Raw genomic sequence first — 134,067 nt, 5'->3', positions numbered from 1 at the left:
TAGAGGCAGGCGGGAAATCCAAGGACAGAGACAGGGAAGAGAAATGCGGGAGTCTGGAGAGACGCTAGCCTGCTGCCCAAGGAGCAACATGCCAACAGATCAGTAAAGCCACAGAACATGGTAAAACAGATGAATAGAAATGGGTTGATTTAAAATATAAGAGCTAGCAATCAAGAGGCCTGCCATAGGCCATACAGTTTGGAAATAATATTAAGCCTCTGAATGATTATTTTATAAGTGGTTGAGGGACTGTGGGGCTGGGCAGGACTGGAGGAACTCTGGACCAGAGAAACTTTTGACTACACCCAATACTTCACGGCTTTGAGTCTTATTAAAATGCTCTATAATTTATAGTCTATATAATTGTTAATTATTACTTGTTTGTGTTTATTGTTTATGCTGGGCTTTGGCTTCATAAAAGCAAAAGCTCTGGGGACTGGAGAGATGGCTCAGCAGTAGACAGCACTTGCTGTTCTCCATGAGGACAAATCTTTTTCACCTTAAAAATGGAAACGTACTTCTTCCTAGTCCTACATTCATCTTTAGCCTCTGCAATTTCTCTACTGTCTACTACCATCAAGTATCTTGAAAGGTGCTGTAGTTCTAACTGTGGACTTTGGGAAACCGCACATGTTGGGAGCAAAGCCAAGATTGTAAGCCAATATAAGGCAAGTGGTGAGATGTAGGCCTGAGAACTCTGCCAATCACAGTGTTCTGTACATTCAGTTTCCATCATGTTTTCTGGTGCTTTTCCTTTAACACAAGGCAGGTCTTCCTTCATAGCACAGACTTGTACTGAGTCTCTTGAGAAAACATACCTGTCGAAGCTCATGTGAAATCCAATAGTTGGGTTTCAATTATTATGCTGACCCCCCCCCCTTTTTTTTTGCCAGAGCTGAGAACCGAACCCAGGGCCTTGCACTTACTAGGCAAGTGCGCTACCACTGAGTTAAATCCCCAACCCCTATGCTGACCCCTTAACAGCACTTACCACTGTGGCTTTTGTCCTTTGAATGAGCTCTTTCCAAGAGCTTCTCAAACTCCACATTTTCTTAGAACCCTCCCTCTGTGCTAATCTTTTCTCTGTCCCTTCAGTATCCTTAGGATATCTGAGAAATGTCAAGTTCTGCCCTGAATTCTTGTGGCTTATCAGGTTGGGTGTAATCTCTCTCAAGACCAAGCCAAGATTTTGGAAGCCTTCCATAAAATTTTCCAAAGGAAGATCTTCTTCTTCCTGTGAAAATTGAGTCCAGACTTGAATATTGGGGGGACAAGAAGGGGGGAAAGTTCAGCTTAGGTGTAGTTGAAAGGTAGTGGGAGACCTTCTCCTGGGACAGAGTGACAATTGAGGGAAGTGGGGAAAGCAGTAGAGATGTGGAGACTGGGGGAAATGGAGCGCACTGGACTATGGCTGAGAGGTAGACTGAGCGCTCCTTAAACACTCCAGCACTAAGGAACAGGGAACACCACTGAGCTCCAGGGCTCTCAAAGCCAGTTTGGTTTAGTTCAGAGAGCAGTCATGCCTGGACCCACAGAGGAATGGAGATTTAGATGGCAGGCATGTAAACAATGGGGCTGGTGAGAGGGAGAGTGAGGACATAGAATGTACAGCTAAACTGTAGAGAGAGAAAGAGAAAGGCCACCACAGGAGAAATGAAAGATGGCCGAATTCCTATCAAGAGAAGAGCAGCTCTTGAAAGAACACTCTCCATGAGAACAGGTAAAAGAGGCAGCAGCCAACCCTCCTCCTCTCTGGCATTGGTTTGTTCTTTTCTTCTTCTCCTGCTCTTTACTTATCAGCTATGGGAGCCACAATCCTCAGTGTTAGCATGCCACAAGTCCGGCTGTCCTATCTACCAGCTGACTTTGGGAAAACTTTTAACCTCCCTAAGACCATAATAACAGCCCTCGCCTTATAGGCTTGATGTTCACATAAAGCTTAACAAGGCACTCAGTGCTCAGCAAATAGTAGTCATTAACACCAAAATCCGAAGAAATTAGTATTTGGCAAGAATTACCTTCTGATCAGGAAACATTTTAGACAACATTTTTATTACAAATTGTGGAGTCTAGTGGGGATTTTCCACCCTGGGCATGTAGCCAGTGCTGAATTAGCAGAATACTTGAGTTGGTTATAATTTGTTGCCTAAAGTTCCCATCACAGTCCGTAATGCCCTGTTGGGATTTTATTTCAATCTTGGGATACAAAAGTTTGATATTTACAAAATACTGGTGAACTGGGTAACTTTGTCCAGAAAGCATACTTCCTTGCCCAAGGGTGACACTGTACATTCCTCATTTGTCAAAATAATGTCATAGGCCTCCCAGCATCAATTTGGTATGCCTTGAGTTGGAGTTTTGGCTGGTTAAGAATTTTCTTGAGCTAACTGCATTTGTCAATCACTGGAACGAAGCAATTTCTGATTTCACTGCATCAGCATGACACCAAATTCAGTTATATCATGCTTCATAATCCAGAAGGAAGTTACCAAGTTGGCTTGAGATGCACATTCAACTAGTGCCTAGTCTGGTTGTACCACTTATTAATTAGCTTGTGGTTTAAATCAATTCACCTAAACCTCTATAAACTGCAGGTACTCCCCTGAAAAATGGGATGATAATGAGATTGCCTACTTTAGGGATCTGTGGTAACTAGTAATTGAGAGAATATATAAGATGACGTGTATACCCAGTCCCAGGACACAGCCAGAACTCTGAAAATACTGGCTAATTATTAATTTTTAACATTTTTCATTTGTCTCATCCATATTGTTTCATCCATTTAAGTGAAAGAGCATTTGAAAAAAATGCTGGGTGAATTATTTGATTAGGCTTACAAAAAAGAAGAAGAAAGATATAAAGGAAATGTCTTAACCCTCAAGGTAGACTTTCACTCTTTTTTCTTTTTTAAACATAATTTCTTTATTGGTTCTTTGGGGAGTTCATATAATGCACCCTAATTATGCTCACCTCCCAGTCCCCCTGCATCTGCCCCTCACCCATGCAGCATCCCTCTCAAAAGAAAATTTTAAAAACTTCAAACCGAAGCAAAATAAATAAACAAGCAAAAAAAAAAAAAAAAAAAACCCTTCACTCCTCTTTCCCACCTTTCCAACACCTCTTCATTCACCTTAGTGGCACTGGGATTCGAGGTGTGTCACCCAGTATACCTTCTTGTCCAATCAGCTTCACCAGCAAATGTTCAAGGCCTCTGGTTTCTCGTACACCATCATCACTGGATCCTCACTGAAGTTTCAATCCATGGCAGCCCTGAGTTGTGAAGATCCTGAGTTGCAATCACTCAGGTATCATTCCACAGGACCAGACCCTATATGTGCTCCAACAGGTCCTAGATGGACCTTGCTGTAGGGTTCAGTGAAGGGCAGGGCTAGAGAGGGATGAGCCGGCTCAGCATGGCCCTCTGATTTTATTACACATGGTTCCTATGGCCTCCTGTGGTAACAGTGGCCACAGATATCAACACAGGCCCCAGCTGCAGCATGGCCCTTGGACACCAACATGGCCACAGGTGGCAGCCCAGACACAGAGCATCCTTGCCTTTGGTGGCAACATGGGCCATGGATGTCAACACAGACCCTGGCTGTGGTAGGACCATAGACCCAGATATGGCCTTTGGCAGCAGCCTGGGCCAGCTGTCACGGTGGCCCCTGGTGGCAAGCAGGCCACCCAGATCAGCCTACTCCTCATTGCTGCCTTCACACCTTCAGTTTTGCCACTCTCCAGATATGAACCATTGTTTGTCTCTTTCTCTCCCATTTCTCCACCATATATTTGCTCATCATAATGGGACCCACCCACTGAGCTCCTCAAGGCCCCAGGTAGGTCCCTGGTTGTTTCCAGCAGCCTAGGCCTTGAAGACATCTGTACCATTCACCCACCTGAGCTAAAGAAGATCAGGCAGGCTGTGGATGCCTTCCCAGCAGCCCAGGCCTTTGGGGCCTACTTTCAGTAGTTTTTAAATGACTTACATCACTTCAAATATAAATGTGTGAATCATCAAAATAGAACATTTATTTTTAAAACAGTGTATGAATGAAATAGAAAAATGTCACTGTGTATAACATTTCATGGATCAAGTACAGCCATTTCCATAAGCAGGTTCAGCTGTCTTTGTTGTGGTTCTGGTGGCTGCTGTGATGCCTACCATGACTACACCACCAGTTCTAGGAAGAAGGTGCAGTAATCCTGAAGTGGGGTTGGAATGCAGAGTATGCTAACCCTCTCTCCTCTAAGACTTCTGGTGTTCTGTGGACCAGGACTGGAGAAGTCCCCATTGCAGGAGGGGCCCTCCAATCATTCTGTCTGCAGCAAGGGGACAGTCACGTGCCCAGTAAGAACCTGGCAAGGACCCAGCTGGGAAATTGGGGAGGATCATTTCCAAGCAGCCACAGCTGTTGATTAACAGCTCTTGGGCAGGGTCTTCTGCCCCACAATTCATCTCTTCTTAAGAATTAAACTGCTTCCTAGGTGGAGATAGAAACGTGGATGATGGCATGGAAAGTATGGATGACACAGTATCACAATGACAGTTTATGGTGCACGTTTCAAATGCCTAGAAATTTCAAATGATGCCTCGTCACTCATTAATTTGGTTTCTTAAGAATTATGTTCTAAAATCAATAAAAATAAAACATTCCTGTAAAAAATTTTTATCTTAAGTGAGATAGTTATATTTGCATTATTTATTTTTTGTTATATTTATCTTAACAAAAAAAATGGTCACTTTTGATAAGTAAAAACTCCATTTATTAGATGACTAGATTTGAGACACATGCTGTTCTAATAGAAAGGTCCTGGTAACTTTTCACTTTGTCTAAATAACCACACTTCACTAGAGACAAATTTGTAGTTGAGACTTTACAGATCACATTTGAGTGAAACAGTTAAAAATGTTACTCTATGAATCTGTTACTATCTCAGCTAAATAAAATATTTATGTGGGCTGATTTCTGCAGAGCCTAGAGTTTTCATTGACAGCTGTTCCCTGTTACTTCAGGCTCAGTAATGCCCTAAGTGCCTGCTCAACACAGACCAAAGTTTTATTCATCATGCACATTTCATGGCATAGATTTAATTTCGCATTTACACATGCATTGCTGTAAATTGGCAGCAAAAAAAAAATCTACACAAAAATTATCAATGACTTCAGAAAAACAGTCTTCAGAGTGTAAACCAATATTTACGGAATATCTAGACATTGCTGTTCCAGACACAGACAGAAAGAATTTTATTGCTGATGTCACCAAACCTAATCATCCTTATCAAAAGAATGAGGAAAGTCCTTGCCTCAACACACAGGCACAGCTGTGTCTGCATTTAGATCACCAACCAACCTTCCATTGCCCTGTTCTAAGATAGTAGGTTTACCTTTTCAACGCTCATTAAGGAGCCAGAAGTAACCTGATTGGGGAATTTCTCCCAATCCATGCTCCTCTGAATGTTCCCTGGACATTATCCATCCAGAAATGAAATTTCCTTTCCCTCTTTTGAACCTGGTGTGACCTTGGAGACGTTCTGATAGTCCATAAAATGAGACAGAAGTAATGTCACCTAACTTCCATGAGTGAATTGGAAAAGGCTTTAGGGCTTTCTAGGAACAGTCGCCTTTTAGATAGTCTCTCCCCAGTTCTCTCTCAGGACCCAGCCGCCATCTGGAAAGATCCAAGCCCTACAGTGAGGTCATTCTAAAAGCTTTTGGTCAACAGACTCAGCTGAGTTGACCCTATTTGTCCTCCTAGCCCAGGTGCCAAGAGCCAGACAGAATCTGGATATTCTCTGGCCCAGCTGACATAGTCATCTGAATCCATCCAAGTTTTCCAGGCTGACATTCCAGGAACTGTAGGGCAGACAAGCAGTCCCTACGATGTATGCCTGATCTAATCTGTAGGCAGATTAAAACGACTGCATTTTGTACTCCTAAACTATTCACTACTTAGCAAGAGATGCCTAGAACAAAAAGCCCATGAGGGCATGACACAGTTTTCTACCCCCCTCCCCCCTTTTCCCAGTTGGCTTTTGTTAGTTACCGGCATGCTTGTTGTCAAATGAAGGTTCAGTGAAGAAATAGAAGAGGCTCTACTTCAGAGCTGAGAAGTCTTGGCTTTCTGAATAGTTCTGGCAAATAACTCACTTGCTCTAAGCCAGTTTCCTCATCTATCATTGGTGATATCAACACTTACCTGGAGAATTAAAATAAATTCCACAACAATGTCTGACATGATGCTGATGCAGCAGCTTTCAGGAAATAGCTGCTCTTTCCCCATGGGCTTCATGGATATCACTCTATTAGATATTACTCTATTGGCTCCTTCTGTAGACATACAGAGACATGTTGCCAACTTCTAGTCATTCAACTGAATGCCATGAAAATAAAAACATAATGTGTCTCTAGATGGTATCTTGGGCTTTTCACCCACATGAGCTGAGATTTTATCATATATATACTTTTTCTTTACAATACCAATTTAATGCAGAAAATGATTTAGAAGCTGACTGGCATTGGGTGAATGGTACAGATGTCATTAGTTACTATTTTTGTTATTATTATTATTAATTGATAGTTTCTGATTAGTGTTCAGCTTTATTAATTTTTGAAGCTAAATGTACCCATAGTTGACCTTACTCCATCAAGCCATGTTCTGGATTTATTTTAAATTTTTAAAAAGTGTTCATTTTCCCATGGATGCTTCACTTGCATGTAAATCCGTGTATCATATGTGTGCAGTACCCACAGAGTCCCTTGGGGCTGGAGTTGCAGATGGTTGAGAACTGCTATGTAGGTGCAGGGAATTGAACTGCAGTCTTCAGGAGAAGCAACCAGTACTCCTGACCACTGAGCCATCTCTCTGTCTCCTGTACTGGCTTCTTATTCACCCCCATTAAATATAAAGCTGAGCTATCTTGAAGTCTAGCTTGCTGTGCCATTTGCCTCTTGTAGTGTCTAGCACAGAGATCTAGAAACACAAGCCTGACTGTCACATCTATTCTGTTATCTACACTATTAATAGAAGTGTAGCTCTGCACCTAGGACGTAACCATCAGTAGACTGTCTTTCAGATCATCCTTTCCTTTGCTTTTAAGTTAGTCAAGAAAGTGCGTTCTCCATACTCTGTGTTCCAAAGAATGAACATCTGTCCTCTCCAAGGGTGTCACATTTCCCTGTGTTTCACACCTCTAGGATCCCAGGGAGAGGAACTTAGGAGACTTCACCCCTGGTCCCTCCTGTCCAGATGAAGTTTGCTTCCTTAGTGGGTCATGCAGCACAGACAAGCTTCTCCAGAGCATCTGCCCCATGTCACTATAGATCCTTGAAGCCATCAAATGCCCCCATAGCTTTTCATCTGGGGCATCTGGAAAGAGCAGGTTGCCAGACCATAAATCCTTTTTATGGCACTTCATGTGGACAATGAACTATTAATAATAATTCTTTCATGCATTCTAGGTTCAGTGTCTGTCAAGAGAAGTCTGCCAGATGAATCTACCCTGACGTTTTTCTTGTCAAAGTGTTGATGGTGATTAATCAATGTCTTGTCTGGGGATTTAAAAATGAAATTTTTTATCCTACTTCTCAATAGCCTTTCTAAATTGGATTAATATAATCTTTATGTTTTTAGAGTTATTTTCTAAAGTAAAGCAGTGGTACCTTCCCAACCCTACCACAACTCTCAGATTCTAGAGTAATAACAAGTTCACATATACTGACCTCAATGTATTTTTTTCAAATATTTGTCACATACAATTTATTTTTCAATTCATCATCAAGTTCTGTCCTTGTTCCTGCTCAGTCTCCTGATCCACTATTTTGGTTGTCCATTCTGACATCCAGATATCCTAATGAAGCATAAAATGAACTGGTAAATGAATGAGCTGTGATGCTTGTGCAGATTCTCCTATTCTGTTTTCATCAGTTACAGAAACACTACCCTTAACTGTCTTCCCCTCTGGTTTACTTTTTTAGAGACTAGTACTTCTTCCTGGTATCATTTAAGTTATTACTTCATCTGGAATCTTCTTATGTTGGGTTCAGCATGAAGGCCCCCTCCCCTTTCATTTTGTCTGTCCATTTCCACTTTAATCATTTAATCACAATTATCAGTAAAAGCCAACTAGGTGCTAGGCCTTCCCAATGGCCCTTTGAAAAGCCAGTTTCCTGTTTTTTCTTTCTTGAAATTTCTAGAAAGACTTCTGTTCTGGAGACTGAACACTGACTGGTTCACTGCCTCCAAATGCCTTGGAATAACAATGTTTTAAACAAGTATTCATAATAAAATGTGTTATCTATTGGAAATCAGGTTGGAAATTTCAAGTTGTGCCTGAAATATACCAAGCAGATGGAATTAGATCTTTATCAAAAATGAAACTGAAGGAAGGGCACCATCTGAAAACATGCCTTGGAAGAAGGCATGTGAGGGCTGAGATGCTGGCTCATTTTGAGTGTTACTTACTCCTAAGCTAGAAGTGCTGGGAAGGAGGGGAAAACACACAGGACACTTGGGAAGCTGACCAGAGAATTGCATGGGGGGCAATGCCATCGTCACACTCTCTTTTGCTGCCTGCTTGTGCTGAAGCTGGAAGCTGCATTGGATGATCACAGGTTGACAATGGTTTTCCACTTGGCACGTCTAGAATCACCTAGAGATGAGCATCCGGGTACACCAATGAGGAATTATCTGGATTGGCTTAGCTTCTGGTCATGCCTGTGAGGGACTGTCTTGATGGGGTTGATGGGGATGGGCGTAGGCCCTGGACTTCCGTAGTAGGGGGAAGCTCAATAAGTGTGCCATACACCAACCAGACGGATGCAGATGCAGTCTGACCAGCTGCTTCAGAGCTCCTGCCGCCAGAACTTCACACTGAACTCTGAATCAAAACACCCCTTTTCTCCCTGAAGCTGATGATGTTGTTGTTGTTGTTGGATGTTTCCTATTACAGTGATGAGAAAAGCTGCTAAGAAACAGGAAAACCAAGGATGCCAAAGGACTGACACTGCCAGACCCTTTCTGCCCAAGACGAGACAGCTGATCATCCCCGAGAGAAAACACAAAACAGCTGGAGAAAGAGATAAAACCTGGGCCACCTTCACGTCCCTTGTACTGACTCTTGTTTACGGTTGTCAGTGAGTTTGTAAAATGAGCATAGCCAATCTTCACAGATCAGTGAAAAGGCATTTTCAGACAAAAAGATAAAGCAAACAGCCCAGAGTTACCTAAATATTTGAGGGAAAGCAATAAAAACCATGTTAGAGAGGCCTGAGACTCCGTTCACTGGAGGGTTCATCCTTGATCATAAGTTAAGGAGAGGACTTTAAAATAAGTAAAATTAATGTACACAAGATTTAAGAAAGGAAAACAAATCTGGAAATTGCTACAAATCTGATGTGTCATCAACAATGCTAACACACATTTTAATAAGAGATATTAAAGATAACATTTGAATAAGAGGATATTCACAGCCAAAGAATCACTTACTGAGCTGGGTCAACCCCAAGAATGGCTCACAATTCAGCTTATATGGCTAGTGCTGGGAAAGTGAGCATTACCTGAGAGACATAAGTACATACTCAGAAGCCCTTAATCTACCAGACGAAAATTCAGGAAAAAGGAGAGAACAGTGAAAGTAACCACCAAAACAATCAAACACAACTGAAGGAAAATGAAATCCCATTCCTTATGTTTAAAAGGCAAGCAGAAGGATTGCAGAGACAGTGTCAGGGACTGGAGAGATGGCTCAGTGTTTTGGAGCACTTGCTGCTCTTGCTGAGGACCTAGGTTCAATTCCTAGTACTCACATTTTGGTTCAAAACAATCTGTAACTCCAATTCCAAGGGCTCTGACACCCTCTTCTGCCCTCTGCCCTCTGCCCTCTGCCCTCTGCCTCTGACCTTCTCAGGCACCAGGAAGGTACAAAACAAAACAAAAGAACCTCCATACATAGGGAACAAAATACATAAATCTGAAAAAAAAAAAAACACTAGCAAAAAACATCATGAAATCTCAAAGCTACAGAGAAAATCTTGTTTTTGGAAAGAAAATAAACCATATAAAATATGATATTGGCAGGACATGCCAATTGTAAGAAAACAGTAAAAAGGCTTATCAAAGTACTGAGAAAAAAATAAACTGACATCCAGGCCAAAGAAGTGGCTCAGCAGTCATGAACACTTGATGCTGTTGCTGAAGTCCAGGGTTCAAGTCCCAGTACCCACAGGGTGGCTTACCACTGCTTAGAACTCTAGTTTCAAGGGATTGGATACCCTCTTCTGACCTCTGCAGGCTCCTACATGCATATGGTGCACATACATGCACTCACACATACAATATACCCATAAAGGTAAAATAAAAATAGTTGAAAACTTTTGGAACCAAGTGTGGTGGCATGTGCCAGTAACCCCAGCTCTCTGGATACTGACACAGGAGGATAGAAAGTACAAGGACAGCCTGGGATTGCCCTCTCAAAAAAAAATCAGGTTTTTTTCAGGCTGGGGAGATAGCTTAGTGAGTAAATGCTTGTTGTTCAAGCATAAGGACTTGAGTTCCCATTCCCAGCACCTAAGTTTATAAAGAGAGATGGAGGTGAAGGAGTGTGCCTCTTATCCCATCCCTGGAGGTAGACAGAGATAGAAATCCTCAGTCTAGGTTTAATAAAAAACTGTATCTCAAAAAATAATGTGGGACGTCCTAGAGGAAGACACTGGGTAGTTACACACACACACACACACACACACACACACACACACACACACATCCCAAAACAGTTTTTCAGGATAAAATTTTGTATTTTAAAAGCAACTGTACAATTAATAGCACCAGCCAATATCAGATAAGATATATTTATAAGAAAAGCACATTTATATATTTTTTACAGATTAAAAAAAGGAATAGCTCACTGGGAAACGACACAGCAAACAAAATTTTAAGTATACTGCATAAAATATAGTAACACTAATAAAGATAAATAGTAAATAATCAATCATAATCAGAGAATGTGATGCATTGCTCACAACTCCGATTATCAAGTTGACTGCAAATTAACAGAAATTGTCAAGACAAACTAGAGAAGGAGAAAAAGTGTAAACTACATTATTTGGTAAGGAATCGGTGTCTAATGTACAGCACCACACAGCTCACCAATAACAAGGGACAACAAAGGCAGACAAATAGCCAACAATCTCATGAAAGATACCAAGCATTACCACTTACTGGGGAAATCAAATTAAAACTATGACATGACCGCAGCCCATTGGTTAGCAAATCTCTTCCTTTTCTGTGCTGTGATAAAATACTATGACCAATGATAACTTAAGGTCGAGGTTATTCTGGGTTGCAGGTCCATAAGTGTAGATGTCCATAACAGCAGGGAGGGCATGGTAGCAAGGCAGGAAGATGAGATCTCACTGTACCCGGGAAGCAGAGAGAAATGGAGCAGGGCTATCAACCCTCAAAACCCACCCCAGTGACCCTCAAAGCCTGCCCCCCGGTGACATACTTCCTCCAGCAAGCCTGAATCTCTATAACTTTCCTTAACTTCCCTAGACAGTGCCATCAACTAGGAACCAAGTGTTTAGATACTTGAGCCTAAGGGGACATTTTTTTATTCGAGCCCACATCAGATAACCATCACAAAAAATTATTAAATACAGAAAGTAAGTATTGGTGATGTAAGGAAGTTGGAACCCTAGTGCATTGTCACTAGAAAGGCAAATGTAGCAGTCACTGTTGGGGGAAAAACATGGCAGTCTCTGAAGAAAAAAAAAAGTCAAAAATAAAATTACCATATGACTTAGCAAATTTACTCTGGGTATATACTCAAAGGAGTTGAAAACAGTGCCTGGATCAGATACATAAGAGCCAGGTGATCACCAAGTCATTCACAGCAGCCAAGATACAGAAACAGCTGAAGCAGACACACGGCTGAGAGAGGAACAGATGAAATGCGGCATATGCATATAGATTACTCAGCCTTGAAAAGGAAGAAAATCCCCACAGTTGCTACAATACCACGGCATCTTAAGTACATTGTGCGGAGTGGAACAAGTCGGCCATAAGGGAACAAACACTATAGAACTCCATTTATATAAGGTACTAGAATATTCAAACTCATTGAAAGTGAATTGTACTACTTCCTGGGAAGGAGAAACCCCAGCTGTTGTGTAGTAGGTAGAGTTTTATGCAGGGAAGATGAGAACATTTGGGTGGATGATGGCACTGATTGTCCAATTAAGTGAACACTATCGAATTGTACTTTAAACGCTTAAAGTGGTTATGTATATTTTATTAAAATAAGGAGAGTAAGGAAGCAGGGAGGAAGGAAAGGAGGGAGGGGAGGAGAGGGAGGGAGGAAGGAAGGGAGAGAGGGAGAGAGGAAGGGAGGGAGGGAGGGAAGGAAGCTAGGTATTTTGGGAGAATCTAAGAAAAGGAAAAGATCCAGGTCTTGCTTCTATGTCCTGGAATTCTAGGTGGAGATAAGTTATTTATGACTCTTGTCTTGGCACAGATTTCCTTGTAGAATAGAATGGAAAAATTGAGGCAGAAAGAAGTAAAAAATAGAGTCTCCTCTAATACTGAGTGAGAAAAATTCCAAGGCGCCTCAGCATCCCCAACTTTCCTATATAGTTTTTCTAACTGATTGCTCCTTTCCTGTTTCCTTGTTTACATGCTGATTATCTGTCCTTTGTCAACCGCTGTAGTTAAAATGCGAACTGTGTCTCAAAGGTTGATGTGTGTTAAAGAGTTGGTCTTTTGAGCTCATAGCACTGTTAGGGGAGGTGGTGGAGGCTAAGGAAGGTAGGGCCACACAGGAGGAAGTAAGACACTGAAGGTTTGACTGAAAGCTAGTCTCTTCTCTCTCTGCTTCCTGTTAACCACGATGTGTGCATCCTCACCAGGACTTCTGTGCTGGAACTGATTCAAGCTTTGAAACCAGGAGCTAAAATACATCTTTCTCCCCTTAGACTGTTTACAGCAGATATTTTGTCAAAGCAGCAGAAAGTCTAACGTCTCACAATTATAACCTTCCTGAGGATCTCAGGTTATTCACTACCTGTGTTTAGAAGAATATTGGATTTGAACTTGGACCCCATGAATATTTGTTGAATGAATTAACAACACCATGGAACTTTGTGAGTAATATGCAAATGATTCTAAAAGAATTGCTGGAGATACAGCTGCAGCATCAAATGCAATATGTGATGCATATTTTGGTGGCTAATAGGATGATCCAATGTAGTACTCCCAGGCATTTGAAGCATTTTAGTAACCACCATGTATTAAATGGGCTCTGCACCTGGAAAGCTTAGAATGTGTGGGTTCATCTGTGTATCACCAGATGCTTCTGATGAGTAACCAAGACATTTCAAACCACCTTCTATGTTGTTCTTACTGACAATACATGAAGGTTCCACTGGGTGTGGTTTCCACACAATTGCTCCAGCCAATTCACCCACAATTACCTAGGCAAGTGATTCATGAAACCATTTACTTATAAATGTTGATACTGGTAGTTAGAAGTAGAGAATGACTGTTTGCAAGAATTCTGTGGCTATCTAATGTTTAATTATTCAATGTTTCTAAAAGTAAGCTCATAATTGAGGCAATGTATAATGTTAAACACATGTCACCCACACCACTTTTAATTCCTAGCATAGATATGTTTATATAAGCAATGTGCTGAGACTTTCACAGACAAGGGATTTGGTAAAGTCTGTCTATTTGCCTGAGGAAGGAACTGGAGGCAGTATTAAAACTGTAGGAAATGATTCCCAAGGCGATTTAGATGCACACACACACACATACACACACACACACACACACACACACACACACACACACCAGAATGCACACACATACCTGCACATTCCTGCACCAGAACGCACATACACCCACCAGAATACACACAGAGACACACAACATAATTCACACACACATATAAAACCATGTCTAAATAGCAAACAAACAAACAGAAAACAACAAAAAACAATGCCCACAGTTTTTGGAGATGCAAAACCCTGTCAATCTATGTGCAAAACTGAAAACCAGACTATTGTCATGAGTTCAATAACAAATATGCAATGGCAGAGTCAACCCAGAACTCTCTGGTTTGTCATATGTGTATCCATGCAACATAGAGAAGCCTAGATATATGAGGCCTCAGAAAACACTGGAAGCAGTGTTTCTTCATCAACAATTTACTTTAAAACACATTATCTGCTCAAGAGAGTAATGAGATTAACAATTCCTTTTTTTAACTCACAAAATGTTCAATGACCTGAAAGCAGGCTAGCATACTGTATAGGTAAGATGTGACAGAGAACAGGCACTTACTTCTTTTTCGTGGCAGTATAATTTGATGTGATCTTTTTTGAAGGCTATTGAAACTATCTAACAACATTTGGAATTCTTATACTTTGTCCTGGGAGTACCTGAAACAGCTGGAAACACTGACATCTGCACAAAGTGTGAAGGGTGGTGTTAAAAGTGTGAAATGTGTGGTTAGTGTAGAAAAAATAATTTCTCTGCATGTATGCTCACATTTTTGTGCATACCAGTATGTAACCGTGTGTGTGTGTGTGTGTGTGTGTGTGTGTGTGTGTGTGTGTGTGTGTGTGTGTAGGCTAACCTGCCTCATTAGCATAAAGAACCAGGAGCAGTTGGTCAGCTTACCTGCTTGTTCTGTGATCTTCTTCAAGGGAGCTTCTCAGTGATCATATTCACACTCAAGTCCTCCATGACTGGAAGGAACTCACTGGTTCAACAAGCCTGGGGAGCCACAGAAGAAATTCAAGTCATTTGCATGAGCTAAATATGTTCGTTTGGTATCCACTGTTCATCATATGGTGCAGACATGAAACAACCCATAATAGGAAGCAGCGGTGACTGAGGCAACAGAAAGTAATTCTCAGCCTTCAAGAAAATGAATACACACTGCCAAGACACATGCAACCAAAGAGCACCAGTGAACTCACAGGAATTTCAATGTCAAAAACATAGTGGGTTTAGGGGATGGTGAAAGAAAACTAGAGATAAATCAACTTGAAAGAAAAGACACAGACAGTCCAGTCAGTGGTGTTAACACACATTTAACAGGAATTCCTGGATTGTGGAATAGAGAAAATAATAAAGAAAGAAGATTTTCTAGAACTGAAAATAATATCTCTGGACTACATGCTTTTTGTGGATGGCCTCCAAACACAGCTGACTGTAGCTCCTATCCCACAATTTTTGCAGTGAAAATTTGTTATACTTTTCAACAAAACCAAACTTAGATCACATCTTAGAACTTCCCTTGATTAACAGAACATAGGTTCTGAGAGTAGGCATGAGTAGGCATGATGCTGCTGTCTCCTCTTCTCTGGAAATGCCGGGTGCCAGACTGAAAGAGAGCTCAATTAAATGATGATCAATGTGTAGATGAACATGTGTGACAGAACACCATGACAACAAAGACTAGAAGGGAATCTGTGTGGTTCTTCCAGTCCATCTCTGCTGTCAACTCAGCACAACCCAATGAACGGCCCACTCAGGTACTTCATGGTGACATGATTTCCAAGAGCTATTATTTAGATCTTCAGTGTCCCCGAAAGGCTCATGCCATGAAGGCTTGGTCCCCAATTTGACACTTCTTGGGAATGATGGAAATTCATAGGGAGAGGACTTTAGGTCATTGGAGGAATGCTTTAAATGGGATCCTGGGATTGTAGTCTTTGTCCAGTTCACTCCACAATCATGAGGTTTTGCTAGTCACACACTCCCACCCCACCATGATATCCTGCCTCACCAAGCGACAGACACAACTTACTACAGAAATGACCCAGATACTATACAGAACACAAGTGATAAGGGTAAGAGCCTGCAAATTTCCAGAAAGAACAGTCATATACCAAAGAATGAGAATCAAAATGGTGTCTAACTATTAAAAAATGAATTCATAATTATATCTGCCTAAAATACCAATGAGATAAAAGTGCAAAACAGATCAAATTTTAGACATGGGTGTGATCAGAAAATTTATGAAACCCAAGGAACAGTAAGGCTGAGTCAAAATGCAATGAAATGAAATTCAGTTTGACAACAATCTGTAATCATAAAACAATTTTTAAAACATAACATTGGAGTCAGTTTCCAGCAAGAATATCCTGAAAGAGAAAACAAATTTTGGCAAGAGATATATAATTATATATGTAGATTATCTTTTTAAGAAATACAAGACACGCTTTAATAGGAAAGACAGGGAGAGAGGAAATTGAAGCTCTCTTCTCTCCCTCTTTCTCCTATTCATTTGTTTCAGTAATACTTTCTTTAGATAGGCACAAGTTTTGTGCCATAAGAATATATATTGTATTTTCCAGAGGAAATCTTAATTTTTTTACTTTGAAATCTCATATAGAGTTTGACATTTTATGCCAAATGTATACATTGCTTATATAACATATATTGCTAGAAATATTGAAAAATACTGCTTAGAACAATTTTGTTGTGGAAAAATAAATCATTTTTCATTTAATCTATTTATGTGCATAACAATAAGTGATATCATGAGCTGAAGAAATTATTGAGATTTTTTTCTTTGTGGACTTCGGAACTGAAAGCAACAATATATATTTTGTAATAAAATCTATATCTTTGAAAACTCCTAATAATGTAAAAAATTCATTAGATAGATCATGTCAAAAAATTGAAACATTTTGTACTGGTCTATATCTCCTGTGCTTCATTTCTCGAAGCTCAAATTATACCTTTGGGAACTAGGAACTGAGGGATCTATTTTTAAATCCATTTAGTTTTACTTTGTAGTATCATTAATATTGTACATTTATGGTATAGTGGGAACATCTTGACATATGCATATAAGGAGTATGGAGGCTTCAACTTTGTTTAAATGCAAAAGAGTTAAAGCTAAGGTGTCTTTTGTTCTCTGTGCAATTAATATTCGGGAGTGTTATCATGATGTGACTTTCTTGAATCTCAGTTGTTCATTTTTGTTAAGAATGGGCATTAGTATTTAGAGCTTAGATCTTTACTAGAGATGAGAGAGAAAGAGAGAGAGAGAGAGTTGATTGGCATATAATTTAGTTACCTCTCAGCATGGCACACCTAGACATGGAAAGTGTATAAGTCCTGTAGATACAAAGTGACTTTTAATTGAGGAACTGGAAATATGCTACTTGACAGAAGACAGAACAATTTTTTTAAGACAAAGAGAAAGTTTGGAAGGAAACAGTGAATCAGAATAGGGAAAGGGCTTCAACCAGGAGTTAATTAATGTTGTCACATTGGTTTCTGTAGTGCCTGATCTCAGTTCCCAAGAAATGCCTGTAGGCATATCTGCAGGACATTTTCCCAACTGCTTGGTGATATAGGGGGGCCCAGACCTAGGCAGGCGGACCTAAGCTACATGAGAAAGCTGACCACGAGTCTGAAAGCAAGCCAGTAAGCAGTGTTCCCCTTCGAGTTCCTTCCCTTAGTCCCTGCCTTGTCTTCCCACCATGATGCATTGTATCCTGTAAGATGAAATAAATCCTTTCCCCTCCCCATGATGCTTCCGGTCAGTGTTTCATCATGGCAATGGAGAAGCTAAGTAGGACAGTTTGGGACATCAATTGATCCAAAGCATCTGACAGGGTCCTTGAATTAAAATGAAACAAAACACAAATGAGGGGAAAGTCCTTCACAAGATACAGAGATTTTGACTCAATCTTTCTACAAACCTCGTCCAGGTAATAACAGTTCTAATAAATGTCATTCCTGTGCAGCTGGTGGTCAACAGGGCAGACCATCTTCTGTTGTCTTGAAATACAATGACTCCCGTATTGCAAAGTGTGGTTCATAGTGTAAAGTCTGGCATGCAAGCTCAGACTCCAGCTTTGATCCACAGAAAAGCGACACAGGAATGCAGGTAATGAAAGGCAATGCCATCCATCACTCTAGCAAGACCACTTCAGTCATTCCTTGTAGATACGGCTATGATAAAGAATGCTATGTCACAGTCTCAACAACGTTAGCTGTGGTTAGAGAGGGATAGACATTGGACACATAAGAGGAGCTAGAGAGCCCTAGATAAGTGATCCAAAAATGAGAAAGAAGTGAAAGGAAAAATGGAAAGACAATAATGGTGAGAGGAAGAAAGAGGGAAGATAGTTTTAAAAACTTCCTCAACAGGAAGAAGCAAGATGCTCTTGGCTGCAAAAGAGTGTCTGGAGGGGATCATAGATGGAAAGCGGCTCTGCTCATGCCCCATGCCCTTTAAATGCTACCCTGTCTTGCAGGCAGGAGGCTGCCTGCTCTGGTTTCTGGGTTATCCAGGACTCAGGTCCTCTTCCAACTATGTTCCATCCCCCAGGAGTAAAGGACACAAGGCCCTCACAACCCACATCTTCCCTTCCAGATTTCCTTTGGTGCATTTGAGACCATGGTGTTCCCTGCATAATGCTATCCCAAATGCCATGTAGGCCTCAGAGATTTACATAGGCTTCTTCCCAAGTCACCTTCAGAAGATGGGTTTTTACATTGTTGGTGTTTATACTCCTAGTCTGAAGGAATAGCTAAGGAACAGTCACTTTTAGTGTAGGGCTATAGCCAAAATTTGGAAAAGATTAGTATTTTGGTTAAATGTACAACACCCCCCAGAAGCTCATGAATTTGAACCCATGTTCTCTAGCTGGTGGTGCTGTCTTGGGATGCAGTGTTGACATGTCAACTTGTGTTTTCATTATGCAGGTCTTATTTAAAGCAATGTAACTATTGCCACTACTCTTGGTTGCCTCCCAGAACTTAAAGGTAAGACCCTATTGATGAAGACTCTACACACTTCAGACACAGGATTTGGAAGAATCTAGCTGGAACTTACCTAGAAACCTCCTCTCTGACAACTAGCTCCCATAGTATCAGAGAGCACTATGCAAGATGCCACCTAAGAAAAAAAGTCAGCTTGTAAAGCTTGTGAACTATAACAATGACCAGCCGACAAGGTATCTCCAGTGGTGCGATATTGGCAATTTTGTCTTGAGGGTAACCAAAAGCTATTCCATTGTACTTAAGGCTCATTCCATGGGAGAGAATACATGCCTGGTACTTTAAACCTAGCTAACCACTCATGACTAGAGAGCTCATAGACCCTAGAGAAGAAACAGCTACTGCCATTTTCCTAAACCAATATAATCCCTAACTGTATTCTAAATACTCATCCTTGTAGCCACAGATAAATTTAGTTCATCAAAGTAGTTTATTTGTGCATCAGACAGAGACTATTACAGAAATGGACAAAATGAAGAGAAAACTGACTATGAGATGTCTATTGCCAACTGATGTGTCTATAATGCAAACCTACACCCAAGGCTCAGGGAAAAATCACAGAAGAGCAAGGAGAGAGGCTGTAGGAGCCAGAGTACCAGGACATCTGCTGCTAGATTGTGTAGATTGTGCCTTCTCGTTCTCTCTCTCTCTCTCTCTCTCTCTCTCTCTCTCTCTCTGAGACACTGTTTCTCTGTGTAGTTTTGGTGCCTGTCCTGGATCTTGCTCTGAAGACCAAGCTGCCCTTAAACTCACAGAGATCCATGGCTCTGCCTCCTCAGTGCTGAGATTAAAGGCATGCACCACCACTACCTGGCTTAGATTGTGCTTTCTGTGTAGGACAGGGAAGCTGCACCTGTGAAATCTTAAAAATTAGAATAGATAACCTGAGCAAAGATAGCAAAGACAAAAACAAAAACAAAAACAGAGTTACAGATTTTTCTACATCTGCAAAAGCCAAGACTCTAACTTTCTAATATTTTAATTTATTTTTTAAGTTAGCATACAAAGGCTTTCATTATAGCAATTTCATACATTTGTATCATTATATTTTGCTCTGATTTAAAATGTCAGTGTTTGGACTTAGCTGAAATTAACCAAAGATCACCTCAATTAGGATGGTTAGTATCAAAGAAACAGGAACTAAAAAGCATAGAAAAGGATGGAGAAAAATTGGAACTTTTACATCTTGCTGGGGAGATGGCAGATTTTCTCACAGCCAGTGTGGAAAATAATATGGCATATACTTGACAGTTCAAGAATAGAATTGTGTTATGATCTAGTAGTTCCACTTCTGGATGTACACTCAAAGGATTTGAGAGTAGGGTATGGAACAGATATTTGTAACCCCATAGCAGCATTACTTACTACAGCAAAAAGAAGGAAGCCACTTTGGCATCCGTAAATGGATGAAGCAAGATGTGACATATAAAAGCAGCAGAATACAGTATAAGGAATTCATTTTGGCACACACTAAGCAAGGGTGAACTCTACAGATGTTATGCTAAATGAAGAAAGTAAGTCACAAAAAGACAAGTCCCACACAATTTCACATATATCGAGTGCCTAGAACAGTCAATATGACAGAAGCTAGAGCAGCTCTTACCAGGGGCTAGAGTGGGGGAGGGATGAGGTGAGTAGATGCTCAATAGACATGAAATTTCAGTTTTACAAGACAAAAGGAATGCTGGAAACTAGTGCCACAATAGTATGGGCACACCTAACAGCACCTAAGTATTTGCTTACTGTGACTAAATTAATACATTTTATAAGTATTTAATCTATAACTGGAATATTTTTGGTTAATAAAGTCTTTTTTGTAGGATGACTCATCCCTAACAAGGTTGATTATGCATCACTGTTTCTCTAGAGGTGCTCACGGGCCAAGAACCATATGTCACACAAGCCCAAATTGGACAACACGCTTATTTTCCTACCTTTGGAGACACCATTGCCCTTGGTGCATTAAAGGGATCCCATCATCCTTCAGTGACAACATTCTGTTCCCCTATTAACCCGGGAGAGAGGGTATGCTTGCATTTATCCCCAGAACACCACCACACCAATATGGATACCTTCCAGAGATGTGTGTCTGGCAGCAGACCAAGAGACTTTGGACAAAGAAGCTTCAGAGGGGTAATGTATGATTTCCCCTGCTACTGTGGCATGAATGATGGTCATGTCATTGCTGGCATGCAAACCTAGATATTAAGCAATTGCCTCACCCACTACAAGGTCGCTACTGCATCACCAGAAGGACTTCGATTGGTGTGGTAAAAATGACTGGGGTCCCATCCATGTCCTTGAGATTGAAATTTTGACTAATCCTTCTCTTATTCAAATATCTTCTGCAACAGGTTCACCAACAGAAGGTGGCCACAAAGGTGACCCTACAGGTTTTATTGGCTCTCAGACACCTAGATCAGAGTCCTCCTAGAGAGATAATGCATGCGAGGCTCACTGAGATACAGAAGGCTACTGCCTAAAGCCCACCACCCCAGACAGCTCTCCAGGACTGATGCTCTTCCAGGCCTGGTAGTCAATGACAGGTATGAGCTTGTTTGGCAAGCCAACCTAAATCAGGCACAGTCCTTTATGCTGAGCTCTCCTTAGGTGGGGTCAACAAGGTTAGGGCAATGCACCCTAGTTCCCACTGAGCATGTCCTACAAAACAATAAAAAGAGTGGATAAGTGGGATGACTCATCCCTAACAGGCTTGAGGCCCAGCCAAGTAAAAAATACTTTCTAAGAGCCAGCCTGGGTCTGCCTAAGGGTCTTAGCAACAGCAGCTGAAACATGATCTGGAGATGACCTGGACCTATGAGAGCCAGCCATGTCATGTCAGCTGATGCATATTCGTCAGACCTACCCCCAGGGTGGGGTGGAGGATATATAAGGCTTGCTTCTTCCTGAATAAACTGAGCTTGTTGTTTCTACATTCTCCCAGAGTCTGTGTGGTTTGACTCTGTGCCTACTTGGCCCCCACCCACAAAGGGAACAACAGCAAAGGACCCTGCTACATTTTTTGATCTCTATGAAAATCTGGAGTTTGCCCCAGAACTTATTCTCTTACTACTATTTTCTATAGAATAAAATCCTAAGAATTTTCTCCTAAATTTGTAAAAGCACAATTTCTAATGAGACAATATTTATACAGAAAAAAGCTGGAGAATACGATACTTTTCATTCCTTCTTTTCTAATAACAATTCTATGTTCCATCATTGGTACTACATGATAGGAAATGCCTACTTGATCATGTTTCCAGCGAATGTCTATCCAGGTTTGTTTCTTGTAGCCATTATTTTCAACAATATTTCATCTACCAAGTTTGAAATATATGCAAACTGACTGCCACACACCTGTTCCTAGATATAAGCCATTCTTGGTCAAAGAATGACAGTCCACAAGCATGTACGATGTACTTCACCATCCTGTGCAGAGTTGAGCTTTCTCAGTCTCATCGTTGAATAAATGCAAACCCTTTGCAATTGCTCCAGGTTACTGTGCACTTCAAACAAGAAGTCTGTAGTAGTATTCCTACGGGGGTTTATAATTTTAGTCTCACAGATCCAATGCATAACAGATGAACCGCTTTTTAAAATACCCCCCACAGAGTTGGTGTTTGGGGGGAAAACTATAACTTGCAGTTTAAAAATGCAAATACATTTATTTATTAAAAAAAAAAAAAAAACAAATCGTGAAAAGCCAGAATGGACTGATTAGCAGTGAATGTTTTCCCCAATGCTTTTCATTTGTTTGCACTAGAGAGAAAGGCCCTGCTCAACAGAGCTGGTGCGCACAACAGTGATGACCTAAATTATCTTTTGCTCTCCATCTTAGTATTTGGCTGTGTAAGAAAATGTAGAAAAATGAGAAAAAAAATTCTGCTGAACATTCCCCAAAGTGGAGACTATGAGTTCAACAGGAATAACTTCACAGTTCTGTCATGCTATTTTTGTTTTGATTGATTGATTGATGGATGGATGGAGACAGGATCTCATGTCATCCTTGTTTATCTATTTAGACATGGTCTCATGTAGCCTACACTTGGCTTGAACTTCCTGTACTCATGAATTGCCTTGAGCTCCTGATCCTTTTGCTTCAAGCTGGGCCTGCAGGCATCTGTTATTTTTAGTAACAATACTTAGGGTTCCCTTACAATGTCGTGACCTCACCAGTTCATTGTTAGGATAGCATCATGGTTAAGAGTATATAATCCTTGCAGACAGGTTTAGTCTCATAAGTCCTTTGCTTATGTCTCTATTCTAATAATGGGGACACATGAGTCCTGGAAGTTCTCCTTAAAATCATCTTTGATGCTGGGCAGTGGTGGTGCATGCCTTTAATCCCAGCACTTGGGAAGCAGAGGCAGGCGAATCTCTGTGAGTTCAAGGCCAGCCTCTACAGAGCAAGTTCCAAGACAGCCAGGGCTACACAGAGAAACTATGTCTGGGGGGGGGGGGCTCTCTTTGTCTCCCTTCCATCTGTTTCCATCATATATAATAAATGCCACTGGACTTTTATCCTCAAGTTTCCAAGAAAAAGACAAAACAAAATAAAAAAAAAATCGACCTCCTCTACCTTAGTTTGTATCCTTTCTCTGTTGTTCTTACTTTCCCTAGCTTTTTCTTACATAAATTGGCATTATATAGGGATAAGATTTTCAGTATACATTGTCAGCAATTCATCTCATGCTCACCCTGTCCAGTCTACCTCTAGGTTGTTTGCTATGTTCTCTCTCTACAAATCCAGGAGAATTAGAAAGAAGTTGGTGGGGGGGGGGGGAGATAATTGAGCAAAGCCAGAATTCTCTTTGCAGACAGTTGGAAACAATCAGGAAGAAACTAAAAACTTCATATACCAGTCACTCTTAGTCAGTTCATCCTAACAGTTACATACTTTTCAGAGGATCCAGCCAAAGCCTCACCCTGCTCACAAAACATCTGGAAACTTAAAATCCCAAGCAGCAAGCACTTGATAAATTGAAGGCGCTCTTCACTTCCTCTCAGGAGCCTCAGAGCCCTGAAACCCTCTCAGAGGAGAGTTAATGCAACGGCTTTTGCACAGCACATTTTTGCTGTAGAGATCTGGAGTAGTTTAGGTCGAAAATTTGACCCCAAGCACCATGAAATTCCCGCCCATGAAGTGAGTCCCAAGCAACATCTGGAGTCTTATGCAGTGAATCTCTAAATCTTCACTTCCCCATGCAGTGCACAAACAGGTTGCACATTATGATTTAATCAGCTGTCTTTAGAAAAACAGGCACTTGGAATTCAAACACATTAGAACCAGTGGTGATGTTTCAGAATAACAGCAGGACTACACTCCTACCCCAGAGCAGCCCTGGCCAAGAGTTCACTGTATCCCTTTCCAATTCCTCCCCTGTACAAAGTAAACTTTCCTTCCTTTGGTCAAAGGAACAGAGGATGAGCTACCTCAAAGAAAGCCCAGTGCTCTTGTGCCTCATGAATCACCAAGAGACTTGGTTCAACATTAGGTCACCATGGAACACAGACTGTAACAGAAACACATAAAGGCTCCAAACAGGGAGAGGAGGGATGCTCTTCGGGAATATTGTTGCCAGAGTAACATAAACCTAGTGTGTTTTCACAAGGAAATGAGTCACTTGTTTCTGTTGGCTAAAACTCTGTTTTCTTTAATTTCATATTTTAGCTTTTCTAATATATGCCGAAAGAGCCTGGGGTTTCCAGTCTTCAGACAGGGATATCTCCCTAATTAAAAGCTCAACAGAGGGTTTTGCATGGCAATTAAAGAGAAGGGGATGAAAGGAACACTCTAGCAAGGGGAAGCACACAGGGAATGTAGAAGCAAGAGCACTCAAGGCACAATCAGTTGCCCAGAGGGGATCAGATGGGAGTCTGCACTGGGAGATCCCTCAGAAGACAACTCTCGAAAACATCCACTGAGCCTCTTCACTGAAATAATACAGCACACTCCAAATCAGTGTATTTTCTTGTCTGGAGTCACTGGGTATTGCAATGTTTTTATTTCTTTCAGATGGTCTGACACTGGAAAGCCCAGGAGCTGCAAGGACCATGAGACAGGAACACATCCAAGGAAGAGGGAAGTAATCATTAATGGGCCATCAAGCAATGGGGACTGCCGCATTCAGTAGAAAAGTTCTGTGTTGGGTATAGATGATACATATCTTGCAGTTGGGTTTATCCTATGGGGTTCTGGGTGGTGATTTTTTTTTCCTGGAATGCCAGAACATTATTTCTCATTTTTTTCTACAAAGGCTGGAATTCTTCTAAATATGTCAACTGATTTAAAAAAAAATGTCAACCTTCCCTCCAACTTACTACAGGAATAATACAGCTACACATAGAGCCTCTGAGTGATACAGATAGAAACAGAGATGGAGAGAGAGAGAGAGAGAGAGAGAGAGAGAGAGAGAGAGAGAGAGAGAGAGAGATCAGACTCCGACAATTTTTAAAAGTCATCAAAGAGACTGGAAGGGTAAGAAGGGAAATAAATATTTGACAGATGGAATGCTGGCAGATGGCCTTGGTGATAGGTAACAGCAGGAAGGCCAAAAGAAGAGAGGACTGAGAAAAATCCACATAAATGTGATGCTTAGGAGTCAACTGTTCCCATAAGGCAGAAAGTGGAGGGATGGCTTCTGGGCCCGCAGAAGAGATGCTTAGCCCAAAAGTAGGTAGTATTGACCTCCTTAAGTGTTATGAAAAGCAGGTGATGAAACCCAGCCATAGTTAGACATTTAAGGAAAGAATAGCAGAGGAGGAGGAGGAAGCTGACTCTGCCCTACTCCTTTAAGTAAGTGGTCCACATTTGACTTCCGTTCCAAGTACCTTCTCAACATATTTACTTGATACTCAATGCTCTGTTCCAAAACATAATTTTAAATTCATAAAAAAGAATTCCTTCCTCTAAACCACTGTGTCTTCTTGGCTTCATCATTTCTGCCAAGGTTGCCATCATTCTGACTGTATGACAATCTTGACCCCAAAGCCACCTCTAAGTCTTCTCCTTCCTCCCTCCCTCCCCCCTGCCTCCCTTCCTTCTTCTCCTCCTTCCTTATCTCTCCCTCCTGCTCCCTCCCTCCCTCTCAGACGTCCAATCAATCATCCACCAAGTTGATGAGTTTTTGTGTAGCGTTCTATTTTGTAGTCTTGCTTTCTTTTTTATTTCACAACCACATCTGCGTCCAGAAGCCCTGCTTTCACTTCACAGCTAATTTATTACAACCATTTCCCAATTGGTCTCTGCCTACAATCACCCACTCCTGCAACCCTTCCTACTGGTTGAAGCAGATGGGCTGTTTTGAAATTTCACTGAGCTGGACTCATCCCTGCTCCAAGGTTCCCCTGAAATCCGGTGCCTTATAAGTTTAGGTATTCAAGGTAGTGTTCGAGTCCTTCTTTATGTGTCCTCTTTCACCGAGCTCTATCTTCCCTACCACTCATCGGAAGTCCCTTTCTCTGCGCCTCTCACTCCCTCTCCTTGCTCCTCCTACCACTCAAAGATACTCCGCCTCTTGGAAAATATCCCTACCCAGTTCATCCCTCAACGACCTTGTCTAACCTCACTGACCACCTCCTCCTCAAAGCCTGGGCCTGTAGGTATTTTATGCCATAATCCACCTTATATTTATTTGTTAAAATTTTAATGAGTTTGGATCTTGTGTTCAAGAAATCTTACCTTTCTTACAGGTATACTGAAGTGCACCTGTAGACTCGGTTTACTCCGAAGGCTGAGGCAGGAGGATTGCTTGAAATCAAGAGTTTCTGACGTACTTAAACAGCGTCTCGAGACCCCATCTCAAAAAGAAATTAAATGAATAAAGATTCTTAACTTTACAAAGACTGGTCTTGCTGGTAGATTCTATAGTCTCAGTGATGTAGCTACAGTAAGTATTTCTTGAACAATGATGATAATTAGCTTAATAATGTCATCTGTAGCTAGTGAGCCTGAGTTGAATGTTTTTAATACATTTTAATGAGTATGTTTTCAAGATGTTCATAACTTCCTTTATAGACATCATTTGTTCATCTTTCATGCATGTCTGAAAGATTTAAGAACATTAATTAAATGTCTAATCAATTTGCATCATAATTAGCTCCTTCCAAATCCCTATTTAGAACCGTGGTCTTTCTTTTCCCTTAGAAACATTTCTTCTCTAGATATTTTTCCTACAACATCTGTGCTTTTATCATGTAGACTTCATTATGTCTTCACTCTATCTTTATTTTTAAGTCACTACTTAGTTTCTATACTTTATACTAGAAAAGTACAAGGTATAAATAGTCTCCCATCTTTTCTTTTGAATGGAGTATAAGAAAGCAAATAGCTGGGAGTATGACTATATGCATTTGCAACTTTGGCTGATAAAAGCAAACAGTCATCTGTGTGAATGTGACCTATCTTACACCCACAGAATCCATGAGCACCTGTTTCTTTAAGGTTTACTCACGCAATGCATTGGCAAATTTTGAAGGGTTCTGTCAGTTTCATGGGTGAAAAAATGTATTAATGGCAGCAGGTTTTAAATCACCTTTATTGAGGTTTAATTAATATAACAAACCTATTGTAAATCATTTGCTTTTTGACTGATGGTATACTTATGAAACCACTACCACAAGCACAGCATAGAATATCGCCATGACCCATGAAGATCCCTCCTCTCCCCTCATATCCAATCCATTTCCATCTTCAGGTCCTGAAAACCGCCCACTGCTGTTGAGTCTCTATAGCTCTCCCACTTACAGAACCTGCTGTAAAGGGTTCTGTAAGGACACACTCATGCAGTATATACTCTTCTGAATAGCTTCTTCCTTAGGGAAAGCTTGTGAGCATCTTCCATGCCAGTGTGTGTCCTGATATTTAATTCTTTGTACTTAGAGAGCAATAATCTATCGCTAGGTATGATGTTGTTGAGAAATAGCCATTGTCGGACTAGCCCGACCGCAGCCTGTAAGCTACTCCAGTAAGTCCCCTTTATATGTAGATTTGCTTTATTCTTCCAGAGAACCTGTCTAACTCATCAGGCTATAGCAAACTTTTCTTTACCCACTTACCAGTTGGTGGGCATATATGATAATGTCCTATTTAGGGCTATTATGAATGAAACCACTACAAATAATTAAATATAAATGTTTGCATAAAGATATGTTTTCATTCCCTTGTATAAACATATAAAAGAACTGCACATAAGATTAGTGAGTGGTGTGATGTTTATTTTTAGCACTGTAAGAAGCTGCCGTTACTTCTCGAAGTGGCTGTGCCATTTCTTAAACCCCTCTAACAGTGTGTGAGCATTCCTCACACATCCCCATTCACACCACATCATCACCAGCACAAAATATCATCAGTTTTCAACCACAGTCGCTTTAGAGGTTACATACTGCTAACTGAAGTTTTAGCTTGTTTTTCTCCTTGTCACAGTCAGTGTTGAGTATCATTGCCTGTGCCGCTTATACATCCTCTTGGACAGAGTGTCTTCTCACATTCTTAAAGATTGGGTAAGTCTTTCCTGAAATTCCTGGGACATGCACTGTCTCCTGTTTCAGACTTTGCAATATTTGTTTTCACATAATAAGACATTTTGGGGACCTGACCCATGGAATTCATTTGTGTTTCACAAACATCTTATGTGCATAGCCAGAAAGCTATTTTAGGCGACATTTTTTAAAGCACCTGTGTTTTGATTGTCACCAGTTACGTTAGATCATGTGAGGAATTTTCCATTTGTGACACCACCTTGTTGCTCAAAAGTTTTATGTTTAGAGCATTTCAGATTAGGAGTGCTCAGCCTATGTCTGGATATTTGTTCATATAGAGTGTAAATGTACTTTCATATTCCAGTTAAAGTGCAGAATCAGGACTAAAGGTAGTTCAGGGGCAGAACACACCATAATAGGCTTGAATTCAATCTCCAGCTTCACACCCTCACACAGAGAGACAGAGACAAAGAGAGACAGAGGAAGAGGTAGAACACACACACACACACACACACACACACACACACACACACACGGGAGAGAGAGAGAGAGAGAGAGAGAGAGAGAGAGAGAGAGAGAGAGACTTCACACACATTTCCTTTCATTTTCATTTTTTGGCTTTCATTTTCTCAGCAGTCTTTTGAAGAGCAAATGATTCAAGTATTTCGTTATTTGTTCCTTTTATTCATTCAATAACTCATTTAGGTTAAAAAACAGCATCCTCAAACGACAAGAAAGACTTCCTCCAAGTACTTTTTAGCAGTTGCTGCAGCTGTCCGGGCCTCACAAACACTTCTTTTAATTCTCGGACCACCCCATTTTACAAAGCGAGTTGGGCCTCTTCGGCTCCAGCCCACATGTTATAGCAGACTACAGTGCTGTGGACAGCTACACTTTCTACTTTGTGACCACCAGGACACTGGGAAAGGGAACTGGAAGTTAGGTTTGCATTTTTAGGCAAGAGTCTTGCTATTCAGTCCAGACTGACCTCAAACTCCCAATCCTCCGGCCTCAGCCTCCTGAATATTGAGATTGCATGTGTACACTGACATGATGAGCTTCAGATTTAATTTAATTTTAATAAAATTCAATATTACAATTTATGAGCTTATAGAGTGTGTACTGGGTTTCTCATCTAACAAAGGCATTCAACTTTCTTATATCTTTAATGGTTAAATCCTTCCACTTTGATATTTCTATCTATGATCTATTTTAATTTTTGTGTATAATGTGAGGCAAGGGTTAAACTTCTCTTTCCCCTTTCTGTTCACTCACTGAAAAGGCCATTCAGACACCATTGCCAATCATCTCACAATCATATGGCCATCTGGTTCTGAATGCTCTACCCTGTTCATTGGTCTCTATGCCCCACTGTATACCAATATATCAATATTGCACTACCTAATGACTATAGCTTTATAAAAAGGACTAAATCAGGGTGTGTGAGTGCTACAGTTTTATTGTTCAAAGTCATGTTGGTTAGTTTAGTAGTTTAGAATCTTTTTGTTGTTGATGTTGTTTTGAGACAGGGTTTCTCTGTGTAACAATCCTGGCTGTCTTGGACTTGCTTTGTAGTCCAGGCTGGCCTCAAACTCACAGAGACCTGCCTGCTTCTGTCTCCCAAGTGTGAGTGCTGGGACTAAAGGTGTGTGCCACCACCACCTGGCAGTTATTCTAGAATCTTATTTCCATAGATATTTTAGAATTAACTTGTCAGTTTTATAAATGCACTATAATTTTAGTTGATAACATAATAAAATTACAGATAAACTAACTTCATTTAAAAACTGAACACAATACTAACTCTTCCAAGCCACAAACACTGCCTTTAATTATGTATAGGTGTGTCCCCATCTGTGGGTATGTACATGGGAATACTGGCACCCTAGGAGGCAGAACCCCAGTCCTTTGAAGCAAATGCTCTTAACATGAGACATCTCTCCAGCCCACTTCCTTTGTTCTTGATTTGAAGGGGAGGCCATCAAGTCAAGCCTGTTGATGTTCCTTCATAGAGGGAGGAGGCATAGAGGGCCATTAGCCCCCCACCTTTGAATTCAACTACCCCCGTCTTTTCTTCTTTGCCAACTGCATATACTTTGTCCCAGCCACCCATGGTCTCAGGCAGTGCTAGAGTATTCCGTATATGAGGTTAACTATGGAGAGGGATTCTATCAATTCAGTTATAAGGAAGTTGTCATCCATGCTGTGGTGAGATTGTGTGTGTGATGTGGTTGTTTGGGGGTCACTCATGTTCCTGAAACTAACTCCTCACCCATGCTCCTAGAAGTAAGCCCCAAATACTCCTTGGGTCAATAAGATATACCTGGATGGGATGATTACTCTGTTCTGTCATTGGCACTCTATCTGGGGTAAATAGATGTTTATTCAGCTATCCCCAGGAAAAATTTACATGATACTAAGTAAACAGTCACTAAATAAAAAAGCTACCAATGTCCACTAGCACCTGCCTGTAACCCAACACTTTGGGAGACCGAAAACAGGAAGATTGTGATTTTGAGGCTAGCCTAGGCAACAAAGCCAGATCCTGTGTCAGAAAACAAAAGCAAAATAAAAATAAGAATCTACACTAGGTTGCAAACAGGGTAGATTTTATAACAAAAAATACTAATAGCATGCTGGCTAGTTTTTATGTCAACTCAACACGAGCTGAGAGGTCCAAGCCACAACTGAGAAAATGCCTGCTTAATGTCTAGCTGTGGACAAACCTGTAGAGCATTTCCTTAGTAAGTGATTGATGCAGAAGGCCCAGATTACATGGGGCAGTGTCACCCTGGGCACAGGTGGTCCTGAGTTCTATATGAAAGCAGGTTGAGAAACCCATGAGGAGTAAGCCAGTAAGGAGTATTCCTCCACGGCCTCTGTATCAGCTCCTGCCTCCAGGTTCCAGCCCTGCTTGAATTCTTCCCCTGACTTCCTTTGATGAACTGTTGATATGGAAGTGTAAGCAAACTAAGTATGCATTATGCCTGATGAAAAAACTTGCAGCAGACTTCCTCAATATGATAAAGAACAAATACCCCCCCAACAACAAAACAGACAACCCCACACACACCTTACGTCTTAAATCACAACCACTGTTTAATACCACACCTTCACAACTTCATGAAAGGGTCTTTCAGGATCTCCTCACAGGCATTCCAACTCCCCCATGTGGCCTCTCCCACAGCTCTCCCAAACCACAGAAGAATCCACGAACCTCTTCAGTCTTGGATCTTGCACACCTCCAAACTTGTAGGAAGTAGATGACTCTACCAAGTTTTGCTGCTAGCTCAAGATGGAAGCCATTTTCCTCAGACCACAATTGCAGCATCCTCTTTACCTTGAAAACTTCCCAAGAGCAGGAAACCCCATAGGCTCTTTCCTTTCACAGCTGGAGACTTTGGTGGGTGGGACCTAACTCTAAGGACCTATCATTCCATTGCAGACTTCTCTTAAATAGCATTAATCTCATTACCGATTATAGCGTCTTTTTCAGCACATGCTGTAACTTTAATGCCCATTCCTCTCTAAATTGTACATCTAGAGTTTTTCTTTCTATCCCCACCTGTTGTTTTTTCCTTCATTGTAGACCCACAAAAGTATACTATGTGATAATCAGTACTAATGATTCTACAGACTTGATGTTACGCTATTGAAATTTACCCCAACAAAGAAATTAGTCAACTACTTTGTAATCGTGACTCAAATTCTTAGAACCTTGACAGAATGCAGCTGGATTTTTTTTTTAACCTGTGGCCCCTGGTCCAGTTCCCAATATGGTCGTCCCCTTTGAAATCTCAGGTACCAGACCTCCACTGTTGCCATTTCTCTCAGCATTACTTTCTCCCAAGTTCCCAACAGGATGGCCCATTAATCTCTGCTTACAGCCTCCAGTGGCTTTTCTAGCCCAAAGTTCCAAAATCTTCCATGGCCTGGAAGTCACACCGTCTGGTTGACCACTGCAATGGTGGACACTTCAATGTAGCACGAATCTTAAAAGGTTTTATTAATAAAAACAAACCTGGAGCCAGGCATTGGGGTGAACACCAAAAGATCAGAGAAACAGAACAAGCCACAGCTACCTCACCTTGCCATCTTCTCAGCTGATCTTGTTTTCCTCAAACTGGAATCCTCTGAGTCTTTACCCGAATGGATCTCAGCTGCTCGAAAGCCTAAATGCTTAAAAAGACTTCTAGTTCCTGGTCCTTGTGCCTTATATACCTTTTTGCTTCCTGCCATCACTTCCTGGGATTAAAGCCTTGTGTCTTTTTCAAGCCAGACATGAGATCTCAAGTCCTGAGATTAAAGGTGTGTGCCACCATGCCTGGGTCTATGTCTATCTAGTGGCTGTTCTGTTCTCTGACCCCAGATAAGTTTATTGGGATGCACAATATATCAACCACATTTCTCAGTACCAATTGCTGTACTAATTTCTGTTCCTTTTCTGTGATAAAGGAACTAGATAAAAACAAAGTAAGAAAGAGCTTGTTTAGACTCACAGTTCTGGAGGGATAGGGACCACCGTGGTGGGGAGGACATGGTCAAAGGAACAGGAAATGGGGCCAGGCTAAAAAGCCCCAAAGCCTATCCCCAAGGATCCACTTTTTCCAGCAAGTTCCACTTCTTGAAGGGACTCCACCCTTTCCAAAGAGAACCATCAGCTGGGGATCACGTGATCAAAGACATTAATTTTTATGGGGGACATTTCATATTTAAACAGTATATCTATCTCTTTTTTCCATATCTCATTTGACTGCTTAAAAAAAAATCCTAGGTGAAAAGTTTCTTTTAGTACACTAGAAGTATCTCTCTGTGGCGTTCTGACTTGCCTAGTATCTGATCTGAATTCTTCTGTCACTCTTAACGGTTCCTCTGTTCATATGTGTATAGCATCTTTCTGGTTTTAAGGTTTTATTATTGGTAGTTTTCAGTAATTTGTTTCATCCCAATTTCTTCATATTTTATATCCTATATTAATTGAATTTCTTGAAATTATGGGTTTCTGGTTTTCATCTAATTTGGAATTTTGTAATCAGTATTTCCTCAACTACTTTCATTCTTGCTCCTCTTTCTGTTAATTAAATGTATGTGAGACAGTGTAATGGTGGGTAATAAACCATTGGCGATCAGCTATTTCCTTCAGCGTATTTCTCTGAGTTATTTCCTTTAGCTATTTCTTACTGCTGCCTTCAAATTTACTGATCACTTGGTCTTCAATGGCCAATTGACTGGTCACCTTACTGGATTAGTTGGGGTTCTCTGGAGAAACGGAACTGATAATAAATAATATATTTATTACTAAGGGGGTTTTATTAGATTCGCTTATACACAATACCCATGTAGTAGCCCATCCATGACTATCTGCGTAATGGAGAGCTTGAGAACCCATGAGGCTGGTGCAGGTGACTCAAAGAACTCCTGGAGATTCCCTGGTCTTCAGTGCACTTTGTAGGCAGAAAACACCAGTTTCTACTGGAAGCAGCAACAGAAATGGATAGCCCTATTCATCAAGAAGACGGCATGCTTGCAGGTAAGCAATGCTTCTCTCTTAGACCTCTTTATATTTGGGTTGCTGCTGGAAAATTTGACCTATTCTGTGGGAGGGTCTTGCCTCAGCTCCCTTAATCTCTCCTGGAAATGCCTTCACATATAGAGGCATGTATCCTAGTTGATTTCTGATCTAATCAAGTTGGCCATCAAAATGAACTATCACCCTAGCTTAGTGCATTTAAGTCATTGCATTTCTATTTATTTGAGAACTATAGTAGTTAATCTTCTCTTTGCTGGGACAAAGTCCTTGACAAATGCAGCTACAGGAGGAAAGGGTTGATTTGGGTTCATGATTTAAGAAGAGATAGATTTCATCATGGCAGGGTACCAAGTCACAGTAGCACCCCGAGGCAGCTGGTCACACTGTCTTGGAAGTCAGAAAGCAGAGACAGAATGCTAGCATTCATCTGGCTTCCTCCTTTTTATTCAGTCGGGCACTCCAGCCCATAGGGTGGGGCTACCCATTCAGGGTGGGTCGTCTCAGTTAACACTCTCTGGAAATACCTTCACAGACCTGCCCACACATCTGTTTCCTAGGTAGCTCTAAACCCAGTCAGGCTGGCAAAGATTAGCCATCACAGATACTTTTTTTTAATGGTTTCCATTTCTCTTGTAAGAGTGTCCAAGTTTCAAAGTGTTCTCAAACATACAAAGCCTATTTGTCACAGTTAGGTTAGCATCCTCGTATCTAGTACCATCGTTTCTGTCCGTATGCATTTATTCATTGTTTTTCATTTTTAGGAGGACATTATGGTTTTACGTTTGTTGATGACTTTCTTATATTCCTCTGAATAATTTGATTGTATTATTAGGTGCCAATTTGAGTAATTTGAAGCCAGGTGGACCATTCTGAGACCTGCTTTTGAACTTTGTTAGCATAAATCCAGTCCGTCTTTAGGGCCAACTTTGCCCTACTTCTGAGGATTCTGTTCAGTTCAACTCAGGCTGGTATGAACACAAGCCATTTCTGGTCATGTGTGAAGTCCGGGGATTTGTCTGCAGACTGATTTCCAGTGGCTTCTGAGCGGAGTCTCAGGTCGTTTCCTCTCATGCCTAGGTAGACTAATAACCTGGGAAAGACTCAGAGTGCCCTACAAATCCCCACAGCCTTCACCACAGCTATTCTCCTCCCTCAGGCTTGGCCTCACAAATCCCAGCTCTGTCGGCCACTCTCAAAATCCTCTCTCAGTAGGACAGCCTGTCTTTTTGGCTCCCGCTTCCGCACAGGAAGTCTGGAAACTGTCTCCAGGCCCACGGCATCAGTGTCTTAGTGTATTTAAAGCTTGATGTCTTCCTTCCCTTCCTCCCATACACACTCCCTCCCTTCCTATCCCCTTTCCAACCCCCCAATTACTGTTTTCTGCTTTGTCTTTATTTTCTTTTGGGAGTCTATACCCAGATTGCTTATTGTCCAATTGCTGTAAACTTTTATTTTCTCTCCTCTATTTTACCTAGTTTTTCAGTTTTTAACAGGAAGTTGAATGTGGTAACCTTTACTCAGTCTGGAACATTGGAAGTCTCCATCAGTTCTGATGCACTTTCTCTACAAACAAGACCAGATGCGTCTCTTCACGGTATAAGGGGTGTAAGGGGGGACTTCTGTGTTGCTGCCCCTCTGGGAAAGTGTTCACATCCTCCACGAATTTGTTATTGTTGTTGCTTCTTTCCTCATTTTCAGTAACCTCATTTATTTCTAGAATTCTCCTCCACTGATTCTTTATAGTTCAAAACTTATTTTTCTTATTCATTGATATTTTAATAGTTCTTCCTAAAATAATCATTCTTCTGATTTCTTTAAAAAAATTTAAAGAATGTATTTAACTATGTTTTATGTGCATTTGGTGTGAAGGTGTCAGATCCCCGGGAACTGGAGTTACAGACAGTTGTAAGATGCCATGTGGGTGCTGGGAAATGAATCCGGGTCCTCTGGAAGGGCAGGTAGTGTTCTTACTGCTGAGCCATCTCTCCAGCTGCTCTTCTTATGTCTTAAAGACTCTTCCTCCTATTTTTATATTTGTGTGTTCTCTGCTTCTTCTATAAGTGTTAAATAAACGTTTTCAATATCTAAACCTGCATACAGGACTCTACAGTGAAAAATGAACAAACCAAGCAGAGTATACTTTCTTGTTCTTAAAATCCTTCTTATAATATGTATATAGACAAAACTATACATATGTGACCTTATGGACTTGGTGGAGAGACCAAACCAAAATTATAACATGAATTAAGATTATTCCTGAAATTCTTCCCAAATCTCAGCAAAATGTTGAGCAAAACTATAAACATCTAAACAAGTTGGAAGAAAGCAAGCAAGGCTAATTTTCCAAGGTCAGTTGAAAAAAAGAGTAGAATAGGAAAGAAATTAGCCACAGAGGTGGTCACTGTGGCTCTGCTTCCAGACCAGCCCCACTTAGATTCTGTCCATTAGGAGAAAGTGAGCATCCTGAGAAATGAAGTCCAAATGCACAGAAGCCTGGGGGAGCTGGCCACAGAGACCTGAGGCAAGCAAGGTGCTGCCTCATGATTAGACAAGGATTAGATTTTCTGATTTAGCTATTTATTAATATTTCCATGGATACTGATACAGTCTTAAGCTGTCATGTTTAATTGAGGGAGCCCAAGGAATTAACTGAAAGGGCATGATGAAGATTCATTAGCAGGTCTAGTTAGTTACCCATAGCTAAGGCCTGCTCTGGTTCCCACCCAGAGACAGCTTAACGAACCTCCACTTTCTCTGACTGCCTGGACACAGTAGAGCTGATGCCCTCTCCTAAGCAGACCCTGGAAGACCTGGAGGGGGTGGTCCTATCAAATCACTTGACCACCCTTCCCTGCAGTTACATCAGATAGCAGAAGTCTCCTGATGACATTCTGTGACCATTCTGGCTTACCTTGTGAGTCTGACATTGGTACCAAGTGAGGGCCTCCTTCTGTCTTGCCTGTGTTTCCCTGATCTTAACTCTACAGGAACTCCACTATCGGGCTGCCTACTTCCCCCACTAATAGTTCATTACTCACCTATGAACTGAACAGAAGCCTTCAGGTTTTGAGTAGCTCAAAACAGGGCTTAGTCAAGCAGATAAATATGCCTTTAGTCAAAAGGATAAGAAATAAAAAACATCAATGGTAAATTATAAATATTCAGAAGAATGTGTAAATTATCACAAATAACTAATGAATGGAGAGAAAGCCCATAAAACTTAGGAAAATTAAGAAGAAAGCCAATCTAAGCATGGTGTTCCATGCTTATGGCCTCAGCCTTTGGGAGTCTGAGGCAGGAGGATTGAGTTCAGGAGTTTGAGACCAGCCTGTACAACATAGCAAAATGCTATCTCAAAAAAAATTTTATTTTTTAAAGAAGAAATGAACACAACAAATTTAATTGTAAGATTTAATTTAAATGGATAGGATAAAACCAAGCATTTCAATTATTTTGCAGAGTATGGCCATTTTCCTTCTGAAAACGTGTATTCTTACATTGGTATTGAAAAAAGTCTGAACTCTCTGCTTGTGTCAGTCACCTTTTTCAGCACTGTTGGAATGACCTTAAGGGTAGAAGTGCTTCTCTTGGCTCAGCTCAGTGGACACAGTCCACATGGTCAGGCAGGTGTGGTGGAGCTGACAACAGCAGGAGTATAAGCCAGAGTCCCACAGCACAGTCACAGAAAGCAGAGTTCCAACTGGAATAACCTCCAAGGCCTGGCCCTGGTGGCCCAATTCTGTCAGCTGGGCCCCGCCTCCCGATGGTTCCATCACTTGTCTGGTCAGCCAAGTGTTCTAACACACATTTTGAGACAGAGCACTTTGCATTCAAGCCATAACAATGTTGTTTATAAAGCACATTCTTTTAATAATGGAGATTTTTCAAGAGCTATGTGATGCTTAGTTTTAACTGTCAACTTGACATAATCTATAGTCATCCTGAAAGAAAACCTTAATGAGGTATTGTTTAGGTCAGGCTGGCTTATGGGGATGGCTGTTGGGGTTTATCTTAATTAGGATAATTAATGTAGGAAGACCCACACTGGATACAGGCAGCAAGGTGTCATGCTCTGGGCTCTGATCTGAGGGAGAAGTCAGGAACAAGCCAAGTGCAGCATGCATTCATTCTTTGCTCTCAGTTTCTGACTATGGATGGGAGGTGGCCAGCTCCCTTAAGCGCTCACAAACATGGGAACGTTGATCCGTGAGCCACACCCCCTGCTCCTGTAAATTGCTTTTGTCAGGGTATTTCATCATAGCAACTAGAAAGGAAACAAGACTAGCTAAAAGCAAAACAGGACAGAGTAACACTACATAATCATAAACAAAAGTAAACAGCACAGGAAATGAGTTGACAGACCTCAAAAGATGGGGTACAAATGGCCAACAAGTATATGAAAAAAAAATGTTCAGCCTCACTATCAGAGAAATGCACATAAATACGACACTGAGATTCCATCTTACCCAGCTAGCATGTGAGTCATTAAGAAAACAAAAATCAACAAAAACTGGACAAGGGGGACCTTTCTACTCTGCTGGTGGGAAATGTAAATTCGTCCAGCCACTGTGGAAATCAGCATAGAGCTTTCTCAAGAAACTAAAAATAGATCCTCTGTATGGTCTAGTGACACCACTCCTGGGTATTTACCACAGAGACTCCAAGTCAACATATCACAGAAGTACTTGTGCATCAATATTTATTCCAACACTATTCATAATAGCTAAATTATAAACCCACTCACACAAGAGATCTGATCAGATTAACAGAGATTTAAAATATGGCATATACACGATAGAATTTTTTCATCCATGAAGAACCAACGGTATAAATACCATTTGCAGGAAAATGGATGCAACTGGAGATAATCATATTAAGTGAATTAAGCCAATCTCGTACGCTCCCATTTGTGGTTACAAGATTTTATAGAGGTACATAAAGTCATATCTGGATATACGACATGAAGTGGAATTGTTTGGGGATAGCGCACTAACAGAGGAAAGATGGAAAAGGGAGCATGGGGAATTTGTTCAACATCCAATGCATACTTGTCTAAAATGTAAAAATTAAAATAGTCTCAAAGTAGAACACAGGGTGAGGAGGAAATAGGATGATAAAGGTCACAAGTCATAAGACAAAAGTCACAACTTCAAATAAGATGACATTTATAGATCACGTTTACATAGCATATAAACAAGATAAATCTTTAAAAATGTAAAACCAACATAATTAGAGTTGGGAAATTTTAAAGTGCTTATTTTTTGGCTTGGGTTATAGCTCAGTTGTAGAGTACTTACCTAACATACATGAGGCCCTGACTTTAATCCTTAGCATCACAAATCAATCAATCAAGCAATGAAATATTTCTTTCTGAAATGGGCTGATAAGAATAAGTAGAAATAAGGAATAATTAAATAGTGCAATAAACAGTCACCACACTATAAGTAGAGATGATTCAGATAGATAGCATCCTCTTTCTTCCCTTCAGGCCTGGGGAACATTTACAAAATCAATTATGTACTGGCTGAAAAAAAATGCCATTAGCAAAAGTAGAGATTTTTATCAGCCACTTTCTATAATTTTAATCCAATAAAATTTAATGAGTAATAAATATAGTCAAACAATTCCGTCTACATGGAAACTAAGACCCACCTTCCTAAGGGATCCTTGGAGATGAATGTGTGAGGAGAGCCATGTGCTACAAGGACTCAGCCCTCTGTGAGGAGACATGACATCACCCTGCACTCCTGGCCATCATTTGTATTTAGCAAAGCAGTTACACTCATCCAATATTGCTGGTATGTGCCTGGGATTGATTTCTGACTGTTTATTTGCATCACTGATTCATTCTGTAGAAAGTAAACCAATAATTTAACAACAAATTAAGTTGCCCACTTGAAAGAAATGAAAGTACAAGGTTATTTTTATTTTTCAAATATATCATTTACAATTGTATTGTGAAGAGAGGTAATATACACTCACACCTGAGTTAGTTATAGGAGACATTTAGGATACAGCACTGCACAGCTCGTCACACACCCAACACTAACTATTGCTTTTATTTGTGATTTCCCATTTGCCAAGCTTAATAAAAAATATTTCCCTGCCACACTGTGCTGTGGGCTCCATCCTCTGATGGGGGACTTTCTCTCCATAGACCCAGGTCCCACTACTCTCAGAGGCTCCAGGAACTGGGACTTGGGCATCGCTTCTTGATGCTGGAGAACTTCTGAAAGCATTCAGATGTCTCCAAGCAGTGTGTGCTCTGGGTTCTGCCTTGCTGAACATGCCTGCAGCTATCTGCAATGGCCTTCACATGGGTCCTTTCTTCCTGACTGACTGGGGCTTAGTGAGTAGTGGAAATGGTTAGCTCTCTATTTCAGGCTCAAATGTCTGTTCCAGTTCCCCAAACAAGATCATTAATATACTTACTTCCCCAGAGAGGGGGAAACTGTATATAAGCAAGGAAAGCAATAATAGTTGTATGTCATAAATGCTATGGAAGACACAAAACAGGGTGGGTAGACCAATCAGGATCCAGCCATGAAAACAGTGGCCCAATAAGCAGCCAACCAGACTCTAAGGTGGGGAATTAGCTACAGTGATGTCAGGAGTGTTTGAAGAGAAACCAAGTAGTGAGGGGGCTTCCATTGCAGCTTCAGAAAAATAAAAGAAATGGGGTTACAGAAGCCCTGAAGCTAATGCCACTCTGAAGATGCTGGAGAATGTGCAGTAATTGAGGTCATTCCTGATACCACTCAAAAGGGGAAAGATCTTTCGGGTCCTCCATTTCCTTCCCTGAACTCACACTCAAACTCCCTGCCTGGGGGTAATGGCTTTATCATTGGCCAAACTTAACTGGAAGCCAGTTGGCAGAGAAAGCTCGGAGGTATAATTTTCAGGGCTCTTTCCCTTCAGTACAGAGAGAAGCAGAGGAAGGTGGGGTCTGGGTCTGAAACAACTCAACTTAATCAGAGACTTGAGCTAACCGGTGATGGGTGGGGACCATTTCAGAGAGGATGGTCAAGAAAGATCTGGAAGGAGATGTCGGTCAAGTAGACACCTGGAGTGGAGCATTAAGTCTCCTGAACAGCTGAGGAAACAGGGCAGAGGGAAGAGCAAGCACAATGTTCTAAGGAGGAAACTGGCTGGGCCTGTTTAAGGAGCCATGGAGGCTGGGTAGGTTGAGCTGAGTGTGCAGCAGGGAAAACAGCATGTAGGTGAAATGGGAGAGGTCAGAGGTGAGGGCCTGCTAGCGCATGCTCAGAAACCTGGCATTCGAGCTAAAGGCCATGAGAAATCACAGGCTGTTCCTTGTGATCAAGTAATGGGAAGTGAGTATCTTAGGATTCCATTCATCTTGAAGATACAGTATCTTTCCCCGTTGAGCACGCCCATGTTCTGAGTCTCTGTGACCTTCTGCCTCCCAACCTGCCTCTAGGGTGCCCTTCCAATCCCATGACAGAGCCAAAGTGCCAAATCATCCTCAAACATGTGCTACCTTTTGTGACAGGTAAACAACTTCTAACAGTTTGTTTATGCATCAGCCACATCTTGTCAATTCTTACTACTAATCTCCAAGCACCACTAAGCACCCTACATTAGCCTGGGGTCCAATCCTCCCTATAAAGAAATGCATCATTTAAGAGAAGGCTCCTTATAGATTATAAGAAGCTTGGGCACCAATATCTGGGGTCCTTCTCAGATATTAGGAGGCTCTGTTATAATACTGCCACTTGATGCCTCCCCCAGGGATCACCTAACTTGTCTAGTTCTGCAGATCCACCCCCAAAAGAGCACATCCTTTATTATCCACACCCTTTACTGCAAAGCAGAGATCCTGTTCTCTACCAGAAGCCAACGGGAATAAGAACAGCGACATGTTTCATGTCCCACAGAATACTGTGTTTGTGTCTTTCATGCATGTTGATCAATATCAAAGCTCATCTTCAAGACATATTCCAAAAAAGAGGTGGCCCCTGGGCTCCCAGTCACCAATTCCTTCTCTTAAATAAAGTCTCTCATGTCCATTGTTTCCAAGGTCTTGATTAGATGTTAGTGGAAACCCTGAGATCACCAGTGGTTGAAGAGAATCTGACAGAGGAGCCAGAAAACAAAGAAACAATAGCTAATAGATGTTCTCACAAAACTACAAAGGAAGAAGCCCAACACAAGGTACACTGCTCCCCCCCCCCCGCCAAAAAAAAAAAAGACCATAGAATAAGATCCCAATCAGACTGCCACACTTCACCTGATACCAAAACTAGAAGCTAGAAAACAATGAAGCCATTGCTTCAAAATGTTGAGAAAGAAAGGAAGAAATAATTTCCAACCTGGAATAAGTAGCAGGCCCTGAGGGAGTCCAGGCTGTGTAGGAACCCAACATGGGTCAGCAGCAGAAATCCCCACTTTCCACGGAGCTCTGGGACTGAATCACTGAGATAACTGAGTCAACAGAAACCAGGCCATTCGTAGCAGGAGTAACGAGATGTTAGACAGAGAAGAAACTACCAGATGCACTATATGACTCAACTATGGCCAGAGACCTCATTCACAGCAACATAAACAGTGACTTTTGACCAGGGTGAACCATGTTACAATTCTATCAGGAACATGGGTGGGACTGGTATGGAGGTATCCCACAGGGCTGATTTTCATCTTCCAGAGGAAACAGGAAATTAGAATATCTAAAAGAAGATCAGTGGTCTTCTGTGTTTTCATGTGAATTATAGGATTATTTTTAAGTTCTGAAAATATGCCACTGGAAATTTTATGGAGATTACATTGCATCTGAAGATTGCTTTGGGTAACAGCCATTTTTTATAGCATTAATTCGGCCAATTTAGGGACATAGACGCTTTCTATTATTTGGTCTCTTTTTTAATTTCTGTTTTCAGTATCTTAAAATTTTCCTTATAGAAATCTTTCAGCTCATTGGTTATTTTTATTCCTGTATATTTTAATTTTTAAGGCTATTGTGAATGGGCTATTTTTCCTAGTCCCTTTCTCAATAACAAATGATTTTTGGATATTGATCGTGTACCCTGCAACTTTACAGCAAGTGTTTATGGGTGCTAACATTTTCCTGTCAACTCTGTGAGATCTTTTAAGTATAGAATTAGCCATCTGTAAATAGTGATAGTTTAACTCCTCCCTTTTCAAGTTTTATTGACTTAATATCTTTCTTTCTCTTGCCATATTGCTCTAGCTAAGATTTCAAGCAAGAACTTTGTAATAGAACCCAAGTAGCAGAGAAAATAGCCTCATGAATTGGCAAGTGGGATTACATGAAACTGAGAAGCTTCTCCCTAGCAAAAGAAACTATGACAAAGTAAACAGCTTACATAATGGGAGAAATATTTGCCAGCTATACTTCAGGAATATATAGGCTAATGTCTTTAGTATGTAAGAACTAGATACCAACAAATCAAAACCCTGCCAATCAATAAATGGGCCAAATAATTGATCAGCTCTTTCTTAAAATAAAAAGTAAAAATAAAAAACTAAAAACTTTTTTTAAAGTGTTCAACATTCTTAACCAACAGGAAAACACAAATTAAATAATTTTACAATTCCATCTCACCTAAGTCAGAATGATTGTGCTGGAAAAAACAAAAGGTAAGTTTGGTGAAATGACCTTGTGGGTAAAGGTGTTTGACAACAAATTAACCACCTGAGCTCAATCCCTGGAATTCACAAGCTAGAAGGAGAGTACTGAATCCTGCAAGCTGTCCTCTGAATCCCACACATACATAGTGAATTATGCCAACACACACACACACACACACACACACACACACACACACACACACACTGTACTGGCTAGTTTTAAGTCAACTTGGCACAAGCTACAGAGAGGAAAGAGCCTCAATTGAGAAAATGCCTCCATAAGACCCAGTGATCAATGCAGGAAGGCCTGGACCATTGTGGGTGGTACCACTCTTGGACTGGTGGTACCACTCTTGGACTGGTGGTCTTGGGGTCTGCAAAAAAAGCAGGCTGAGCCAGGTGTTCATGGCGCATGCCTTTAATCCCAGCACTTAGGAGGCAGAGCAGGGAGATATCTTTGATGCTATCCTGGTCTACAGAGCTAGTTCCAGGACAGTCAGGGCTACACAAAGAAACCCTGTCTTGAAGGAAAACAAAACCAAACCAAAAAAACCCAACAACAAAAAACAAAACAAGACAGACTGAGCAAGCCATGAGGAGCAAATCAGTAAGCCACACTCATCCATGGCTTTATCATCAGCTCCTGCCTCTAGGTTTCTTCTTCTGCTTGAGTTCCTGTCCTGACTTCCTTTTGTGATGAACAGCAATGTGAATGTGCAAGCCGAATAAACTCTTTCTTCCCCAACTTGACATTTGGTCCTGGTGTTTCATTGTAGCACTAGAAACACTAACTAAGACACACACATACACACACACACACACACACACACACACACACACATACACACACATACACACACACATATACACATACATACACACATATACACATACACATATACACACACATACACATACACACACATACACATACACACACATACACACACATACACACGCACACACACACATATACACACACACATACACACACACACACACAAATGCAAAAAAATACCATATGAAAACAAATGTCAATGAATGCTGACTGAGATGTGGGAATATTATAACTCCTACTCTGTTGGTAGGTGGGAATATAAGCTGGTACAACCACTTTGAAAATCAGTGTAAAAGTTTCACAGAAAAACTAAAAATAGGAACTGCTATATGACCCAGTTATACCACTCTTGGGTGTGGACTCAGAACTCTCTATCTTATTATAGAGATACTTGTACACACACATTTATTGCTGCCCTACTCAGACTAGCAGGAAAATGGAAGTAGCCGTGATGCCCATCAACATGAGTAAGTAATGAAATGATGGTATATATGCAATGGAATTGTAGACTACTGTAAAGAAAAATGAAACCTTGGACTTTTCAGGAAAATGGAAGAAAATGGAAAATATTCTGTTGAATGAGGTAACTCCAGCTCAGAAAAACCAACACATGTGTCCTCTCCTATGAGCAGCCTATCTTCCAATCTTTGTGTGTGGGGGCATGAGTGCCTATAGAGGCTTGGAAGCTAGAAAGGCTCGCATGAAGAGGGAAATGGAGGCTTTAAGGGCGAGGCTTGGGGATGATAATAGAACATGTGTGACATGAAAAATGGAGAGAAGAATACTGCCGTGGAAGGGCACCAGTAGGAACGGAAGGCAGGGAGATGGTGGAGAGGAACCAACCGGGGAGGGAATCCCCTCAAAGTACATAGATGTAAAAATGCCATAAGGACATCTGTTGCTGAGTATCCGCTGATTAAAAAATAAAATAAAGTTATTGCTGCAGAGATGGCTTGGGTAAAGGTGCCCACTGCCAGGGCTGAACATGGGACTGATCCCAGGATCCACATGACGGAAAGACAGAACAGACTCCAGCAAGTCATCCTCAGACTTGCACTCTGTGGCAGGAGATCATCTCCACATAGTCACATGTGCATACAACATAAATGAACAAAACAAAATCAAATTAAAAAATAAACAAATAAATACAGTCTACAGAAAGCTAGAATCTAAGTGGCCCTGAAGACGGAGGATGATGGGATGATGGTAGTCTGTCGTGGGCAGCCTCTCAGAGGCACTTCCTGGAGACACATTGCTAGAGAGGCCCATGTTCTATTTCACTTCCGTTATATGAGAGTCCCTCACTGTCTGTCTATGTGCCTGAGAATCACTGAAGACCAATGAACAAAGGTTTAGGTTAAAGTTGGAGAGCATTCCAAAGCAGAAACCTATTTAGCCAGAAAACTTACTGGGGAAGAAGCCATGTAAGAGGACAGAACAGCTTAGAAACCCCCCCTCCCGCCCCCTTCACCCCACCAGCAGATGCATCCCCTACAAAAATGAATCACAGAGGTCAGGGACTGAGAAAAGAAGGTGGTGTTGAGGTCAAGGCTGGTAGTCTTTTCAAACTTTGTTTTGCCTTTGTTCTGCACTACCCTGATACTGTCCTCCCGGCCAGCATGAGGGCCACCGAGCTCCTCCCACCTCCACCTGGAGGAACACGGAACACGGAGCCAGCTCACAAGGAGCAAGAACAGCATATGCTGGCAGCTAGGCAAGTCCCAGCCTTCCAAGTTTTATTATGATTACTTCTTACACAAACACTACTAATACCGCAACTTCTGGGCAAGAGATAAGCTCCCTTTTGGTTAGCTTGGTTGCCATTCCATTCTTTTACTTCTTGACAGCATGCCCTCCAAGCTTGGGCTTCTTGGTTTGGGCTTTGTGTTCAGACCGGTCCATGCCTGCTGTCTAACTAACTAGACAGCATCTTCCATTTAGGCTTTTCTTAGTATGTCTATTACTATCCAAACACAAACTATCCATGAATTTCAACCAGATTAACTTCCCGTTGTCTTTCTAGATCTCCTAGACCAAACTGTCTCAACATCAGTAGACATAAGCAGCTGTGCAGTTCACCCCAGTTTTGTCCTGGTATAGGTACATCACTGTGCCTGATAGCCCTGCCATCTCAGCCAAGAATGGAAAAGGCAGCATTGTGAGTGCAGTTCCCTCACAGACCCATCCATGGGTCTGCCTGTGATTCTTGCTGAAGTATTGATCAATTGGGATTGTTGCAATAGGGATGGGTATTTTTAAAGAGTTCTCCATTGAAAATGAGTCCTCTTCATTTATAAATGGTACAGCTAATTTAGAACATTAGTTTCAGAAATGCTAATTATATCAAATTAAGAGAACTAGATAGTACCACTTGAGGACTACATAGGCACTCAAAAACCTGGGGTGATATGAAGGGTGTATCTAAACTTATTTGGCTAAAATTATAATTAGGGGGCTGGAGAGAGAGAGAGAGAGAGAGAGAGAGAGAGAGAGATCTACCATTAAGTACACTTGCTGCTCCTGCAGAGGACCTGAGTCCTGGGGGTCTCGGGACCCAAGCTCTGTTCTCAACACCTACTTACAACCACCTATCACGCCAGCTCCAGAAGATTCAATACCCTTTTATAGCCCCCTATGCTTTGCCACAGCATATATGTGTGCTTGTGCATGTGTGCACACACATGCACACACACACACAAATAAATAAATGAGTGAATGAATGAATAAATAAATAAATAAATAATATTTAGACTTGTCCTGGTAATTGATTTTTTTTTGTTGTTGTTGTTACTTGGAAACAGGCTCAGTTTTCAAATGGCAAAAACATTTCCTGCCAAACTAAAACTAATGGGACAGTAATAAGGATTTATATCCAAGATGTTCACAAGTTCATTTTTAGATTCCAATTGTGTATTTAAAAATAAAGTGGGCTGGGCTGGGGATTTAGCTCAATGGTAGAGTGCTTGCCTACCAAGTACAAGGCCCTGGGTTTAGTCCTCAGCTCCGACAAAAAAAAAAAAAAAGTGTAGTCAAGCATAACCCACTGAACTATTCTACTAGGGAAGAGACTATCAGAATAATCAAAGATGCTGAGTGTGTATGTTTATTTGGGCTAAATGTATTAATAATCATTGCTCAGGTTAATTTCACCTTTTATGTTAGTAAACATCAATTGACATCACCTGGGAAGTCTACTTGTTTTAAGGGGGCCAGGTAGGAGCAGATAGTCTCATGAAACCCAAGCTGGTCTCAGACTCATTGTGCAGCTGATGATGACCCTGGACTCATTCTGATGCCTCTACCCTCAATGAGCTTAGATTAGACATAGAGGCCACCATGCCTGGTACCTAAAAAAACAATTACCTAGTCTTGTTCCAGATGCCAATATCCAGCATACATCTGGACATCTGTCTGAGTGTATATATTTTTTGTTGAAAGTTGGCTTTGGAATCACTAACTTAGAAAGCCAAGATAATTGGCCTTTTAAATTTCAATTAAAATATAATTACATCATTTCCTCTACCATAAGCAGCCCTCACACTCCCTCCCAAATTCATAGGGCTCCTGTTCTTTAACCACTATTGTTACATGTATATTTCATATATATATACATATACATATATATTTCACATGTATATATATACACACATATATATATGAAATACATATGTATATATACATATATGTATATATGTATAAATGAAAAATATATGAATACAATCTGCTGAGTCGGTTCAATGTTGCATATATATATTCTGATAAGTTGGTACTGGATAACCAATCAGGGGCTCATCCCTGGGAAGAACAAATTGTCCCTGTCTTGGCAGTTGTTAATTGCTTGCAGCTCTTCATCTAGAGGTGAGTTCCAGTGTGATTTTCCCCATCCATGTTTGAGGTTGTTGAAATTCACTTTTCATTTGCTGTGTTGGGTTGCTTTGCCTATCTTAAAAATCCATATATTCATCATCTGGTGATCTATAAAGTATATATGTGTGTGTGTGTGTGTGTGTGTGTGTGTGTGTGTGTGTGTGTGTCATTTATATATGTCAACTATTTATGCAAAAAGTTCCCAAAATAGAACCTTGGAGCCACCCATTAACGGCTGCCTATCACTGAAATGCTGCATTAAATATGCCTTCTCCACTCTCTTCAGGCTCAATCTGCTCAATTTATTCCCAGGACATGAGGAGAGTGAATAAATTATGTAAAAATGCATTGGAAAATTGAATGCAACCCTGTTAATCATCTTATGTCAGACTAATAGTTTCATCAATTACTTCATACTTTTTTTCTAGTTGTATTTTCTACTTCCTCCCTCAGTTCAGGTGTTCAAGTCTTCCTCTATGATTTGTGAGTTATGGACTCAGCTGTGGAAAACAGAAAACTGTCTTTCTAGTTATTTTCCAAAGGCCTGCTTCCTTAGAAGGTAAGAGGGGACATTAATGTTGACAGAAAAAACAGCAATCTGGAAAATGAGACGGGAGGAAAAGATGACCCTAGTATAGGAAAAAGAGTAAGGCGTTGGCTTCCTCTGCATAGAACTCAGGACTGTCGGAGCCTTACAGGCCACTAGAGGTTATATGCAGAGTTCAGATGTGGGCTAAGTTTCTGCTCCAAAACTGCACCTAAGTCCCAAGAATATTATTCAAACAGGAACTACCAGACCCAGAGGTACTATGAACAAGATAGTGACCTGTTCACCATTATCTTTGTGGCCAGAAATCCAGAACACAGGTGCCTGCCACCCCACCTCAATCCCTGGTGTGGCCTAAGAGCCTGGGTTAGTTCCCCGGGCTGCTGTTTTAAAGAACCGCAAACAGACTGGTTCAGAACAGCTGGTTCCTCTCATGCCTCAGCTTTGGAGTCAGAAAGGCTAAGGCCAGGCTGTCCACAGGACCGTGCTGCAGGAGCCTTCCATGGCACTTTTATCGCAAGTGACACTGGCAGTCATTGACAGTCCTTGATCTGCAGATACATCACTTGATGCCCCTATCATCATGTGGCTATGTCCTCTGTGTGTGTGTGTCCTGCCCACTTTAAATAAGGACAATAATCACAGAGTTAGGACCTCAGGCTCTTCCATTATAGCTTCCCCTCAACTAAGTGTATAATCAATGATCTAAGTAAGGTTACATTTTGTGCATCTGCACGTGAGGATCTCAACATATCTTTTAGAGAGCAACAATTCAATCCATAATAGGTCTCAACGTCTTGACCTAATTCTGAAATGACAAGGAGCCCCAAGAATTCCTGAGATGAGCTTTTCCTGCCAACTGGTAGGATGGGGGCTGGAATGTCCTTAAGCTAACTGAACAGTAAGGAGCACACTTGAGTTGGTACTCTGAGAATCAGGAGCATTATGTTCTCATTCGGATGTTTAATATGTATGCAAGGTGCTAGGCATTTGAAGTCTGCAGTGCAGGACAGTCTGGCGCTCTTCTGCACAGCTCCCTGGCTTCGTTTGTGTTTGTGTTAGCACAGCAGAAGCAGCTGTCAAATGGAAAATAAGTGAATAAATAAGAGTATCATGGAAAATTCCAATAACATGCATATAACTTACTGGAAGCTTTAAATAGACCCTGATTCGCAAAAAGGGATTTATTTTAAAAGATTCTCTCTCTCTCTCTCTGTGTGTGTGTGTGTGTGTGTGTGTGTGTGTGTGTGTGAGAGAGAGAGAGAGAGAGAGAGAGAGAGAGAGAGAGAGAGAGAGAGAAAGTATATTTATATGTGTTCACATCTGTCTAAGGAATCTAAAGTCCCTGATCTCTTCCCACAATATTTTTCTTTGCATATTTCCAAAATACTATAAAAATGGTTGATTTCAGTTCTGAACCTGATGCTACCTGTAGAAACAGCTCCATTCTCTTCCTTTTTACAACTTGGAGAGTTACTTCACACATGATCTATTTGATGTTATTTTCCTCCTTCAGAATGCAGATCACTAGGGAGTTGCAATCTCTCCAGAAATTCTATATGCAGGTACAACATTTAAAACTCATTTGATTAAAATCATTCCTTAGAACAGTGGCTTTTTGAAAAGGTTAATTTTCTTCTAATGTAGTCAGATTTCTAAATCAGAACACCAGTGCTCCTGTAGCTATATTTATTTCAGAAATGTCAACCAAAAACTCACACACTCATAACCAACCAAAAAAAAAAAAAGTTACAGAGCCCACATAACTCTTGAATTGTAGCAAAAAGAACCAGTATTATATAGAACCAGTTTTTTTTAATGGGGCTTGAATTAACTGACATAATACATTTAGTGACCTTGTTTCATGGCTAAAAATAGGCAAACTTTCCCCTGTCTTTCTCATCTTTTTGAGGAAAAAGCATAAAGATAAAGTCAGATGTTTGCATTGTTGGGTTTGAGTTCCCCCACAGAGGCCATTTAAAGCTTTTCCATAGACCCTGAATTCACAAAAGAGATTTATTTTGAGTGAGAGAGAGTGAGTGTATGTGTGTGTGTGTGTGTGTGTGTGTGTGTGTGTGTGTGTGTGTTCACATCAGTCTGAGGCACATAAAGCCCTGCTCTCTTCCCTCAGGAATCCTTTGATGTTACCATAGATCTCCAGCTGTTGGAAGATAGTTCAAGGCTATTAAGCTACCTTTAAAAATCTACCTTTTTGTTTGTTTACATTCTTACATCATCATCGAGGGGCTTCCTAGGCCATTGTGTATATGTTTGTTTTGAGTGTGCAAAGTTTGGATGCGGGGGGGGGGGGGGGCGGGCGGGGGGGTGGTTCCTCAGAAAGTATAGTTTGAGTATCCTAGCATGATTCCCTGCCTCTCATGTGTTGACTGTTATGAGTTAGAATCAGAGAAACCCATAAGCATTTGACCTCTAACAATGGAAGAAATGCCAGTGGCTCAATCTTAGTCTAATACCATTTGGTTTAAAACCATGGAAAGGGTTGAAAAGGGAAATGTTCGGTGATCTCAAGGGGGGAAGAGAAGACTTTGTGCGAAGTCAGAACAGGAAATAAGTTATTACATTTGGGTCTCTCACTGTAGCTATCATCTCCCTCATCACAGAGGCTTCAGAACCAAGCTGGCAATACTTCTTTGGTCCAGTCTCACTTTGAGCAGTGTCTGTGAACTTGATATAGTACCTGAGTCACAGACTATAAAACCCTAATGAAGAGCTAAGTCAGAAAGTAGTGGTACATAGTTTATTAGTCCTACTGTGAGGTGGAATAAGAACAATTTATACTTAGAATGTTTTATTTTTATCCAAACCTTCATCACACTTTTCTAAAGCAAGAATTCTGGCTGTGACCAGATAAAAGTTTTGAAAGGAAGATTATGGGGACTGATAGGATGGCTCAATGGGTAAAAGCAGTTTAAACACCAGCCAGATGACCTGAGTTAAAAGTCCAGAGCACACATGAAAGGTGAGAGACTCAACTGGTTTTATTAAGTTGTCCTTGACCTCCACGCACACCGGTACATATACATGTTACATACAATAATAAAAAATTAAAATGTTTAAATAAGATTCTGAGGGTAGATTTTAAAAATTGACTTAGGATTGGCCATCTATTGAATAAACAAATATATAAATGCTATCAGCTACTAGGTAGCATTCTAGATGTCGGACACACATAGATGAAAACAGAAACTGGTACTCAGAGCACTTGAAATTAGTATAATTTGCTAATAGGAAGGAATTAAGTATAGGCAACTACTACATGGATGAACCCTGAAAGCAGGCAAAGTGAAAGAAATGATTAATACCAGGCTGCATACTGTATAATTCCAGGCACATGAAATGTCCTGAGAAGCAAATTAGTAAACTAGAAACCACACAACTTGATATACATGACAGTGGTGAAGAAGAATGGCCAATTCTGCTCACGGCATGGCTCTATTTGGGATGACAAAAGGGAGTGTGATAATGACTGCAAACTGAGCTGAGTCTTTAGATACTTTTTAAATATTGAATTGGACAATTAAACAGATAAGTACATAAATCCAATCCCAAATGCTAAAAATTTAGTCAAGATAGGCACATTCTCAGAATGGCAAAATTAAATAATTAAAAAGTTTTCAAAGGCATGCCTACTCTGCACTGAAAGCACTGGGAAAAGAAACAGGGCGCACTGAAAAGGCAAAGTACGCGAGGTTTGAACACTTTATCGCTAAACTACTGGCGATCCCAGAATGCTTCACTGTGGTTTCTTCAAACCCGAATTCTCCGCAATGACGTAGTGCAGTGTTTCAGAAATAATCTGACATTGGAGTTTCCTGAGCAAAACTAGGTTTGAATTCATACAAGGATCTCCCTCCCACCATCTCGCAAATGAAAGTTAAGTATTTCAAAAATTTCAGATCTTAGTGACAAAGCCAGAGAAAAGGCAAAATGTGAAAAGCGTGGCAGTGAGGCCCACAACTGGTCGGATGGCTTGTGACAACAACAAGACGGAAGGCACGGAAACAAGGGTTTCAAATTATTGATGAACAATCGTTCGAAAATAGCGCACTCCAGCCAGCCAAGATTCCGCTGCAGTCTGAAGCTAAAAAAAGATGTCTCAAAAGTGTATTCTCAGGAGCCCCTTCCCAGGAAGCTAGCAAAGGATGTCCTCCAAATAACAAACAACAAAAATAAATGAGTAAACCAAGAAAAAGGAAAACATGGGATCCAATTTAAGGGAAAGAAAGGGTTTTCCCATGATGATAACTGCTCAGGAAACTCAGCTGCCAGCCCAGATGCAGAGATAAGAGCAGAGGCCAAGAGAGCTTCTGGGAATGGAGGTGCGGTCAGGGTCAGACTAAAAGTTTGTTTAATGTGTGCATCCACGCCAAGAAGCATTTTGTAGTTTGTTTTTGTTTGTTTGTTTGTTTGTTTAATTAAAAGCTGGAACACCAAAATTTTTTGAAATGAGACAATTATTAACTACTAAACTAACAATTGTATAACAAAGCAGTTGTAATCCTAATACACCACATTATATACAGTGATTAGTATTAATATGAATGTAGTAATATGAACTCTGAGTGTTTATTCAAAACACTCAGATATAAGTTTTATTTTTGAGAATTTCATATATAAGTATTTATACAATTTCCCCATCTCTTTCTTTCCTTCATCTCCTCCCATGTCCCTCCCAATCTTTCTCAAATTCATGACCTCTTGTTCTTTAATTATAATTGCTATACAAATATCCATAATGTTTATAAACACAAACTGTTGAGATAATTTAGTATTGTTCATGTGTTTAGGGCTGACCTTTTGGAATAAGCTGGCCTTCCAAGAGCTCATCCGTAGAGAAGACTGATTGCCCTCCTCTCAGCAACCATGAATTGTCTGCAGATCTTCTTGGAGGGGTGAAGCCTTGTGAGAATCCCCCATCCTGTTGCCCTGTCAACTGGTGTCATTGTGCAGCCTACCTGTCATATAAAGAAGATATGATCTTGAAGCAAATATAATCTGGAACCTTTCCCTCTTTCTAAAGAGGACACAGGGTCCAGTGTGCTATACAAATCCTCTGTCTTGATTCAGAAAATAATGGACAACAACCAGAAGAAAACAGAAGGCCAACAGCATTACTGTGTCATACCTTACTGTGGCATGCCTGCCACAGTATAGATGCTTCATCCACCAGCTGAACAATGTCTTTCTTAGCAAGTCTACTTCCTTAGTATCTCTAAGGAGCTGCACCTAGGCTTTTCTACTTTTTTATGCTTTGCAGAAGGGTGGCACTACCTAGGAGTTTATGCATGTTGATCAAGCATCCCACCACAGAGCTACATCTCCCATAGGTCAGCTTGTTACTTATGTTGTGTCTTCTAGAACTTTGAGTAAGAAGAGCCAAGACTTTGAAAGGAATTCTTTTCTTTCAGAATCACTCATCATATGATCGGTTTGCTAGACATATCAAGGATGGCCCATGGCTATGTTATTGCCACTGCCACTCCTCCCTTCCCAGGAGGTCCCAGTACCATCTAAAAAACACTCTCTGCTACTGGGAATGAGACTCAGGGACAAAGAGTTGATTGACTTAAGCAGAGTTGAAGTTCATTCACTCAACAGAGGCAGATCAGAACAACAGGAACAGTTAACCCAGAGTCTTGGATCTAGTTGCAGAATTGGAGTCTGATTCATTGATAGTAGGAATACTTTCTGAATGGAGCAGGAGCTTCACAAACAATATTCAGGGCTACTGATGCAATGTCCCAGGGGCAACTCCCTTGTCATAAATAGAAAACAATGTCTTGAAGCAGTCATCCCACACTAGACCTCTGGCTCTCTCAATCTTTTCTCTCTCTCTTCCTTAATGTTCTCCGAGCCTCACCAGCAAGAAGGCTCTGACATTCTATTAGAAATGAAACACAGAAATAGAAAGATGATAAAAGAGGAATGGAAATAACTTGATAAATTACCACATATAAAACAGAAAAGAAGGTAAAATACTACTAAGGACAGTGCCTTTGTAATATGTGCTATGGTGCCCGGGCAGAGCCTCTGTACTATGTGCTATGGTACCTCAGCAAAGCCTTTGCTCTGTGTGCTATGGTGCCCGGGCAGAGCCTTTGCAATGTGTGCTATGGTGCTAGGACAGAGCCTTTCTTCTGTATACTATGGTGACTGGATATGTTAAGTCCTTTCCACACCAGCACTACCCATTAACCACTGAAGTAGACTTTATTATCAACACCACCATCCACTTTCCATTTGAGGAAACTAAGGCATTATATTGTGACTTGTCCCTAATCCCACAACAAATAAATGATTATATCCAAGATTTAAAGACAGATGATCTATTGCTTGGAATGTAAAATTATGGAGAGATTGGATATCCAAGAGGAATAGTAGTGTATGCATAAACAATATGTTTTATGTGATGTGATGGCTAATCTTGGTTATCAATTTGACTATATCTGGAATCAACTAAAACCCAACTAGCTTGGTATGTCTATCAGGGATTTTCTTGATTGGATCGTTTGAGGTAGAGAGACGCATCCTAAGTCTGGGCTACACCTCCTGGTGGCAGTCCACATAAAAGGACATGGAAGAAGGTAGCCTTTTGCTTTTTGTGTGCTTGACCTTACTCTCACTGGTGAGTTCCGTTATCCTAACACTAAGGCATTAGCACCTACTTCTCTGGGATTCCAATATAGTCTAAAGACCAATAGCTCTCTAGGAATCCTTTGGGACTCCAGCACCAGATTGAGACTGTTGAAGCATCTATGGTGAAGTACTGAACAACTAACAGATTCTTGGCCTTTCTGTTTGCAGGCAAATTGTTGGACTAGAACCACAGTCAATAAGCCACTATAATGAAACCCATATGTATAATGATATCGTATCATATAATACATATACAATACATACACTCTATGAGTTTTGATCCTTTAAAGAACTCTGAACTAATACATGTGAGTTGAAATACTCACAGAGAATCACCACAATTATGACTCAAGCATTAATTGGGGAATGAATGGGTACAGGACCCAGAAGAAAGCCATAGGTTAATAGTCAACAGAATAAAAGGGGAATCATCAAAGAACAGAGCACTGAAGAATTAAGGAGGATTTTGTGCCATGTACACAGAGCCTTTCTTTAAGGAAAAGGTATATTCAACAGCATCAAAGGCCCTGGAATTAATGGGCTAATAACTGAGAAAATGACACAGGGCTGCTAGAAAAAACACAGAGAAATTCATTCCAGAGTATTTTACCCAATAAGGAATTTTGTCAGGGAAAGGTGGCTGTGTTGATGCCACAGCTTGAGAAGGTGATGGGGTGAAGCACATATTTATATTTCTGGGTAGGAAAAAAAAAAACAGACATGGTTAAAGACAGAGACTAGACAGCTTTTTTCATGACATTAACCTTAACTGTAAAGGGTATACATCAAAAACACTGAGAAACCTATTACCCTTATCTCTGTAAATAAACTAGTTAGCCAGATAGTCTCCCTTCCTCTGTCCAGCTTGTAGCCAGATACTATGCTTTCTTCATTCTTGGTTTTGTTTTTTGTTTATTGGGGTTTTTTTTGTTTTTTGTTTTTGGTTTTTGTTTGTTTGTTTGTTTTTTTCGAGACAGGGTTTCTCTGTGTAGCTTTGCGCCTTTCCTGGAACTCACTTGGTAGCCCAGGCTGGCCTTGACCTCACAGAGATCCACCTGCCTCTGCCTCCCGAGTGCTGGGATTAAAGGCGTGCGCCACCACCGCCCAGCTGCCTTCTTCATTCCTAAGAAGATCGCTAAGAACTAATGAGTCCTTGACTCCTTGTCACTCACTTATGAGAGCGATGATAGTCAACAGAGTGTCTAGAACACAGAATGAGTGGCTGGTTCTGCCAGAATGGGTTCAATGCCAGGAGACTTCCTCCTGGGATTGGAGCAAGGTCAGTTGCCAGGGAGCTGGAGTAGAGAGGAATCAGCAGGAATGGTGAAGAGCCAGACATTTCCCAGACATTTGAGTGGGTGTTCATGTCATCAGTTGGCAAATCTCAGGCAGAGTCAAGACCCTGTGATTTGGAGGTGAGCAGGCAAGGGACTGCCTTGAATGATAAACAGCCTGCTCTCTTTGCCTCTTGTCCCCATTAAAGCAGCTGGAACAAAAGGACAAAAGCCCAGATCAGCCGGTAGTGCTGCTGGACGCCCAAGTGAGTGCGTTCTAGCCCCACAAACCTCCCACACACCTGTCAGGTAAAAGGCGAAGCTAATTTGCATTTCTCCTTGATCAAAGCTAGAACTGAAGCAATCCGGGAAAATCAAAGTCTCCTATTCGGAGTCGCCAGCATGATATTTGCAGAAGTAAGACTAGAATCTAGCATTCCTGTCTCCCCTGCTAGAGATTTTCTCATTACCTATGCTAAAGGTCTGCCCTGCCAGTCCAATAAGTGACCACCACCCTCCCGACACTTCCACCAATTTGGTTATTTGACATTTGTTGTGTTTTCAATTTGAATCAGAAATTCCTAATATAGAGTTAAATCCTTAGGCAATAAGTTTGTCCTTTCTAACCATGGTGAATAAAACCCCTCACCTCCCCTCAATGCCCAGGGCTAACAATTAATTTTCCATCTTTATGTCTATATCCAATCTGCCAAAAATAAAAAAAAAAAAAAATTAAAAAAAACATTCTCCCTGGAACTCAAAATTCAAAAGCTTAAAAACATCTTAAGAATTAATCTCTATGCCCTATTCTTTGGCTGGCAGGTTAAAAACTGAATTTGCATAAATCCATAGCGGTCAGTCCTCTCTTATTTGTAAGGATAAAAGAGGTCTGAGAGGCTGGGAGGAGGGGTGGTTGGTTTCCAGGCTCAAGGAGTGAGAACTGGCCTTGCTCTTACAGATCCATGAGAAATGGTACAACAATGAGGAAGAGGGAGTGATTTAAGTAGGGTCTAGAAGGAACTGGGAAACAGCCTGAGAGTTCACGGGGAGTGAGAGGATTTAAGAGACCCACTGCGTACCAATGAAGGGCTCTAGCAGGCCTGAGCATGGTAAGCACAGCACTGATAGGTTTTACCCTTTTACCCTTCTCCACTCCCTTCCTAAAAACTGTTACATCACATTCTTAAAGCTAGCCCCCAAGGTCTATTCCCTTATTTGCCACTGACTTATTCCTTAGACAAAACACCGAGATCCAACAATCAATATTCATTATTTGGCTAACATATCCAATCAGGATTTACCAACTCACCCTAGCACAGACTCCCCATTTTTCTCCTTAAAAACCCACTCCTGCGAAAACACCTGCTTGCTGCTGCTGCTGGCTCCATGCTGCTCTTGATGCTTAATGCCTGCCTGTGCAGCCGCCCCCCACACACTCTCACTTGCCCCTGGGGTAATAAATCTCCTTTGTGCTGAGAATTTGGTATCTGGGTGTGTCCTGGACCAACTCCAAGGGTTTTACCCTCCTTTACAATGGATGCTTTTGAATCTTGGAGGAGGGAGCAAGAAGACAGGAGGCTAAAATTCACATGATGACTTATTGTGATTTGTAATGAGTCATTTTCTGTCCCACCAGCCAGCTCCCAAATAATGACACTGAGACTTATTATTAATTATAGCCTATAGCTTAGGCTTGCTTATTCCTAATTAGCTCTTATAACTTAAATTAGCCCATTTATATTCATCTGTGTTCTATCATGGGGTGTTACCTCTCTTCCATCTTGCACCTCCTGTTTCCTCTCCACGTCTCCTGGTGTCTTCTGCATGCCTAGATTTCTCCTCCTCTTCCTTTCTCTCCCCGAAAATCCCACCTATACCTTCTGCCTAGCTATTGGCTGTTCAGTTTATGATTACACCAATCACAGCAATACACTTTCGCGCAGTGTACAACAGGGGTTCATGATAGTTTATTGATTCTAGCTCAGGCCACAGACCCCTGTGAACTTCCATTAATTTTTGGACCAGCTCCCTGGACTTCACGTGATAAATTCTGAGCTGATAGGTAAATGCCCACACAGCCAGTGGTTGGTCTCTCTGCTCCTTGATTGATGTCATGCCATGCCATGTCTCACTCAATATTTTAATATTGCCTGTGGGTACATCTAAAACTATACTCATTATTAATTCTTTTTTTAAATCATTATTCGTGAATGGGTATGTGTATGTATACAAGCATGTATGGCTATGCCCATTGTGTATGCCTGGTGCCCTTGGAGGCCAGAAGAGGCCATCAATTCCCCTGGAACTGGAGTTACAGGTGGTTATGAGCTGCTGTGTGGGTGCTAGGACTCAGACCGGACCTTCTGGAAGCTTGGCCCATGCTCTTGATCACTGACTTGTATCTTTGGCCCCTCACTATCAATTCTTAGTAGCCGAACTTATGTTCCTTCCTGGAGACATTCCTTCTGTGCTTTCATCCTTCTGTGACTCTCCTGTGCTCCAAATCTTCCACTTAGCCTGTTTGACTCCAAATCCTGCCTCCTACTTGTCTGCCTTTTCCCCATTTTCAAGCGGCTCCTAAATCAGCACAATGTGTCTGGTGTATATGGAAACTCTACAAGACAGCACTAATCCTACACTAGACAGACAGGTGATCAGAAACAGCACCACTCTTGTCTGATAGTAGGTGGTTATAGAGAGAAGTTAGAGCTAATGAAGGTATAGTTGCTGGTGACTGAACTTTGGCCTGGGTACAAGTATGAGGTCAGAGGCACAGAGTTATCCAGGTATCAACTGAGCACTCTGTAGGGATGGGCAGTAGATAGGTAGGAGTTGTGTCTTCAGGTGTCTGATGAATTAGGTACCTCTTGTTTTCCAAGCAAGTAAAACTTGGAACCAGTCACATGGTTGGTCAAAGGTTTCATGGTTGATTTAATTGACTAGTGACAAGGTTGGCACTGGCATAGAGATCAGCAAATGGCCCATCAATGGTTGTGGTGGGGAGCTACAAGACAACACAGGTCTCTCAAAGATTGTGTTACTGAGCAGTTCGCACAAGAGGAACTTTGGAGCAGGGATGAAGACAGGGTAGTAGTGAGAACTGCAGTGTGTACCAGGAAAATTGGGCCTAAGACTAAAGCTAATGCTTTGATTCTTAGAATTTCAGCACCCAATCAGTATTTCCAGCTACCTACCATGAGTCATCACAGTGGGGCTTAGGGAAAAGTTTAGATGGAAGTGTGGTTTTCTGTAGGTGCTAAATGCAAATTTAAATGAGATTTGGAAGTGCCTAAAGGAGAGGGCATGGACATGTGACATGAGGCTTCAGTGAAGGGACACTGTACAACCAGATTCTAGAAATGTGAGTCAGCCTAGCAATGTGGAAGAGGCATTTCGGAAGTGTGATAAAGGTCCTAAGTATGAGTGTGGGCTGTCCAAAGAACTTGGAGATGATCCTAAATGCTGTAGGTCAGCAAGGGACTGAGATGTTTCCACCAGATCATGTGTAGATGGGTGAGTATTCTCAATCTCTGACGGAAGTGGCCCTAAACATTCAACCAGAGCTGGGCTTGAAGATCAAATTCAGGTGACATGGAGAGGAACTTCAGATATATGTAAGATACATGAGGTTTAACAATGTTAAGCACCTGTTTCCTCTCGATTATCCAGAGCACAGCTGTAATTCCCACTGCCCAAACCTCCAACTTTATCTAAACTAACGCAACAGCTTTCTAACTGATTTCCCCAGATAGAAGCCTCCACTTCCTTCCAATCTGCTGAGCTTTTTAGTCTCCTGAAAGCACAGCTTTGAAAATGCCTGTCCTTCTGAGAAATATCCTCTACTAATGTGAACAGGTCCAAATCTAATATCCCGTGCAAATTTTATGTTTCAAGCACTAGTGTGTAAAAGCAATGAGAAATTCATACAAAGGTAGCAGTGACCTAGGGAGTCATGGGTGATAGGTGGGGGGTAGACACTTGGATGGACTAAAGCACAGGATGTCTAGAGCTGCCCGGCAGTCTTCCAACTTTTCCGAACCCTAGAGTCTTTCTAAACCCTCAATCTTTAGCAGCACAAACATAAACCCAGGGAGCCAGAAGCACTATGGATCTTCACAGCTTCTGTCGCATGGTGTCCTCTACAACACTGCCTCATGCTTGAAGGCTTAGATTCTACTCTTTCTAAATTTAATGGCTGGTGACTAGCATGATTTTTCCACAGAAAATACATTATTCATCTATTTACATATGTATTTATTTGTTATACAGGTGGAAATGAAATGCATTTTGCTTATAAATTTCACAAACACATAAAAATACACTGTGAAAAACAAGATGATGAAGAGGAAGAAGCCAAAGGGAACAGCCATTGTCTTGACTACCTCAGCTTTTAAAGTCTGGAACTAATATGGTTTTGGGGTTAAAAATCTTAAGGAATTTCTAATTCCATAGTCTACTATTTTTTCCCAAATATTGACTGTTATACATTCAAACAAAACTGCAATGATATGTGTAAGGGGGGCTCAGAATTAGTACATAACACACCCAGACACCAACATCTTAGGACAAAGGAGTAGAGTTTTAGTAAGAAAAAAGGGGAGTCTATGCTAGGATGAGGTGGTAAGTCCTTACTGGACCTGTTAGCCAGTGTAGCCAAAATATGAATTTTGATTGCTGGAACTTGGTGTTTTGATAGCTGGACCTTGGCATTTTAGTCAACATAAGGAAATGACCAAATTAGAAAATAGATCTTAGGGGCTAGCTTTAGGAATGCGATCTAACGTTTGAGCAAGGGAGAGGACAGGGAGTGGGCAAGACTGGCCAGCACCATGTTTGCAATGCTTGGGCCTGCTAGAGAGCCCTTCAATGTGACTGCAAAAAGTCAAAAGTTGTCTCTGTGATGAGTATTGGTCTTTTAAATATTATTTGTTGGTTTTTTTTAAATTTAGTTTTATGTCTATGGGTATTTTGCCTGCACATGTGTCTGTGTACTATGTGTGTGCCAGGTGCCCATGAAGACCAGAAGGTGACATTGAATCCCCTGGGCCTGAGGCTACAGTTACTTGTTGTGAGCTACCACAGGGTGCTGGAAATCAAACCCAGGACTTTGGGAAGAGCAGCACATGTTCTTCACAGCTGTGCCATCTCTCCAGACTCCATAATCTACTTTTTAAAAGCAACTTTTGGTGTTAATCAAGAAAAAGTAGAACAGGTAAGGTAAAAGAACATTTTAATTTGTTTTACAAGTAATGCTTGTAAGTTGGCAAAACAATATTGCATCATTTCGTAGTTAACATTTTATTCATATGTATATTCCTTCCCATCATACTCCAGTCTGAAAGTCTGGGCTCAATTTCAGTTAATGCATCTAATAGAGAAGCAGATTACCTTATAAAGGAAAGACCTTCATTTTCAAATACATAAACAACTCTCTCTGTTAATAGTCTGCTTTTAAATTTTATCCCCTTCAGATGACTGAAGATATTATAGTTTATAGGCCAAATTCAAACTTCCTCAAACATCTGTCTATTCATTAAACTAAAAGCTCTGAAAACCACCATTGACTTTGTTACAAATGACACCTGGAATTTGGCACAGGAAGGAAGCAAGGTCAGTCTGCCTGGCCAGCACTGGCAGAGCAAATTCCTATGGCTTCCAGTAGCTGGAGCCTGCTTCCGAGTGCAGCTGACCACAGCTATGTTCCCACAACCTAAGAAGAGTGCAAAGGCATAGCTTACTCCGCCACAGAGAAGCCCAGCTACCATTGCTAAGACTGCCTTCTTGACACTAGACCACACTGGGCTGCAGGATAAACAAGGGCAGATAATGGAAAGCAAGACAGAGGAAACCACCTGGAGAGTAGTGGTAGGCCCACCACTGAAGCCCGAATTCCAGCAACCCAAAGAAGAGAAGACATATTTGGTTTACACTTCCAGCTCACAATCCATCATTGAGGGCAGTCAGGTCTCAGCCCACCATGGGTGGCTCCAGCCTTAGGCAGGTGGGAATGGGCTGTATAAGAAATCAAGCGGACCATGAGCTGGGGATTGATCTAGGAGTCAGCATTCCTCTGTGGTTTCTGCTTGAGTTCCTGCTCTTGTTTCTTTGCCCTTTGTACCTGTCTATGAAAGTCTGACCAAATGGAGGTGGTGGCTGCAGCTCAGAGGCAGAGGCAGCTAAGGAGTGTCATTTGATAGCACCATGGTCACTGGCAGAAATAAACGGCTTCTAATACCACCTTTTCTGAAGCCTAACATTTAATGGTGAACTCATTTGCACCAACACACAACATTATTTCCCATCATGCACTGCTACATTGGCCCACATAGGTCATGAATCCAAGGATCACACCTACCTTATAGGGGGATGGATGGTCTGATGGTGGCTGGTGCAGGTGATACAGACAGCTGCAAAATATTCTTCTAAATGATGATCAATATAACTGAGAATTTCTGCAAGATTGACACTTTCTCCCTTAGACAGCAAATATTTAGGAGGGTACCCATGTCCTTAGACTTTATGACTCAACATCTTCATATGTAAAAACATTGTAGCACATGAGTAATATTATGGGGAAGGCTATTTATACTTCTGATTAACAAAATGGATTTTTTTTCTGAGAACATTTTCTAAACTTGGAAAGCCAGAGCTGATTATTTGGATTATTGGATCTCTTCCCCAAGGGCAAAGTGCCTGAGGGTTGCCATGGGAGGGCCCCAGTTGGTCTGTGGGAGAAAGGATATGATAATCACCAAGCCATTTCACTGGGCTTTGTCAATATTTGTTTTATTTCCCAAAGCTACAGGACTGCCTATTAACAGCTCAATTACACACAAAGCTAATCAACATTTTCTTCAGGAAATACTGTGCTGGCATTCATAACCTACTTTTAGGATGAAAAACAGGCTTATAAAAGAAAAGAATTCATTAGCCAGTTTTAGGAACTTGAAGTTGTGGTAAATTATTATATGTGCTCAAAACATAGACCTATACCATAAATCAGTGGTTCTCAACCTTCCTAATGCTGTGACCCTTTAATACAGTTCCTCATGTTGTGGCAACCCCCAACCATAAGATTATTTCATCGCTACTGCATAACTGTAATTTTGCTACTGTTATGAATCATAATGTAAATATCTGAGATGCAGAATATGTGATATCGGACCCCTGTAAGGGTCATGACCCACAAGTTGAGAACTACTAGCATAAATGGTCATTGTAAAATGTGACTTTTCAGTACCAAAAAGTTCTTTTCCCATGCCAACTTCACTGGGTCTCCCTCCTCTCTCATGAATGTTGTCCTTTCTACAGCTGCTATGGAAGCAACCGAGAAGCAAACTTGCAGGGAGAGGAACCCACGGTTAAAATGCAAATTTCTTACCTGGGAAAATCACCAGTTCCTGAGGTTTTCAGTTATTACAGTATCAGAAAGCAAGTAAGACTAAAGGAAGAGACAATAGGGCAGGGAGGCAGTTGGGAGGGAAGATGAGGCTTGCTGAGAGACTCCAGAGGCTTGCTGGCTCCACAAGACTCCACACTACCTGATAGCTTGTGAGAAGAGCAGATTCCTGGGGCTGGGAAGGTAGCTCAGATGGTAGTGCGCTTGCTCAGCATATACAAAGCTCTGGGTTTGATCTCCAGCACTCCATAAACTGGGTATGGTGGCTCACATCCCTGCAGACAGGAAGAGGAGGCTGGAGAATTCATCCTTGGCTACACATCAGTAAGGCTGTATGTACTTCAGACCCACTGCATTTTAACACACACACACACCCCAAACCCCTTTCAGAGGATTCCTGCACCACAGGTTAAAATCTGAGAAGTGTAGTCCTAGGTTAGAGGCGGTAGCCCCAAGTATAAACCCTGGCAAGAGTGTGGGAGTTCAGAGCCCTGATAGCGCTGGATGCAGTATGTGCTAAGCATGAGTAGGAAGTTAGGGGACAGGGACAGTCAGGCCTAGGTGTCTGTTACAGAACGCTGTCCTCTGGTCATGACAGTTCCTATGTTGAAATCAGAACAGCTGAGGAGACCCTCAGAAGGTTAGACCTGCTGACACTCCCTCATAACACAGAGGGAGGGATGACCAGGTGCAGGAAGCAGAGGAGGAGGCAGGACACAAGGGGCTATGAGAAGCTGAGGGCTGTTTGTCTTTGCATATTATTTGATCTATATGCACTCAACAAGAGTAGAACTTATATTATTGCTATTAGTGTTTCCATGGAGGAGATTTTCAAATGCAAAGAAACTTTGTGTTTTTCCCTTGTTGGCCCTGTTCACACACATTGACTTGAATGAGAACACAGTGAGAAGAATAAAACTACAGACTACATACTGTGTGGTAGTCTTGGACCTCTATGCAGCATCTACTATGCCTACCCTCCATTGCTTACCTAGTCAACTGGTGGCTCTTGAATTTATGAAAGTCAACTGTTGTTTGGTTTTGCTCTTTTTCAGGGGGCCAGCCACCCAGCTCTCCAATAAATCACATATGGAGGCTTATTCTTAATTATGAATGCACAGCCTTAGCTTGGCTTAGTTTCTTGCCAGCTTTTCTTAACTTAAATTATCCCATTTACCTTTTGCTTCTGAGCTTTTCCTGTTCTCTTATTTCTAAATCTTACTCTTACTCCATGGCTTGCTGGGTAGCTGGGTGGCTGGCCCCTGAAGTCCTCCTCCTTCTCCAATTGCTAGCCCTTTTTTCTTCTCCCTCCCAGATTTCTACCTCTGTACATTCTCTCTGCCTGCCAGCCCCACCTTTCCTTTCTCATGTCTTGCTATTGGCCAGTTCTTTATTAGAGCATCAGGTGTTTTAGACAGGCATAGTAACCCAGCTTCACAGAGTTAAACAAATGCAACATAAACAAAAGTAACACACCTTAAAATAATATTCTACTATAGTCAACCATTATTTTAACTATCTCAACATTTAAACTCTTGAGCCAATGGGGCTTCAGGTTAAAAAAAAAAAGTTCTTCATGTACAAATACAAAATTTTATAAAGAAAGGTGTCCTGGTTAGTTTTTAGTTATCACCTTGACACAATCTACAGCCATCTAAGACGTAGCCAGAAGTTTCTCCAGTCCTGAAGTCAGGATGAATCTCCCACCCACATCCCACAGCTGGTTAGTCCCAAGTAAACACACAGAGGCTTACATTATTTACAAACTGTATGGTATATGGGTCAGGCTTCTTGTTAGCTAGCTCTTATAACTTAACTCAACCCATTTCTATTAATCTATATGTTGCCACATGGCCATGGGTTTATTAGTCTGCTGGCATCTTGTTGCTCCTTGGTGTCTCCCGCCCCCACTTTCCTTTCTTCTCTCCCTATCTCTCTTGGATTTTCCTGCCTGGATCTATCCTGCCCTGCCAGAAGGCCAATGCAGCCTGATTTACTAGCCAATGGGAGCAACCCACATTCATAGCATACAGAAAGACATCCTACAGCACTTCCCCCTTTCTGTCCAATCTAAAAGAAAGTTTTTAATTTTAACATAGCGAAACTACATATAAAACAGCTATCAAGCAAGAATCACAATCTATTTATATTTGGCAAAATTAAAGAAAAATATTCTATCATCTAGCCTATATTTGTGAGTCTAAAGTTTCATATCTAATTTATTTTTATCATAACCAAGGAAAATTATAATTATAACTAACTAGTCTTCAACTATATCAAAGACCCCAGAAGGATACAATATTACCTGAGTAAACAAGAAGCACATTGTAAGCAACTTCCATAATTCTAAAAATGGCAGAAACATCTGGCTGCCTGGACAGTCATCCAAAGTTCCTCTGCAACATTGAGGCATCCATCTTCAGTCCACAGACCTAGAATCTCTGGCATAGCTTTCAGTGAAGCAGAAAATTTTAAGGACTATTCCACCCATTCTAGCTAAGTTCATCAGTAGCTTCTCCCCTTGTCCTGTAGAATGTCTGGCAGTTTCTGTTGCGAAGCAGAAACCTGAGGGACCATCTTGCCCTGCAAAGTTCAGTGGCCACCTTCCTATGGGTCCTGCATGTCCAGTTTATACAGCATCCTGTCAAGCAGTCGATGCAAAAACACTTTTTTGCCCAGTGGCTAACTTTTGCCATAAAGAAAGCAAACTCTATAATGAGTTTCTTTGATTGATGACTATCATCCTCTCTGAAGTAATTGGTGCTCCCAGGAGCAATCATGTCTCATGTCAACAGAATTCTAAGTTATCAAAACCAAGAGTGGGGCAGTCACTGCAAGCCATTGCCAGGAGAAGCAAGATGTGAAAGTACCAGTAAGCCACAATGCCATGTGGCAAACAATGCACAGATTAATAGAAATGGGCTGGGTTAAGATGTAAGAGCTAGCTAGCGAGAAGCCTGAGCCATTATGCCATATAATTTGCAATTCATATTAAGCCTCAGAGTGATTATTTTATAAGCAGTTGTGAGACCATGGGGCTGGGTAGGACAAAGGAAAACTTCTGACAACTCTAAGAGGAAAATCAATTGGCTAAATCACGTTGGCCTATGAGTGAGGGCCTTGATTATTAATTGGTGCGGTGGGGCCCAACCCACTGTGGGTTGCACATGCCTAGAGAAGTGGCTTGGGCTGTATAAGAAAGCTAGCTAAGTGTGAGTCTATGGGTGAGAAAGTCACAGAGAAAACCAGCGAGCAGTGTCCTTACATGGTTTCTGCCCCAATTTCCCTTGATGATGGAGTGTGACCTGCAGGGGAAGGCCAAATAAACCCTTTCCTCCAGTGAGGTGCCTTTGGTCAAAGTGTTTTATCACATCAACAGAAAGAAGTCTGGAGCAGAAGGCTAGGACAGGGTTGCTGGCTTACACACAAAGCTGGTTACTGGGCTGATAAACTGCTTTTAATCTCTTTTTGGTGGGTAGAAAATATTTGCATCTCAACCACTCTACTTAGTGGTGAAAGGATTAAAAAGGATAATGTCTTGGTTTCCTAGCCTTACAACTTCCTTTTTCAGTATTATTAAAATTAGAGTGAGCTGGGTAATGGTGGCGCACGCCTTTAATCCCAGCACTCAGGAGGCAGAGGCAGGTGGATCTCTGTGAGTTCGAGGCCAGTCTGGTCTCCAAAGCAAGTTCCAGGAAAGGCACAAAGCTACACAGAGAAACCCTGTCTCGAAAAAACAATATATATATATATAATAAAGTTAGAGTGAATAGTGTTAGGTTTCACAATAGTGTTTTCAAATATAACTCACTTATATTGATCTTTCTCCTCACTCTTCTCCCTCATTACTCTGCCCACCTTCCTCCATTCTCCCACCTCCAATATACCCTCTTTTCTGCTTTAAGGTCACATATGCTCTATTGCTCTCCATATCCTTCCTCAACAACTTTTATTTCTCTCTGTGGCCCCCTTCCTAGTTTCATAACACACACACACACACACACACACACACACACACACACACACACACGATAGGTTATTGGGAGATGGCTCAGTGGGTAAAGCACCTCCCATGTAAGCATAAAGACTGAAGTTCATATCCTCTGTTATCAGCCTAAATGGTGCACAGGCATGATGGTCCACTGATATTCCCAGAATGCTTGAAAGAAATCCCTGGAACAAGCTGGCTACCTAGACTAGCCTAATTGCCCAGCTCCATAGTCAAGTGAGAGACTCTGCCTCAAAATATAAGATAACGAGCTATAGCAATCTTTCTTGTTGGACTATCTTTGGACACCAGGCCCACAAATAATGACCCAGAGACTCATTATCAATCATGGAAGTTTGGCCTTAGCTTAGGCTTTTTCCCAACTAGCTCTTATATTAACCCACAATTAATAAATCTATATTTAACTTAATTAACCCATAGTTTTAAAATCTATGTTCTGCCATGTGTCTCGGTTATCTCTTCTTATATGGAACATCCTACTTACTCCAAGTCTGTTTGCAAAATCCTGTGCCTAGATTACTTCTCCCAGTTTTTCTCTCTCTGCCTGGAAGTCCTGCCTACACCTCCTGCCTAGCTATTGGCCATTCAGCCTTTTATTAAACCAATCACAGCAACACATCTTCACACAGTGTACAAATATTCCACAACAAGGAGCAGTTGAGGAAGACACCTGACATACACCTCTAGCTTCCAAGTGCATAAGCACACATGTGAACAAACACACACATGCATGCACATCACATACATAGGCATGCCACAGAACATAAGCTATGGTCCACACATGTAAGAGAACACTACTCAGTATTTGTCTTTCTGAGTCTGGATTATCTTTCTTAACGTAATAATTTCCAGACTGCTTTCTAAACATTTCACTTCTTTGGAGCAGAATGAAATTCCATTATCTGGTCACATTTTAATTATCTGTTCATCTACTGATGGGCATGTAAGCTAGTTACACATCACTGCTGTTGGGGATGGAGCAGCCATAAACAGTGATGTGCAAGGATCCTTGTGGTGGGATATGGAGTCCTTTGGATAAATTCCCAGGAGGGGCACATCTAGTTCATTTTAGCCTTACTACTTCATGAAAAACAGAAAGAACTGATCTGATTCCTTTTGTATCTGTTGTGCTTCCCTTCTTATTATGTTTTTAAAGTCAAAATATGGGTGCAGAGAAATGTATGGGTATGTGAAATCACATACCTTAGTAGTACATGGCATTGCTTCTCAGCTGAGCATACTCACTGAACATAAACAAGTTCAATCAGAAGCAGCAGGTGGGGTGGAAGTGAGGTTGGCCTCAAGTGATAAGATTTGGGTCTTGGTCATTCAATGGTACTTGGTAGCTGGGTGACATTCCAAATACCATGTCTGTTCAGAGCCTCAACTTCCTCCTCTGAAGATGGGGTTGACTAGATGGCCTCTGAGGAAACACATCTCAGGCTTCTGAGAGGTTATCCTGACAGGAACATGGTGAGAAGTAGACAGTGCAGGTTCCCACATGTACATTTGGAGCTTTGGGAACAAATCTAAACTATCCTCAAACAAGCCCAAGCACCCAAGAAGAGGGTGCACGAATGAAGAAGACACTGAGAGCCATGGCCAAGACAGTCCCTCTAGCCTTCCGTCACTATGCACCACTATGGGTCCCACACAAGGAGAGCAGAGGCCTGGGTTCACCCCCCTGCTCATTGTCTTAGCATAGAGTGTGAATGGAGATGTTTACTTGCAGAGACTGTGAGAATGCTTAACCAGGCACCCAAGCAGCCCTTAGTGGACCGGAAATGCTGTCTGTTCTCACAGTCATTCTGGAAAGCTTTTAGATTTTTGTCCTTCGAGCTTCATTTATTATTGTCCTACCTATACAAGATGTCCATGTGATAAGTTGGTATATAGCTTGCTAAACTGTATTGTTTTCTTTGCCAGTATAATGAAAGAGATTGTTGAGAACACTAATGTAACTGAGCATATATGACTGGCTGAGAGCTAAAACCATAAACTGTCTTGAATGGGATGGCCTTTGATTGATGGTTATATTTCTAAACTGATTCTTCTAATGTAGCGTTCGGGTCACATAAGTATATATTAACAACACATAGCCATCAGTATTGAACTCAGATAAGCTTCTATTTATGTCTTATGAGAAAAGAAGTTTATGCATTTCATTCCTTGTTTCCACAAGAAGTTAATAATGACTTTCATGGTACTTAACTAAGTAGAAGCAGGATTCAAATTGACCAAGAAATCAAGCATGTTCCAATTTTTACCTTAGATACACTGAGAACTCTGGTCAAAAGGAAGGAATAGAGAGGAAATACCTTGTTAGCAGAGTATATATGAATACATATCTATAAACACATCCCTAAATCACATATACCAAAAAGATAATTAGAATTTTAATCAGGAAAATAGTTGTTAATGGTGAACATACATCAGATTCTTAAATATTATGAAATTTTATTTTATTATTTTCAGCAGAATTTGGATTTTTTCTTTGGAGTCCTTTTTTTTTAATTTTTATTTTTTAGCATTTCCTGCTATACATTAAAACAAAACAAAAACAAACCAACAAAAATGAACTTGAAAAGCCAAACTAACAGAGCAAGCAAATTGGCTCACCATCTCCTTGGGAAAATGCAGCCTGTCTGGTGTAAGGTGGATGGAGATGACCAATTAATTGATGTCATGATCCACATTAAAGTTACCTGCCTTTCTCCTACCCACCATATGGTTAGTGGGTTTAACCACCCCCGGCTGCTTTGGAGAAATGCCTCCATTCCCCACCCCTAGGAACATCTCTATCTGATGGTCAACCAGCTCCAATAACTGCCCATGGGACACATTGCTCACTACAGCTTCTGGCAGAGCTCTTAACTTTACCCAGAGAAAGTTGGTCAAATCTTGCTTTCCAAATCACACCAATGAGGCCGGGCAGTGGTGGTGCATGCCTTTAATCCCAGCACTCAGGAGGCAGAGCCAGGCGGATCTCTGTGAGTTCGAGGCCAGCCTGGGCTACCAAGTGAGTTCCAGGAAAAGGCGCAAAGCTACACAGAGAAACCCTGTCTCAAATAAACAAAAAAACAAAACCAACAAACAAACAAACAAAAAAATCACAGCAATGATCAGGACCACCCTTGTTCTGCTTTTCACAGCCTCATCCTTTGATCTGTGCTTTGCACGGGATGTCTTAGTGTAGGAAGAACTTCTGTCTTCCATTGCCCATTCTTATTGGCAGATTCTCCTATACAACAACTTAGCAAGCAGGTTCCTTATAGCATGTACATATAGTGTGTGTGTGTGTGTGTGTGTGTGTGTGTGTGTGTGTGTGTGTGTAAGTGTGGAGGCCAGAGGTCAATGTCTGCTATTTGTAGCCATTACTCTCCACCTTATTTTCTGAGACATGCATGATATCTCATCGAACATGGAGCTTACCTAATCAGATAGGCTGATAGACGAGTGAGCTTCCAGGGATCCTCCCATCTCTTCCATTGTCCCCAACACAGTTACACATGCCCATCACCAAATACAGCTTTTATAGGGGTCCTGGGAACCAAACTCGGGTTTTCACATTTGTTCCACAAACACTTTACCAATGGAGTCATCTCCCCAGCAGCTCCTTATATTCCTCTAAAGCAAACCTGTGTCAAACTATAATAAATAGGAAAAGAGCAGCACAATCTTGTGTGCAAAGTGAACACATCAGCATATTCAACACCAGATCAAGAAGCAGAAGCTGGCCACAGCCTCAACATCCCAGTCATTATCTCTGAAGGAACATCACTTTCATTAACCCTTGTGACACTTAGTCATTCTTTTTTGAAATTTACATGAATGAATTTGCGTACTATGTACTCTTCCTGTTGTTCAACATTATGCACCTGAGATGCATTTATGCTCATTTTTATTGCTATATGTCATGCCATTTTAAAACACAGCAGAGATACTTTTGATGGGCATTTAGTTTCTTCCTAGTCTGGTGTCATCATGAATTGTGTGCTATGAAGCACAATCTTGTAGACACACACACACACACACACACACACACACACACAGAGAGAGAGAGAGAGAGAGACAGAGAGACAGAGAGAGAGAGAGATACATGGATATTTTTGGTAAACATATAAATGGACTTATGTTACATGTAAATCCCAAAGTGGAATTTCCCAATCAGCCTTAAAAGAAACTTCTAAATGGTCCTTAAAGATAGTTATAACCCACTGTCATTCTTATACCTAGTTTTTCCACAGCCTCATCTGGGTGCATAACAGCTATCATTATGGTTTTAATTTGCATTCCCTATAGTTTGATGAAATTGAGGGCCTTCTTGTGGACTTGCAGTAAGTTAGATATCTCCCTTCATGAAGTGCCTCCATAAACACATCTATTTTCTATTGGGCTGCCTGAATTTTTTTAATCTATATTATTGCAAGAAATTTCACTTGCTACTAGTGAACTATTCTTTGTGTGTGTTAATGTGATTTATTGTTGGATTGAGGGGATTTGTTTCTAAATTCATGAAGGGAATTGGCTTTAATTTTCTGTTCCTAGAACTCTCTTGAAGGTTTTAATGGCAAGATTATACAGGCTCAATGCAACAGACAGAGCAGTGGCCCCCTCCTTCCTATGCTGGGAGAGTTTATACAGTTTGAGGTTGGTATGATTTCTCCTCAAATGTCTGAACTAACTTAACAATGGAGCCTTAAAGCTGTCTATGTGGAAAGGTTTTAAACAGTTTCTTATTAAATAAAAATGTTCTTATTAATAAAATCAACTGTTAACTTTGCCCCTTCTACTCCAAGAATAATGGGTCTTAGTTGGGTTTCTTATTGGGATAAAACACCAAGACTGTGGTGGTTTGAATAAGAATGACCTCCATAGGCTCCTATACTTGAATGCTTAGTCACCAGGTAGTGACACTATTTGAAAGGATTAGACCGATCAGGAGGTGTGGCCTTGTGGGAGGAAGTGTGTCATTGGGGGTGTGTTTAAGCCCAATCCAGTCTCAAGTCTCTCTCTCTCTCTCTCTCTCTCTCTCTCTCTCTCTCTCTCTCGCTCTCTCGCTCTCTCGCTCTCTCGCTCTCTCCCTCTCTCGCTCTCTCGCTCTCCCTCCCTCCCTCTCCCTCCCTCCCTTCACTCTTTCTCTCTCTCTGCCTGTGAACCAGGACGTGGCTCTCAGCTACTCCTCTAGTGTCATGCTCTCCACCATGATGATCATGGACTAAGCCTCTGATGCTCCCAATTAAATTCTTTCTTTCTTAAGGGTTGCCTTGTTCATGGTGTCTCTTCACAGCAATAGAACAGTGGCCAAGACAATGACCAAAAAGCAACTTAGGGAAGAAAGGGTTTATTTTACCTTATAGCTTATAGTCCATCATGCAGTGAATTCAGGGCGGGATCTCAAAGCAGGAACCTGGAGGCAAGAATTGAAGCAGAGGAACACTACTTACTGGCTTGCTGGGTCTGCTGTCTTACACAATTCAGCATTATGTACCCAGGGGTGGTACCACCCAAGTGAGCTGGATTCTTCCCCATCAATTATTAATCAAAAAAGTGTCCCACAGATTTGCTTTACAGCCTAATCTGATGGGGCATTTTCTCAGCTGAGGTTCCTTCTTCTCAGGTGACTCTAGCTTGTGTCAAATTGACAATCAATCAATAACTAAATAAATATTTTAAAATATGAACCAGCACAATGTTTCTTATGAGTTGTCAAGTTCATTAAGTAAAATGTCTACAATATCCTGGATTTGTGTCTTAAGTACAAACGTGGTTTACAGTGATGTCTGCTCTTTATATATAACATTTTATATATATACAGAATTCTCTTTTTCATAAATAGCCCTGCTAGAGGTTTCTGGATTGTATTAACCTTTCAAAGAACAAAAGTTGGCTCTGTTGCTCTTGTTTACTTCTGAGTTTCTTTTCTTTCATCACTTACGTTGTCTTTACAGTTCCTTTCTCCTTCTGGATTGCTGTTCTTTCCTGGTTTCCTGATGAAAGTCAAGATTACTTCCTGTCTGTAACCTTGCCCACTGTGTGTGTATGTCTTTAAGTATTGTGGGTGTGTAGCACAGTTTCAGTGAGATGTACCCACTTCCTCATTCGGCACACACTTCCTAACTTCTGTGCATGACTTCCCTTAGAAGTACATTCATTGCAAAAGTCAGGAATTTGAACATTAATTCATTTAAAGATCAGCTCCACCACATATTCAAAGAACAGATTCTGAATGACTGCATCTTTGGAATTGGTTGAAGCTTGCTTTATGACCCAGCATATGGACAATCTCATCAAATGTTCCCTTTGTACTTGAAAAAACTTAGGATTTTGACATTGCTAAGCACTGTACTATAAATATAAATCACCTCAAGTTGGGCAATTCTATCATTCAGAACTTCTATAGCCTTACTGATTGCTGTGTCCTCTGTACCACCTGCTAATGATGAGCTAAAGTGCCCTACTATGATTATGGAGTTTTCTGTTCCATCTTTTATTTCCAGTACTTTTTGCCTTATACATTTGGAAACTATATTATCGGGTGACTATAAACCTAAAATTATAGCATCTTCCCAGTGCATTTACCCTTCTGAAGTGTCTCTCAGTGCATCTGAACACTTCTTCAAGTCTCATTTGTTTGAAACATACCTTTCTTTTGATAAATTTTCACACTGGTTCTTTTCCACACTTTCAATTTGATCTCTCAGAGTCCTTAATTTCAGGCCAACTTTTTCATTAGAGTGCCATTTCTAATGTGGTCTGAACTTCCCAATTTTAGTGTTAATACGTATGCTTTTCATTGAAAGGGTTTTCTTGTTTTGATTTGGATTTTTGTTTTGTTTTGGGTTTTTGTTTTAAGAGACAGGGTTTCTCTGTGTAACAGCCCTGGCTGACCTGGAACTCACTCTGTGGACCAGGCTAGCCTTGAACTCAGAGATCTGCCTCCTGAGTGCTGGGATTAAAGTTGCACCACCCCACTCCACCCCCTGTAGTCTAGCTTTAATGTTATTATTTTAATTGGAGTTCATCATTTCCACTTCTATTTGTTTCTTATCTCACCCTATTTTATGCATTTTTCCATTCTTGTCTTGTTTTCAAGAGTCATATTTCCTTCTTCTTACTTCATTTTCTTTGTGCACCTGTAGTTCTGTAGTTGTCCCAGACTGCAGCTTGCACTTTGACAATTTCTTTATGAGTTTCTAACTGCAGGGGACTTCGAACACTTCATGGCCACTTGGCCCTTGCTTCTGCTTTGCACTACTATCATTGCACATTTAATTTCTATATCACTGTACACCCGGTGGACAGCATTGCTGGTGGGTTTACAAACAAGATTTGGTGCATCTTTATTCACACAGCTGCCTCTTCTGATGCTGTGCATTTGTTCATGTGCTTCTGGCTGTCTATCTGGATTAGTTTTTCTCCTAAATGAGTACTATATTTAGTATTTTTTTTTTGTTTTTCTTTTGGTTTTGAATTGTTTATTTACTGAAAGCATACTACCAAAAGTTTTGTTTGTTCTTGAAAAAAATACTTTTATTGCAGATTATTCTTTTATTTTTAAGATTAATTTTATGTTGTCTCTGTGAGGGTTTTACCTACATGTATGTCTGGGCGCCATATGTGTGCAGTGTCCATGGAGGCCAGGAGAGTGAGGCAGGTATGGCAGAAAGCACTGGGCCACACCTTAAGCAAAAAAGAGCTCTGACATGTGCAGTAGCATCCTGACCCAGAGAAGCCTGAAACCAGAACCCCAAGATGACAACCACTGATGTATGATCCAGGGACAAACAAAGAAATGTCACGGCAGCTGGAAACAGAGCCTGCCAAACAGCACACACCATAAACACCTCAGCCCTTTGCTTAATAAAAGAGATTGCTTGCATATCTCCCAGAGCCTGTGTCCTTGATTCTGTGCCTGCCTCCCCTGCCCACCCCCATCAGAGACAGTGGGATCCTAGCTGCAGAGCCAGCAACAAGAAGAGAACATCAGATTCTCTGAAACTAGAGTTACAGATGTTGGGAGCTGCCATGTGGGTGCTGGGAATCCCACCCTGGTGCTTTGGAAAGCAACTGCTGAGCCATCTCTGCAGCCTCTATTTCAGATTATTCTTAGAGATTAAATTTGCTAAGCATAAAACCCTAGGTTAGCTAGTACTTTGTTTTCTCTATCCCTTTAAAGATGTCATTCTGTTAGTCCCTAGTCTCCAGCCCTGTAAAATTTGGCCATAATTCACCCTGCAGTTTCTTTCAAGAAAATGAACTCATTTGGGCTACTTGAAATTTTTGTCTCATTTCCTTCCGTTTTCAACAACTTTTCTTTGGTTGCTATTGTTTGGTTATTTGGTTGACTATTTGTTTTTCAAGGCAGGGCCTCTCTATATAGCCCAGGCTGATCTTGAACTTACAATCCTCCTGTCTCAGCCTCCCTGGTATGAGGATTACAATCACCCTTGCCCATAACAATTTTTAATGTACTAAGGAGTCATGGTTTAGCTACAGAATGCCCCCCTCAAAGTCTCACATAGTGAACAAGTGGTGCCCTCAGCAGCAATGTTGAGAGGTGGGACTTTGGGGAGGGAAAGAATTATTGGTGGGTTCACAATTTAATGGACTGTTGGGAATTTATGGAAGCTTTGGGAGATGGGGCTTAACTGAAGGACGTAGGCCACTAGAGGCTTGCCCTTTAAAGGTCCCCTGGGGCCAGTCCTCTTCCTCATGTTCTGTCTGTGCTTCCTGGTTCTACAAGATGAGCAGCACTCCATGCCAAGCTATTTCTCCTCACAGGCCCAGAAGTGATGGGCACAAGTGACCACATACTGAAAACTTGAAGATGGAGGACAAATAACTCTTTCTTCCTTCTCTCCACAACAGTGACAGAAAGTTAACACATACATTTTTTTTTTTTAATTTACCTGTTTGGGTTTAAGATATAACTTAAATCTGTGGGCTTCTCAGCTTAGAGGAAATTTTACTAACACAGTATATCTTCGATTGTCGCTTGTACTCCTCCCTTATTCTTTATTGAATTAAATTACCTTTTGTCTGTTTTCCATGGATTGCTTGTATTTTCAGTACTTTATTCTCTTTCTGTCCTATAACCTATTTTGCTGTGAAACCAATCTGTTGAGTTCTTAATTGGTTTTCAGTCCCAAATTTTCATCTACTTCTTCTATTAATAAATTTGAAATCTTGGGTGAAATCTTTCAACTTTCCTTATTTTTTTCCTCTTTTCTTCTTTTGAGACAAAGTCTCCTTTTATCATCCAAGCTAGTCTAGGACTCCTGGGCTCAGAGTGACCCTCCCATGTCAGCTTCCCAAGTAGCTGGCATCATACTTGCAAAAGATCCTTGTATGCTAATATCAGTATCTATACCATCTGGAAATGCATTTCTTTCATCTATTTTTCCTCTTAATTTTGATCATATTGTCCTAGATTTTAGCATAGACAGTAGTTTTGTAATAGAACACTAAACCATGCATGGATGTCTATGTAAATTTGCATGTGCATGCTCACATACTACAGAAGCTTCACATTATACTAACTCCTTCCACAAAGAATTCACCCCACACACATACACCTGAGACAGAGACAGGGGTAACTGATCGACCTAATCAGATCGGGTTGAAGTGACTCATGATTACTGGCAATGTTTCAACATGATGAGACCACTCAGCATCCTCTCTGGATACTGTTAGATGTTCTGCTTAGTTTTAGATTTTTAGGTGTGTTTGGCTCTGTGAATGGCTGTATATCACTCCCACCGTTCTGCTCACCTTTACCTAACAACCCCACCGTCTCCCCTCCTACTACAAAGCTCTTTGCCTGGATTTTCTCTCCCCTAGCAGCAGGGACCAGATTCCAGATTCCTTGCCTCTTTTCTCATGCCCAGAATTAACAATTCCCCAAGAGAGAGGAAAGAAAAAAAAGGCAAAACTAAACAAATGTTATTGGTTGATCAAAGAATTGATGAAGAAAATGTGGTACATATACACAATGGAGTGCTACTCAGCAGTAAAAAAAAAAAAAAAAAAAAAAAAAAAAAAATGACATCATGAAATTTGCAGTCAATTGATGGAACTAGAAAATATCATCTTGAGTGAAGTTAACTAGACCCAGAAAGACAAACATGGCATGCACTCACTCATAAGTGGATACTAGATGTAAAGCAAAGGATAACCAGACTACAACCCACAGCTCCAGAGAAGCTACCTAACAAGGAAAACACTAAGATGGATACATGGATCACCTTGGGAAGCGAAAATAGATAAGATCTCCTTGAGTAAACTAGGGGTTGGGAGGGGGGGTCAATGGAGAGTGGGGGGATGAGGGATGAAAACATGAGGGAAAGGGATGGTCCAGCTGGAGCAGGGACAGAGTGGGGGAGCAGTGAGGGAGATACCATGATGGAGGGAGATGTCATGGGAATGGGGAGTGGCCAGGTATTGGGGAGTTTCCCAGGAATCCACAAGGATGACTCTAGCTTAGACTATGAGCAATAGTGGAGAGGGTGCTTGAACTGGCTTACCCCAGTAATCAGATCAGTGAGTACCCTAACTGTAGAGCCTTCATCCAGTAACTGATGGAAGCAGATGCAGCGATCCATAGCCGAGCACCAGGCAGAGCTCTAGGAGTCCAGTCAAAGAGACAGAAGAGGGATTCTAGGAGCAAAGGGCATCAAGATCATGATGAGGAAAACCTTAAAGACAACCAAACCAAACTAGTGGGAATTCATGAACTTTAGACCAATAGCTGTGGAATCTTCATGGGACTGGACTAGGCCCTCTACATAATGGAGACAGTTGTGTAGCTTGATCTGCTTAAGGGGCCCCCTGGCAGTAGGATCAGGATCCATCATCCCTGGTGCATGAGCAGGCTTTTTGGAGCACTATCTATGGTGGGACACCTTGCACAGCCTTGAAGTAAGGGGAGGGGCTCAAACTTGTCACTACTGAATATACCAGGCTCTACTGATTCCCCATGAGAGACTCTGCCTTGTTGGAGGAGGGAATGGGGGATGGGTTGGGTGGAAGGAGGGAGGGGCAGGAGTAGGGAGGAGAGGGGGATCAGTGATTGGTATGTAAAATGATTTTTTTTAAGTCCTTAATAAGAAAAAACATGTTATCAGTTGAAATCTCTATCTTTGACTATCCCTCTTATCCCCCCAAATATTCTTCACCTTCTCAGTCCCCTTTCCTGTCTTAAACTGTTTTGGCTTGGCTTATCCAGCTTTTCTGTTTCAGGCTAGAAAATGGTCTGCTGTAAACTACTGCAACAGAATGAGAAATAATAATCCACATTGTTTCTTAAAATGAGTTGGGGGGACCCTTGCTATGGAAGATGCATCCTCTGGCAGGGATGTCTTCAAGTTATTTTGTGTCTTTGTTATCCGAGAATCAGAACATCTAGATATAACCAAGCTGTTCTCTAGCATGCTAGGAAGGACAAATCACCATCCAATGTTCCCCACTTTAAAAAAAAAGTGAACAATATCTTCTCTTATTTGACAGAGTGTGTAATGAGAAACAAAATATTAAGTGTTTTATAAAGATGAGTATGATTCGTATTATGAATACAGACAATTCTACATTATCTAGTTTGTTTCTCAGATGGTTCAATAAATGGATGTCTTTCTCCAGCAACTAAACTTTTGCAATTTTTAAGGATGGTGCCTGTGTCTTCTAATTTCACTTTTTTTCCTTCAGCCCCACATTTTGTATAAGTCATAAAGAAATGTTTGTATAAAAGTATGGCTGGAAAGCATGTCACCTTATCCTACATCCACCCACGTTAAAGCATTCAGAATGTTGGGTTGTCAACCTTGCTACTCTCTGTATGCTTGCCCTCACCTAAAATCTATAAATCAAGAATCTATCCCCTACATTGGTACTGTTATGGAGTAGAGTCTTTGGGAGACGCTTGGATCATGAGAACAAAACACCCATGATTAGGGTATGTGCCCCTATGAAACTTACACATGAGACCTACCACATAGGATAATACGAAATGGCTTCATCTATGAGCCAGAAAGCTGGACCTCACCAGAGTGGCTAGCTCTCCGAGCTGTGAGAAATCCCTTGTTTGTAAATTCTCTGGTTTATAGTGTTTTATTACAGCAGCCCAAATGGACTAAACCAAGATTCATTTCGACAGCTTAGGAACATAATTATAATGTTCTAATGTGGGGGACAATTTTGAGTAATTCCTTTTCTCTTCCATTCTTTACATTCACCAAGTCTTGGGATAAGGAACTTTCCATTGCATGGAAGAGCAGATGACTCCCCTGGATGGTAATCCTGAAAGCTGCCTTCTTTGTATAGTAATTATCAGCATGTGATAGAAATGGCTCAGCCTCATAAAGATGGAGCAATTTAGTGAAGCGCTTCTCTTCCCATCAGCTCCCACCCCTCTGACCTTTCCTTCCATCCCAAAGCAAAAGGAATCAGTCGCTTATTTTAAGACAGTCTTGAAAATCATTTAGGCATAATTAAAGATTGCAATATCCTGTAAGCAAGTATTATATTCTAATATTTTCTGCCAAGAATTGAATTTGCTAGGCATGACACATTTATTGCTGGCAGTAGATGTACCAAAACCTACCGACACCAGGGAATTAATAAATACCACAGCCCTCCTATGGAGCAAGTTGCATGAATATTTAATAGGAAATGCATGATGAATTTCTTGCATGATTATGCAGAAAAACATTTGGGAATGGTTGCAGCTGTTACATGAACTAGCTCAGTCTCTTTCTCCCATATCTTTCAATCTTTATCAATCTCAATATTGTGCTTGAACTTCAGCAGAAGCCATCTCCAAAGATGAGGACCGCAGACACCTGTCAACATTTTAGGACGTGTGTGACTCTTCATATATGCTCTAGGTGTGTGAATCTTACCACTTTCAGGAGTGCATTGTCAGGGCCTCTTGGAAACCTAAGGACCACCAGTGAAACCTGACTCAAAAGAGGAGATGAAGGAAGCCACAAGTTAACAGCTGGTCTCCCACGGGTGTGGCCAATTTTCTCGGATTTCGAACTTCAGACCTCTGCCTAAACCACCCAAAAATATTCCTATCTAATCTGAGTGGGGTTTCCTTCACAGGTCCTTGTGTGTTTCAGTACTACACAAATTTGCATTTTTGTTCCTTTCTTTTATACTAGAAATTCCCTAACATTCCCCTGTAATCAGGTAAACCGTTCCTTTAACATTTTTAAAGTTTCTGTCATATTCATAAGGCTGAAAGGGCACAGCACAAAAGAAATTTTTTTTTAATGAATTGGGAATTAGATTCTCATCACAATTGTTTGAGCAGTGAGGTCAGATCAACTCGTACTGAAAGCCAGTTGGTTTGAGTACCCCAGAGTTTTAAAGGGCATCTCTCTAAACAAAAGCCTCTCATCATCTCATTCAAACGCCCCAAATTTACAGCATACCTTCCACACAATGTCTCCAGGGATTAGGAATTCCAGAAAAATCTCCAATTCTGGAACCTCCATGGGCACAGCACAATGTTATCAAATTGTTGCAGGGAGCTCAATGTGCTCAGTTTTTAACAATGGTCTATGACCTTCTCCTGAAATGCAAGTAGTACAGTGTTCATATCGCTCAAAGCAACTTAGTGTTCCCTGGACACCATTACAGGACTGCCACCCTTAAATTACCAAGTGGTAATGATGCTTTTGGCTTCAAAACAAGAAGAAAAATCCCCCTCAGTGACATCCTTGTAACCCAAATGTGGCAGAGATACGAGCTGTGCCTGCTAAGATGGTGACTACTGAGAATCCTCACACTTTGGGAGCCATCTGGGGGGAGAAACAGAGGTTCTACAAAAATCAGGGAGTCTTCACCTGGAGTCTCTGTCTCCAGGAAGCCTAGGGCGTGATCATACAGTGGGATCTCAAAGCTTCAGGGGAGGTACCCAGAAAAGCAAGCGCAATTCTAGAAAACAGTTTTCTCTTTCAAAAGCTGAACTGTCACATGAGCAAGATGTCCCATAAACCAGTTCAGATGCTGGCTTCCCTACCCCACATCCTTCTTCAGTGGAATATAAGTACCTAACGTTAAGGCACACTTGGAAATCCCACAGAGAAGGTCCTGGAAGAGTCGCCCAGGATGGACTATGTTCAAGACAGCATTCAAAAATCTCAGAATAGGAAATAACAAGAATGCCCTGGGACACAAAGGATTTTCCCATCAGTGAATGTGGAGCCATTGCAGAATCCTTTCCAGCAGCTGAGAACCTTAGATGTGAGATCCAAATGAAGGAGCCTTGCATTACCTCCACTCTCCATTTTGTTAAAGTCTAAAATTACAACTAATTCTCCAAAAATCAAAGGGTAACTCATCACATGTTAGCTTAACCTAGATCCTTTGTTCATGGGAAATCCATAGGCACTTAGTGTTTATTTTTTACTTGATTTTTTAAACAGGTCTCATCACATACCCTGGCTGGCCTGGAATGCCTCATGTTGACCAGGTTGGCCTTGAACTTATAGAGATCAACCTGCTTCTTTCTGTCTCTCCAGTGCGGGACTTAAAAGCATATACTACCATGCCCAGGCAACACTTGGAATAGTTCTATGTGAGCAGAAATATATATGTTTAAGAAGAGACCTAGGGGTTGGGGATTTAGCTCAGTGGTAGAGTGCTTGCCTAGCAAATGCAAGGCCCTGGGTTCAATCCTCAGCTCCACACAAAAAAAGTAGAGACTTAAAGGGATTTTGATATAACACAAAGAGAGGACTGAAGCCCATTCCTATCTGGAATAATATTTACACTGTTAACAATTTAAACTGCAGCTGGGATGACAGTAGATCCCTCAACTGGAGCATAATTGTAAGGTTCCTAGAAGACAAACTTCTAGTGCTAACAGCCTCCAAAGGCCTCTTTAAACAACAACAACAACAAACTCTACATTATCAGTTATACTCAGTTAAAATGGTCAAAATATTTGCACAAGCCCTTAAAGGAAAAAGCATTGTAACGGCATTATCTGTGCTCTTTGTGCCTTATAGTTAATTCAACGTTAGCTTTCATCTGAATGAAAACAATATCAATTTCTTTCCAAAGAAATGCTAGTTTTAGAACTAATCTTTAATATTTTACATTTCATATTTGAAAATTCAGCATTGTTCTAAAAGAGTCCAAGTCAAGCCACCCATTGCAAAGGAGCCAGAGCATAGCTACAAGCTTCCTGTTGGCCGAGAATTTTATTACATCGACTCATTAAAACTCCTTGTTTGTATTTGCATTTTACTCTTGGGCAATTTTACAACATGGAATAGTGATAAGCTTGTAGTCTGATCCTACTCATTATGTTTAATCATAACAGCAATAAGGGGGCTCATTGTGTTGCGCCTCTATCTTCAACACACTGTAGTGATTTTCAAATGGAACCCGTGCCTTACAATAGCCTTGGAACATGCTTTCTCCATCCTTTCTTTTGAGATGAGCACTTAAAATATAAAATAAAAGGCATACAATAAGCTTAGAGAGATCTCCATTTGTAATTAGAATGTATGATTAAAACTAGAGGAAAGGCTTGCTTGAAAGCCAATGTGTGCAGGAAGGAAAGTTAAAGAGAGGGAGAGAATGAGTGGATATAATTAGAGAGTTAGTTGATCTGTGACTGCCCTACACATCCTTGCTATGAGACATTTGTCTTAGCATGGTCCAAGAAGACCCCTGTTGTCTTGGGTTGCTCGCCTGCACATTATGGCTCATATTATAGTTTCACAGAGCTAATGCTTCAGATTCTTGCATAAGTTACTAATTTTCTTATGTTAATGAAAAACACACATCAGCTCCTTGAAATTCCCCAAAGCAGCATCAGTTTGCCACTAATTGCGGTACTTTTGGAGTGGTGGGGGGTGATTCCAATAGGAACAGTTGAGAATGGGCTCTTTGCCTCTGAGTGGTCTGTAACCGAAAACAGTTGAGACTTGGCCCTCCTGGACTTGAGTTCTCATGAATTTTAAGAAATTGGAAGCTCCCAGGGAGCACCAGAATGCAGTAAAATAATGGAACTCTGGCCCAGAAGGTATAAAGAAGTCTGGCTCCAACTTCAAACCTAGCAGAAGAAAATTTGAAATATATCCATTTGATCTTCTGTCTCAACCTGACAAGATATTCCTCATTAGGGCCAAATATACCAAATTGTACTTGCTAACAACTGATACTTCATGTGTGAGACTATTCCAAAAACTCTGACAAGCACAAATAATGAATTTTCTCCCCATGAAACAATTTTTAAAGCAATCAGAGGGCATATTATGTGTCTTAGATAGGGTTTCTATTGCTACGGTGAAACACCTTGTCCAAAAGGTAAGATAGGAGGAAAGGGTTTATTTCATCTTACAGCTCTCGGGTCCCACTCCATCACTGAGGAAAGTCAGGGCAGGAAGTCAAGATTGGAACTTGGAGGCAGAAACTGAGGCAGTGGCCATGGGGGAACAACTGGTTTGCTTCTCAAGGATTGCTAGACCTACATAATTACAACACCCAGGACCACCAGCCTAAGGGTGGAGCTGTACTTCCACATCAATCATCAATCAAGAAAATGTACCACAGGTTTCCCACCTGGTGGGAGATTTTTCTGCTGCTCAAATGACTCTAACTTGTGTCAAGTTGACATAAAACTACCTAGCACAGTGTATGTGCTCTCCCCCCCCTCTCTCTTTCTCCTTCCCTCCTTCCCTCCGTCCCTCCATCCCTCCCTCCTTATATAGCCTTTTTAGTCCTAGCTATCAATGAAAAAAGAAAGTTTTGCTTAATAAAATATACCCTATGGGTAAACCCAGAAATTTCACCAAAAGGTTGAAGACCATATTCTATACAATACCTCAACTTGTGCATATTTAAAACACACATGCTTGGCAGATATTTTACTAAAATTAATTGCTGTAAAACATGAACCAGGCAGGAAGCCTGTGCACCGTGAATTGATTTCCAAGTCTTATTTGTGGCTGATTTGAGGTTAGAGAGCATTTCTTTGCTGAGTGAAGTGGTACAATGGATGTTTATTGTTTAGGATTTAAAAGGTCCATTTTCATGCAGACTCGGAAGGTTCTGCCACACAAAACTGAGTACCAGGCCAGCAGGCAACTGACGTGAGTGACGTGAGGTGAGCTGTAACAGCCCTTCCATGTTAATAGAACACATCCTAGAACTCAGAAGGAATCCTAGCTCAGGAAAAGAACAGGTCAAATTTATTAATCAGAATTCTAATTATAGACTTCCTCCAAGTTACAAAATAAATAAATACTGTGGCAATAAAGCAATGCTTTGTATTTTGAATCCTGTATTTCCATGGATTCCTCTTATTATAACTGAAAGTGAGTTTCAATAGGAAAAAAACAAAAGTCTAATCCCATTATCAGATACAGTCAGGTAGCTAGCTCCCTGTCCAATTTCCAGCCGTTGTGATTTCTAATTCTGTCTGAAATGTTGTCAGGGAGTCAAAACCAGCGATGCTGGTCATGCTTCTGCCAGTCTTTAGATGTGGAACTTACCTCAGTTTCTGGTGCAAGGTACAGGGGTGAAGGTACAGGTAAGGGGGATGGAATGATAGAAATCTACAGACGCCATTCCACCATGAGAATCTTATGAAAACCATGGACCCTATCCTCTCTCCAGAGAATACATGTGCATACACGAACAGGACATGGGACATCAAAATATGGAACAAATCAGTAGAAGAATTCTCAAGAATCACAAGTGTAGGAAAAATGGGTCAGTGGTTCAAGGCACCGGCCACCAAACTTAAAGAGTCAAGCTCTATCTTTAGGAACCACATGATGGAAGGAGAGAACGGATTCCTGCAAGTAGTCCTCTGACATCCACATGTGCACGGTCCTCCACACACATACCTCCCCATTCCTGCCAAACAAATAAATCAGTAAATATAATTTAAAAAATTGTACATGTAGAACCCTGAACAAGATCACTCAAACTTTCAAACTACCCATAGTTTTGGCTTCATAACTGTCTTCCTCATGGAGATAACTATTATAGACAGACTGCGCTCTATTCCCAGGTCCATTCTTGACAGGATAAGATGACTGCCTACCCCTTTCTTCATACCAACTACCTCTACATGGCATGGTCATGGAGAAAGTTTGCTCTAAGTAACACATTCTGCTATATCAAGTACTAATCTGTATTCGTCCATATAAGTAAGCTACAATGTCAAAGAATTTAAGTGCAGACAGATTATGTCTAAGGAAAGGCCTATGGAGAGATATCAGTAGACAACGATGTCACATAGACACTACATGTTATAGTCTATGAAGTATGTAGTGCAGTGTTCCAGCCCAATAGAGTGTGTACCTCATAGTCTCTGCAAGAGTCCAGTGTAGATACTACCAGTAAGTAACAGCTATGAGTTTACAGAAGAGTTTTCTTTTTTAGTATTTATTTATTTGTGTATGGGTGGGTTTTTTCTCCTTTTTTTATTTATTATATTTGTGTTTTAATTTTACACATCAGCCATGGGTTCCCCTGTCCTCCCCCCTCCCGCCCCTGCTCCCACCTTCCCTCCCGCCCTTCCCCTCCATTCCCATCTCCTCCAGGGCCAAGACTCCCCTGGGGATTCAATTCAACCTGATGGATTCAGTACAGGCAGGTCCAGTGAGCATGAGAAGCAAGAGGAACTCTCCTCCACTGCTGGTGGGAATGCAAGCTTGTACAGCCACTTTGGAAATCAATATGGAGCTTCCTTAGAAAATTGGGAATCCATCTCCCCCAAGACCCAGCTATAGCACTCTTGGGAATATACCCAAGGAATGCTCAATCATACCACAAGGGCATTTGCTCAGCTATGTTCATATCAGCATTGTTTGTAATAGCCAGAACCTGGAAACAACCTAGATGCCCTTCAACTGAAGAATAGATAAAGAAAATATGGTACATATACACAATGGAGTACTACTCAGCAGAGAAAAACAATGACATCATGAGGTTTGCAGGCAAATGGATGGATCTAGAAAAAAAAATCATCCTGAGTGAGGTCACCCAAACTCAGAAAGACAAACATGGTATGTACTCACTCATAGTAGGATACTAGATGTAAAACAAAGATGGCTAGACTGCTACACAATTCCAGGGAGGCTACCTAGAAAACAGGGCCCTAGGAAAGACACTGGGATAACCCAATGACAGAGAAATGGATGAGATCTAAATGAACAACCTGGATGACAGTGGGAGTAATGAAGGGCAAGGTTCGAGGGAAAGAGAGCTTAGGGGAGCAGGAGATCCCAGCTGGATCAAGAACAGAAAGAATTTTCTTCTACCATTGTTTTGAAACATGAAAATGAAACATTTGTCAATATGCAAAAAATAAGACTCCTCTTTTAACTTTTGAAATTATCGGGTAATATATCTAAAATGTTCATGCTAATTCCTGACCCAAAGATTGGAAGGATAAGGAGAGTGAAAACAAAGTTGATGGTGGGATAGAATGAGGATGTGGTAGCTTCTAAGGACTTGTATTCTCAGGTCACTGAATCCACAGTTCCTCTTCACACTTTTTACCAAAATGTGAGTCCAAAGGAGTACTTTTCAGTCTCTTTAAAGTCCATATGGGAGGACCTTGACCCCTTCCCAACAAGAAACAATAAACCTCGAGAGAATAAACCTATGCCTAGTAAAAATTTGCAAAAGAGGCAGTTGGCAATTAATGCCAACACTGACATCATCAGTCACGAGGTACAGTCACAGTCACAATATTGCAATAAGTAAAGACAGACTGTGATGAGTCAAACCCACCCAGATTTACAAAGAGCCTATGCAGTGACAAAACCAAGAAGAGACTTGACATGCTTCAAGACAGAGGCTATGCAATGGCCAATGAAAATAAGAAGTGCCCACACTCATAAACTACTAAGAAAATGTAAATTCACCACCCTTAAATACCACTACCCACTAGAAATCATGAAAGAGAAGGGCTGGCAATATAAATCATAGGAGAAATGTAACTGGCCAGAACTTCATGCTCTGCTCATGTGAGCCAAAGCTGAGGACACCTTTGGATGCCACAGTTTCATCGTTTGGTATATGTGCACCAAACTTACTTACCAGTTGTGCATAAAAAAGGTTTATAGTGACACTAATTATTCTCGTCCCCATCTGAAAGAACATCAATGCTGTTCTTGCTGAAGACTTGAGTTTGGTTCCCAACACCCATGTCAGGTGACTCCGAACCACCTCAAAATCTACCTCTCAGGGATTAGATGCTCTCTCTTTTGGCTTCCTCAGGCACCTTCATGCATGTGGAATGCATATACAAACACACATGCATGTAAATAAAATGTTCTTTAATCTTTAAAAAATAGAATGGATAAACATATTGCAATACATTCACACAAGGAAAAATTTTATGACAAACTACATGTACATGAAATGAAACTGGTGATATCACAAACACTATGCTGGGCAAAAGAAGCAGACACAAAGAGTGTAACTATGGGAATCCTTTTCTGTAGATTTCAAAGGCCCCCAAAGGGCCAATGTTTGTGGGTCTGCGAGGTTCCAGAAAACAAGACATCAGAGATGTATGGTTCAGACAGAGCTCTGAAAACACAGGGCAGAGGATAAAGAAATGGGAGCAACTGACCATTGCTAAGGCCAGGACATTTATCAAGTAAAGCACCAGACAGACATCGGCAATCTTCCTAAGCTAGGTTTTTTTATATTTATTTTACTTTTCCAAATAGCCATCAATTCAAAATCGACTCTCCCATGTAGGAGCAAACATCCTACAGATGAAAACAAAATTGCATTTTGTGACGAAGTACAATGAATGCTACACCATTAAATAAGTGTGATGCGCATTTGGACCTGTGTATGTTAGTCCTCCTTATTCACACTTCTCACTTTCTGAAGTTTCTGTTACCCATGGTGAAGTGTGATCTAAAAATACTAAATGAAATCGTCATCAAATAAACGACGTACAAAGTTTATATTGCACACAGTTTTCAGTTGTGTGGAAATCTCATGCCACCTCACTCCATTCTGCCTAGTTATAAATCATCCTTTGTCCAGTGAATCCATGTGATGTATGTCCATGTCCATTAGTCATTCAGTAGCCATCTAGAGTATGTCAACCATTGAGACATCACAATGCTTAAGTCCTGGTAATGCAGATGCTGCACCACCATTCCTATGTCCTCCCTGACTTTATCTTATCATGTATGTGTGGGCTCACTCATATCATCACAACAATGATGATGGTATAAGTCCTATATTTTGAGAGACAAAATGAGACCATATTCACATAATCTTTATGACAGTATTATTGTGATTGGTCTATTTTATTATTTTTGCTATGCACACTTCCACATTAAAACCTCATAGGTAGCTAGGCATTGGTGGTGCACATCTTTAATCCTAGCACTAGGGAGGCAGAGCCAGGCAGATCTCTGTGAGTTCAAAGCCAGCCTAGTCTACAGAGCTCCAGGACAGGCACCAAAAACTACACAGAGAAACCCTGTCTTGAAAACAAAAACAAAACAAACAAAAAAACCCTCATAGGTGTGTATGCAGCTTTTAAAAGTATAAATTTGGGGGATAGAGAGATGGTTCAGCACTTAAAATACTGTCTGCTCTTCCAGAGGTTCTGGGGTTCAATCCCAGCACCCACATGGCAGCTCATAAACATCTGTATCTCCAGTTCCAGGGTATCAGATATCCTCTTTTAGCCTACACAAGCACCAGGCATACATACACATGGTGTACAGATGTAAAAAACAGGCAAAACACTCATACACATAAAAACAAACCAGTATACAAGTATAAGCTTTAATGCTGTTTTTATGGAACAACTCTTGCATCACTGTCTCCACAGGTAAGGGTTACCACTGAACTTGTAGAGCATGGAAGCCGCTCAGTCAGAAATAAGCTTTAAATCATCATCCAGCCAGGACAACAGCTTGCCTGACTCCTACATTCCATGTGCTTAATAACCTCATGGTCAAGGCAGCACATGCTCAGCAGGACCCACATGTAACTGTGACTATGTGGAGATACACTGTGGAGGCAAGTGCAGTGTGCATCATTACATCGTTTTCTATACATGCTCCTAAGGATTGAACAGCAAAGGTTATATGATGGTTCTGGCCAAGACTGATTTTTCCTGGCAGTCAAACAATTATCTTTAACCCAATGGTAAAGAGAACATTTCTGATCTGGATGTGTGGTCAGTCCCCTCCACTAACAATTCGTAGCTGTTGGGTGGTAGTAGTATGGACCTTGGTGAGCCCAGGAAAGCTAGACAGAGCATAAGCAGCAAATGGCAAAATAACATGCAAGGGTTATCAATGATTAATCCAAACAGTACGTGAAGAAAAGGCAAACACTTCGACAAACGTTTTTTAAAATACAGCTACTTTCCACAAAAACCAAAGCAATCATGACCTGTTCTGAGCACACAGCACTTCTGGATAGATGTCAGCAGGGACTGGGAGCTTTAAGAGGCCCCAGAGTGGTTAATGGGAGAATTAGCACAATTCAGAAAAGACATTAATTAGGTCAATATGCAGTTCTGAAGAACTTTAGCACCTCTCCAATGCTATTAGTGAATTAATGACCTTAGTTGCTGAACAACAGACAAAGATTAACACAAAAATTTGGATAGTGAAAGCCAACTTTGGAAGGAGTTGAGCTTAAAAAGTTTGAAATTTACACTAAGAATTAATGGAAGTGTGCTTATGAATTAAAAACAGACAACAAGAAAGCAAATCTTTTAAAGAATTCCTCAACACCAATCATACAGCTGAAATGAAAAGAATGAAAATCCCAGTGTCACTGAGCCTAAACCCTGTAACTTCTCTAAAGAAGGGAGTTTCCCTTAAATAGAAAACTTACACTGGCTCAATAATGTACCAGACTAGGCAGTATTCCGATTCTTTTTTATATTATTTATTTACTTATTTATTAGACAGGCTCTTATTGTTGAGGCTCTGGGTAGCCAAAACTACATGGCCCAAGCTCAGCAATCTTTCTGCCTTAACCTTCTGTGTGCTAGAATTATGAGTCTGAGCCACCAAGCTCAGTTAATTTTCTGAGTTTTAATTAGTTCCAACACCTAACCCCCTGCATCAAGATAGTGTGAAGTCTTAGCAGGCTCTTTTTGGGGCTTTACATAATGCCCTAAAAAGAAATGTCCTTTCTTAATTCCAATGTCATTCCTAAGCTGCTGCTCCTACCATTTGATACTATCATTGGCAGAGGCACATGGATCTCTGTGAGTTCAAGACCAGCCTGGTCTACAATGCAAATTCCAGCACACCCAGGCTATAAAGAAAGACCCCATCTCTCACAACCAAACAAACCAAAAAGGCAGAGCTGTCCTTCCCAAATACCAAAATAACCACTGAAATCTCCCTAGGAATTCTACAGTACCCACTCAAGAGTGTGCTAACATGAGAACACTGCCTTTATTATTATATGGTATATGTTTATAACCCATCTACTGCAGACCATGATTGGCAGTGGCCATCAGGATCACACAATTTGACATGCTACTTGTTTCAAAATATAAGGGGTTGGGGATTTAGCTCAGTGGTAGAGCGCTTGCCTAGCAAGCACAAGGCCCTGGGTTCAGTCCTCAGCTCTGAGAAAAAAAAAAAAGACAAAACAACAAAATATAAGAGCATAATCAACAAATCCTTCTACTGGAAAAACTATGCAACAATCAATATTCAACCAAATATCAAGACTTTATGCTCACTTTTTTTGTTTTTTGTTTTTGTTGTTGTTGTTTTTTGAGACAGGGTTTCTCTATGTAGTTTTGGTACCTGTCCTGGATCTTTCTCTGTAGACCAGGCTGACCTCGAACTCACAGAGATCTACCTGTCTCTGCCTCCCAATTCCTGGGTTTAAAGGCATGCACCACCACTGCCCAGCTTTGTGCTCACTTTTTAACAACGACAATGAAAAAACAATAAATTAATACTAGTAACTAATTCTGTTGTGTGCTTTCTTTAATCATTTTATAAAATCAACAGCTAAAACTTCTGTCTCCACACAAATAGTTCTTGATGTATTATAACTAGAACAAAAAAGAGCAACTATTCTTTTCCAGAATAACTGTAAAGTCATCAGAAAAGGGATCTTTTCTGAATAACAAATCATGTTGAGTGCCTTGAATTCCTCATGCTGGCTTCCCATCACTTTCATATCTGTTTGTAAGATTTTTTTTAAATGTGGTATTGTGTGCAATCAACCAGTGACAGCATTTCATCAGTTTTAATACACAAGACAGCACTGACATTTCAGTGAGAGCTGAGGCAACATGATCTGGGATCTGTGGGGACAAGAGTCCAAGACATGTAGTAACATTCTCTAAGTTTGCAGACAGGCTTCCAGCAACAGATTGCACAAAAGATTTAAACTTTCTTAGATAATGGTACCTAAAGGGCATAGCTCCTCCTTAGAAGTAAAGCTGGAGGAGATTCATAGTGGACACAGACCATAAGGGACATTGAGTGACAACTGCAAGACCTCTCGAAAGCAAGAGCTTTGAAGTCAACTTCTGTGTGCTTTTGTTCCATGAGCATTTGAGTACCCTCCACCCCACACAGACAGGAAGGTCAGAAATAAGAAACGGTGGGTTTTGATCCTCTCAATGAGCAGTCATACACTGTCTTGGCTAGGGATTCTATTGCTGTGAAGAGACACCATGGCCACGGCAACTCTTATAAAGGAAAACCATTTCATTGGTGTAGCTTACATTGTCAGAAGTTTAGTCCATTATCATCATGGTAGGACATAGTGGTGTGCAGGCAGACATGGTGCTGGAGAAAGAGCTGAGAGTGGAGAAGGAGCTACATCATGATCCTATAGGCATCAGGAAGTGATCTGAGACAATGGGTACATAGCTTGAGCATATATGAGACCTCAAAGCCCACCCCTGTAGTGACACACTTCCTCCAACGAGGCCATACCTACTCCAACAAAGGCACACCTCCTAATAATGCCACTCCCTATGAGTTTAGGGGGCCAATTACATTCAAACTACCATATATACTAACTAATATGGAAATATGCCCTGCAAATGCATCAGCCTGTCAGGATGCCTTGGGTGATTTTGTTTATCCTGGACACCAAAATATGGCATTTGCAAAAATAAAGGGAACCTTCTCCAGCCTCACACACTTTTCTGGAATTGACTGATAATAGGCAGATTAAACAGGAGAAATTATATATATATATTATATATATATATGCATATACATACATATATATACATATACATATATATATATATATATATATATATATATATACACTTATGTGCATGGAGAAATAAATATTACAGGCTAAGAGTCATATACAAGGTATAAGAGTACCCAATGGACCAGAAGTTTAAGGTTCAAGTAATTTCTCCAGCTTTAGAAAGAAGACAGAAAGAGGCCTGGACAGGGAGATTCTTGAGGTATGCTGGGTGGTGCTGAAGACAAGCTGGGAGGGGTGAGATTAAGTACACAGAACAAGGTGGTCTTCTATTGTGGTTAATGTCTCTCAAGTAATTTCTGGCACTGGATACGGAAATTTCCTAACTTGCTTCTTCCCAGAATACCTTAGACTCTAGAGTATAGAAGAAGCCCTTCCCTATACTTCAAAAGGATTAAGATACAGGACAGTGAGGGCAAAGGTCAGAGAGAAACTTTGAGGCTATTCCTTTGATTTGAAGTTATCACTTTAGGGTTGGGGCATGTTTGTTTGCTTGCTTTGATTCTCAGCACACTAAGTAGATGGGCAACAAGTGAAGAGGCAAAAATGGCAACCTCTGAATGCTTCCTCAATAATGCATGAAGATGGAGGACCTACAGAGAAGGACCGAGCAGTACTGGATAGAACCACATTCATTTATGTCACATGTTTATGAGCAAGAAACTAGAAATGCAGGAGGGAAACAGGATGGAAAGGAGTAAGGGAGAGGGAGAAAGGAGGAGGAGGAGGGAGGAGGAAGAGCAGTGATTCCAGAGTCAGTTTCCAGATACAGTGCAAAGCCAGTCATAAAAAATAGAAAGGAAACAAAAAGAGAAAGGGAAGTAGCTGAGTCTTTCTTGGCATCTCCAGGAGTGCACTGTACTCACAGTAAATTCCATTCTCTCATTCTATTCATCTCTGCTCTAAGCATAGTCCAGGGATTTGCAAGTGACCAGTTTTTACACACATGCACACGTGTACACACACACACACACACACACACACACACACACACACACACACTTGAGGTGAAGAGTCTATTCTATTTTATATTGTTTTCACTAAATATTGCTTAGTAGTCTGGATTTTCTATACCAGGGAAATATTTGTTGCTTTAAATTGTATCAGTAGCAAATGTTCAAACATCTTTGCATTAAGAGGGGAAGGATGCCATGCTACTTCCCAGGTGATACTTGACCAGCTGTCCATAACAACATCTTCAGGTTATTTCTCACCACAAACTAGTTGAAGGAATAATAACATTGACTCAAAATTGATTTTTAAATATTGTGAAAATTATGTTTTCCCTTGACAATCCAAAGTGATAGGTTTCTTTTAATTCATAAAATCGGGCAGTGAAGGGAACATCAGTTTCTCACTTTATTCAAAGTCTGGGTCCATCTCATAGTCAGTTTTCTCTTTCTCAACTACTATAATGTTGTCTATGAAGGCATTTTTAGAAATAACACTGGGTGTTTTTGATCACCTTTTCTGCAACTGATTACCATAATGATGGGAATATGACTGAAGTCTATCCATAATTCTGTCCTCAATCAACCAAAAACTAAGTGGTCACCTAGATAAAGCAATCCCTTGGTGTTCTAGAAGTCAGTGACAAGTCAAGCTCACTTTACTTTTACATTAGGTATGTGTGCTGGTTAGTTTTTTCGTCTACTTAACATAAACTAGTCACCTGGGAAGAGGGAACATCAGTGGAGGAATTTCCTCTGTCAGACTGTGAGGTGATTGATGTGGGAGGGACCAGTCCACAGTGGGTGTAGCCCTCACTGAGCAGGTAATCCCAGGTTGAGTAAGAAAACAAGTTGAGCAAGTCATGGAGCAGGAGCAAGCCAGTAAGCAGCACTCCTCCATGGCCCCTGCTTCAGTTCTTGCCTCCAGGTTCCCCTGCCCTGAATTTCCTCAATGATGGAAAGTTACCTGGAAATGTAAGGTTGAATAAACACTTTTCTTTCCAAGTTGCTTTTGGTCAATGTTTTATTACAGCAATAGAGAGACAGATAAAGAAATGTGTAATACTTTGCTGAGCATTTCTCAAACATTTCACTATTTACTCCTTACTACAAACTCAAGAGAAAGTGACTGACACTCAAGATACTTTCCAATAATTACAATACTGGCAGCAGCTAATAAACTCAATGAATACTAAAGTCATCTCTAAACCCCTAGACCTTGAGCATACCAGAGGATAACTAGATGAATGCTAACCATATTTCCTATTATGAGAAAACTAGGCTTTAAGAGACTAAATAGCATACCCAAAGAATCCAGCTAGAAATGGAAGAGCTGGGATTTGAACACAGATGTCTGATTATTAAATATTTCCTGCCACAATACACACAATGGTCTCTCCTGTTGGAACGATCAGTTCCTAAGCAAGAGGCTTTTGTGGACACTAAGATGCTTAGTGGAAAGTTGTTATTCATTAGATGACCATCCTAAACAGCTGTACCATCTCCTGGATGAACACTGTGACTTTGGGGGGTGGGGTAGGCATCTGCAAGGTCACCTTGTCAATAGTCTCTAAACACTCTTCCTCTAGCCTCATAAACTTATTCTCCACTGTAAATTCCACTGGTCCCATGAATCTGGCACTATAGACACTCTAGCTGTCTAATCCCTTTGTACATAAACTTGGATATTCCTCTTTTCTTTCCTTTGTCTGTTCTCTACCTTAGCCAAATATGTTTTCACCCTTGAACCTCAGCTGAAATCCAGCATCTCCTTTGAAAAACAAGTAAAAGTTGTCTTCCTCACTCAAACACCTATAGGAGGCAGCCCGACACACATATGCCATGTTTTTCTGTAAGATCATGTCCCTCAGCAATGGCAGGTTCAAGAACAGCCTATGTGTCAGATGACCGACAACCAATCTTCCTCCCTATAAAGACGTAGTCAAATGGTGCTGAATGTGAGACCCAAAGATTCTATCAGACTAGGGCTGGCGACAGCGTGGGACTACGTGGAAGTGGTACTGGAAACAAGGAGAAACCAGCTGTGACAATTAGGAGGTGGGGAAGAGGGTCATGAGAGACTATTTCTGTCTCAGGCTCTATTTCTTGTGAGGTCTGGGCTATATTTGAATATTTTATTTTGCTGGAGCTGAGGACCGAACCCAGGGCCTTGTGCTTGCTAGGCAAGCACTCTACCACTGAGCTAAATCCCAACCCTTGAATTTTATATGACCATATGTTTCCACAATTTCTCCTTCACTGGAATTAACCAGGGCAGGTCTCTTTCTAAAAGACCGGAATCCTACTAGGGTTCACTTGCCCGTGTTCTATGTTGAGAATCCTTATCTTTCTGCTGGCTCTTCCACCAGCCCTTTTAACTCCTACTTCAGCTTTTAAATCTCCTCGAATTAATGTCAATTATGCATATGTCCATCTCCCCCCTTCTCCCTTCAGATGAAGTCGAGTCATCTGTCTCTCTTAGCACCCATTAGTACCTGGCCCACACCCGAGTTTTCACAAATATTTATTGAGTTGAGTCATGTTCGATGCTGTCGATAACAATGGCATTAAATGGACCACATAGAACTATATTAATGACGTTCCACAATAGGTTTGTTTTCACTGTCATCGATGCACTTGGTGTCTGCTCTTGGAGGTTACAGAGAAAGGGAAGGAAGTAACTGTCTGGCCAGTCACTCCACATTGCATACCCCTTTCTTCAGTGGAGCTGTCTCACATCCCCCATGGAAGCCAGCCCCTTTCCATTCAGCTAGGGTTAATATATACTCCTTTCCCATAGAAGTGGAGTTAAAAAACGTAAGCCTCTTCCATACCAGAGTATTCAATAAGTACTTATGAGGGGCATACAATGTGGGAGGAGCCTAAGTCCTGCTAAAATCCCAACCATATAGTTTGAATCTCCAATGTTCTCCAAAAGTCCACATAGAAACAAATGGTTCCCCATAGGACACTATTAAGAGGAGTGCGGTCCTTTGGAAGTTAATAGCGTTGTGCCCCTAATGAGGTTGTGGCAGCCCATCTCTTCCTCTCCTTTGGTCTCTGGCTACATGGTATGCTGCTCACCACAGACCCAAGGCAATGAGGCTAACCAGTGATGGACAAAGACTCTGAAACTGAATCCAAATAAACCCTTTCTATTTCGTAGCTGATTGTGATAGATATTATTATAATAACTGCAAGCTGACAGATATATCCATAAAAGGCACTGATTAGGAAGTCTTGGTGTGCTATGCCACAAGGAAATTTTTATTTTGTTAAACTACTAGGATTTTGGCATTTATCTGACAGAGCAGCTGAAGAATTAGAAAAATAAAATGAACTTTAAAGACCCATCTATTGGATTCAAGAATTCAATTTCTTTTAGATTTTTGTTTTCTGTTATCAATATTGAACGATTGATTGACAGGATTTCTTAACCATTGTAACACGAATCTTAAAAGATCTTATAACAAAAACCCAGAGCCAGATATTGGGGTGAAAGCTGAAAGCTCAGAGAAGCAGAAGAAGTCAGCTACAAGTTCTTATCTCTAGGAAATCCTCAATCTCAAGAGAAGAGTTCCTGTTTCCTCACAACTTAGACACCTTTTTCTGTCCTGCCACACTATTTCCTTGTGACTAAAGGCGTGTGTCCTTCCCAAGCAAAGGCAACAGGGTCTCAAGTGCTGGCATTAAAGGTGTGTGCCACCACACCTGGCTACTTTCTCAATTTACAGTGGAGTATGTGATAGGTCCCCAAATACTTATAAGAATGCACCATTTTACTTCATGTTTCTGATACTTTAAATTTAAATAGAGCAGAAAAAGTCCTTAAGACTATTGGAACTATAATTTGTACATGCATCTATCTCAGTCTCTAACTGAATAACACATTGTTAATATTGCAATGTCCTTTACAACCCTTTAATAGGGTTATCATAATTTCAGCTTTAACTAGTAGAGAGTCAGGTAACAAAAATGATATAAGCCAATATGTTAATCTCAAAAGCATTTAAGTTTTGTTGTTGTTGTTGTTGTTGTTGTTATTGTTTTTTCCCCCGAGACAAGGTTTCTCTGTGTAGCTTTGTGCCTTTCCTGGATCTTGCTCTGTAGACCATGCTGGCCTTGAACTCACAGAGATTTGCCTGGCTCTGCCTCCCAAGTGCTGGGATTAAAGGCGAGCACCACCACCACCCGGCTAAGTTGACACATTTTTATCAAAAAGATAAGTTTATATAACATAGAAAAGGAGCCACACTATAGAAAGATGCTCTAAGATATAAACTATCACTAAAGAATTAAGAAATAGAGCTCCCAATGCTTCATATAGTAGAATGATGCCTCTTGACAAGCCTATACTGAAAGACAGCTAGAGAACAGTAATGTCTCATGAGTCATCACTGAGGCCAAGCACAAGGCTTTAGAGTCTCTCAAAAGAAGCAGAATGACAATACTTTAAGGAAGGCACATATTAAGAACGCCAAATTCAGGGGGCTGGAGAGATGGCTCAGCAGTTAAGAGCACTGGCTGCTCTTCCAGAGGACCCAGGTTCAATTCCCAGCACCCACATGGCAATTCACAGCTGCCTGTGACTCCATTTGCAATGGATCTGACACCCTCAGACATATATGCAGACAAGACATCAATGCACGTGGAATAAAAGGAAAAAAACTTTAAAATAACAGCAAATTCACAAATAAACATGCAGTAAGGATCCAAAAGCAAAATAAATCAAGCAAGTTATAACAGAGATTCATGGGATCACAGTGTTATTAACTGGACCTATTAACTACAACACTTTTAAATTTGGAGGAGCTAATTACTTTACCTAGTCTATCAAAGCATTTCCTCACCAAGGAAAGATTGTGGAAAGAGGTACTTTGCAGGCACACATCTCAATACATACTTAGTAGGTCTGTTGTAATTGTTTTAATATTACAATTTAGTATTGGTTCCAAAAGCCTTGGGATAATATATAAACTGCTAAAAATAAATTGGATGAAGAAGTCAAATTACATTTTAGAAGTATTCAGAGGCCTGCAACCATAACTCTGGTAAAATGCTATGGGAACATATATGAGAGAGAGAGAAAGAAATTGGTAACCAATTTACCTACATGGTCACTACTTCTCAACTGCTTTCCTAAACATCTGATTCCTCTACGTTTATGTTCACCGTACATGTATGTAGATACACATTCCCCCAAGGTAATTATGAACAGAGTAGATCAATGTTTTCATTCATGTTAAAAGAAAAAAAAAGTACCAAGAATCAATTTGTGAAAGAGGGATGGATACTCAAGACACTGGGGTTACAGATGTGTATACTAAACACACCAAATCCCTGCTCTTGGGTACTTTTCAAGAGAGGCATTTAAGGAAGAAGGTAATAATCCAATAAAAAAGATGCACCCCTCACCATAGAGTGATACAAATTATAAGGGAAGGCAGAAGGTACAGAAAGCAGGTAGAGAGGGGAAAGAGGGCATGCTGTCATGTAGAAAGCAGGTGTGGGGGAGGGCATGCTGTTGTAACTACGTGCACAAGACAGTTCTATGAGATGAGGTGACCTGTGAGCAAGGATGTGAGAGGTGACAGAGCTATGTGCCTGTCAGCAGGAATGTCCTTCCAGGCAGAGTGAGCCTACAGGCCCTGAGGTGGGGAAATGCTTGTCATGTTTTAGGAATAGTAAAGGTAGAAGTGGGAATGAGGAAATTGAAAGAAAAAAAAAAATGAGACCAGAGAAGTAGCTGAGAAAAATGACATGGTAGTTTTACACTGTAAGTTTTATACCAACACTCCTTTTTAAAGTAGAAGCCTGTTTTTTTTTTCCTCCTAAAATGTGGGTCAGATTTTAAAAATTCATTCGTGAACATGACAAAGGGATGCTATGTAACTTCCAACACTAGATTACTAAAAAGACAGCTCTGCCCTCCTGATCTCTTGAGGTATTATCCGGATCTAGAGAAATCCAGATACTACATTGTGAAGATGCCCGAGCAATCATTACAAAGAGAGAGTGGGGGGAAGGAAGGCAGGGAGGGGCAGAGGGAAGGATAGGAAGGGAGGGAGGGAGGGTGGGGGGAGGGAGGGCGGGGGGAGGGAGGGAGAGAAAGAGGTGAGGCTTCCACCAAGAACAGCACCACACAGCAAGTGTGAGGATCAACCTCCTTTGAAATGGGTGGTCCAACCTCCGCCTCTGGTGATGGCCACAGCCCCAAGCTGGAGCTATCTCATATGGTGGTTTTTCTTTTTTTAATTTACTAACTCGAGGAAAGTCTAGAGAGAATGAATTATTATTGTTTATTTGAAAGCACTCTTTTAGGATAACTAGTCCTACAGCAACCAGTAACCACATTACGGATTATATAGGCTATAGTAATCGATGGTAACAGCGGTTAATGTTATTCTAATGAGCAGTGATGGCACTGAAGTATTTCATGAGGCACTAAACAACTGGACTTTCTCAAAAGCATCACCCTGGCCACTCTGTAAATACACTGGAGCGGGAAGCAGGGATGGTGGTGACTGCAGGAGTCCAGACTGAGGAGTACACTGGCTTCGAAAAGAGCAGTTGCTCATTGAGGAAGTGTTTAAATGGTAGATAAACCCAAAAGTAGACAGCTGACACGGTGTGTAACACACTGGGTGAGGAGGGGGAGAGAGAGGAGACTGAATCAAGAGTCCCTCTGGGGAGTTTTAGACCGAGCATCCTGAAGAAGAAGACTGGTACTTATTGTGTTAATGAGAGTATGGCAGTTCATTTCTACACATGGAAACATAGATGCCTACTACGCATAAAGTGGGGATGCTGAGAAGTCAGACTCACTAGGGAGTTTCAAGTTCAGAGAGAGCAAGAATTGCAGTATCGTGGGAACTGGAATAACTGATGAGTAGTGGCAGAGGGAAAGAACCAGGCCGAGTGTGGGGCTTCACTGAATCTTGACATCTGGACAGCAAGACAGAAGGAACTGTGACATAAGATAGAAGCAAGGGGATGGGACTGTGTCGGGAGAGCATGAGGGGCACCGTCCTGGAAACCAAGTGAGACAAAATTCAAAATGGAGCAATTAACAAGATCAAACGCTAGCTGACTAAGATGGAGACCGGAGATCGGTTATTGAATTTCAAATCTGTTTCTTTGATGAGTATGTTCATTAGCAGGAGGGACACAGCAGCTCAGCTGAGGAAAGAATGAGGAGATTAATTTGCATATGACAACTCCCAGAGCAATAGCAAGAGAGTAACTCAAAATATATATTGGAAGAATTATTAAAAGAATTAAAACATTTCACTAGAAAATATTCTATCAATGACAAAGAACTTAATAAAGGAGAAAAACATAAACAACAAACAGATGTGAGACATACATGAAACAAAAATCTAAGCAAAAAGTAAATATCCATCTAGAGCAAAAGCAATAGTACATGTGAATGGGATCAACAGCCAAATGAAAAGGCGAAGACTCTCAGTCTGATTTTAAAAAGGTTTAATTGTTTACAGGATATAAATTAGACTCAGAAATAAAAGATACAAAAGATTTACTGTGCTGACAGTAGACATATAGATATATTTTTAAATATACAAATAAATAGAAATATAGAGTGATGTACTAACATCAGATGAAACAAACTAACACAAAATATGTTTCTAGATACTTGGGAGAAATTTTGTAAAAAGAGTCAAATAATTAAAAACTAACTATATATATATATATATATGTACATACATATATGTATATATTTGTATATGATATGTAACCACAGCCCACCCCCAAAATGTGGCAGGAACTGAGGAGAGAAATAATAGCTAGAGACTTAAATATTCTACTTTCAAACATGGATTAAAAGACACTGTGAGAAAATTTCCAAGGAAATATAAGATTTCAACAATGCTGCAAATTAGCTTTGCCTAGTAGGTCCTATGGGGGCCCCAACAGCAGCACTATCCTATGCTACATACAATATGTGCTTCACAAATGCACATAGCACTTTCTCCGAGATGAGTTTGGACCATAGTACTGAAGGACATAATCCCAAAGATGTTAATTCACTGAGGGTGTAACTCAGTGACAGAGTGTCCCAAGTACCTTGCAGAAACCAACCAAAGACCATAACTCAAAATGCTGAAATATAAACTGATCAAAATTCCTGAAGTCTAAAAATTCAATCAAAATCTGAAAAATGACAATTGTAGAAAAATAACTCAAAGCAATTCTCTGAAAGACACCTAATTGGAGATAGAAATATAGGTCAGTGGTTAAGTGCTTACTTAATATATACAAGGCACTTGGTTTGATCCCTAGCAACACACACACACACACACACACACACACACACACACACACACACACACACCTACATTGTTTTTTAATAGGATACTGTAGTGATTATTTTATTTGTGCTCTAACATATAAAGCTTGCCTGGAGATCAAAGGAAAAAGCAAGCCATTATATTAAACATAGAGGTCAGGCAATGGCAGTACATGCCTTTAATCCTAGCATTTGGGAGGCAGAGATTCATCTGGGTCTCTGTAAGTTCAAGGCCACACTGGGAACAGAGCCAGGCATAGTGGAACACACTTTTAATCCCAGCACTAGTTAACCATAGAGGTCTGGAGGTCTGTACAGACAGACAGGAAGTGATAGAGCTGATCAGAATGAGGACGTGATGTAGCTAAGCAGATAGAGGAAGTATACAGGAAGTAGCTGTCAGGCTGAGGATTTCCTAGCAGTAAGAACATGTGTCTGGCTTCTTCTATTCCTCTGATCTCTTAGTTTTCACCCCAATATCTGGCTCCCGGTTTTTAATTAATAAGACCTTTTAAGATTCGTGTTACAGGATGCATTTGAAAAGCTTAAGTCTTCATAGAGTACTTTGCACAATCACACTATTTTTGAAAGCATAAACAGATATACCAATAACAAGTTATATTATATTCCATAAAAAAGATACATGTTTACATGTATACATGTGGTTAGTAATTGAATGCATGTGGTCTTATAATTACCGTTATCAAACATCAATGACAGAAATCTAAGTATTTCCATAATATTGTTTTTTGAAAAAAATCACAATATGAAAAATATTATTTTCAATTTTTAAAAAGTGAATGGAAATCACAAGTCACCATTGCCTATTCAGTCACCCAAAGAGCCAGGGTCTTGAGAGAAAGTATATTCTGTGTATGCGGAAGTAAAGGAAGGGCATCCTATCATTTATCATGGGCCTTCCTATGACTTGACATATATTCTCAATGCTCACACATAAGTTCAACACTATGGTAATATACTTTTCTTGATCAAACCTGTAAATAATGCATGAAGTGAATCACAAATTTTTTAAAGTCTATAAAATTTACACGTTTAATACTGAAAAGAAGATGCAATATGTGGTATAGAAAATTATAAAATATAACACTGAGGATTTAAAATAATGTGGGAGGGCTAAGGAAGTACCTGCCTAGCATGAGTGAGGCCCTGGGTTCAATTCCCAATACTGCCAAAACCAAACAGACAAACAAGTATACTAATAAAGGCAGAAATTTTAATGATAAAAATCTAAAGACAAACAGAGAAAAACAAAGACAGAAAAAAGCACTTTGCAGACAGACAGTGGGAAATTACATGAGAGGCAGTCCAGAGAGCTGGCTAAACGTCTGTCATTAATTGTGACTTTGAGTTTCAGGTTAGGCTGCATGGCCACTCCTTTCTTTCAGATGTCATTCACATCTTGTAGATGGCAGATGTGCACCTCATCCACTCTGGCTCATACCATAAGCTCTTTTGGAAACACTCTCAAAGACACACCCCAAATACTACTTTACCCTGTTTTGAGGTGTTCATTCATTCACCCAATACGACGCAACTCTGTGGTACACAACAGAAAAACAGTAATCCCTTGGGAGGACTTGGCCTTCTGTCACTCTCTCCTGACCTTTCATTCCCATAACAGGAGCTGCCATCTCAGGATTTCAACATTCACAACTTCAAGCTTCTGAGATAATGATTTTGGCTTTTAGAATATTTTAACTTTGAGATTATAGAATCTCAATCTTTTGGTGTCTGGGAGGTTCCAACATTTGGTAGTATGGCATTGGGGCTATAATTTTTATACTTGGAACCACTAGAGGAGAGACTACATACTAAGCTATTGGGCAAGCCTCAACATGCTTAAAATAAGGATCAAAAAACACATAAAAATGTTCTTCAACTCTTTTACTGTGAAATCAGAAGTTAGTAAAAAAGAAGCATGAAAAGTCCACAATGTGTGTAAAGCAACTAAAGTAAAAATCACAATGGGTGTAAAGTAATTTAAGACACAGAGAGCACAGGAAATTTCATAGATAAATGCATAGAAATACTTTGAGATGAGAGAAAACTAAAGGACTGCCATCAAAATGTGTGTGACATAGAGAGGCAGCACACAGAGGGAAGGTTACCCCAGGAAAGTAGATTTCAAAGCAGTAATTGAACCTTCTACTTGAAGACACCATAGAAGGAGAGAAAACTAAACTCAGAGGGAAAGAGAGAGAGGGAGGAAGAAGGGAAGTGAGAGGAGAGAGAGAGACCAAATGAGAAAAGACAGCAAGGAAATAAAGAATAGGAAAAGCAACAGAAATAATAAAACTTAAAGTTCATCTTTGAAAAGAGCAACATGACTGATAGACATTTATCTAGACTAACCAATGAAAAAGAAGAGACAAATTATCAAATCTGAAAGCAACAGCATGGCTATTTTATTACTATGAGATCTTATAGAAAGAAAAAGCATCTATAGTCATTAGCACAAACAACTGTACGAAAACGGGTAATTTAGAAAAAATAAGTATTGGTTTCTAGAGAGATAGAAAGAATTCAAGAAATAGAACTCTGACTAGAGTTACAACAGCTAAGAAGTTGAATGAGTAATAAAAGGATGTTAAGAAAAAAGGAAAGTCAAGGTGTTTTCAGTAGTAAGCTTTACCAGACACTGAAAGAATTGACACATGCTCTTTCAGGAAATTGAAGAAGAAATACTTGTGTCATTTTATCAAGTCTGTGTTACTCTGATTCTAAATCCAGACAAGGTCATCACAAGAAGAGTACAGACCAGTGTCTTGTGAATGTAAACACAAGATTCTCAATAACATATCACCAGTCCAACACCAGTCAATCATAGTAAGGAGATCTGTACACCTTTATTGTGATTTATCATAGGACTAGGAGTGTGGTTTAACACCTGAAATTCCAGGGCTTGGGATGGAGTTCAGTACAAAGAATATTATCTAGAACAAGGCCCTGAGTTCAACACCCAAGGCTGCGGAAAAATTAATATTGCACAACATAACAATGAAACAAAAGGTAAAACCATACACAATCATTTTGAAAGATGAATAAAAGACATTTGACAAAAATAAGCACTACTTCCACATTTAAAAAGTACTCTATAAACTAGAAATGAATGGAGAGTTCTCAAACTGATTAAACAGGAGTGGGGGGCAAGATAACACTCAAGTTAATGGTGAAAGACTAAAAGCTTTCCCCCCTAAAACAGGAGCAAAAACAACAAAGAGTGTTTTCCTGCCCCACTTCCAATAACAGTACAGGTTACAGCCAGAGCAATTAGACAAGAAAAGTAGAAGGTATCCTGACTGGGAAAGAAAGAAGTAAAAGTGTCTCTTATTTGAGGATAACATGATTCTGTATACAAACCTTAAGGATCCCGAAAAAGTCTATTAGAATTACTAAACAAGTCCTGCAAAGGTGCAGAATCATATTCACCATGCAATGATCAATGATCTCTACATATGCACTGAAGGAATGAAAATGAAAATCATGAAACACTGTCTTTCAAAGTAGCACTGTCTCAGTTAGGGTTTCTATTGCTGTGAAAAGACACCATGGCCATGGCAACACTTATAAGGAAAAACAATTGAATGAGGTTTACAGTTTTAGAAATTCAATCCATTATCATCATGGTGGAGAGCATGGCAGTGTGCAGACAGACATGGTTCTGGCTATACCTTGATATGCAGTCAACAGGAAGTGAACTGAGTGTCACACAGAGTGAAGCTTGAGCAAAAGAGACCTCAAAGCCCGCCCCCACAGTGACATACTTACTTCAACAAGGCTACACCTACTTCAATAAGGCCACACCTCCTGATAGTACCACTCCCTTTGGGGGCCATTTTCTTTCAAATCACCACAATCACTAAGAATAATAAAATATTTTGGGCCAGGCGGTGGTGGCTCACGCCTTTAATCCCAGCACTCGGGAGGTAGAGGCAGGTGGATCTCTGTGAGTTCGAGGCCAGCCTGGTCTACAGAGTGAGATCCAGGAAAGGCGCAAAGCTACACAGGGAAACCCTGTCTCAAAAAACCAAAAAAAAAAATAAATAGTAAATAAAATAAAATATTTTGGAATATGTCCACTAAAAGAACTTTTAAACATAAACTCTAAAAACTACATTTTTAATAGCAAAGAAAATTTTAGTAGATGGAAAGAGATCCTGTATTCATGGACTTAATGTTATTGCCATATGAAAATTCTTGAGCTGATCTATAGATACTGCAATGCTAGTCAAATCTTAGCTGGTTCCTTTTCAGATATTTATTGATTGATAGTAAAAGACATGAAAATTTAAGACACAGAATACACTGGGCAGTGGTGGCACACACCTTTAATCCCAGCACTCAGGAGGCAGAGCCAGGCGGATCTCTGTGAGTTCAAGATCAACCTGGTCTACAGAGTGAGATCCAGGACAGGCACCAAAACTAAACAGGGAAACCCTGTCTTGAAAAACAAACAAACAAACAAAAACAAAAAATAAAAAAGACACAGAATAGTCAAGATAATCTTGAAACAAACAATAACAAGAACAAAACCATAATTATAGTCAAGAGAATCTTGAAATAAAAAAACACATAGTTGGAGAAATTTTTCTTCCTAAGCGTAAAAGTTATAAAATAGTCTGGTACTTGTATAAAAATAGACAAATACGTTAATGGTATAAAATTGAGACTCTAGAAATAGCACATACACCTGTCATCAATAGATGTTTTACTAAATTGAAAAAACATTTCAATATAGTCTTTTCAATAAACACTGTTGGGACAACCGGATACCTGCATGAAAGAGAATGGAGTTGGAACCTTGTCTTACTCCACATGAAAGAATGAACTCAAAATGGATCAAGAGACCTATACAACTACCCAAAGAGGGCACAGAGGTATGATGCATGTGTCAAACAATAGCGCCTTTGCTTTGATACCAAAAGCATGAGTAACAAAGGAAAAAATAGATAAGTTAGACTTTATTAAATTAAAACTTCTGTGCTTCAAACGGTCCTGTTATGAAAAGGCAGCACATGGTATGCCAGCAAATAATTACAAGCTGTGCATCTGATAAGGAACTTGTATCTACAATATGTAAGTAATCCCTACCACTCGATACAAAAGATCAAATAACCCAATTAAAATCTGGGCAAATGGTATGCAGAGATATTTCTCTAATAGAGTAAGCATATGAAAAGTATTCACTATTATTAGCCATACGGGAAATACAAATCAACCATAATGAGTATCATTTCTTGCCCACTGGGATGACTATAATAAAAAAAAAATAAAAACAACATTGAGTAAGTTAGGAAGAAAATGAAACCTTTGTATACTGTTGGTAGGAATTTGTAGAATGCTGCAGCCACTTTAGAAAACAGTCTGAGGTTTTCAAATGTTAAACATAGCCAGAAAATCTACCACTAGATAAGCAAACTGCTTGTCCACACAACCCCTTTGAAAATCCATTTGTATTCCCACAAAAATTTATTCATAGATGTTTATAGCAGCATTAGCCATATAGCCATCAGTGACTATCACAACCATGTGGTCTCCTGTTTTCAAGCCATTTTAAAGGAGAGAGAAATGTTATTTGTTGGTCTTTGGCTCTTTTGGGGGGTCCCGTCACCCAGCTCCCAAATAAATCACACACAGAAGCTTATCCTTAATTATGAATGCCTGGTCTTAGCTTGGCTTAGTTTCTTGCCAGCTTTTCTTAACTTATTCTGTCTACCTTTTGCCTCTGGGCTTTTCCCATTCTCTTACTTCTGTAAATCTTACTCTAACACCATGCTTGTGCTGTGTAGCTGGGTGGCTGACCCTTGGAGTCCTCCTCCTTCTCTGTAGTTCCTAGATCTTCTTCTCCTCCCAGATTTCTCCTTCTATTTATTCTCTCTGCCTGCCAGCCCCATCTAGCCTTTCTCCTGCCTTGCTATTGGCCATTCAGCTCTTTATTAGACCATCAGGTGTTTTAGACAGGCACAGTAACACAGCTTCACAGAGTTATACAAATGCAACATAAACAAAAGTAACACATCTTAAAATAATAGTCTACTACAGAGAAGTTTTAGAATTACTTTAGGAATCTCGGAAAGAAAGTTTCAAATAAAGGATTGGCTTGAGGACAGTTTGTTCACTGCATATCCTTAAGGAGACACTACTTGCTAGAACACAAGGATCTTGGGCTGGGACTAGCAATCAGTAATGGAAGTCTTGCCTGGTGTGAGTGAGAATGGCCAGGTTTCAGTTACAGGAGTGCTTTTACAACTTACTTTTCATTGCTTTCACCCTGCAGAGTCTTTGAGACATTTATCTGATTGTCCCAATGAAAATTTAATACTATAGGCCTATGCTTTTTGCATAAGAAGAGCCAGATTTGTCCCAGTTGAGAAATCATGTGTTAGAGCAGTAAATCCAAGGGAACATTCAGAGAAGGGGTTGAAAGTAAATGAAATACCAGACACCAGGACCATTCACTCACACCACTGAAATCTTTATATAACCTATGTTGAATTGGTTAACAAAGAAAAAAGAAAAGAAAAGAGCAGATGGAAGTTAAAAACAAAATAGAACAGTTACAGCCACCAGTGCCTGGTTCCATGTGATGGTGGTCCATAAGCCACTGTATGTGCCAGATTTTATAACACCCATCCTAGCTAACTGCTGGGTATCTTTAAGATGTCTTTATTCAGAAGAAGAAAATACTAGTTATTTGTTATGAATCTGTGTTTGAAAAACATACCATAGATTTCTATGCTTTCACCAAAATGAGATTTCCACGTCCTTACTGTCAGCTTTAGAAAGCATACAGATTACATGTCTGGACTGTGTGAGCTGACCACTCAACAAGCTTTCTGACTGTCAGTATCAAAACGTGAGACTTCACTTTAAAGGGAAAATGCACAAGTAGTTGTGGTATTGATACCATTCAACAATGAGAAAGGAAAAGGCTACTTTAGAATCGATGAACCAAGGATGAGAGAGAACAGCATTGAGGGAGGCCTGTGGGAGCCACAGCTGAGAGTAGCTGAACTTGTAGAGGGACTTGAGCCAGGCGCCAGGAAGCATGCCATCTCAGCAGCTCTCTCCACCACTCTTAGGAGTCAGCTTCATTTGGTAGCCAGAGAGAAGATGCTCCATGTTCCTGAGAAGCGCTTCTAGCACAGAGTAAGCAATAGGTTTCACTGTGAAGAAGGAGGAAGAGGAAGAGGAAAAGAAGGAAGTGTGAAGACCTGAGTTCAGATCCCCAGCACCCACATTGCTTCTTCTTTTTCTCTGTTCTTTTTTCATCCCATCAGATGAATGCCAAAGTTTATGCTGTATCTTGGCTATTGTGGATTACTTTTTTTTTCTTATTAAGAGATTTTTCTATTCATTTTATATACCAACTACAGATTCCCCTGTCCTCTCTTCCCCCAGCCTTCCTCCCCCAACCCCCCCCCCATTCCCACCTCCTCCAAGGCAAGATCTCCCATTGAGAGTCAGCAGAGCCTGGTACATTCATTTGAGGTCCAGGCCCCTCCTCACTGCACCAAGGCTTCACAAAGTGTCTCAGCATAGACACTAGGATCCAAAAAGCCGGCTCATGAACCAGGGATGGGTCCTGATGCCACTACCTGGAGGTCTCCTAAATAGTTTAAGCTAAACAACTGTCTCGCCTATCCAGAGGGCCTAGTCCAGTACCATGGGGGGCTATTGGTCCACAGTACATGTGTTTTGTGGATAACTTTTAATAAGTTTTGTTTCTGTTTTGATTTGGGATGCCAGGGAAGGAACAGGATGAATAGTTTGTTTGGGGCTTTTTTGGGGATGCTTTGGGGTGTTTCTTTGTATTAGTGGGGATCAATCACAATGGCCTTAGCACCCTTTTTGCCTTTATTTTAGTTTTCTTGTGACAGGGTTTCTCTGTGTAGCCCTGGCTGTCCTGGAACTCTCTCTGTAGACCAGGCCGGCCTCGAACTCACAGAGATCCACCTGCATCTGCCTCCCGAGTGCTGGGATTAAAGGTGTGTTCCACCACTGCCTGGCTTTAGCACTCATATTTTTAAAAGTCCAACACAGTGATACATGTCTGTAATCCCAGTACTGAGAAGACAAAGTCAGAGAGATCTTCAGGCAGGGAGATCTCTAGGGCTTACTTGCCAGCAAGTTCCAGGGTCAGTGAGAGACCCTGTTCCCCAAACAGGGTAGACACCTGATGTCAACTTCTGGTCTCCACATTTGCACAAATGAGAGAGCCTTCTCTCTCTCTCTCTCTCTCTCTCTCTCTCTCTCTCTCTCTCTCTGTCACACACACACACACACACACACACACACACACACACACACACACGCACATAGAGAGAGACAGAGACAGAGACAGAGACAGAGAGAGAGACAGAGAGAATAGAGCAAAACAATAAGTTTCAAACTCCAGGACTTGAAATATGAGTATACCGCACAGACCACTTAGGTATCCTGTCTTCTATCTTCAGAGGCCTTGTAGAGATGGCATCCCCAGATCACATTCAGAAAGCATAGGTAGACACCCATGGGCAGAACCACACCACATATCACAGATGACACATCCACCATGGGAAGGGCCTTCTTGTGGAAATGCGGCAAAAGAGTGATAGAAGATTCTATGAGAAGTTATATTTGATCATAAACCCTGATGTTTTAAGTAGATGGCGTATGCGACCCATTTAAGTGGCAAGTTCTTCCAATGCTCACCACACTTCTTACACGAAACCTTGTTTACTAGCGTGTATATTTTGCTGTTAGGGTTCTTATTCTCTGAGGTAGCTTTGAAGAAGCTGATGGGGTTTATTAGAGACCAAAGTCCTCTCCTCATCCCACTGTCACCACTTGAATGCATTTCTAAAATAGTAAATGTGCGACTCTCTGACCCCTTTGGGCCCCTCCCACGGCTCCTTCGCAGCTGCCTCTCTGTGCCTGGCTTCTGACCTCAGCCTGGCCTGGCCTTGGTCTCCCATTTCCAGCCTGCCTCTGACAACTGCTAGTGATCTCACCCCATTGCGGAGCCTAGATAGGACAGTTGTATTCTGAAAGGTCACCGGTCAATGGAGTGTTTGGAACTCAAAGAATTTCCCCATAGAAAACTATCATTGTAAGTAGTGAGGATTCCCAGGCCCTTCCACAAAGACTCATTTAACTCACCACGGTGCTGCTGCAGATGTCCTAAGCCACCTTCTTGCCCAAGTCTATGAAGTTGGCCTGAAGGCACAGAGCAAAGAGAATGGGGACCCTCGAAATTTAACAGTCCCCATGGAAACATGGACGGGGAAACTCCAGTGGCACAGGAAGCCAGAAAGAGGTTGATGAGTATCTCAGACTGAGGTCACCCAAGCAGAGGTGAAGGGGGCAGGGAGTTCAAGACACATAGCCAAAGGCATCTTTTCTCAAAAGGGCTTCCACAGCCAGAGCCACAGCAAACTAAGAGGAATCCTGGGGTCAGGGAGTGCCACCAGACTTCTTTCTGGTTGTTTCTAAGGCAGGGTTGTGGTACTTCTCTCCAGGACCTGCCCCAGATAACTCCACCCCTCCTGGTTCCAACAGAGCTCCCGGTGATTCAGTGCTTCTCTGGGTCCTTGACCACTGCTTCCTGCTAAGATATAGGTAGATTTCGGGTTTTTTGCACAGCGAGACTGACTTTCTGCTATGGGTTAGCTCCTATTTTGGCTGAAGCGTTCATTTGTTGTGGCTGCAGCACATCCCCTCCACGTCACATTCTGTAAGAACGCCACCATCTACTCCTTCACAGAAATCCCCCTTTCCCGGGTATTCCCCCCTTACCCAGAAATCACCCTGCTATCTACTAACATCTCTGTCTGGTTTCCTATTCAGGGTTTCCTTAAACAGTAGGTGTCCCCCTTTTGTTTAGCGTGTATAAAGGCTCGGGTACAGTCCCCAGAATCACGGAACCCCAATGTGATGGCACATGGCTGTGATCTCATGGGAGATGATGGAAGCAGAAAGATCCAAAATTAATGGTCAGTTTCAGATACACAGGGAGTTTGAGGCTAGTTTGGGCTACAAGAGGCCTGGATTTAAAAAAAAAAAAAAATCAAAAACCCTGGAATTTTAGAGGTTTTGTTTGGTTTTGGTTTTGGTGTGTGTGTGTGTGTGTGTGTGTGTGTGTGTGTGTGTGTGTGTGTGTGTGTGTTGATGATGGTCAAACTCAGGTTTTGTGCATACTAGGCAAGTATTCTGGCAGAGAGCTAACACTCAGCCTAGGGTCACTCCTGGATAGACTTTTCAGTGACCCAAATTCCTGGGTGCTTAGCACCCAGTAGGGCCTCTGTCATTGTCCTTTCGGCTGAAAGGGAAAAAAATCCACAGGACTGTCTTCTTAGCACCTGTGTGTCTGTGCCTTCAAAGAGCTCATGCCAAGGCTGCAGGTGTCAGAGTCTACATTTCTACAAACTGCTCACATGACCATGAGACCAGTGGATCTGGAAACGCTCATCTGGTTGCTCTGCTTGTCTGCTACCACAGCCTTTAAAAAAGACAGTGTCCACATCCGTCTGTCTGTCTGTCCTGAGACCTCAAGACTTTGGCTAAACATTCCTTTCACTTTTATTAGAGTCAGAGGAATGGCGACAGGACACCAGATAACAGTCTCCACTCTACGATTCAGTGGGGAAAATTTTAAGTTACCTGCTCTGCTGAGTTCGATCCATTTGTTTTGGGGGGGATGGGGGGACTGAGGTGAGAGGGCATCTGCATAATGACACAATTACAGTGATATTCAGCAGAAGACATGGAAATCCTCAGTCCTTTGTGGTGATCATTAGGTCATGAGATTTACTAGAATAGAACCATGTGCACGCAATGAGCTAATAACCGTCCCAGCCTGATCAGGAAAAGCAGAAGCAGCCCACAAGCCTGGATCGACAGGCATTTGTTACTTTAAATTCATATTCAAAAGCCAGGTGTGATGGTGCACGTGTTGGATCCTGGCACTGGGGAAGTATGGGAGGAGGATTTATGATCAGCCTGGGCTCTCTAGCAATCCCAAGGCCAGCCTTGTCTTCAGTAGCAACAACAACAACAAAAACTGTCCCAGAGGCTTTGTGCCTGTAAGGGCGAGGCCAACATCGAAGGCTGAAGAAGGGTGACAACACAGAGCAAAAGGGTTTTCTAAACCCCCGCCCCCACCCACCTGCCCTTCTGTGCAAGGGGAAATAGTGGAAATGTTGGCAGCAAGACCAAACAAGTGGGATTTCAGATTTGGGAAAGTGTGACATCACACAAAGCTCTTAATGATAGCTAGTATTAATCTCAAGCTAACCCTGGAAGCCAACAGGAGGGCTTATGATTATTAAATAAGACAACATCCCCAATGTCTGAGAAGGGAAGGCTTTGCAGCAGAGGTGGCTGGGGGAGCAGCTAAGCTTGTTTTCCTTTGTTTTAACATTTTCCTCCTCAACTTCCTATCACTCCCTTTTCTACAGAAGAAAGGGGCTAGAAAAAAAAAAAAAATCCTCTTTGTAATAGCTGCTCCAGTTTCTGCCCTGAGAAATCCGCTCTATTTATTAACCACGCCTCTCAGTGAAGAAATTCCACTCAAATTCCTTCAGGGCCTGGCTGCCTTTCAGCTTCTCTCTGCACATTCTTGCTTCTATGTATGTCACCATCTTAAATAGCTGCGCCTTCTGTGCTTTAATAAGGTCCCTTCTAGAATCTTCTTCTTCTTTTTTTTTTTTTAAGAACACAGACCTAGTTTTTCTAAGTTTCTGAATACCTTAGATTGTAAAGCCTCCACAACGCTAATTAATTTCTTCTCTGCCTTCTCTGTGTCCTCACTGGTCGGCTAATAGCATAAGGACCAGAGCTGACCTCATTACAATAACTTCTTGCATGGAATCAAAATGATCCCTCCAGGCTGGTATTAGAATTCCACCCCCTCCCATCCTGCCTCCTCCCACAGGCACCAAGTTAAAGATTTAGGTGTGCATTCATCATACATTCCTAGTCTTTCTAGGTCCCAAACTGGGGCTACTAAAATTTTTAAGAAGACATATTGATTCTTTGGTAAGTTCACAACTGACCAACCATGGCACTGTCGGCATAAAAGGCCCTAAACCATGTAAAGTGTAGCTCTGAATTATTGTCAGCCAAAAGAAAAGGGGGGGGGGGTAGACAAGAAAACTGTAAACATCCTATTGTCTTCCTCATGACAGGAGCTTGCTTGAAAAGCTTTTAGAAGCTCTTAGGAGGAGCATCCCACCCTTAGGGTATAAGCAGTCAGCAAACATTTCATTTTGATTGTGCCCAGATGGAAGCTTTTGAGGTGTGGTCCTATGAGAAAATCCCAGAACTCTTTGTACAAATTCAGATTAGTGAAGTGTTTTGCAAATGCATTCTCCTCATTCTCCATCCTTACCCCTCTTGCCTGCTTAAATTACCTCCAAACCCTTGGTTGCTAATCGTAGCAAAACCCAGTACTGAAATATAGAATTTATAGGCTCTTCTTGCAGATGACTGGGTAAAAAGTACCCCTGTCAGCATGTTGGACCCCTTCAGTGACTATTTGCCGTGGACTTCTGGACATCTCCCATGGGCCTCTGTGAACTCTCAAGGCAAGAGTGCCTTGGGCATTGCTACTGTCTTGCACAGAAATATTGAAGTATTAACTTGGGACTCGTGGTGGCCCTCCTCAAGCTCATTCTTGCTCTAACTGTAGTTTTCTCTCTCCTGGGGATGAGACTTTCTTTACCTAAACAGAAAAGCACCACTTCCACTGATGTCCACTTCAGGGCTTTCCACCGTCATGATACCCCTGGCTGCCTCCAGTGGCACTGTGATTTTGCTGAACTGTGCTCCACAGTACACATCCAGACACACTAAACCTGTTAGTCATCTCATACAGGTGAAGCTGAAACCTGGGAAGAGACGTAGGAGCCTTCACTGGAAGCTCTAAATGAAGACCCCCCTTACTCCCACCCCTATCCTGAGCTGTGGCAGTCAGGGATTTTGTCCATCCTGATCTTCATATGTTTTGAAACAGAGCCTGTTTTCTCCTCCAGATCTTCAGCTCTGCTCCTTATTTAGCTGGGGTAGCCTCTGGACCTCATATCCATTCTCCTACACCCTGAGAATCCTTTCCTTTCCCTGAGAGGGATGCCTCAATCTTGGGTGACAGAAATCCTCTGGAGGTGGGGATGAAGAAGATGAGATGATGCAGCTTTGGATCTTCTGATGGCTTTCTTCCTGCCATAATGAGAAGGTAGAGGAGGTCAGGCTGCATAATGAGGCCCCATGTGACATCAGGCAAGAGAAGAGCCCACTCCCCTCAACCCTGAGGTGCTGTACCTAAAGGTCTTCCTTAAGCTGCTTAGGGGAGCTCTCTTCCGGAAGCCTTCAGCATTTTAAAATCCAGACACATTCATTCATTAGTTTGTACTTCAGACCATTGTCTTGGGCTTTAGTCACTTGTGACCCAAACTGCTTTCACTAGAGCCTCTTCGCTGTGAATGATTGACAGACATGTTCTGGGGGTTGCATTATCTGTAACAAAATATCAATAAACATGGGAAGATGCCCACATACTAATCTAAGAAATATGGGCATGGTCCAGACTGAGTAGACATTGCGGTGATACTAGAAAGCACTACAAAGCATCCAGGTGAGGCGGTTGACCATAAGATTAGTGAAGACACACAATGGCTGATGTGAAGGAAAGGAGAAGAGAAGCCACAGCACTGACGACCGGAGTCTGAGGGAACAGCAGGACAAGCATAAGATAAAGGCAGCTACAATTTCAACCACAGAAGACAGGTAAGAAATGTCAGCTCAGTGGGAACAGGTCTAAGGAAGCTCCACCTAGAAACATAAGTTTCAAAGAGAATGGAGACCAGGGCCCAAAGCCAGGCCAAACACATGATGGCTCTGGTGTGGCCTGGGCCTCCACACCATCGCCAGGAATCAGGAGGTCCCCATTATGTCTACCTAATGCCCCCGACTCTACCTACCTCCATCCCTCTTCTCTCATAATCAGGTGGGACATTAGTGCCCCTAATCTTTAGCTTCACACTGGCTATTTTGTTTTTGAAATGCATTTAGTTTGTAAGAAATTGTGCTAGTATAGTTGAAGTGGCCATCCCCTCTTATAATAGGACTCTAACAGGGCCTGTTTTTATTTTGTTTCCAAGGGCTAGTTTGCTAAGTAAAACCTATGCTCCATTTTACCCTACCGTCCTATGTTGACTCATGTCTGGCTTCAATTCAGGAAGTACAACCAGTGTGGTAGCCAATCAGGGTCCTATCTGGCCACAACAGGAACTGTTCTTGCTATTTTCAGTCAAACAGACCCCTGACACTGTAATCATAGTTGCTGACCAGATGCTGTGAGCCAATCATAAAATGATTCCTGTACCAGTGAGGGTCTATACCCAAGCACTTCAAACTACACTTAACCACAGCTGGAATTCTCCTAGCTATGCTTAAAAGAAGCTTCTCTCAGGGCTGCTATTTGCCACTGTGTCAGATGGTTGACCCCTGCATGCTGGAATTTTTACTCTCAAGAAATAAATACTCTTGTTGATTGCATACATAGATGATGGTCTTTTGTGGGGTGACTCGCAGATCCTAACAACAGTAAAATAAATATGCAAGTTAAAAGACAATCAAGACATAGTTAATCAAAGCTGGAGGTATAGCTCAATGGTAAAGAGGAAATACCTCATATGCATGAGGTTCTGAGTTCTATGACCAGCATGTCAGTCCTATTCAAAGAAACCTAATCTCTAAGGACAGAGTTGTGTATGTAAGTGTTAGTGACTGCTTTCTGCTGCTGTGATAAAATGCCATGTCCAAACACAATTTAAGAAAGAATGAGTTTGTTAGGGCTTACAGTTTCAGAGGGAGAGTCCATAACGGCAGGCAGGAGGCATGGCCGCAGACAGCCTGAGCAGGAAGCTGAGAGATCGCATCTCTAACCACAAACACAAGGGAGAGAGAGCAAACTAGAAGTGAAAGGAGGCTACAAATCCCTAAAGACCACCTCCAGCAACGCCCCACCTCCAGCAACGCCCCACCTCCAGCAACGCCCCACCTCCAGCAAGGCCCTACCTCCAGCAAGGCCCACCTCCAACAGAGCCCACCTCCAGCAAGGCCCACCTCCAGCAAGGCCCACCTCCAGCAAGGCCCACCTCCAACAGAGCCCACCTCCAGCAAGGCCCCACCTCCAGCAAGGCCCACCTCCAGCAAGGCCCCACCTCCAGCAAGGCCCCACCTCCAGCAAGGCCCACCTCCAGCAAGGCCCACCTCCAGCAAGGCCCACCTCCAACAGAGCCCACCTCCAGTAAGGCCCCACCTCCAGCAAGGCCCCACCTCCAGCAAGGCCCACCTCCAGTAAGGGCCCACCTCCAGTAAGGCCCACCTCCAGCAAGGCCCACCTCCAACAGAGCCCACCTCCAGCAAGGCCCCACCTCCAGCAAGGCCCACCTCCAATAAGGCCCCACCTCCAGCAAGGAGCCCACCTCCAACAGAGCCCACCTCCAGCAAGGCTTCACACCCTCTCTAAACAGGAACAAAGTATTATAATTTGTTAGTCCAGGGGAGACATTCCTCATTCAAACCTCCACAATAAGAAACTCTGGGAAAAGGAAAGGACACGGCAGACCCTTGGCAGGGAGCCCTTAGCCTCAGGAGAGCTTTAAAAGCGCCCTTGCAAAACAGTGCAACTGAGTGAAGGAGGTAAAGTTCTGCAGGAGCACAATGCAAAGCCAGGCTGTTCCTCTAGTGGCACAGTCGTGACTATGCTGTTTAACCTTCCTGTTCCTCAGTGCTGTCCTGTAAAATGGGGAGAATGGTACACAGGGCGTCTGTAAGGACTGAGTTAGTACGGATGAAGAGCTCCAAGCGACACCTGCTATACAGTGAAAGCCGCTAAGTCAGAAACTCCCGGTGCCGAGAAGGGCAGGCTAGATTCTTTCCCACAATCCTCTTCTTGTGGCACCACGGGTTAAGAGAACAGGTTAAACCAAGACAGAGCCTGGAAACCCCAAGCCCATCTTTCATTGCCTCTCACTTCCTGCCTCTGTAGCACCATCCTCCCCTACTTCTTTAACAGCCGGTTTTGCCGTTCTGAGCTTTAGACAGCGGGTTTTGTTTGTTTGTTCCATTTGTAAAGGAATCCCCTCCAAACTAAAAGCAAAGAGGATTATTTCATACTCCTCAGCATCCATGCTGTTTATAGGCTGTGTCTGGCTGATTGGTTGGCTTTGTTGAATGATTGACTCATTCTTTCATTGATTTTTATATTGTAAAGAAGGCTCAGGGACTGGGTTGTAGCCTAGCATGTGAAAAGCCTTGGGTTCCCTCTCCAGGAAAGATGAAAGAGGAGGAAATGGAAAGAGAGAGAAAGGAGGGAAGAACGGAAACATGACGAGAAAATCCAGGTTCCCAGAGAAAACTGCTGCAGTAGATATTTTTATTTTTATTCAGTTTTCTTGTACAATAAATTTTGATCATGCTTTCTCCCTTCTTCAACTCTTCGCAGAACCCCCCCCACCTCCCTACCCATCCAACTTTATGTTCTTACTCTCTTTGTAAGTAGTTTGAATGAAATTGCCCCCCCCCTAAGATAGATTCCAAGGAAACCGTCTTCCAGACACAACTGGACTGATGCACGTAAGAACTCGCAGAGACTGGCAGAATACACAGGACCTGTACAAGTTACCAGCACTTGCATGACACGGGGTTCCATATGTAACCAAGCAGCTGTCTGCAACTGATACCCACTGGGGAAAGGAAAATTCCTTTTCTCTAATGGAGTGTCATTGGCTGTAATAAACACACTCTGAGGCAGACCCCATGCCCAGGAGTAGTTGACTTACATGAAATAAATTGACTGTTTTTTTGTTTGTGGTGTGTGTGTGCACTTTTTGTTTAGTTTTCTTTTGTTTTAGTAATTTTTGTCTTCTTAGTCTCTTGCTTGTTTTGATTTTTGTTGATTTTAGAGAAAGTTACAGAGAGAGAGAAAACCATTGAGCTGAAGAGATGGTAGATAGTTCAGTAGTTAATCGAACTTACTGCTCTTCCAGAGGTCCAGAGTTTGATTTCCAGTTCCCAGAACCCATGTCAGGAGGCTCCCAACCACCTGTAACTCCAGCTCCAGTGGCTCCAATGTCTTTGGTCTCTATGGCATCTGCAGTCACGTGCACCCACACCCACGTCTATAATTAAAAATAAATTCTTAAAAAGCTCACCTTGTATTCTTAGGAAACTTGAAGTAAACATTGATGGCAACAGAAACCTGCTGTGGAAATCTGCACAAAACTGCTACAAAACATACTTGAAGCTATGCTGTAAAATACTTGAGGGTTACAATCTGGTTGGAAAGTATTTTAAATAAATTCTAACCCAATTAATTTACCTCCTGGAGCCTTGTGTTAGAGAAATTGCCCAGCTGCCCCTGAAGACTGGTAGTTCCCATGTACACACTCTAACCTCCCCCATTGAGTGTGGACAGGACCCATGACTATGAGCTGCGGTCACTCTCATAATTGGGCTGCAAAGGTGGGAGGGACATGGCATAGGCAGATCTTGACCCTCTTGTGTTCTGGTGATCTTGAGTTCATACAAAAGAGGTTGCCTTCCTTGATGGGCCTGGACTTACCAGGTGAGCCTCCAGAAGACTCAAAACAGTTATGGGTGCTCTCCACTGGCCTTGAGGAAGCCAGCTGCCCTGTCTTGAAAGGGCTGCATGGCTGGGAACTGAAGGCAGCTTCAATAAGTCAGGGATTCCTCCAGCCATCAAAGAGGGAAAAAGTGGGGTCAGTCCCACAACTCAAAGGACAGATTCTGGGAAAACCCCTAGAGCTTGGAAGCAAACCCTGGCCATCAAATGAGACAGTCTCCATCAATACCCTGATTTTAACCTTGGGGACCCAGTCAAACTATACCTAGATTCCTGGCCTAGAGAAACTGGTGATAATTTATAAGTGTCATTCTAAGCCACTGAGTTGGTGAGTTTTTTGTTTATGTGACTGCTTATTTGTTGTTGAAAATGCAGGCCAATACTCCAAAAGATGAACTTAAACAACTGGGCCAGGGGGTGTGGGGCAGAAGTTGGGGAACCTGAGAAGAACCTCCTCAAGTTGATACAGGGTTCTCCATTCAAAGAAACTAAATCATAATGCCTGGTAAAAATCAGCCCATGGGGAAGGAAGCCTGGTGAAGTTTGGTGTTCACAGCCCAAGGGACAGCTGAGTGTCTAGGAAGCTAGTGCAGGTGTATCAGAAACATCTGTGAGCAACATGACAGGAAACTCCATGAGCACTTAGTAGGGCCGCAGGAAAGATGGACAATGTCTTTTGCAGGAAAATGGCTGGGAGTGGAGACTCATCATGCTAATCAAAAGAAGCCAGACGCACAAAACAAAAAATTGGGGGCTAGGGAGATGGCTCAGTGGGTAATAGTACTTGCTGTATAAGCATGGGGACTGAGTTCAGATGGAGTGCCCATGAAGGTGGGTGGGGATGGAGAGATACTGCATGCCTTATCTCGTGTGCAGGGATTCACACACGCACATGACAAGAAAGCAAAAGGGCACCATTTGGGGGTGAAAAGAGAGGACAGGAAAGCACAGGTGAGGACAGGGAGGGCACAAATGAGAGCCAGCAACAGTGGCACAGACGTATTAGAATCCGCTACTTTACACACTAAAAATATTAACTTAGAAAGAGGGCTGAAACAAACCACACCTACCTTTGGATTTTGAATATTAAAATAAATTATACTCCCTAAAGAAAGTTTGCAGAGAACAGCAAAGAACATTTTAAAAGACATATTGGTAATAGAGTTTTCACTTGGGGTCATTCTCTCTTGTTTTGTGTGTCTTCATGTGTTTTGTTCTCGTTTGTTTTGTCTGAGACAGGTATCACTACATACCTAGACCAGGCTAGCTTCCAACTCGGGCTCCTTGCGTCTGCCTCATGATTGCTGGGGTTATCGTTGTGAATGGCACACTCTGCCCTTTCTCTTTCTTTAACCTAGTCACGAACACCCTCGTTCATTGCATTTCTCCATCAGCATCACTTTTTAAAAGCAAATACTCCAGAAGATGAACTGCACTGGTGGGATGAGGCCATCTCACGGCGCATGTGTGCAGTGATTTACTTAACTACCCTTCAATCAGCAACAGTTAAAGCTCTCCTTGTTTCAAAAGTGCGTACTCTGAACCTGGGCAGAACCTTCAAGCACCAAAACCTGCAGGAAATGCTTTAGTTCTGGCACTTCTTGCCCTGGCATTTGACTACATTCACCATGTGAGAGTTGGAAATGAAGAGAGTAGCGGTTCCCGCTGGCCCCAAGCCTGTCTATTCCCCACCGTCTCGCTTCCTCTGTCCTCGGGTACTCTCCTTGTTCAAACACACTCTGGCTCCATCCAGCTTATTTGTTCTCACTGCATTTCCTCCCCTGGGAATCTGTTCTTTCCTGGCCTCTCCCTCTCCCTCCTTTGTAAACAGTAGGTATCATACAAAATTTGCCCTGAGCAATGTTGACTGTCTCCTTATTCAATCTGGGGAACCCTGGTGGTCCTGTCCCCTCTTTTCTGGTCCCTGCAAAGAGAGCCCTGCAAGCCTCCCACTGTGTGACCTTGTTCACCCGACACTCTTTCCTGTTAATTTTGTCATTTCTCCAGCTTGCCTTGTCCACACTGGCACATGTGAGCACTCAGCATGGAGAAGCCACAGGTGTTGGTACATGGGGACTGTGAAGGCAGGATTTGACTTCAGGTCCACCCTTGATGGGTGACTGGCATGCTGGTGGGCATAGGCCCCTTCTTCAGCACCCCTACCAGTGTCTTTAATAGGCAGTACTATGTGACAACATGCCTGTTTACAGACACACCTGCAGGCTTGTGCCAATTAACTCTGAGCCCAAAGGCAAGTTACTTTACCATTTGTTTCTGTTTATTCATCTGCAGGAAGTCATTGATAACTTTCTTACCACCGTTGAGCTCTCAATTCATATAGCAATGTTTGGCCCTTGGTATTATAGGCTTCAATGCACCATAACAGGGTCAAATTAAAACCATGACTATATGTAGGCTGTTCCTAATTGAGGATGTTCGTGAAATCCTTCTGAAAGAAGTAAGAAATGGTTTGGGATTTCCAAGTTAAAGGTAGGGGTAGAGAAGGTAGACACAACAGGAGGATATTTCCATTTGAAGAGAACAGTAATGCAAAGACCTTGTGCTGAGACGGAGCTCAACTCCTGAGCAGCAACAAAAGGGCGGACAGCATGTGTGGCGTGTGGATTGGTGGAGACACAAGACCTGGCCAGATGAGGCTGCGTGGCATGTTTGCGATTTAGCTCTCCAATGTGAGTGCAGTGGAAAAATCATTGAAATATTTTCAGCTGGGACTAGGGCTGAGAAGGTGATAAGCTCATATTTGCATTCCCAAAGTCCTCCTGGAGCAATTCAGAGACTGAACCTGGGACAAAGCTATAGATGTGGGACTCTGCTTAGCAGGCTGCTCCATCAGAGTAAGCGAGGGGTGGGAGCTGCTCAGACAGGCTGAGGATGGACAGAAGTAAATAAAGTTGAGAGGTATGAACAGAACAGAAAACAAAGACAATGCAAATGCCAAAGAAGACATCAAGGATCAGGCGTGTGCACAGGATAGATTAAGGGGTGTTGTCCGAGAGGAGCCTTGCAAAGGGATAGGGTTTGAGATCAGGGCAGGTGGACTTGTTGGGCAAGAGGCTATGTATGCCAGTCTACCTCACAAGGTGGTGAGAGACCAGGCATGAATGAACTAGGGGGTGCTAGGGGTGCTCAATTGAGTGTGAATTCAGAGTAGCAGTCCATTTTACAGCTCCTGGGTGGTGCTCATGTACAGGGAGGTCTGAGAACCATTGCACTTCATGTTCTGTTGGGAGAAGGAAGAAGGACTAACAAGGGATCATTGGACCTGACTCTTCAAGCTGACCTTCTGGCACATTCTCTGCTAGCTTACTCCCTCCATTTTCTGGTTAATGCTGACCTGGCCCCATGATCCTCTGGCTTTATGCAAATTCTTCAGAAGGCTATAAATGCTTCTCCAAGGTCATTCTGAGAGGGTCTATTCATGGTTGTCCCTTCTCAGTTCTTTACCCTAGCTTTTTATCTACTGCTAGGATTCTCTTTACCTTCTTAAATAGAGCAAAAGTCTGTAAACTCCTTCAGGCCCACTGATATGTGTGTGGTATTCCTTCATATATGGGAAAACAGCACATAAGTGCCATACACATCCATTCATTACATTCCCTGTCTTTGTCCTACATCTCTATCCCATCCTCTTTTGAATAAATAAGTCTTCTACCTAAGTAGAAACCCCTTTAGAGTCTTCCTAAAAAATTTTAATCTTTTCATCCTAACTCCACTTTATACTATTCTGCAGAGCTACCTTGTTTGATATTGTGGATGAGATCATCCCTTGTGGCCTCATGAAAGGCTCTGGGGTACTGACTTGTCAGCAGATCTCATTTCAGTCCAAGTCTACTGGAACATTAGATTCACCTGAAAAACACAGAGTAGGGAGAGAAGAAAGAAGACGAGGAAAGATGGGGAAGAAAGGAAGGAAAGAAAGAAAGGAGGTAGAGAGGGCAGGAGGAAGGAAGTGAGGGTTAGAGAGCGGGAGGGAGGAAGGAGCAGAGGGAGGGAAAGAAAGCAGAAAGGCAGACAGGCAGGCCCAGTTCTCCAAGTCTAAGGCCTAGGAAACTGGTTTCCAATAATTGTTAGATAGATCTGCTTTAATGACTTTCCCTCCTTTTAATATTAATTTCTCTTAACCTTAAATTTATTTTGTATGTAATAGTAGCTTCCCATGCTAGTTTTAAAGCTTTGTTTGTTTGGTTTTGTTTTTGCTATGCTAGAGATTGAAGAGAGGGCTCAGGGTGTACTGGGTAAGGGTTATATCAATAAGCTACATCCCAGCTCCACATGGAAGTTTCAGAAATAAAGTGATTCCATGTTGCAAGTTGCCTTTGTGGTTAACAGAAGCTATAACCACTCAGCTTTTCCCAGATGTACTGTTTATTTAATAAGCATTGTGGTGGTTTGAAAGAAAATGGCCCCAAAGGGAGTGGCACTATCAGGAAGTGTGGCCTTGTTGGAGTAGGTCTGGGCTTGTTGGAGAAAGTATGTCACTGTGGGGGTGGACTTTGAGGTCTCATATGTATTCAAGCCATTCCCAGTGACTCAGTTCACTTCCTGTTGCCTTTGGATCAACATGAAGAATTTTCCAGTACCATGTCTGCCTGCATGCTGCCATACTCCCAGCCGCTATGCTCCCATTGATGATAATGGACTAAACCTCTGAAACTCTAAGCCTCCACCTCAATTAATTGTTTTCCTTTATAAGAGTTGCCATGGTCATGACGTCTTTTCACAACAATAGAAATCTTAACTAAAACAGGCACTTACACTTTGTGTGATATTTTGATTGTGTTCTGTCAAATTAAGCTTGCTTAGAGTCAGAGCTAGCCACTAGCTGATCATAGAGGTTTGGAGGACTTTAGAGAGAGGAGACAGAAAGTGGTAAAGTGGGGTTGGGAGAAAATCTCATCCCTTTTGGATGGAGGAACTGAAGAGGTAGGAAGCCACTGGCAGCTGCTTTCTGTTCTCTGATCTTTCAGGTTCTTTACCAAATATTTGACTCCTGATTTTTTATTGATAAAGATTAATTAGATTCATGCTTCACCTAGTGCCCAACATGGGGCATGAAAGCACAAGATTGCCACCCCTGACTTTACAGTAGTCATAGTCACAGCTGCTAGAATTGGCTGGCTTTTCCTTTTTTTCCCCAAGCCCTCTGAGCAAGTTTGGGATTTTTCCTGTTGCAGCCTCTCTATAGCAATCTCCACAAAACCCAAACTCTACAGGCTTCAAATACTTCGAGAGTTAACCACTCACCACCGGCCAATTCTGCCTTCAGGCAGCTCTGTGCTTTCACTTCCTGCCAATCATACATGCTGCTTTTGCATATTCCCCCATGTCCATCTTTCAAATGGCTGGCTCTTTGGCTCCTTTTCCAAGTGGGCTGTGGGCTTTCCCTGTACTCCTTGTCAGGCTGCTAACATGTGATCAGTGGCAGCTGTCCTTAGCCAGGCTGTGCACCACCTGTGTACTCCACCCAGATGTGCTATGCAGTGACAGCCAGACTTACACTTCACTGTCATCATCAGCAGATTTGGTGAGACAACTTGGAATTCTTAAAGGGGGGAATTAGTTAAAAGAAAGAGAGACAGTTTTTTCCCATGTTAAAAAAAAAATGGGAAACACTATTATGATGGAGAGAGTTAAGTCTCTATATAATCCCACAATATATGGTTTAAAAATGGAATAATTAAATGAGAGGATAATTAACTTAGCTGGGATTTATAATGTCAATTATAAACATTATTGGTTTGGTAATTCTTGTTTTATCCCTAAAAAATGTTGGTTGTTATGAGTGAGAAGATACATGCCTTAGAAAAGGTTGCTAAAGAAACTAATGCAATTTTGACTGATAAGTTAGTAGCCTTAGAAAAATTTATTAAAATAGATAATAGAGATATTCAGACAAAGACAGAGAAATTTGAAGAAGAACCAACCTCACCATTACATTATAAAATTAGAGGAACAGCCCAAGGTTATAAAAAACAAACAAACAAACAAACAAAAAACACCTTAATTTATCTTGTCATGTTACAGGAACAATTGCTAAATGACAGGCATCCCCCAGGCTGTGTAAGAGCTGACTGGATTCTTGTGGAAATGTTAGATTTGAGGTGATTTAAGGAAACATAGTCTCATATGATATGTATTCACCTTTTGTGAGGCAAATGTTAAGTTCATGGTCAACTAGTAATAGAATTGTCCAACAAGACTGGAAAAACTTGATTATAGCAGTATTAGAACCTGATCCTCAATTACAGTGGAAGACTTGCTGGAAAGATGAGGCTAAGACCATTGAACAATGAAGTAGGGCTACAGGTATGAAAATTTCCCAAGACCAACTTCTTGAAAAGGTGATTATGCTGATGTACTAAGACTGTTTATATATGATGACCACATCTTGGCTCTATGGTGTGCAGCAGCTTTGAATGCCTGGGACACAGTAGAAGAAGTTGGAAAGAGAATTGAGTCATTAGTAAAGTTATACAGGGACCAGAAGAAACCTTCACTGATTTTCTACAAAGATGGACTTCAGTTGTAAATAAAATGATACCAAACCTAGAAGCTAGACAAGTAATTGAATCTTTGGCTTTTGAAAATGCTAATTCACAATGCAAAAGGGTAATTAGGCCTTTAAAGGCAAGATCAGCACCCAAAGAGAAATGGATCTGAGATACAGTCAATAATGAATCTCATAACCATGGTGATGCTTGAATAGGAGAGATGATTTCTGAAGGCTTGAAGAAAAATCAAACTGTCAAATGTTTTAATTGTGGTAAACAAGGTCTCCTAAAAAGGGACTGTAGGCAATGCATCCCTAGAAACAATGTTTTTTTTCTAGGAATAATCCAAACCAAAGGCCCCTGCCTTCTGGAGTATGCAGAAAGTATAGCAAAGGCCTACATTGAACCAATGTGTGCAGATCAACTAGGGATAGACAAGGTAACCCTTTGCAATTGGCAAATGCCTTGGGGGGCCCTCTCACAGGCCACCATGTCAAATTTGGTTCATTTGTTCTCTGTCATCATGGGGGAAACTCCTCCACTGAGTAATTAAAGGATCTAATGCCTATTGTAAAAAACAAACAAACAAACAAACAAACAAACAAACAAACAAAAAACCATACTGCTCTGGATGATGGAACAGCTTTAGATCAGATATAACTTGCCAAAAGGGAAACTCTCCAAAATTAGGGTTGGGGCAGGGTTTTGTTTTTGTTTTTCCAGGAGAATGAAATCTGAAGGAATCTGAAGAACATTGGACAAATGAGACATCTGAAGAAAAGGGACAAATATCCATAGAAAATGTCCCAAGTAAAAGAGTAAATTGGCCTATTGGTATATCACATATCTAACAGGATAAAATTTCATAAGTCTTCCTAAATGTTTGAAACTGCTGATCTCTACAGACATATAATGCAAATGGTCTTTTTGTAGTCCCATTTCAATTAAAACTAAAGCTGGCTTTGGAGTTGGAACTTGGCTCTTTCCTTCTCTAAACCCAAGCATGCTTGTTAAAAGGAAAACCAAAGTCTCTGTCTCATGTCAGAAGAGCCACTTGATGAGGGACAGAAGAAAAACCAAAATTAAGGAACTATTCTATTGTCATTAATCTCATAATTCTTTAGCTTTATTTTGATTCTTTAAAACTTTTCTTAAAGTATAAGTATTATCTAAAAATTTGTAAGATATTATATATGTATAATTTTAAACTTAATGGTCATACAGAATACTAAGTCTAGAAAAAGGCTTCATCTAGTTTCCTGTACATGATTTCAGGTTTGAGTCGCTATCAGATAACTAGGAATTAAGTTTTTGTACTCTGGATGTACATAACAAATTATGGTTCTTTACCCTCTTCAAGATCTGCTGCATATGACACTTAAAATGTTTGTTTTCTGCAGTGAACCATGACCTTGCCTAACAGTGAACTTTCAAGTCTCCAAAAGGAGGATGGAGCCCCACAATGATGATTCAACTGGGACTATGGTAATGCCACCAAGCTGACAAACATCACTCAAAGATTGGCTTTGGACTACAAACTACTCAGGACAACTTTGAGGTGGCTAGCAGAGATGGTCCAGCCTCACAGACGACTCTAGCCAGGACTTGAGACAAGCCCTGTACTTTCCCATCGCACAGAGACTGGACAACAAATGACACAGGTAGCTCAACCCAGGACTTGACAATTATCCCAGTTTTCTTCAGGGTCCCCTAAATGTGCCATCACCCCTAGACAGCAGGAGGTAATTTTAAGAAAATGATGCCTACATTCCCAAGAGGTGGGGTGGGAAGCTTTTGGTCATTCAGTGAGTTATGAATATTTGTCATCATTTAAGGGGGCTGGTTACAAGTTATTATTGGTAATTGTCAGGGAAAAAGCTGAACAAAGGAGATTTAGATTCAGGAATCTTTTTCTGAAAGAAAAAGGGGGGATATACAAGTGATAGAATAAAAGGGTAGATTATTGAGTCCACTTTTAAAGCAAAAAAGAAACTACTACTCTTAAACATTTTACATTGGTATGGATTTTTGTATATTATACAAATTTGAGGTTATTTTTGTTATATTATATATACATATATATTTCTACTCATTTAAGATATTATTGTATATTGATACTAATTTAAGGTTATTTTGGTTAGAGCATACTATACATACATTTCTATTCTTGTTTAAGGTATTATACCTATACAGCTCATTTAACAATGTAATATAAATTTCTAGCCCTTGAAAGTTATTATTATAAACTATTTAGGATAATAAAGAAATGCAATTTAGTAGTTAGTCACTGATTACAATCAAATTGTAGTCATGTTAGATATGTTTTCAAGGTCAGAGATGTATTTTAGACAGACAGGTGGTCTTCATACACTTCAGAGATCTATAGAATATGGCATTCAACGTGTTTTAATAACAGGTTTCTTTTTTTAATGACAATGAGACATATCTGCTCATGGTAGCAACAATCTACTTCAGAGAAAATGATGGACATCAAAGAAACTCCATGTCTGCTTACATCGACTGCTGATAGTATGATGTCCAAATTGGACAAGCAGGACAGAAAGGAAAGTGACTGTCAAACATAAAAAATCCTGCTTCACAGAAAAGTCTGTCAGATATTCTAGGCCTGTAGGCCAAAGATGGATGTCCCAATGTTACAGAGAAACCTTGGATGACTGTCCAAGCAGCCAGCTGTTTCTGTCATTTCTTAGTTTTGGAAGTTGTTTGCTCTGCACTTCCTGTTTACTCAGGTAATATTATATCCTTTTCATGTTTCTGGTAGAGTTGAAGACTAGATAGTTATAGTTATAGTTTTCATTGTTAACAAATTCAGAAAAGAAACACAAAAAAAAGGTGTAAAGTGTATAGGGTTGAGAGACATCAAAAGATAGTTTTGGGTTGGTTAATGCAAGTTAGGATAGAAGGTGAATTAGGTACAATACTTTGGACTCACCAAGGTAGGATAGATAATGGAGTATTTTCTCTGAATTTTTCAAATTCAAATGGACTAGACATTGTTAATGTAATTATTGCCTTATATGTTTGTATATAGTTAATGTACTTATTGTATATAGTTTTACTATGTTAGCTAAAACCTTCACATTATATATTTTTTTAAAAGGTGGAAATGTGTGATATTTTGGTTGTGTTCTGACAAATAAAGCTTACTTGGAGTCAGAGGGCAGAGCTAGCCACTAGCTGACCATATAAGTTTGGAAAACTTTAGAGAGATGAGACAGGAAGTGGTAAGGCAGGGCTGAGAGAGGATCTCAGCCCCTTTAGGCACAAGAATGGAAGAGGTAGGAAGCCACTGGCAGCTGCTTATGGTTCTCTCATCTTTCATGTTCTTACCTCAACATTTGACTCCATACTTTTTATTGATAAAGATTAATTAGATTAACGCTTCACTTACAGAAACTGAATCATATAGTCTGCAACATTTTGGATTTTGTCGGTCACTGCAGTTCTATGGAATCTTTATCCATAATGTTGTGTGTGTCACCTATGAAGGTCTGGTTCCTTCTTACTGTAGAGTCATGTTACATGGTAGAGTGTGCCATTGTTTATTTAATCAAGGACTTCTAGTTTGTCTGTAGTTTTTACTGTTATGAATAAAGCTGCTTTGAACATTTGTCGATACGTTCTCACAGATCCAAGCCTCTATTTCTCTGGGATAAATGCTCAACAGTATGGTAGTGTATATTTCAAAAGGAATTGTACTAACTTGTGGTAAGGATACTCTTTCAATACTATTATAACCTGAATGCCAGATGAAAGAAGGGAGAAATAGCAATTACATTTTATATATAACCTCCCCCTGCTACACATAATACTTCCACTAGAATTTACTGCTAAAGTTTGCCTGACAGTGCCTTGCTACAAAGGACATGGAAAATGTTCTCTCTTCTGAGTGCATTGCTGTTCTAAATGAAGCTGGGTACCATCATTTGGTATAAACTGGATCCTGCTGCAGTAACAAAAAAATCCCAAATCTCAGAGGCTCCTCTGTGATTACTTGACCATCCTTCTGGGTTTAGGACTCTCCGGTCTGTGTTATATTCATTCTAAAATGAAGAACCCGTATCAAGAATATTGCTAGTCATCATGGCATAAAGGAAGAGTGAGGAGACCATGCTAAAATTCACAGTTTCTGAAAAGCTGACTCTTATTGGCCCAAGCATGTCACATGACATACACATTTCACAAGGGTACAGGGAAATGCAATTCTCTCATTTGCCAAAAGAGGAAGACATAAAAACATGTTATTATAATGGTTAGTTTAAATGTCATCTTTTTACAACTTAGAATCACCTCAGTAGAGAGCCTCTCTAGAGAAACGGTCTTTGTTGCCTTAATTGATGTGGGAAAACCCACACCAGATATGGATGGCACCTTCTGTTAGCAGCACAGATATAAAAGAACACAGAAAAGGAAGACAGGAGATTATTGTTCTTGCTCCCTTGGCCTTCACTCTTGCCACTGAGTTAATTTGCTCTATTATTGCTGCTGCCGATGCCTTTACTGATATTCAAACCAATGTTTCCAGGCTTTTACTGTGGACTGAGGCCCAGTGACTCTCCAGGAAGCCTCCATGTCTTTGACACCAGCCTAGGACTCCTGAGGCACCCAGCCTCAAGAACTGAGCAACCAGGAGACACTTGACTTCTCTGGTATGAGATAGTCATTGTTGGACTACTCTGACTGCTGAGGCAGCCAGCCTCAAGGACTGAGCACCTATCACATTCTCGGGCTCTCAGCTGTGACACAGATGCTATTACTAATACAACTGTATTGCATAAGATGATCTAATAAATTCATTTTTGTAAAATTTTATTGGTTCTGTTCCTCCAGAGAGACCTGACAAATGCATTTAGAAACTATGGTTGAGAACTTAGGAAAATTAAGGAGAGAGAGATTAATAAATGTTGGAATAGGATGGGGTCTCTCACAATCTCAAGTTTCCACATGCTTCTTCTAATCTGCTTCTGTGCTGGCTGGCTGGCTTCTATGTAGTAAGGCTTCTCAGATTTTAATTTCACCTACATGCACTGTGGTATTTCATCACTGATTCCACTTGTTAATGGGGCTTATTTCCCAGGAAAGTCCTTCCCCATTGAATGCCAATGTCTTAAAGATCCAGCTGAGATAATCTTAACCCCCTGACCAGCATTTCACAATATGCTTTCTCTGCTGGAGCAGCAGCCCCTGCTAAGCAACAACCCAGCCCCACCATTTAGGATGCAGCACGGGACAGCTATCTCTGCTGTCTCTTAGGGTTCGGGCCCACTGTGAAGAGCAGTCCCATAGACTCTGACTAGTATACCAGCATTGCTCAACAAAATATCAGGATTTGGTGGTCTCCATCTTGTACTTTATTAGTTGTTTTATGTGATCTTGGCTGCTCAGATTCTAACTCTTGTGCCTATAGAAAGGATGAAAGGTCATAGACTAGGACACAATTCTCTTCCTTTAAAAGACTTTGCTCATTAGCTACAAAGAATACTTCTGTTTATAGTCCCTTAGCCACAACTTACTTAGTTACTAACATTCAAGGAGTCTGGGAAAGTAGACTTACCCTGAACAGGCATGTGCTCAGGTCAAAGTTGAGACTCTGACCAATGATGATGTGATGTTGTCAGGGACGGGGTGAGGTATAAATAGCAGGCTCTTAAAAAGATGAGCATGCTGGTCCATTGTTTCTTCCTCCCTTGCAGACTCCATCTCTATTGAATCCCTACTGTGAACAGCAAACAAGACAGATGAACATGGCTCCCACAGCAAAAAACAACCATCAGGAATGTATCATTGCAAATTCTGATTACTACGACAAAGGGAAATTTTGCCAGAGAGAGGCTAAGGGGGTGGGAGATTAGATGGAAGAAGGGACCAGGAAGTCCTAAATGTAGAGGGTGATAGAAGAAGTGTAACCAAGAAGGGAAGCACCCAGATCACCTAGTCTTGTCCTGGGACCATTCCAGGAGGGTGGGGACATATCTGCCAAGTCCCTGACAAGAAAACACAGCAGGACAGACAGGGGAGCTAGCTCCTGGCCAGGAGAAGATGGGTGTGAGATGCAGCTGTACCTGTGGTCAGAGGCCTTGTGTACAGTGATATTTTATTTGTACTGAAATGTGATTTTATGTGTATGTTAATAAAGTTGCCTTGAGGTCAGAGCAAGCCATAGCAGAAGCTGGGTGGTGGTGGTGCATGCCTTTAATCCCAGCACTTGGGAGGCAGAGCTAGGCGGATCTCTGTGTGTTCAAGGACACAGCCAGCATCATGACACACGCCTTTAACCTCAATACCAACCATAGAAGACCTGGAGGTCTGTATAGACAGGCAGTGATGAGGAGGTCATGTGGTTGGGTTTACAACCAATGAGAAGGCAGAAAAGAAAGGCTATATAAAAGACAGGACACAGGAAGTAGGTCTCTTGCAGAGAGGAAAGACAGAGCAGCAGTGAAGGGTAAGGTTTTCAGCTCTCAGCTATTGCTCTGATCTCTTGGCTTTTAACTCTGCTCTGTGTTTCTTATTTAACAAGATAGTTACATCTATACTTGTGGGTCATGCTGCAGGTTGTATCATGGTATTTGATATCTTTAGGAAAACATTCTCATGACAAGTCTAGGCAACAAAGGAAATTTTTCCAAAGAGAAACAAAGACTAAGAAAATGGAGGGTAATTCAGAGAGGTAAAAAGATCAAGGAGAGCTTTTGGAGGATTGCAGGCGAAGTAGCCGAGTACTCCCTTAAGAGGGGTGGAGGGATATGTACTGGTCACCTTCTGTGTAAATAGTGTTTGGTGCTAATGTGCAAGCCTGCACTGTAAAAGCGTCAGGAAGGGAGTCACCTAAAGACATTTCTTCAGCTGTGTCTTGAGGCGTGAGATCAGATGGCATCAGGAGAACATGGCTTCGAGTGAGATTCCAGAAAAGACCAACAAACAGCATGGCTGTTGATGAGGACAGACAGATGTGGACCTGACATGGGGCTGGCAGACAGGGTGCAAGAGGAAAGGACATCAAGATGGAGACTGCAGAGGTTGCAGCCTGCAAGCTCTGGGGAGCTACTGAACAACTTTAAACAGACCGAGATGTGGAAATCTACAGATCAGAACGAGCTTCCTAAAAGCGGCCTGGGAGGGTGACGTGACAGAGGGAAGCTGGAAACAGGAAAGCTGTTTTGTTTTGTTTTGTTTCTGACGTGGTCTACCTGAGAGCGAGTGAAAAACGGTCCTTGAATAACAGTAATAAGATTGGAATTCTTGAGGAAAGGACAACCAGGGAGGCAGAAAGCGTACACCTTGGGGAGAAAACTGGATGAGAGGAGCGATCAACAGTTAGGCGTCAAAAATGAATTGGTAGCTGGTGATTGATGCTGTCAGATGGCACAGGTCAAGAGT

General features: G+C 41.3%; 1 long non-coding RNA gene across 1 annotated transcript; it reads right to left on the bottom strand.

Annotated features, from left to right (window-relative positions):
• Positions 1-14,684: 14,684 nt before the first annotated feature.
• On the bottom strand, positions 14,685-73,427 carry LOC118582404. The gene is made up of 6 exons (XR_004944768.1): positions 73,370-73,427; positions 64,150-64,282; positions 63,990-64,049; positions 62,964-63,060; positions 53,493-53,653; positions 14,685-14,774 (listed from the first exon to the last, which is right to left on the bottom strand). It is a non-coding gene; the product is annotated as an uncharacterized LOC118582404 (long non-coding RNA).
• Positions 73,428-134,067: the final 60,640 nt, after the last annotated feature.

This window comes from Onychomys torridus, chromosome 4 (genome assembly GCF_903995425.1).
Source record: "Onychomys torridus chromosome 4, mOncTor1.1, whole genome shotgun sequence".
Classification (NCBI taxonomy): domain Eukaryota; kingdom Metazoa; phylum Chordata; class Mammalia; order Rodentia; family Cricetidae; genus Onychomys; species Onychomys torridus.
The sequence above is the reverse complement of the archived record's forward strand: the minus strand, read 5'-3'. Positions and strand labels throughout refer to the sequence as shown.